The sequence below is a fragment of the Lepus europaeus genome, chromosome 2 (genome assembly GCF_033115175.1).
Source record: "Lepus europaeus isolate LE1 chromosome 2, mLepTim1.pri, whole genome shotgun sequence".
Lineage (NCBI taxonomy): Eukaryota > Metazoa > Chordata > Mammalia > Lagomorpha > Leporidae > Lepus > Lepus europaeus.
The window spans coordinates 174,500,833-174,610,515 of NC_084828.1; the positions used below are offsets into that span (position 1 = coordinate 174,500,833).

At 57.9% G+C, this 109,683-nt stretch overlaps 2 protein-coding genes across 7 annotated transcripts; both read left to right on the forward strand.

The window, feature by feature from the left end:
- The first annotated feature begins 2,485 nt into the window (after positions 1–2,485).
- ACVR2B (activin A receptor type 2B) lies at positions 2,486–46,434 on the forward strand. Its single transcript, XM_062179777.1, has 11 exons — positions 2,486–2,537; positions 34,433–34,640; positions 34,836–34,945; positions 35,085–35,236; positions 35,314–35,457; positions 36,195–36,338; positions 36,585–36,733; positions 42,350–42,464; positions 43,910–44,048; positions 44,128–44,258; positions 44,656–46,434. Exons 1-11 carry the CDS (start codon positions 2,486–2,488, stop codon positions 44,848–44,850), a joined length of 1,539 nt encoding a protein of 512 aa, XP_062035761.1. The 3' UTR covers positions 44,851–46,434.
- Positions 46,435–54,856: 8,422 nt separating this feature from the next.
- Positions 54,857–103,295, forward strand: EXOG (exo/endonuclease G). 6 transcript variants are annotated; one of them, XR_009868467.1, is made up of 9 exons: positions 54,857–55,019; positions 56,041–56,190; positions 62,207–62,346; positions 63,680–63,756; positions 65,835–65,949; positions 74,435–74,560; positions 90,628–90,721; positions 91,151–91,298; positions 94,403–94,487. XR_009868467.1 is itself a non-coding variant. In XM_062216308.1 (7 exons), exons 1-7 carry the CDS (start codon positions 54,857–54,859, stop codon positions 94,862–94,864), a joined length of 1,233 nt encoding a protein of 410 aa, XP_062072292.1. In that variant the 3' UTR covers positions 94,865–103,295. The 6 variants fall into 6 exon arrangements, 3 of the variants coding, with proteins under 3 accessions (XP_062072292.1, XP_062072301.1, XP_062072309.1); XR_009868464.1 differs by having other exon boundaries at positions 91,151–91,271; positions 94,403–94,484; XR_009868468.1 differs by lacking the exons at positions 90,628–90,721; positions 91,151–91,298; positions 94,403–94,487 and adding an exon at positions 71,457–71,776 and having other exon boundaries at positions 74,435–74,515.
- The last annotated feature ends 6,388 nt before the right edge of the window (positions 103,296–109,683 follow it).

Here is a 109,683-nt window from a genome sequence, read left to right on the forward strand (position 1 = left end):
GCCGGCACGGATGGAGCTGACCTAAGAAGAAGCCCCCCACCCGCTGGGGGGCGATCTAGGCAAGGAAGAATGGCTGAGGGGAATACTGCCCAGGACCCCTGCGGATGGCAGCTTCCACGTTATCCACTGATCACACAGCAGCTGTGGGTGATGTCCGCAGTGTTGCAGAGGGAGCGTGGCTTGCTTTTTCCTCCTCAAATTCACAGATGAAGGATTCGTTCTCCTGTGGATTTTAGTACTCTCCATGTATGACTTTCTTCTTCTTCTCCTTCTTCTTTTTTTTGACAGGCAGAGTTAGACAATGAGAGAGAGACAGAGAGAAAGGTCTTCCTTCTGTTGGTTCACCCCCCAATGGCCGCTACAGCCAGCGCTGCGCCGATCCGAAGCCAGGAGCCAGGTGCTTCTTCCTGGTCTCCCATGCGGGTGCAGGGCCCAAGCACTTGGGCCATCCTCCACTGCACTCCCGGGCCATAGCAGAGAGCTGGACTGGAAGAGAAGCAACCGGGACAGAATCCGGCTCCCCGACCGGGACTAGAACCCCGGGGTGCCAGTGCCACAGGCGGAGGATTAGCCAAGTGAGCCGCGGCGCCAGCCATGACTTTCTTCTTAAGTCTAGAATGCTCACCTCCCTTAAAGGAAGCAGCTCATGGCTTCTCTCTGGCTTCTCTGAATCACTGACACCCCTGTGCCTGTGCTTTGGGGCTGTTGTGAACTCCGCAAGGGCGACCCGAACACAAGCACTGATCGTGCTAAGGCACAGTGTGACTGCCGGGTCGGGACCCGCACCGTGTGCGTGTGCCTCACATGGATGACTCGGGTCCAGGATGGATGGCGCGGCACTGCCTGAGAGTTCATCACACAACTCGGGATGACACCCAAGGTGACACCTGTGAGTTATTTCTGGTTAATGTTTTTGGACCGTTGTTCCACAATGACCGAAACCACAGCAGGTGCAACCCCACCTAAGGTGGTGTGAGTTCTGCCTTGGCAAGACTCCTCTCAGTTGCTGGGTAGAGGTGACAGCTAGGGTCCTCTCTAGGTCACTGCCATTGTCGTGGGCCAGATGGGAGAGGCTGGGTGGTGGGCGTGGGCAGCACATGGGGAAAAGTGGCCAGATGGTGGTGCGGGAATCCAGCTTGCTGTGTCTGGGTGAGGACCACCATCTTGCCCCTTGGGAGATAAGCTATGTTGTTCCCAACCTGCCACCGTGTCTCTTAGCACCTCCACATTTCCCCATGTTTCTGAGGAAGCCCAGGCACGTTTCGGTTTTCCACCTTCCTCTAGAGAGCCCTTTCCTCCTGCCTCTCGGTGCAGAGCTCGTCTTGTAGCTGCCCTGACACATCACACTGTTTACTTCTGGATTTGTCTTCCTCTTTGCTTTTGTTTTTGAACGTGGTCTCTCAGCTCCTCTGCCTTTGGTGGCCGGTTCTCGAGAGCTGGGCTTTCTTGGGACAGCTGGATATACTCTGGAGCTCGCTTTGCTGAGGGACTGGACGGGGATAATCAAGAATGACTCATAGGAAGTGTTGATTGGAGCAATGGGAGACGCGGCTTACAGCACACATCAGACAGGGGCGAGAGAGGGAGGAGATCCACGGGGAGTTGTGTTGGGAAGATCAGCGTCCAGGGGCTGCCAAACCTGGGGCTCCCAGAAAGCCCAGGGTGGACGACACAGGTGTGCAGGCACCTGGCACGGCCTGGCCCTCACTGTGATGGCCGACCTGGCGGGGACGAGCAGAGGAAGCGGCCGGTGCAGCTTCTGCCGCGTGGGTTCTCGCTGATTCCTCCCAGCGCGAGGAGCCCTCCGAGGGGTCTAGCCTTTCTACTTCCCACGCGGGGAGACTGAAGCTCAGGTGAACTCAGACCCCAGGGTGCCACTCCCTGTCGCACCTGCTTGGACGCGTCCAAGTGACCGCTCCTCAGGACCTCCCGCTGTGCCCGTGAGCGTGTGCGTGGGGGTGAGACACCGGGCGCGCTCCACCCCACGGACTTGCCTGTCGCTAACCACACGGCCGTCCTGGGGCGCACCGGGAGCAGGTGCGGCAGGCGACAGGTGTCCGGCGAGCGCGCGGGAAGCCCAGGCGCAGGGACCCCGCCCGGGCGGGGGCGTGGCCTCCGCGCGGCGGCGCCCGGGCCCCGCCCCTCCCCGCGCCCGCCCCGCCGTGGCCAACATCCGGGTTTCCCCGCTGGCCCGGCTCCGCGGCCGCCGCTCAGGAGCCATTTTGGCCGCGGTTCAGCTCCCCTCCCCCCGCCCATGGCCCCTCCGCGCTCGGCCCCTGCGCCGGGGGCCCGGGCCCAGCCCCGCCGCGCCATGCCCGAGTCGGGCGCGCCCCGGCCCGCGGCCGCCGCGTCGCCCCGGAGCCCGGGCCGCCGCCTCCGCCGCCCGCAGCGGCCCTGAGCCCGGCCCTCGGCGCCCGCGCGCCGCCCGGGGACGAAGGGGAGGCGAGCGCAGCTGCGGCCGGCCCGGCGCGCCCGCCCGCGGACCATGACGGCGCCCTGGGCGGCCCTCGCCCTGCTCTGGGGATCGCTGTGCGCGGGTAAGCGGGGCCGGGCCGGGCGGGCGGGCCCCGGGGTCTGGGGAGGTGGGCCGGCGCGTACCGGGCCGCGGGTGTGCAGCAGTGGGTGTGCACGCGCGGGGCCGCCGGGACGCGCCGGGCGGGCCTTGCGGGAGGCGCCCCCGCGGGCGGCCCGGGGCGCCGGGGGCCGCGCGTCTTTGTTCCCGGCCCCCATTACACATGCAGCGCGGGTGCCCGCCGCCCGCAGCCCGGAGACCCGCGAGGGGCGGGGCCGCGGGGCGGGGCCGGGCGAGGCCCCGCCCACCCGGCGCCCGGGCTCCCGGCGGAGCGGTGGCGGTGCGGTGGCGGCCGACGTTGGGGCCGGGAGCGGGGCTGGAGCGGGGGCGCCGGCTGCCGCGTGGCCTGGGCGCGGGACCGCAGGCGCGATGGGTCGCCGGTGCGCGCAGGGCTGGGCTCCCTGCGGGCCCTCGGCCCCCTTCCCGCTGCAGCGCGGTTACTGCGATGTCGCGCCCCTAGAACGTGGGCTTTGAAGTGGACGGGAAGGCGACCCCTGCGTTCTCCCAGGGCCCGGCTGGCGGGCCCCGGGGTGCCTGGCCGGCAGGATGGGGTGGGACTGCGCCCTGGAGGAGCCGGTCCGCTCCAGGCTTGGGCAGTGCTGAGCGGGGCGCCTGCACGCGGGCGGTCCGGCTCCCGGACTACAAGAACCTGCACCGCGCCGGGGCCCTCTGCCCCCCACCCGCGGCCGTGCCGTTCCTTCAAGCCCCGCTCCCGCGCCGCTGGGGCCCAGATCTGGAACAGCGCTGGGCGCCCAGCGGGACAGCGCGAGCCTGTGTGCGGACTTCGGGAGACTTGGAGAGTGCAGTTAAAGGCCGAGTTTATTTCGGTACTGAACACAGTTGAAAGTGCCTATAGATACATGCATGTTATGGGGAAGATGCTTGGATCTCAGATTTTTTTTTGCACTATAATAAAATTACCTTTTTAAAAAAGATATTTATTTATTTATTTATTTTTGACAGGCAGAGTGGACAGTGAGAGAGAGACAGAGAGAAAGGTCTTCCTTTGCCGTTGGTTCACCCTCCAATGGCTGCCACAGCCGGCGCGCTGCGGCCGGGGCACCGCGCTGATCCGAAGGCAGGAGCCAGGTGCTTCTCCTGGTCTCCCATGGGGTGCAGGGCCCAAGCACTTGGGCCATCCTCCACTGCACTCCCGGGCCACAGTAGAGAGCTGGCCTGGAAGAGGGGCAACCGGGACAGGATCGGTGCCCTGACCGGGACTAGAACCTGGTGTGCTGGCGCCGCAAGGTGGAGGATTAGCCTGTTGAGCCACGGCGCCGGCCAAGATTTTTATTTATTTATTTGCGAGGCAGAGAGAAAGGTCTTCCATCACTGGTTCACTCTCCAAATGGCCACAAACTCTGGAGCTCCGCTGCGGGGGCCCAAGCACTTGGACCATCTTCTGCTGCTTTCCCAGGCCATAGCAGGGAGCTGGATCGGACGTGGAGCAGCCGGGACTGGAGCTGCCACCGTGTGGGACGCTGCTGCGGCGGGCGGTGGTTTACCCACCGCGCCACAGCCCAGTTCTCTGAGGGAGATGACCCTCCCGGTGAAGGCCATCTCCAGAGGCAGGCACACCGTAAGGCTGCCCGTTCCGTAATGAGGCGAAACGAACTTAGCAGTAGATTCTGCCCAACCTGACACGTACGAGGTAATCCTCAACAGGGGTCTGTGTCCGAACAACGAGGTGTTGCGCCGTTGGCGTTGGTGCTCTCTGAACTCCATCAGCGCTCGTGGAGCGCCTTAGTTCGGAGCGCTCCGTTGTCACATCTGGCAGCACAGCCCTGGAGGAAAAGGCAGCACTTAGGCTGTTAGAATGGCACATGGTACTTGTCACAGGGTCAGCGGTCAGCTCTGTGCCCGGCCCAGTGTCCTTGGAAGGGGCCAGTCTGGCCCCTGCACTGCAGTGGACGTCCCAGACACTCGGTGTGTCCTGTAGGAGCTCCTGCCGTGGGGCTCTGTGTGGGGCTCAATTTGAAGGCCGTAGGGAGAGGTGGAGCCGAGCTCTGGGTGGGCTTGCCTGGGGAGGGGAGGGGTCTCCTGTCCCATCAGAAGTGCAGGTCCTTGTGGTTGGCTGCTCTCAGACCCAGAGGTGTTTCTTGCCCGTGGCCTCCGTGGGTTTGTAGGAGGGAGTGAGTGAAGTGACTCTGACCAAGGCCACGGCAGGGCGTCTTCCGCCTGTCCCTACACTTGCTGCACACGGATGCTGCACCATGGCCGGCTGGGCGGCCCTCGGGGCGGTGGGCACCCTCCTCAGCTCTTAGAGGCTCTTCCAAGGCGGATGACGTCAAAAACTTGCCCATTCCTCCAGCTCCTGCCCTTGGTGAGAGCCCTCCCACTGCTTCAGTAGGTCTCTGTGGACACGGAGAGCCCCCCAAGGCCCTGGGCACTTCACTGTAGGCTCTCCCTTTGCAGGAGCCCAGTGCAGAGCCCCCATTCTACACCATGGCCCCTGTGCCCCAGGCTTTCACTCCAGGGAAGTAGAAATACCTACATGTGCGCATGTGCAGTGTGTGTGAGTGTGCACTGTGTGTGCATGTGAGTGCGCCGTGTAAATGCACTGTGTGTGTATGCACTGTGTGAGTGTGCCCCATGTGTGTACATGCACTGAGTGTGCACTGTGTGTGTACTGTGTGTGAATGCACTGCGTGCATGTGCACTGTGTATACTAAGTGTACTGTGTGTGCGCTGTGTCCTGTACAGTGAGTTCATGTGCGCTATGAGTGTGAGGGCACTGTGTGTAGTGTGTGAGTGTGTACCGTGTGTATATGTACTGTGCATGTGAATACACTGTGTAAATATATGGTGTGAGTATGCCCTGAGTGTGTACTGTGAGAATGTACCGTGTGTGTGTGTGCACTGTGTAAATGTACTGTGTGAGCATGCACTGTGGGTGAGTGTGTACTGTGTGTGTACCGTGTGAGTGTGTACCATGTGTGTATGTGCACTGAGTGCACTGTGCAAATACACTGAGTGTACAGTGTGTACCGTGTGTGTATTGTGTGTGTGTATGCACTGTGAGTGCAAGTGCACTGTGCACTGTAAATGCACTGACTGTGCAGAGTGTGCACTGTGTGAGTGTGCACTGTGAACCTGCACTATGTATTACTGTGTGTGTACCGTGTGTGTACATGCTGAGTGCGAGTGCACTGTGTGAATGCACTGTGTGAGTGTGCACTGTGAGCCTGCACTGTGTATTACTGTGTGTGTACCGTGTGTGTACATGCTGAGTGCGAGTGCACTGTGTGAATGCACTGTGTGAGTGTGCACTGTGAACCTGCACTGTGTATTACTGTGTGTGTACCGTGTGTGTACATGCTGAGTGCGAGTGCACTGTGTGAATGCACTGTGTGAGTGTGCACTGTGAACCTGCACTGTGTATTACTGTGTGTGTACCGTGTGTGTACATGCTGAGTGCGAGTGCACTGTGCAGAGTGTGCGCTGTGTGAGTGTGCACTGTGAACCTGCACTGTGTATTACTGTGTGTGTACCGTGTGTGTACATGCTGAGTGCGAGTGCACTGTGTGAGTGTGCGCTGTGTGTGTGCATCGTCTGTGTGTGCACTGTGTGTACCTGTGTACACTGCTTTGTGCTGATACTGGCATCCTGCTGCCCTCGTGTCAGCTCCTGGAAGTCCTGGCCGCCCTTCTGAGGGCGGCTTGTCGCCCAGTGCGGGGCATCGGTGCTCTGCCTAGCCTGTCTGAGGGCGTCGCTGCTCTGCCTAGCCTGTCTGAGGACAGCTTGTCGCCCAGTGCGGGGTGTCGCTGCTCTGCCTAGCCTGTCTGAGGGCGGCTTGTCGCCCAGTGCGGTGTGTGGTGCTCTGCCTAGCCTGTCTGAGGGCGGCTTGTCGCCCAAGGCGGGGTGTCGGTGCTCTGCCTAGCCTGTCTGAGGGCGGCTTGTCGCCCAGTGCGGGGCATCGGTGCTCTGCCTAGCCTGTCTGAGGGCGTCGCTGCTCTGCCTAGCCTGTCTGAGGGCGGCTTGTCACCCAGTGCGGTGTGTGGTGCTCTGCCTAGCCTGTCTGAGGGCGGCTTGTCGCCCAGTGCGGGGTGTGGTGCTCTGCCTAGCATGTCTGAGGGCGGCTTGTCGCCCAGTGCGGGGTGTGGTGCTCTGCCTAGCCTGTCTGAGGGCGGCTTGTCGCCCAAGGCGGGGTGTCGCTGCTCTGCCTAGCCTGTCTGAGGGCGGCTTGTCGCCCAAGGCGGGGTGTCGCTGCTCTGCCTAGCCTGTCTGAGGGCGGCTTGTCGCCCAGTGCGGGGCATCGGTGCTCTGCCTAGCCTGTCTGAGGGCGGCTTGTCGGCCAGTGCGGTGTGTGGTGCTCTGCCTAGCCTGTCTGAGGGCGGCTTTTCGCCCAGGGCGGTGTGTGGTGCTCTGCCTAGCCTGTCTGAGGGCGGCTTGTCGTCCAGGGCGGTGTGTGGTGCTCTGCCTAGCCTGTCTGAGGGCGGCTTGTCGCCCAGTGCGGTGTGTCGGTGCTCTGCCTAGCCTGTCTGAGGGCGGCTTGTCGCCCAAGGCGGGGTGTCGCTGCTCTGCCTAGCCTGTCTGAGGGCGGCTTGTCGCCCAGTGCGGGGCGTCGCCGCTCTGCTTAGCCTGTCTGAGGGCGGCTTGTCGCCGAGTCTGGGGTGTGGTGCTCTGCCTAGCCTGTCTGAGGGCGGCTTTTCGCCCAGGGCGGTGTGTGGTGCTCTGCCTAGCCTGTCTGAGGGCGGCTTGTCGCCCAGTGGGGGGCGTCGCTGCTCTGCCTAGCCTGTCTGAGGGCGGCTTGTCGCCCAGTGCGGTGTGTGGTGCTCTGCCTAGCCTGTCTGAGGGCGGCTTGTCGCCCAGTGCGGTGTGTGGTGCTCTGCCTAGCCTGTCTGAGGGCGGCTTGTCGCCGAGTGCGGTGTGTCGCTGCTCTGCCTAGCCTGTCTGAGGGCGGCTTGTCGCCGAGGGCGGTGTGTCGGCGTTCTGCCTAGCCTGTCTGAGGGCGGCTTGTCGCCCAGGGCGGTGTGTGGTGCTCTGCCTAGCCTGTCTGAGGGCGGCTTGTCGCCGAGGGCGGTGTGTCGGTGTTCTGCCTAGCCTGTCTGAGGGCGGCTTGTCGCCCAGGGCGGTGTGTGGTGCTCTGCCTAGCCTGTCTGAGGGCGGCTTGTCGCCCAGTGCGGGGTGGCGCTGCTCTGCCTAGCCTGTCTGAGGGCGGCTTGTCGCCGAATGCGGTGTGTGGTGCTCTGCATAGCCTGTCTGAGGGCGGCTTGTCGCCCAAGGCGGGGTGTCGCTGCTCTGCCTAGCCTGTCTGAGGGCGGCTTGTCGCCCAAGGCGGGGTGTCGCTGCTCTGCCTAGCCTGTCTGAGGGCGGCTTGTCGCCCAAGGCGGGGTGTCGCTGCTCTGCCTAGCCTGTCTGAGGGCGGCTTGTCGCCCAGTGCGGGGCGTCGCCGCTCTGCCTAGCCTGTCTGAGGGCGGCTTGTCGGCCAGTGCGGTGTGTCGGTGTTCTGCCTAGCCTGTCTGAGGGCGGCTTGTCGCCCAGTGCGGTGTGTGGTGCTCTGCCTAGCCTGTCTGAGGGCGGCTTTTCGCCCAGGGCGGTGTGTGGTGCTCTGCCTAGCCTGTCTGAGGGCGGCTTGTCGTCCAGTGCGGTGTGTGGTGCTCTGCCTAGCCTGTCTGAGGGCGGCTTGTCGCCCAGTGCGGGGTGTGGTGCTCTGCCTAGCCTGTCTGAGGGCGGCTTGTCGCCGAGTGCGGTGTGTCGCTGCTCTGCCTAGCCTGTCTGAGGGCGGCTTGTCGCCGAGTGCGGTGTGTCGCTGCTCTGCCTAGCCTGTCTGAGGGCGGCTTGTCGCCGAGGGCGGTGTGTCGGTGTTCTGCCTAGCCTGTCTGAGGGCGGCTTGTCGCCGAGTGCGGAGTGTGGTGCTCTGCCTAGCCTGTCTGAGGGCGGCTTGTCGCCCAGGGCGGTGTGTGGTGCTCTGCCTAGCCTGTCTGAGGGCGTCCCTGCTCTGCCTAGCCTGTCTGAGGGCGGCTTGTCGCCGAGTGCGGTGTGTGGTGCTCTGCCTAGCCTGTCTGAGGGCGGTTGTCGCCGAGGGCGGTGTGTCGGTGCTCTGCCTAGCCTGTCTGAGGGCGGCTTGTCGCCCAGTGCGGGGTGTCGCTGCTCTGCCTAGCCTGTCTGAGGGCGGCTTGTCGCCCAGTGCGGTGTGTGGTGCTCTGCCTAGCATGTCTGAGGGCGGCTTGTCGCCGAGTCTGGGGTGTGGTGCTCTGCCTAGCCTGTCTGAGGGCGGCTTGTCGCCGAGTGCGGTGTGTGGTGCTCTGCCTAGCCTGTCTGAGGGCGGCTTGTCGCCGAGTCTGGGGTGTGGTGCTCTGCCTAGCCTGTCTGAGGGCGGCTTGTCGCCGAGGGCGGTGTGTCGCTGCTCTGCCTAGCCTGTCTGAGGGCGGCTTGTCGCCGAGGGCGGTGTGTCGCTGCTCTGCCTAGCCTGTCTGAGGGCGGCTTGTCGCCCAGTGCGGGGTGTGGTGCTCTGCCTAGCCTGTCTGAGGGCGGCTTGTCGCCCAGTGCGGTGTGTGGTGCTCTGCCTAGCCTGTCTGAGGGCGGCTTGTCGCCCAGTGCGGGGTGTGGTGCTCTGCCTAGCCTGTCTGAGGGCGGCTTGTCGCCCAGTGCGGGGCATCGGTGCTCTGCCTAGCCTGTCTGAGGGCGGCTTGTCGCCCAGTGCGGGGTGTCACTGCTCTGCCTAGCCTGTCTGAGGGCGGCTTGTCGCCCAGTGCGGGGTGTGGTGCTCTGCCTAGCCTGTCTGAGGGCGGCTTGTCGCCCAGTGCGGGGTGTCGCTGCTCTGCCTAGCCTGTCTGAGGGCGGCTTGTCGCCCAGTGCGGGGTGTGGTGCTCTGCCTAGCCTGTCTGAGGGCGGCTTGTCGCCCAGTGCGGTGTGTGGTGCTCTGCCTAGCCTGTCTGAGGGCGGCTTGTCGCCCAGTGCGGTGTGTGGTGCTCTGCCTGGCCTGTCTGAGGGCGGCTTGTCGCCCAGTGCGGTGTGTCGCTGCTCTGCCTGGCCTGTCTGAGGGCGGCTTGTCGCCGAGGGCGGTGTGTGGTGCTCTGCCTGGCCTGTCTGAGGGCGGCTTGTCGCCCAGGGCGGGGTGTGGTGCTCTGCCTAGCCTGTCTGAGGGCGGCTTGTCGCCCAGTGGGGGGCGTCGCTGCTCTGCCTAGCCTGTCTGAGGGCGGCTTGTCGCCCAGGGCGGGGTGTGGTGCTCTGCCTGGCCTGTCTGAGGGCGGCTTGTCGCCCAGGGCGGGGTGTGGTGCTCTGCCTAGCCTGTCTGAGGACGGCTTGTCGCCGAGTGCGGGGTGTCTCTGCTCTGCCTGGCCTGTCCTGGCCACTGCTGATGTTCCCCTCCTGCGTTTGTGGTTGTTCCCAGTGTTCCGCTCCCTCCTCTCCCAGGAAGTTGCCCCTGAGCACCTGTGCGTTCACCCCCTGCTTGGGAGCAAGCAGACACCGAGGGGAATCCGCTCCGGAGCTCCGATCCATGGGCGGATCCTGCCCTGTCACCGCGGCCTGGACCTGGGGCAGGCTGATTAACGCTCTGTGGGTGGCTGGATGGACAGTCCTGCGGCACTGGCTTCATTTGAGAGCAGGGTTTCTTGCTCTTGTCACTTGGGACCTGCTGCTTGGCTGTGTGCACTGCTGTTCGGGTCTGCAGCCTCCCGGCCTCCACCCTCATTCCAGGAGCTCTCTAACCAGGACCTCCCTGGTGGGGGTAGGGGCGGAGTCTTCCCCGCGGAGCACTGTTGGCCCAGAATGTAGAATGCTCTGGGTTTTGGTGAGGCAGACCAGGTGGGAGATGGAGAAGGTGACTGGCTGGTGCGCCCCCCCCCCCCCCCCAATTGGGATCAGAGGCTCACAGGTCGCATGTCCATGCCAAGGCGGCTCCTCTCGCCCTGTCCTGCTCGGTGTGAGTTTGGTTCAGAATGCGTGGCTCACTGCTTGCTGCCGCGGAGAATCCTGGCGTCCTTGAGTTTTCCCAGAAGTGGTTCGGGTTTCAGGGAGGTGGCAGTTGTGGGTGGCCGGGCAGCCTGCCTGCCCGCACCCGCCCACCCCCTGCCCGTCGCCTTGAGGCTGGCGCTCCGGCCTCTCCCTCCCGCACGCACAGCATGTCAGGAAGTGCCTGTCGCAGGGGCCTCTCTGCCTGCCCGGTACCCCCTTTCTGCTCACCTGGGAGCCGCGCAAGCTGAGGCTGCCCCTGCCTGCCAGGAGGAGTGCGGGGGTCGCCACGGGACCAGGCATGCCCTTCCCCCGCGGCGGGCCCAGCCCCTGGCGCTCCCGGCAGCCCAGGTGGCTGTGGCCCTGGAGCTCCGAGGCCGGGGACTCCAGGGCAGAGGGGCAGCCTCACTCCACAGGTACAGGCACAAGTCTTTCCCCTCCCCTGGGGGTGCGCCGACAGTCCAGGCCAGGCCCAGGCCACCGCCTCTGGGCCTGGGGAGGGAGGTGTGGGGGCAGCACTGCCCGAGGCAGGCAGCCGGCCGTGGAGGCCGAGAGGAGCAGCTGCTGACGCCTGTGGAGCTGGGCCGCTGCTGGCCTAATCCAAGCTCTGCCGGGGAGCCCTTCTGGGGGACTCCGCCCCTGTGCCGGGAGGAAATGCCCACCTCGCTGGTGGGCGGTGGGCTCGCTGGGGCTGACATCTTCCCGTCTCCTCTGGGGGTTGTCTTCCTCTCCGTCCCTCCCATTCCATCCCCAGGTCTCTGTTGCAGCCACTCACCGCCTTGTTTTGGGCTTCCTCTTTGGTCTCGCTGTGCACCGGACTCGCAGGCCCGTGCCAGCCCTAGCGCTCCCCGTCCGTCGTGTCCTGGCTGTGCCGTTCCCGCAAGCGCAGGCTGCTTGGTGGAGGCAACGCTGCTGCTGGCCCGCGAGTCTTGGTGCTGGGATTGTCACTGATACCCACGTCAGGGCCAGCGGTCGGTGCCGGAGGTGTGTGGTCAGGCAGCTGGCTTGCAGCCTTCGGTCAGCCCCATGCCTTGCCCTGCCTGGTCCCATCAGGCTGTGCACATACGTGTGTCTCTTTCAGAGCCTCTCGGGCCTGGCAGCTCCCGCTGCGTGTTCTTGTTCCCTGGCACGTGATCGCTGGAAGCCGGTGTTGGGAGGGAAGCCTGCTCCACTGGGCACGTGCGTGACCCTCCTCCCCGGGGACCGTTCTCTGCAGGGGCCTGGCCTGCGGGCCGCGGGGCTGGGGCTGGGGTGTTTTGGGAGGCAGGCTCAGCTCTTGTTTGCGAATGTTCCTCTGCCGACTATTTCAGTTCCACTCTGACAACCAAGGAGGCTAAAATTAGTTCTGGGGAAGGAAGAGGGAGGCTGGTTGGAAACCCAAGCCCTTGGCTGGAGGATGGAGGAGGCTGCTCGCCTCCCCGGGTCTATGGCTGAGGCTCGGAGGATGTGACCAGAGCAGCTGTTGTCTGTCCATCTGAGTGAGGAGAGGGAGGGGCCCTGCCGGCCTCCCAGAACGGAGCCGCTGGAAACTGGAGGCCAACTTGGAAGCTGAGTGTGGGTGTCGGCGCCAGGGTGCTTTTCCTCCTGGCTTCCGCTGGGGTGTGCAGGGTTGTCAGGTACAGGGACGATGCCTCATGCCCAGTGACACTGGCCCACCTCCTCCTCCAACACAGTGTGTCTCTGGATTCGGAAGGCAGGCGTGGCTTCTCGGAGCCCCCGACTGGCAGCCGTGGACCTCACGTGTCTTCTCACCTAAATTCGGCACGCTTTAGAGGGGCGAGGCCCCTGAGAGGTCTACCTTGTCTGCCTGGGGAGCAGTTACTCCAGGGGCAAAGGGCTTGGAGAGCTGAATTCTGGTTCCCCTCCCCCCGGGTGCGCTGTGTGACCCCTCGGTCTGAGGCTGGGTCCTGCAGGGCCTTGTGGAGGGAGGGCCAGGGCGTGCAGTCCTGTCTCCCCTGTCCTCAGAAACCGCACCAAAGCTTCCCTCACTGGAGGGTCTCCTGGGTCTCCTCCCTGGGGGGAGTAGAGGTTACCTGGGCCCTAACTTCTCTTCCATTTTTAATTTAGAAGTTTTAGTTCTACAAGTTCATCATTCATTGCAGACACTTAGATGCCACAGGTAGAGCCAGGGCCTCCCTTGCTGCCTGTGCCCTGAAAGATCAATCCTCTCAGAGTTGGTCTGTGTCCTTATCTCCTCTCCTCTCCTCTTCTCTTCTCTTCTCTTCTCTTCTCTTCTCTTCTCTTCTCTTCTCTTCTCTTCTCTTCTCTTCTCTTCTCTTCTCTCCTCTCCTCTCCTCTCCTCTCCTCTCCTCTCCTCTCCTCTCCTCTCCTCTTCTTCCTCCCTCTCTCCCTCCCTCCCTCCCTTCTTCTTTTCCTTCTTTCAAGATTTATTTTATTTGAAAGGCAGACAGACAGATAAGATCTTCCATCTTCTAGGTCACTACCCAAATGGCTGCAACAGCCAGGACTGGGCCAGGTCAAAGCCTGGAGCCTGGATCTCCATCTGGGTCTACCACAAGAATTGCAGGGGCCCAAGCCCTTGGGCCATCTTCTGCTGCCTTTCCAAGTGCATTAGCAGGAGCTGGACTGGAAGTAGAGTAGCAGGAGCTCAAATTTTGATACGAAATGTAGGCACCCCAAGTGATGGCTTAACCCACTGTGCCACAATGCTGGCCCTAACAGGCCTTCTAAAAATAAATTTGAGAGGCAGAATGAGAGAGAGAGAGACATTGAGAGAGCGATTCCCCCGCTAGTTATTTCTCCATGTGTCTGTTGGTGGCTGGACTGTGCTGAACTAGGATTTCAGAACTCAGTCCAGGTCTCCCATGTGGGTGGCAGGATCCCAAATACTGGCGCTGCCTCCCAGGGTGTACATTAGCCTAGGAAGCTGGGATCAGGACCCGAGGTGGGGATTGGACATATGCATGCTAATAGAATGCTGGCATCTCACTATTCTTTAAAAAGGTGTTATTTATATGAAAGGCAGAGTTGCAGAGAGAGAAGGAGACACACACACACACAGAGATCGATCGATCGATCTTCCATCCGCTGGTTTATTCCCCAAATGGCTGCAATGGTCAGGGCTGAGCCAGGCTGAAGCCAGGATCTGGGAGCTTCTTGTGGGTCTCCCACGGAGGAGGAGAGGCCCATTCCCAGGCGCATTTATAGGGAGCCGGATGGGAACTTGAACAGCCGGGACTCAAACCGGCACCCATATGGGATGCCAGGGTTGCAGGCAACGGCTGTACCCACTGCACCACAGCACTGGCCCCTCCCTGGGCTCTTAGCAGCTGGAATCATCTACCCCTGGAGACATTTTTACCTCTGCAAGTATAGAAGTACTTAAGGAAGTAGTTTTTCATCAGCTAAAATGGAGTTTCTGTCTTTCCCACTTTTAACTAGCGGAGAGCGTGGTGCAGTTACCGTGAGTGACAGCTAGGTGAGTTTTCACAAACTGGATACACCGTGCAATGAGCATCCAAATCAAGAGCCAGAGACTCGCGGTCACTCGCGCAGTAGCGAAGACGCCGGTCGGTCGCGATGCCTGCATCCCAGAGTGGAGTGCCTGGGGCCAGTGCTGGCTCCACTCCGGATTCCAGCTCTCTGCTCACACCCTGGGACGCAGCAGGTGATGGCTCGCTGGCTGGATTTCTGCCACACCCTTGGGAGGCTGGAAATTGAGCTCCTTGCTCCTGGCTTTGGCCTGACCCAGCCTTGGCTGTTGCAGGCGTGTGGGAGTGAACCAGCAGGTGGAAGGTCTCTGTCTTGTCTGTTTTTGCCTTAAAAGCATAGGATTTTTGGGGCCGGCGCCGTGGTGTAGCAGTTAATGCTGCTGCCATTAGAGTCCCGACTGCTCCACTTGCCGTCCAGCTCTCTGCTGTGACCTGGGAAAGCAGTAGAAGATGGCCCAAGTGCTTGGGCCCCTGCACCCATGTGGGAGACCCGGAAGAAGCTCCTGGCTCCTGGCTTTGGATTGGCGCAGCTCTGGCCGCCAGAGTGGAGGGGGGAGTGAACCAGCAGAGGGAAAACCCTGCACACACCTCTCCTTCTCTTTCTGCAGAACTCTGTCTTTCAAATAAATAAATAAAACTTTAAAAAAAAGAACAGAGTGGTATTCCCTTCCTCCCTCTTGCCTCCCTGCTTTGATCTTTTTAATAACTGTAAAATTTCAAAGTTTAGGCTTAGGCTACGTTTTACCACCTTGCTGTTGGCGGATTTTGTGATTTTGTACCAAGTGTGCAGATTGTTTCCCAGGAGTAGGTGACAAAGACAATCTCTCGTAACGCATGTAGATTGTGCATTTTAGCCGAGGCTGGAAAAGGCTGTGCTGTGTGGGAGCAGGTGTGGTCCTGAGCGAGAGGACCGCTGGGCCTCGGGCCGTCTGAGGGCCCACGGGCAGGGAGCGGGCTCAGGTGTGGGGTGCAGCCTGTCGCCCACATGCCCTGGTGCCTGCTGTACTCGTCACAGTAGTTAGGGCTTCCACTTCTGCATTTCCGGGACACTGCTCAGTCCACTGTGAAGTTGGCTGGGAGGAAGTTCTCGTGGCGTTCTGGAGTGGAAGTTTTTCAGGGCTTTGCCCTGGGTCTTTGTCCTCGCCCAGTGCTCTCGTGGGCTCCGTGTCTCAGTGCGTGGAGGTGTGCCGGTGCCTGGAGCTCCGTCTGAAAGCTGGGTGCGTGGTAGATGTGGAGACTTCCTCTTCCGATCGTCAGGCCCAACTCTCCGAGGGCACCTGGGAAAAGTGGGCCAAGTAAACAGGCCTGTGTGGCTGAAGGCTTTCTGTGCCAGCCCAGGGCCCATGTGGGAACAGAGGCCCGGGCACTGCTAAGAGGCGGGCATTGCGTTTGATGGCCTGCGGGTGGGGAGGCAGGACTTTGAGTGGCAGGCAGAAGGTGAGTGTAGTCTCCCCTCCTTTTGGGTCGGGTCCCCAAAAACCTAGTTGTGACGTAGACACATGCTGAAGTTGGATTAAGCTACTCTGTGATTGAATGTCCCCCAAGCCGCTGCCAGAAGCAGGTGTAAATTCTCTCTGGAGGACTTAACATCATCTCGGACCTCAGATCATTTCTGCAAACAGCTTTGCAAACAGAGAGCCGGACTGACTCAGATGAAAGCCCACAGAAGCATCGCAGCTGGGGCAGACCTGGGTGTACTTCAGGTCGGAGGGCTCCGTGCTGTGTGTGCGTGTGCTGACCTGGGCAGCTCATGCCAGCAGAGCTGTAAGTGACCGAAGGGGAGAACGTTTCACACTTGACCTGTGTCACAGCAGAAAGCAAGAGCTCAGTGAGTGATCTTCCCGGGAGCTTTGGTGCAGGGCAGGGGAAATAGTGGACTGGGTGACAGAGAAGACACAGACTGGGCGTGGAGAGACAAGAGACGGTACTGCAGAAGAAAGGGAGCGGCGTGGAGGATGGAGGAGGCCCGAATCACAGGCACAGCAGGGGGAGAGAGGACGAGGTCAAGGAGCTAACACCTGGGAGCTCTGTCAAGCCACAGGTTCCAGAAGTGCTGTGGTCCCAGGCAAGACAGCTATTCCATCAAAGTTAAAATTCTCAAAATCGAAAACAAAGAGATTCTTTCTTTATTTATTTTTTTAATTTATTTTATTTGAGAGAGTTACAGACAGTGAGAGGGAGAGACAGAGAAAGAGGTCTTCCTTCCGCTGGTTCACTCCCCAAATGGCCACAATGGCTGAAGCAGCACTGATCTGAAGCCAGGAGCCAGGAGCTTCTTCCGGGTCTCCCACGTGGGCACAGGGCCCCAAGGACTAGGGCCATCTTCTATTGCTTTCCCAGGCCACAACAGAGAGCTGGACTGGAAGAGGAACAGCTGGGACCAGAACCAGTGCCCATATGGGATGCTGGTGCCACAGGTGGAGGATTAACCTTCTGTGCCACAGCGGCAGCCCCCAAACAGATTCTTAAAAGAACATGGAAGGCCGGTGCTGTGGCTTAGTAGGTAAAAGACGCCACCTGCAGCTCCGGCATCCCGAATGGGCGCTTGTTTGAGTCTTGGCTGCTCCAATTCTGATCCAGCTCCCTGCTAATGTGCCTAGGAAAGCAGTGGAAGATGGCGGAAGTCCTTGGGCCCCTGCCACCTTCGTGGGGGCCTCTGAAGAAGCTCCTGGCTTCGGCCAGGCCCAACGCCGGCTGTTGTGGCCATTTGGAGAGGGAAGCGGTGGGTGGAAGGGCAGTCTCTCTCCTTGTTTCTGTATTTCTGCACCTGGGAAGCAGCAGAGACGGTTCAGGTGCTTGGTCCCTGCCGTCCATGTGTGAGATCCAGGTAGTTCCTCTGTGGCCCCTGACTCCAGCCTGGTGCAGCCCTGGCTGTAATGGGCGTCTGGGCCCTGAACCCATGGATAGAAGGTCTCTCTTCCTTTTAAGAAAGCAAGAAATAAAACTTAAAAAGAAAAAAAAGAAGAAGTTAATGAAAGAGGGGAGCAGAGGACAGAGAGCAGGTATGGTAAATACAGAATCTCAAGTGAATTTCTCCGGTGCAGAAATCTTTAATAAAATCTTCAGAAGTAGGATCCAGCGGGTGGGCACCTGGGGTAGCACTGAGGACACAGCTGGGGATGTCCACAGGCGCCCCGCGTTTGGGTCTTGGCTTCGCCTCTGACCCCAGCTTCCTGCTGACGTGCGCTGGGGAGGCGGCAGGAGGCAGGGGAGCAGCTGGTGCCGTCACCCACGTGGGAACCCTGGACGGAGGTCTCAGCTCCTGGCTCTGACCTGGCCAAATGCCTGGCTGCTGTGGGCATTCGGGAAGCGAACCAGCAGATGGAAAGGCTGTCTCCTTATATCCTGTCTCTCTTCAGCAAAATGTAAAAAATAATGTATCATGGCTATATCATGACTAAGTAATTATGCTAATTCCAGGCACTATTTTTATCCCAGGGATTCATGGTTGATGTAACAATTTAAAAATCAACCTAAGCCACCTTGTTAATAGTGAAGGAAGACAAACAGTGTTATCTTGGTAGAAGCAGAAAAAGCTGTTAATATTTAATCTCTAGCTAATCCTCAGAGTAAAATAATTTTAAAAATGCAGATGGCCAATAAGAGCCAAGGCTTTTTTCAAGAAAAAGTGTTAATTTGCTCCTACTGGATTTCAGGACTCATTGGAACGTTACAGCAACTAAAATAATGTGTTTTGGGAGCCTAGGTAAAATAGACAACAGAATAGGAAGTCCAGAAAGAGATCTGTGTGTGTGCAGGTCCTTAATTTAGGACAAAGAGAAACAACTCTTGGGGCCAGCGCTGTGGCATAGTGGGTATAGCCGCCACCTGCAGTGTCGGCATCCCATATGGGCACCAATTTATATTCCGGCTGCTCCACTTCTGATCCAGCTCCCTGCTATTCCTGGGAAAGCAGTAAAAGATGGCCCGAGTCCTTGGGCCCCTGCACCTGCCCGGGAGACCCAGAAGACGCTTTGGATTGGCTCAGCTCTGGCAGTTACAGTCATTTGGGGATGAACCAAAGGATGGAAAACTGGAAGACCTCCCCCCCCCCCCGCCCCCTGCAATTCTGCCTTTCAAATAAATAAATAAATCTTAGAGAGAGAGAGAGAGAGAGAGAGAGAGAGAGAGAGAGAGAGAAACAGCTCCATTTGGGAAATAGTCTTTCCTGTTAAAGTAGAAGCGTCCCAGCGCTCTCTGAAGTGTCCCGGTGTTGGGAAGCCGTCCTGACTGGGGGGGGGGGGGTTCCTCGGGGCTGGTTTCCTGGTATTGGGAAGCCGTCCTGACTGGGGGGGGGGGTTCCTCGGGGCGGGTTTCCCGGTGTTGGGAAGCCGTCCTGACTGGGGGGGGGGTCCTCGGGGTTGGTTTCCCGGTGTTGGGAAGCCGTCCTGACTGGGGGGGGGGTCCTCGGGGCTGGTTTCCCGGTGTTGGGAAGCCGTCCTGACTGGGGGGGGGGTTCCTCGGGGCTGGTTTCCTGGTGTTGGGAAGCCGTCCTGTCTGGGGGGGGGGTCCTCGGGGCTGGTTTCCCGGTGTTGGGAAGCCGTCCTGACTGGGGGGGGGGGTCCTCGGGGCTGGTTTCCCGGTGTTGGGAAGCCGTCCTGACTGGGGGGGGGGATTCCTCGGGGCTGGTTTCCTGGTGTTGGGAAGCCGTCCTGACTGGGGGGGGGGGGTTCCTCGGGGCTGGTTTCCTGGTGTTGGGAAGCCGTCCTGACTGGGGGGGGGGGTCCTCAGGGTTGGTTTCCTGGTATTGGGAAGCTGTCCTGACTGGGGGGGGGGGGTTCCTCGGGGCGGGTTTCCCGGTGTTGGGAAGCCGTCCTGACTGGGGGGGGGGTTCCTCAGGGCTGGTTTCCTGGTGTTGGGAAGCCGTCCTGTCTGGGGGGGGGGGTCCTCGGGGCTGGTTTCCCGGTGTTGGGAAGCCGTCCTGACTGGGGGGGGGGGTCCTCGGGGCTGGTTTCCCGGTGTTGGGAAGCCGTCCTGACTGGGGGGGGGGGGATTCCTCGGGGCTGGTTTCCTGGTGTTGGGAAGCCGTCCTGACTGGGGGGGGGGGTCCTCGGGGCTGGTTTCCTGGTGTTGGGAAGCCGTCCTGACTGGGGGGGGGGTTCCTCAGGGCTGGTTTCCCGGTGTTGGGAAGCCGTCCTGACTGGGGGGGGGTCCTCGGGGCTGGTTTCCCGGTGTTGGGAAGCCGTCCTGACTGGGGGGGGGGGGATTCCTCGGGGCTGGTTTCCCGGTGTTGGGAAGCCGTCCTGACTGGGGGGGGGGGTCCTCGGGGCTGGTTTCCTGGTGTTGGGAAGCCGTCCTGACTGGGGGGGGGTTTCCTCAGGGTTGGTTTCCTGGTATTGGGAAGCTGTCCTGACTGGGGGGGGGGTTCCTCGGGGCGGGTTTCCCGGTGTTGGGAAGCCGTCCTGACTGGGGGGGGTGTTCCTCAGGGCTGGTTTCCCGGTGTTGGGAAGCCGTCCTGACTGGGGGGGGGTCCTCGGGGCTGGTTTCCCGGTGTTGGGAAGCCGTCCTGACTGGGGGGGGGGGTCCTCGGGGCTGGTTTCCCGGTGTTGGGAAGCCGTCCTGACTGGGGGGGGGGGATTCCTCGGGGCTGGTTTCCTGGTGTTGGGAAGCCGTCCTGACTGGGGGGGGGGTCCTCGGGGCTGGTTTCCTGGTGTTGGGAAGCCGTCCTGACTGGGGGGGGGGGTTCCTCGGGGCGGGTTTCCCGGTGTTGGGAAGCCGTCCTGACTGGGGGGGGGTTCCTCGGGGCTGGTTTCCCGGTGTTGGGAAGCCGTCCTGACTGGGGGGGGGGTTCCTCAGGGTTGGTTTCCTGGTATTGGGAAGCCGTCCTGACTGGGGGGGGGGGTTCCTCGGGGCGGGTTTCCCGGTGTTGGGAAGCCGTCCTGACTGGGGGGGGGGTTCCTCGGGGCTGGTTTCCCGGTGTTGGGAAGCCGTCCTGACTGGGGGGGGTGTTCCTCGGGGCTGGTTTCCTGGTGTTGGGAAGCCGTCCTGACTGGGGGGGGGGGTTCCTCGGGGCTGGTTTCCTGGTGTTGGGAAGCCGTCCTGACTGGGGGGGGGGGTTTCCTCAGGGTTGGTTTCCTGGTATTGGGAAGCTGTCCTGACTGGGGGGGGGGGGGTTCCTCGGGGCGGGTTTCCCGGTGTTGGGAAGCCGTCCTGACTGGGGGGGGGGATTCCTCGGGGCTGGTTTCCTGGTGTTGGGAAGCCGTCCTGACTGGGGGGGGGGTCCTCGGGGCTGGTTTCCTGGTGTTGGGAAGCCGTCCTGACTGGGGGGGGGGGTTCCTCAGGGTTGGTTTCCTGGTATTGGGAAGCCGTCCTGACTGGGGGGGGGGTTCCTCGGGGCGGGTTTCCCGGTGTTGGGAAGCCGTCCTGACTGGGGGGGGGGGGTTCCTCGGGGCTGGTTTCCCGGTGTTGGGAAGCCGTCCTGACTGGGGGAGGACTTCCTCGGGGCTGGTTTCCCGGTGTTGGGAAGCCGTCCTGACTGGGGGGGGGTGTTCCTCAGGGCTGGTTTCCTGGTGTTGGGAAGCCGTCCTGACTGGGGGGGGGGTTCCTCGGGGCTGGTTTCCCGGTGTTGGGAAGCCGTCCTGACTGGGGGGGGTGTTCCTCAGGGCTGGTTTCCTGGTGTTGGGAAGCCATCCTGACTGGGGGAGGACTTCCTCGGGGCGGGTTTCCCGGTGTTGGGAAGCCGTTCCCTCGGGGGCTGGTTTCCCGTAGGCGTCCCAGTGCTCTGAAGAGGCCCTGCTAACCACTGCACCTGTGTCGGCCCTGCGCAGTTCACCCTCCGCTTACCTTCAGGCTGTCTCTGAATGTTTTGCTTCAGATGCACATTGTTGATAGGTTCTGTTCTCCCCAGACATGGCTGATGGGTGTGGTGCATTGATTGTTAGAATGAATTTTCCTGGACGTGCGTGTGTGTACCTCTGAGAGTTACTTCAACATCTTTGCCAGTTCCAGCATCCATGTGTCTTAGGGTGGCTATCTGGTAATTTTATTGTCTCTTGGATGCAGGACACATTTTGCTGTTTCCCACGTAACCATGGCTTATATATGAATATTGTAAATGATAGTCATAGCGCCTGGATTCTGTTATAAACGTAAAAGCGTTGCGTTTTTTTCCTGTTGTGGTGGTAAACATATTTTTGTTTCAGCAGGTAACTATGCTGGCTGGATTCGTAAACCCGTCCTCCATGGAGGCAGCTGCTGAAGTGGCTGTCAGGTCCTGGGAGCCTTATCTGGTTGCTGGGAGGTTGTGTGTGCCTGTGTAGTCCAGGGGTCAGCCAGGGGCTTGAACAAGCGTCCGTGCAGAATGTGGCTCCCACCCTTCCTGTAGCACCCTTGCTCGTCACCGAAGGTACTTGCCACTTCTCTCCTGTGTTGGATCTTGGAGTGTTTGTGCAGTTTCTTTTTTCTTTTTTTTTTTTTTATTTTTTTGACAGGCAGAGTGGACAGTAGAGAGAGACAGAGAGAAAGGTCTTCCTTTTTGCCGTTGGTTCACCCTCCAATGGCCGCCACGGTAGACGCGCTGCGGCCGGCGCACCGCGCTGTTCTGATGGCAGGAGCCAGGTGCTTCTCCTGGTCTCCCATGGGGTGCAGGGCCCAAGCACTTGGGCCATCCTCCACTGCACTCCCTGGCCACAGCAGAGAGCTGGCCTGGAAGAGGGGCAACCAGGACAGGATCGGTGCCCCGACCGGGACTAGAACCCGGTGTGCCGGCGCCGCAAGGCGGAGGATTAGCCTAGTGAGCCGCGGCGCCGGCCGCAGTTTCTTTTTTAACCCTTTCTTTATTTGAAAAGCAGGAGGAGAGTCTGAGATCCCCACCTACTGGTTCACTCCCCAGATGTGTGCAACAGCTGGGACCGCATCAGGCTGCAGCCGGGAGCTTAGAGTCAGCTTGGGTTTTCCACGTGGGGGCAGGGACTCAAGCAGCTGAGCCCTCCGCTGCCGCCTCCCTGCTGAGGGCTAGCAAAGGAGCTGAGCTGAGTCTCGCACCCAGCCTGCAGGGCGGGGTGCCGGCATCCCACGTGTTCCCGTCACGGCTTGGCCCAGGTGCCTGTCTCATCCTATTCCTTTCTCGGGGTGCATTGCCTTTATCTCTCAGGGTAATAATACAACTTTGGAAAAAAATATGTACTTCCTGATTTTTGCAAAAGCAGAGTGAGAAAGAGATCTTCCATCTGCTGGTTCATTGCTGATATGGCGGCCGCAGCCAGGACTGGACCAGGGAAGCGAGGGGCCAGGGGCTCCTTCCTAACCCCCCAACGTGGGCCGAGGGTCGCCTGTTCTTGGGCCTGCCCAGTGCATTAGTAGGAAGCTGGAAAGAAGCGGAGTCCCCGGGACCTGAACTGGGAGGCTGGCGTTGCAAGTGGTGGCTTACCTTACTGCGCCACGCCGCTGGCACCGTAAGAAATCTCTGAAGTTTTAGTCTCCCTGAATAGTCTTGTTTCTTTAGTTTTTGCTTCCTGTTTTTAATCTTTCAGTAAGTAGTTTTTCTTGAGCTGTTGATGTTTAAGGGTGGACTTGAATAATGATTGACAGCTCTGAGCCCGTGGGTGGAGCTGGCTAGCTGTAAGGTTTGTATTGGTCTATGTTTGGAACTAGTCAGGTTCCCCTGGGAAGTATCTGTGGGTTTTTTTGTCTGAAGGTGTAAGAGGGGACTTCATGGAAATGTGTTTTATGCAAGAGCTGAGCTGTGCACGGACTTTGATGTTTTGTGCATCAGTGTAAACGTATCCTCTCGTTTCATTTCCCATGAGCTTTTTGACGGCCTCTAGTGTGCCTGGCTGCTGTCACCCAGCAGGCCTCAGGCACGGAGAGTCGGGGTGGGGGGTTTCTGTGCTGGGCATCTGGGGTTGATGCCGAGCCCTCCCTGTGCAGGGCTGTGTGGCCCCCAGCTGTCGCCGGTGTGGGTCTGAGGGTCTGTGTGCCCCTTAATTTTGTGCACAGCTCACAGAGGACCCGTGCACTGTCTCTGGGCTCCTCCCCCACTCCTGCAGAGCCTCCGTGAGCCCCTCAGTGCTGTGCACAGCTCACAGAGGACCCGTGCACTGTCTCTGGGCTCCTCCCACACTCCTGCAGAGCCTCCGTGTGCCCCTCAGTGCTGTGCACAGCTCACAGAGGACCCGTGCGCTGATGGGGGCTCCTCCCCCCACTCCTGCAGAGCCTCCGTGTGCCCCTCAGTGCTGTGCACAGCTCACAGAGGACCCGTGTGCTGATGGGAGCTCCTCCCCCCCACTCCTGCAGAGCCTCCGTGAGCCCCTCAGTGCTGTGCACAGCTCACAGAGGACCCGTGCGCTGATGGGGGCTCCTCCCCCCACTCCTGCAGAGCCTCCGTGTGCCCCTCAGTGCTGTGCACAGCTCACAGAGGACCCGTGCGCTGATGGGGGCTCCTCCCTCCACTCCTGCAGAGCCTCCGTGTGCCCCTCAGTGCTGTGCACAGCTCACAGAGGACCCGTGTGCTGATGGGGGCTCCTCCCCCCACTCCTGCAGAGCCTCCGTGAGCCCCTCAGTGCTGTGCACAGCTCACAGAGGACCCGTGCACTGTCTCTGGGCTCCTCCCCCCACTCCTGCAGAGCCTCCGTGTGCCCCTCAGTGCTGTGCACAGCTCACAGAGGACCCGTGTGCTGATGGGGGCTCCTCCCCCCACTCCTGCAGAGCCTCCGTGTACCCCTCAGTGCTGTGCACAGCTCACAGAGGACCCGTGTGCTGATGGGGGCTCCTCCCCCACTCCTGCAGAGCCTCCGTGAGCCCCTCAGTGCTGTGCACAGCTCACAGAGGACCCGTGTGCTGATGGGGGCTCCTCCCCCCCACTCCTGCAGAGCCTCCGTGTGCCCCTCAGTGCTGTGCACAGCTCACAGAGGACCCGTGTGCTGATGGGGGCTCCTCCCCCCCACTCCTGCAGAGCCTCCGTGAGCCCCTCAGTGCTGTGCACAGCTCACAGAGGACCCGTGCATTGATGGGGGCTCCTCCCCCCCACTCCTGCAGAGCCTCCATGTGCCCCTCAGTGCTGTGCACAGCTCACAGAGGACCCGTGCATTGATGGGGGCTCCTCCCCCCCCCTCCTGCAGAGCCTCCGTGAGCCCCTCAGTGCTGTGCACAGCTCACAGAGGACCCGTGTGCTGATGGGGGCTCCTCCCCCCACTCCTGCAGAGCCTCCATGTGCCCCTCAGTGCTGTGCACAGCTCACAGTGGGTTCGGTGTGGCCAGTTGCTACTTTCTTGCTGGGAAAGTTTGTGTCTGTCGTTTTGTCCTTATGTGTTTATGCCTCAGAAAGCCTGGCCTTTTTTTTTTTTTTTTTAATTATTTATTTGAGAGGCAGAGAGAAAGAGAGAGAGAGAGAGAGATCGGTCGGTCGGTCGGTCTTCCATTTGCTGGTTCACTCCCCAATTGGCTGCAATGGCTGGAGCTGTGCCGATCCAAAGCCAGGAGCCAGGAACCAGGAACCAGGAGCCAGGAGCTTCTTCCGGGTCTCCCACATGGTGCAAGGGCCCAAGGACTTGGGCCATCTCCTACTGCTTTCCCAGGGCACAGCAGAGAGCTGGATTGGAAGTAGAGCAGCCAGGACTAGAACTGGTGCTTATATGGGATGCTGGCACTGCAGGTGGCGGCTTTACCCGCCTCGCCACAGTGCCAGCCCCCTGGCTGTGGTTTTCCTGGGCTCCCAGAAGGCAGTGGAAGAAAACGTTTGTGTGTAGTCCTGGACCTTCATTGGAGGCCCTGTCCCTGGCCTTGGGCAGGATGGGGCCAGGAGAAGTGGGGACGTCCCGGACAATGGCCAGGGACGTGTGTACAGAGTCCAAGTTGACAGTGACCGCAGGTGACCCGGCTTGGCTCCGGTGTCTGCGCTTGGCCTCTGAAGGTGGACGGAGCTCTTCCTGTGGCCCTGGAAAGTGCCTCCGGACGTGGTTTCTGGCATCTGTAGTGAGCACAGTAGCTGAGGGGCTGCCTGGGTACAGAAGTAAGGGACACCAAAGGGGCCGGGAGCGGGAGCTCTGTGCCTCCCCTGCCGACACGCTGCGGGGCCGGGGGCTGGGAGGGGCAGTAGTCGTGCGCGGGCAGGAGAGAAGGCCGCGGGGCTGCTGGGACTTGCAGGGTGTTCCCGTCCCCGAGGAGGTGGACTGGAAGCTCGCTGCTTTTGCTGCCAGAGGGCCTAGATCCTGACGTTGTCCGGGCCCCGCTGGACGAGGTGGTTTCCCTGAGCTCAGAGGAGCTGTGAGGTGGAGTTCGTGCCTTCCTGTTCTCTGGGAATCTCTGGCTGGGAACTGGAGTGGTCCTGGACTGTGACGTCCTGGGCAGTGTGGCGGAGCAGAGGTGTAAACCATCCCCGGAAGGCGGCCCCAGACGTGGCCTGCCGTGCTGGGGCTGAGTATCCAACAGACACAGGAGGACCAGGTTCCATGGGAACGTCTTCAGAAATAACAGATGTCAGGAATGGGTTTCCAGGAAGTTCAGTTACAGAATTACAGCAGGATCAGAACGGACCAGGAAGGCTTTCTAAAGTAGACTTCTAGAATTGAAAAAATAGAATGATCATATTTATAAACTGACTAGAGATGCCGAGTGGGGCAGACACAGTTAAGGGGGGAGTCAGTGAGTTGGAGTTGGACTCTAAGGAATTACCCACATAGATGCAGACTTGAAGACTACAAAAGGGGGCTGTTTTCTCTCTTTGCCTGTGTGATAGAAGACTGGGCAGTTACCTGGCTCCTGGTGCTGCAGGCCGGGACCTCCACGCAGACGGCATCGGCGTGTGCTTCACCATGAGGTGGCGGGAGGGACAAGCTGGGGGCAGCGCCTCCCTCGCCTGAGCACCTCTCAGGGGCCGTGCGTCTCAACACTGTTGTGTTGGGAACTGAGTTTGCACCACATTCAACCCTAGCAAGAGGCTGAAAGACTGCAGAAGGAGCAAGGCCAGCCGGCTTGTAACAGGGGTTCCAGAGTCCTAGAGCAGGGGCACAGTTCTCAGGCTGATAACAGACCAGGACTTCGGAATTGGTCAGAAACACTGATCTTTAGGCTCTCAATGCATAGTGAACTAAGCTGTGTAAATAAGCTTGGTAAATATCTACTCAGGGGCCGGCCCTGTGGCTTAGCAGGTAAGGCCACCGCCTGCAGTGCCGACATCCCATGTGGGTGCCGGTTCGAGTCCTGGATGGTCCACTTCTGATCCAGCTCTCTGCTATGGCCTGCGAAAGCAGTAGAAGATGGCCCAAGTCCTTGGGCCCCTGCACCCGGGTGGGAGACCCCGAACGAGCTCCTGGCTCCTGGCTTCAGAACAGCCCGGTTCTCTTTCTTTCTTTCTCTCTCTCTCTCTCTCTCTCTGCCTCTGCCTCTGCTTCTCTGTAATTCTGCCTGAACTTATTTATTTGAAAGTCAGTTTCACAGAAAAGGAGAGGCAGAGAGAGAGAGGTCTTCTATCCGCTGGTTCACTCCCTAGTTGGCCGCAACAACTGCAGCTATGCCAGTCCGAAGCCAGGAGCTTCCTTGAGGTCTCTCACATGGGTGCGGGGGCCCAAGGACTTGGGCCATCTTCCGCTGCTTTCCCAGGCCATAGCAGAGAGCTGGATCGGAAATGGAGCAGCCAGGACTCGAACTGGTGCCCATATGGGATGCCGGCACTGCAGGTGGTGGCTTTACCAGCTAAGCCACAATGCCAGCCCCACAAATAAATATTGTTTAAAAATAAATAATTAAATGTCTACTCAGCCACTTCCCTTGTGAAACTGCAAAAGAAGACCCAAGATGGCAGCCAGGGGAAGTCGCACTCACTCACAGCTCGGGGGTGGGGCCAGAGAGCTATGACTGGCACTCTCCAAATGCTGAGAAGGTCATCCAAGCTGTCATTCACTGAGAAGGGCAAAGTGGCATTTCCAGAAAATCAGAAAGGCCGCTCACCAGCAGGTCTGTCCTGGGGACCACGGTCCCACGGGACAGCATAGCGGGCCAAGCGCTGAGCGCACGTGCAGGTCTACGACACCGGCTGCCAGGACAGGTCCGTGTGTGTGGGAGGTGGGTGAGAAAGCAGCGGAAGATGCTGCACACTGAGCGCGAGCGACAGATTAGTTAAAGGGGAAGCTGCATGGGCGATGGTGGAGGTATTGGTCAACATGAGGATTTATACCTTTTCCTTAAAGTTTTATTTATTTATTTGAAAGGCAGCCTCAGAGAGGGAGAGAGAGAGAAATCTTCCATCTGCTGGGTTTACTCCTCAAATGGCCACTACAGCCGGGGCTGAACCAGGTCGAAGCCAGGAGCCTGGAGCTCCATTCTGGTCTCTGTTGAGGGTAGCAGGGGCCCACGCATTGGGTCATCTTCCAACTGCCCTCCCAGGTACATTAGCAGGGAGCTGGTGGGAACTAGAGCAGCCAGGACACAAACTGATGCCCGTAGGGGATGCCGGCATTGTAGGTGATAGTGTATCTTGCTGTGTCACAATGCCAGTCCCTTTAAACAGTTTTTAAAAAATATTTATTAGCTTGAAAGGCAGAGTTACACAGAGGCAGAGAGAGAAAGAGTGATCGATCTTCCATCTGCTGGTTCACTCCCTAAATGGCCACAATGGCTGGAGCTGGGTTGATCTGAAGCCAGGAGGCAGGAGCTTCTTCCGGGTCTCCCACATGGGTACAGGGCATCCGAGGTGCCATCTTCCGCTGTTTTCCTAGGCCATTAGCAGGGGGTGGGATCAGAGGTGGAGCAGCCAGGTCTTGAACTGGTGCCCACATGGCATGCCGGCACCGCAGGCCATGGCTTTAACCTGCAGTGGTGTGCGCCAGTCCTGTATGTGTATGGTGTTTAATTGAGATGGAGCAAGAGTGTGCCGCCCATCTGCTGGTTCACTCTCCAAACCGTGCAACGGCCAGAGCTGGACTGGGCTGACATTGAGAGCTGGGAGTGCAGTTCAGATTTCCCATGTGAGTGGCAGGAGCCCAGTAGCTGAAGCCGACCGCACTGCCTCCCAGGAAGCCAGAGCCTGGTCTCCAGCCCAGCTGCCCGGCTGCTCTGACGTGGGGTGTGGGCATCTCTGACCAGCAACTTAACCACGAGGCCAAGAGGCTGCCCCAATTTTAGGCTTTCAGAATAAATGTATGTGTTAGTATTTGAAGACTGGTTTACGCTAGAGTAATAGAATAGAAATGAAATGTATAACCTATAGACTTGAAGTGCGTGAAGTGGGAAGTTTCAGCAGTAATCCAGACGGAGGTAGCGATAGAGAAGAACCGTTCAAACATGCACAGTAATCATAAATGCTGTGGGACCCAGCTCCAGGTCAGACATAGCACTAGATTCGACGGATGAAAATGCAGACAGAGAGATTCAAAATGAAAGTTGGAAGGAATAAGCTGGGAAGACAGCAGCAGAACTGCCTAGAGCTGTGTCAGCGTCAGACAGAATGGCGTTCCTGTCGGCGCTACAGAGGAGAAGGGTCACCATGAATGGAGAAGCAGTTCCTTTTTTTTTTTTAGTTTCTTTTTTTTATTTTTATTTTTTTCTAAGAATTATTGTTTTATGGCCGGCGCCGCAGCTCACTAGGCTAATCCTCCGCCTTGCGGCGCCGGCACACCGGGTTCTAGTCCCGGTCGGGACACCGATCCTGTCCCGGTTGCCCCTCTTCCAGGCCAGCTCTCTGCTGTGGCCAGGGAGTGCAGTGGAGGATGGCCCAAGTGCTTGGGCCCTGCACCCCATGGGAGACCAGGATAAGCACCTGGCTCCTGCCATTGGATCGGCGCGGTGCGCCGGCCGCAGCGCACCTATCGCGATGGCCATTGGAGGGTGAACCAACGGCAAAGGAAGACCTTTCTCCTGTCTCTCTCTCACTGTCCACTCTGCCTGTCAAAAAAAAAAAAAATATGAGAGAATTATTGTTTTTATTTGAAAAACAGAGTTGCAGAGAGAGAGAGAGATCTTCATCCGCTGGTTCACTCTCCAAATGGCTGCACCAGCTGGGGTTGAGCCAGGCCAAAGCCAGGAGCTTCTTCCGGGTCTCCCACGTGAGTGCAGGGGCCCAAGCACTTGGGCCATCTTCTACTGCTTTCCCAGGCCACAGCAGAGAGCTGGATCAGAAGAGGGGCAGCTGAGACTTGAACCAGTGCCCAGATGGGGTGCCGTGGCTTGACCTGCTGTGCCATGACTCCAGTCCTTGGAGAAGCAAGTTCTGCAGCTCCAGGAGGAGCGACGCGGTGGAGCAGTGGGAAGGATGTGAGCAGGCTATGTTCCGAGGAAGGGGACGGAGTGACTCAGCGTAGAGCACTGTGCCACTGTGCACGCGGCAAGGAGGCGGCTTGGCGGCAGCTGCCATCTTGGGAACATAAATGAGGACATCTTTTTTTTTTTAAGATTTATTTTATTTATTTGAAAGGCAAAGTTAGATATAGATCTTCCATCTCTGGTTCAGTCCCCAAATGGCTGCGATGGCTGGAATTGAGCCGTTTGGAAACCAGGGGCCAGGAGCTTCTTTTGAGTCTTCTATGCAGGTGCGGGGGCCCAAGCACTTGGGCCATCTTCCACTGCTTTCTCAGGCCATAGCAGAGAGCTGGATTGGAAGAGGAGCAGGCAGGACTCGAACCGGCGTCTCATGGGTTGTCAGCACTGCAGGCCGGGGCTTTAACCACTGTGCTGCAGCGCTGGCCTAAGACATCTTTGGGAGTGGTTAGTGAGTTGAAGGTTCTCAGATCTTTGGCGCAGCCTTTCCAGCCTTGGGTGTGCACCCTGGAGAAGTTCCCATACGTGGGCCCAGGGAACAGTCAGAGTGGCATTGCTTAGACAAATGTAAGTAGCTTAGGGGTCCAGCGACGGTGGACAATACAGCAGGGTCACATGCTGGCCTGTGACACAGCACTGGACATGCGTGCGTTTCAGAGCTGTGGGAGTGATGGTAGCACAGTGAGGACGTGCCTGCCGGGTTGAAACCACTTTTTAACTGCTGCTAAGTGGGGTAAATTACTTAGCCCTGTGTTACGTGACGTGAGGACCGCACAGAGTTGTCAGGAACGCTGGACGTGTAGTTGCTTGTGAAGGTTCAGTGTGGTGCCTGCAGTGCAGTGGGAGCTGTGTTCCCCAGGTGCGGAACAAACGTGTGCCATCTGTATCAGAGGTTCTGTTGGACTGCAGGGACACTCAGGAGTGATCCTCTTGGGTGAGTGCGATTCAGAGAGAAAATGTCAGTCTGTTTTGGAGTCTTTTTTTTTTTTTTTTTAAGATTTTATTTATTTATTTGAAAGTCAGAGTTATACAGAGAGAGAGAGAGGAGAGGCAGAGAGAGAGAGAGAGGTCTTCCATCCACTGGTTCACTCCCCAGTTGGCTGTAATGGCTGGAGCTGTGCCGATCCGAAGCCAGGATCCAGGAGCCTCCTCTGGGTCTCCCATGAGGGTGCAGGGGCCCAAGGACTTGGGCCATCTTCTGCTGTTTTCCCAGGCCACAGAAGAGAGCTGCATTGGAAATGGAACAGCCGGGTCTCGAACCAGCGCCCACATGGGATGCCAGCACTGCAGGCGGTGGCTTCACCCGCCATGCCACAGTGCGCCCGTCTTGGATTCTTGCAGTGGGAGTACTAGGTGCCCACATGGGTGGGGCTGGGCACCTGCTCCCTGTGGAGCTTCCTCTCCAGCTCTGAACTCTCCCTTCTCCTGCCATCACTCTTCATGTCCCATGGTGCCCTGCGCCCCTCACAGGCGGGTGGGATTTCCACACTGTGCTGAGCTGCTTCAGCCCTTTCACCTGCTAGTGCTTGCTCCCAAACCTTTAGGTTGTGCTCCCTGGAATTTTGGTCTCCCATGCAGGTACAGGGGCCCAAGCAGGGCATCTTCCACTGCTTTCCCAGGCCATAGCAGAGAGCTGGGTCAGAAGAAGAGCAGGTGGGACTTGACCCAGCGTCTGTGTGGGATGCTAGCAGGCCGTGGCTGCAGTGTGGGATCTCTGCTCTGTGTGTGTGTGGGGGCGTGGGGTTTGCTGTGTTCTGCGCGGACAGAGGCTGTGGGGTACACGGGAGGGCTTCTTTCCACTGAGGTGCAGGGACCGCCTCTTAGGGACGCTCTCACTTGTGTCCCTGGAGGTGCGCCGTGGAGGCCGACGCCTGGGCTGGCTGTGGCTAGGGTGAGTGAGTGGGCGGGGGCCAGGGGAAGCCTGCGTGCGTGGGTACCTGGCTCCACCTCTGGCTCCATGGGTGTAGGTGGGAGTCCTTCTGTTAGAAGGCTGAGGTGGCCTTGCAGTTGGAGCAGTGCCAGAGGCTATAAATAGCTGTGTGTGTCAAGAAGCAGAGCGCCAGGGCGGAGGAAGCAGGGAGGCCCCTGGGTCTCCAGCTGGCCGCTGAGCCAGCGTGCGCTGTGGCAGGGGCACTGAGTGTCACGTGGGCTCTGAATACAAGGCTCCTGCAGGGCTGGGGGCCACACAGGGGTGTGCTTTGTGAGCCATTGCCACAGGCAGCAGGGAGCGGCCGGCGTGCCAGGCCTGTTCAGGTAACTCGCTCATTTCTTGCCACAGCCCTGGGAGGCTTGTGCCATGTAATCCCGATCACAGAGTGACTAGGGGCATGCCAAGGGTCACACGCTGGGCAGTGTCCGCAGGACTGGGAATCTGGCCTGCTCAAGGCACCGTTTGCTGGGTTGCCTGTGGGGAGATCTGTTCAGACGAGGTTCTGAGGAAATCCTGGGCCTTTGCGTGTGACCTGGAGCCCTCAGCCCTCTCCACAGGGTCCTGTCCACGGTCGTGACTGGCGCGTCCCTGGTCACTCTGTTGGCCTCCTTTGCTTGGGCTCCTGATCCCGCGTGTTGCCCGGTGTCCGAGTGGGGGTGGAGACCAGCGAGGGTGCTGGGGCTGGGGCTCCTGCGCCGTTCATCCGTCTCTCCGGCCGGCCGGCGTTACACGTTTGTGACTCTGGCGAAGATGCTCAGGAGTCCCGCCTTCACCTGTCCGGTGGGGGTGGGCGTGGGCGTTCAGAAAGCAGTCGTCAGGCCCATTCCCAGTGTGTTGTGTCAGCCGTGTTCAGAGGCAGTGTAGCCTAGTAGTTACCATACCCGTGGCTACGTTGGAGGGCCTGGGGTGATTCCCAGCTCTGGCTCCTGACTCAGGCTCCCTGCAAACGCAGACCCTGCAGGCAGCAGTGGGGGCTCAAGTGATGGGGCTCTTGCCACCCACGTGGGAGACCTGGCTTGTGTCCTGGTGTTGGCCTGGCCCCGACCTGGCTGTCACGGGTGTTTGGGCAGTGAACCAACAGTTGGGGGTTCTCCATAAAAGGAGAAAGAAAGGATCAAGCGGTCTGCACATTTTTGTTTTCAACTCCACAAATGTTCATTTTTTTAAAAAAAAAGATTTATTTTGTTTTGTTTGAAAGGCAGAGTTACAGAGAGGGAGACACACACACACACATCCTTCATCTGCTGTTTCACACTTCCCAGATGGCCGCAGTGGCCGGGGCTGGGCTGGGTCAAAGCCAGGAGCTCCATCTGGGTCTCCTACATGGGTGGCAGGCTCCCAGGCATTTGGGCCATCCTCTGTTGCTTTCCCAGGCACGTTAGCAGGGAACTGGATCTAAGTGGAGCAGCCAGGACTCGAACCCGTGTTCATATGTAATGCTTCCATCCATATGTTCACATCATTTTCTCTTGGGGTTATTTTTGGTCCTATTATTTGTACCCTTTGTGGATGTCTGAAATACTCCTTTAGTCAAGCACGGGCAGTTAGCCAAAGACGATGGTAAGTCAGGTGGCAAGGGCAGCCCAAGGGCCGATGGAAGCAGAGAGGCCCTGCACCCCTGACTTTGGTGCTGCTGCTGGTGGGCGGGGCCTGTGGGCCTCCTGGGTGCTGGCCCCTGGTGTCTGCCCAGCCGTTGGTCTCTCGCCCCCACCTGCTCCCCTCTGGGATCCCCCTAAACCTTAGGCTTGAGGAAGGGCCGCCCTGGGGCCTCCCTGGGGGAGCCAGGCTGCTCTCCAGCGTGAGCCTCTCTGTGGCCCTGAAGTCTTCCCGGGCCGAGGCTGACATCCAGCTACCTGGCCGCTCAGGAGGCCCTGCTTCTGCTTTTCCAGGTCGGGATCTAGGCCCCATGGCGCCGAGGGCGCGGTTGTGGCTGGGAGCCGCCATTCTGGCTGGGTAGCATCTTGAGCCCTGGGATCCAGCCTGGAGCCTTGAGGTTTGCTGCTTGCCCCTGGCCGGGTGCCCCTGGAAGGAGCTGCTGTCGTTGCAGGAGACAGCAGAGAACAGTCACTGTGGGGGTCAGGTCCGCCCTGGGACGAGCCCTGGGGCTCAAGCCCTCTGCTCGCAGAGGCCACGTGGGCATGGAGAGGAGGGTGGCGAAGGCCCTGGGTGGGACGAGGTCAGGGTACTCGGGGACCCTGTCCTTGCTGCACTCTGGCTCCCCTGGGGGCCTGACTCCCACCCATCCCTCCTCCTTCCTGGGGTGGGGTGGTTGCAGGGGGAGACCCACCCCAGTTGGTGCCAGGTCACTGGCCACAGTAGCCTGAGACGTGGGGGAGGTTGGCTGGGTGATTGGTGCAGGCTTCCTCTCAGTGTCCACAGGGGAGCCAGCAGGAGGCCACACATGCCCCTGCCTCCCAGGTCGCGGGCACCCGGTGCGGGGCTGTGGCAGGCTTCTCCACGTGCTTTCCCGTTGCAGGTGGTGGCCCCCTTGGGGCTGGGGCCTGGAGTTGTGTTGTAGGGTGGGTCTGGTGAGTGAGGCCACGCTGGGAGGGAAGCGTCGGAAGGGCCACATGGCAGTTTAGTGCTTGGCCACTTGGGTGGACGGTGCCCAGGATGACCTGTGACTGTGGCTCAGCCAGCCCCCCTCCTGTCCAGGCGCACGAGGCCCACGAGGCGCACAGCCCCTGGGAGCCTGGCCGCTGACTTGGCTCTGTGTGATGTTCTCTAGCCTGGGTGCGACGGCTGCACGTAGCAGGGAGGGGGGGGAGGGGCTGGGAGTGTTGCACGTAGAAGGGATGGGGGCGGGGGTGCTGCAGGTAGAAGGGACGGGGGCGGGGGGAGGCTGCACGCGGAAGGGACGGGGGCAGGGGGGCTGCATGTAGAAGGGGGGGGTGGGAGGGCAGTCCAGGTGTGGTCCCCAGGTGTGTTCGGAGACAGAGAGGGTGGTTACTAGTGCAGATTCTGCCCCCATGCCCCTGGGACAGGGCTGGCCTGGGAAAAGGCGTCTTCAATAAACGCCTCCGCTGCCCAAGCCCAGCCCACCCACGGAGGACCCAGGGTGTGTCTGTCTTGCCCTGGGGTCTCTTCATTTCTGTGGCTGTAGGGCCACAGCTGCCACTGCCTCCCTGGAGCCTCCGGTGCCGCCGTGCCCATCAGGCTGTCTCAGGCTGGCTCAGTCTGGCCGGCTGCTTAGGCACCCTTCTGTGGCGTCGGCTTTCCTGCCTCCTCCCCCTTGCTTGGGCCTGGGGCAGCTCAGTGGTTGGTGGGCTCTCAGGAAGCTAGGAGGTGGAGTGCGGAGGGTCCGTGAGCCCACTCTCGCGCCTCCCTCTGGGAGCAGGCTGTGGGGCCACAGTCCTGGGTGTGCTCAGGTCTCTCCTCCCTGGGCTGCAGGCTCTGGGCGCGGCGAGGCCGAGACGCGGGAGTGCATCTACTACAACGCCAACTGGGAGCTGGAGCGCACCAACCAGAGCGGCCTGGAGCGCTGCGAGGGCGAGCAGGACAAGCGGCTGCACTGCTACGCCTCCTGGCGCAACAGCTCCGGCACCATCGAGCTCGTCAAGAAGGGCTGCTGGCTGGACGACTTCAACTGCTACGACAGGTGCGCCACGCTGCCCCATGCTGCCCGCCGGCTCTCGGCACGGCCCCGGCCCCGAGGAGCGGTGTCGGGGTCCATCCTTGGCTGCCATCGTCCCCATGAGGTGCTGGGAAGTGCCCTGTCTGAGGAGGGGCTTGGCCAGGTGGGCTGGGGGTCCTGCGTGCCTGGCTGAGGAGGTCTGGCAACCTCTGCCCCCAGGCAGGAGTGCGTGGCCACCGAGGAGAACCCCCAGGTGTACTTCTGCTGCTGCGAAGGCAACTTCTGCAACGAGCGCTTCACCCACCTGCCAGAGGCCGGCGGCCCGGAAGGTGAGGGGCTGACCCAGCCGCGCTGGGCTGGCCTCGGCCTAGGGCGATTGGCTGCTGAGCTGGGTGGGCGTGGCAGCAGGCCCCCCGGAGGTGTCAGGGCGGGCGGGCTGTGTGACACAGGGCTCCATGTGTCCCCCAGTCACGTACGAGCCACCCCCGACAGCCCCCACCCTGCTCACGGTGCTGGCCTACTCGCTGCTGCCCATCGGGGGCCTGTCCCTCCTTGTCCTGCTGGCCTTCTGGATATACCGGCATCGCAAGCCTCCCTATGGCCACGTAGACGTCCATGAGGTGAGACGGCGGGGCCGGGCCAGGGCAGGGGGAGGCGCGCAGGCCGCACAGGCCCAGCAAGCTGTGCTTGTCCCCAGGACCCCGCGCCTCCCCCGCCGTCCCCTCTGGTGGGCCTGAAGCCGCTGCAGCTGCTGGAGGTCAAGGCCCGGGGGCGCTTTGGCTGTGTCTGGAAGGCCCAGCTCATGAACGACTTCGTGGCGGTCAAGATCTTCCCGCTCCAGGTGAGTGTTTCAGGGGCTCTAGGGCATCCACGCCCACAGAGACATCTGCTGGAGCCCCAGGCCCGGGGGACCTCGCTGGGAGGCTGTGCTCAGCCCAGCCTGCAGTGACAGGCCCGGCTCTGCTTCCCAGGCTTTTCAAAATTATTATTTATCTATTTTTTGAAATATTTATTTACTTGAAAGGCACAGTTAGAGAAGGAAAGTTCTTCCATCTGTTGGCTCACTCCTCAAATAGCTGCAATGACCAGAGCTGGGCCAGGCTGAAGCCAGGAGCCAGGAGCTTCATCGGGGTCTCCCATGTGGGTGCAGAGGCCCAAGGACTTGGGCCACTTTCTACTGCTTTCTCAGGCCACAGCAGAGAGCTGGATCAGAAGAGGAGCAGCCAGGACTAGAACCGGCACCCATGTGGGATGCCAGCACCGCAGGCAGCAGCTTTACTCGTTATGCCACAGCACTGGCCCTCGGCATCTGTTCAGAGGCCCTGGGCACCAGGCAGCCCAAGCCATTGCCCGGGAAGCTTAGCAAAGCCGGGCCTAGCTCTGCCTCTCGCCTGTCAGGTCTCTGGACCTTGGTGGCCTCATGTGAGTCAAGGTGCTGGCCTCACGTCATCTCTGGCATCACTGTTGGCCTGGTGCTCCAGAGCTCGGCCCAGTCCTGGGCTTCTCCTGGACCCTTAGCGGATGCTGAGGCTGGGAGGCCGGGGGTAGGGACAGGGGCTGAGCAGCCTCTCCACCCAGGACAAGCAGTCGTGGCAGAGTGAACGGGAGATCTTCAGCACGCCCGGCATGAAGCACGAGAACCTGCTGCAGTTCATCGCTGCCGAGAAGCGAGGCTCCAACCTGGAGGTGGAGCTGTGGCTCATCACGGCCTTCCATGACAAGGTGAGCCATGCCCATCAGGGCCCTGGGACGAGCTGGAGCAGGCCCGTGGCCCGCACAGGTGTGCACCGTCTTAGGATCAGAGTGGTGACTTCCTGCTTGGCACCTGCTGACTCCTGCCTCCCATGTGCAAGGGAGCTCTGGGAGAGGAGCCCAACCACCAGCCCCCTGGGCCATCCTCCCCAGGGCTGGGCTGGGGCCTGTCCTGTCCCGGGGCCTGTGCTCAAGTTCTGTGCTCCCTTCTCTTAGGGCTCCCTCACGGATTACCTCAAGGGGAACATCATCACGTGGAATGAACTGTGTCATGTGGCAGAGACGATGTCAAGAGGCCTCTCGTACCTGCACGAGGATGTGCCCTGGTGCCGTGGTGAGGGCCACAAGCCGTCTATTGCCCACAGGTACCTGGGTTGGCAGGTGCCTTCCCTGCAGGGGAGGTTGGTGGGTGGGAGCAGGCTGTGGGAGGGAGGGCAGCTGCAGCCTGCTGGGCACGCTTGGTCTGCTTGTGTTGTGGCAGAGGCAACTGGGCACGCGACCTGGCCTTTCTCCGGCGTCCTGGGGCGGCGTGGCCTCCTGTGCTGGTTTTCTGGTGCCCTCTGATGGCCACAGGAGAAAGTGCTGTCGCCCTCACTTGTTGGAGAGCGAGCTCAGCAGCGTCCCTCGGTGTGGCGTCCCTCTGTGTGGCGTCCCTCGGTGTGACGTCCCTCGGTGTCGTGTCCCTTGGTGTGGCGTCCCTCGGTGCGGCGTCCCTTGGTGCGGCGTCCCTCGGCGTCGTGTCCCTCGGTGAGGCGTCCCTCGGTGTGGCGTCCCTCGGTGTGGCGTCCCTCGGTGTCGTGTCCCTCGGTGCGGCGTCCTTCTGTGTGGCGTCCCTCGGTGCGGCGTCCCTCAGTGTCGTGTCCCTCGGTGCGGTGTCCCTCGGTGTGGCGTCCCTTGGTGCGGCGTCCCTCGGTGTCGTGTCCCTCGGTGTCGTGTCCCTCGGTGTGGCGTCCCTTGGTGTGGCGTCCTTCTGTGTGGTGTCCCTCTCTGTGGCGTCCCTCGGTGTCGTGTCCCTTGGTGCGGTGTCCCTCGGTGCGGCGGCCTTCTGTGTGGCGTCCCTCTCTGTGGCGTCCCTCTCTGTGGCGTCCCTCGGTGTGGCGTCCCTCGGTGCGGCGTCCCTCGGTGTGGCGTCCCTCGGTGCGGCGTCCCTCCATATCGTGTCCCTCGGTGTGGCGTCCCTCGGTGCGGCGTCCCTCCGTATCGTGTCCCTCGGTGTGGCGTCCCTCGGTGCGGCGTCCCTCGGTGTCGTGTCCCTCGGTGTGGCGTCCCTCGGTGTGGCGTCCCTCCGTGTCGTGTCCCTCGGTGTGGCGTCCCTCGGTGTGGCGTCCCTCGGTGCGGCGTCCCTCGGTGCCGTGTCCCTCGGTGTGGCGTCCCTCGGTGCGGCGTCCCTCCGTGTCGTGTCCCTCGGTGTGGCGTCCCTTGGTGCGGCGTCCCTCGGTGCGGCGTCCCTCGGTGCAGCGTCCCTCTCTGTGGCGTCCCTCTCTGTGGCGTCCCTTGGTGTGGCGTCCCTCGGTGTGGCGTCCCTCGGTGCGGCGTCCCTCGGTGCGGCGTCCCTCGGTGTGGCGTCCCTCGGTGTCGTGTCCCTCGGTGTGGCGTCCCTCGGTGCGGCGTCCTTCTGTGTGGCGTCCCTCGGTGTGGCGTCCCTCGGTGTGGTGTCCCTCTCTGTGGCGTCCCTCTCTGTGGCGTCCCTCGGTGCAGCGTCCTTCTGTGTGGCGTCCCTCGGTGCGGCGTCCCTCGGTGTGGCGTCCCTCGGTGTCGTGTCCCTCGGTGTGGCGTCCCTCGGTGCGGCGTCCTTCTGTGTGGCGTCCCTCGGTGTGGCGTCCCTCGGTGTGGTGTCCCTCGGTGTGGTGTCCCTCTCTGTGGCGTCCCTCTCTGTGGCGTCCCTCGGTGTCGCGTCCCTCTGTGTACTAGAAAGAACTCCTGTGGGTGGGGGTTCCTTCGCTAGAGCACCTGACACGTGAGGCATCACACACCCTGTCGCCTCCGGGCAGCTCCTCCCTGCTCCTGAGAGAATGACTGAGCTTAAAGAGGCAGATGATGGATTGATGGGGAGTGGTGGTACTGGGTTGTCTTTGACCTTGACTTTGACCTTGCAGAGCCTCTGGAAGAGCCTCAGGGACCTTTCAGAGTCCTTGATGTACACTTCAAAACCTTTTTTTTTATTTTAAAGATTGACTTATTAATTTGAAAGGGAGAATTACAAAGAGAAGAGAGATCTTCCATCCGCTGGTTCACTCCCCAAATGGCTGAACTGCTGGGGCTGGTCCAGGCTGAAGCCAGGAGCCAGGAACTTCATCCAGGTTTCCCATGTAGGTGCAGGGGCTCAAGCACTTGGGCCATCCCCTGCTGCTTTCATAGGCCATCAGCAGGGAGCTGAATTGGAAGTGGAGCAATCGGGTCTTGAACCGGTGCCTATTTGGGATGCCAACATTGCAGGCTGTGGCTTTACCCGCTGCACCACAATGCTGGCCCCAAACTGCCCCCCCCCCAAACTTATTTATTTATTTGAAAGGCAGACTGACAGAGAGACCAGAGATCAGTCTTCCGTCTGCTGGTTCACTCCCCAAATAACCACATCTGCCAGGGCTGGTCCAAGCCAAAGCCAGGAGCCAAGAACTTCATCCTGGTCTCCCCCAAGGGCGGTGGCCCAGTGCTTGGGCCGCCAGGTGCCTTAGCAGGGAGCTGGATCGGAAGCAGGCAGCTGACCTGGCCGGCGCGCCGACGTTGGATGCGTGTGTCACGTGCGGTGGCTCCGCCTGCTGCACCACACTGCCAGTCCCAGGCCCCGTGTGGAGTTCGCTCGGCACCACCCAGGGCAGGGCTGTCCTGAGCACTGTGGAGCACGAGCACGGCCTTGTTCCCGCGCCACCGCTGTTTGTCTCAGCCCCTCCCTCAGATGCAGGACCAGTTGTGCAGTAAACGGGGCCGCTCAGAGAGGGCCAGCGGGTCATGGTGTGGGGTCAGGCAGTGCGCCTGGAATCGAGGGCCAGCGGGTCATGGTGTGGGGTCAGGCAGTGCGCCTGCAGTCCGGGGCTCACAGCTGCAGCGGCCCTGCCACAACCACAGCAACGCCCCGAAGTTGGCCCTGTGAAGTTGTTGGGTTAGTGGGTCAGAGGCGGCACGCTGGCTCTTCACACGTCGTGCACGGGTGGGTGTGTCAGGCGTGACCCCGGCACGCTGACTCTTCACACGTCGTGCATGGGCAGGTGTGCTAGGCTGACCCCGGCACGCTGACTCTTCACACGTCGTGCATGGGCAGGTGTGCCAGGCTGACCCTGGCACGCTGACTCTTCACACAGTGGTGCGAGGGTGGCGGGTGTGCCAGCCGTGACCCCAGCACGCTGGCTCTTCACACGTCATGCACGGGTGGGTGTGTCAGGCGTGACCCCGGCACGCTGACTCTTCACACGGTTGTGCATGGGCAGGTGTGCCAGCCGTGACCCCAGCACGCTGACTCTTCACACGTTGTGCACGGGCGGGTGTGCCAGGCTGACCCCTGCACGCTGACTCTTCACACAGTGGTGCGAGGGTGGGCGGGTGTGCCAGGCTGACCCCAGCACGCTGACTCTTCACACGTCGTGCACGGGCAGGTGTGCCAGGCGTGACCCCTGCACGCTGACTCTTCACACGTCGTGCATGGGCGGGTGTGCCAGGCGTGACCCCGGCACGCTGACTCTTCACACGTCGTGCACGGGCGGGTGTGTCAGGCTGACCCCGGCACGCTGGCTCTTCACACGTCGTGCACGGGCAGGTGTGCCAGGCTGACCCCAGCACGCTGACTCTTCACACGTTGTGCACGGGCAGGTGTGCCAGGCTGACCCTGGCACGCTGACTCTTCACATAGTGGTGCGAGGGTGGGCGGGTGTGCCAGCCGTGACCCCTGCACGCTGACTCTTCACACGTCGTGCACGGGCGGGTGTGCCAGGCTGACCCCTGCACGCTGACTCTTCACACAGTGGTGCGAGGGTGGGCGGGTGTGCCAGGCTGACCCCGGCACGCTGACTCTTCACACGTCGTGCACGGGCGGGTGTGTCAGGCTGACCCCGGTACGCTGGCTCTTCACACGTCGTGCACGGGCAGGTGTGCCAGGCGTGACCCCAGCACGCTGACTCTTCACACGTCGTGCACGGGCAGGTGTGCCAGGCTGACCCTGGCACGCTGACTCTTCACACGGTTGTGCACGGGTGGGCATGCCAGGCGTGACCCCGCCACACTGACTCTTCACATAGTGGTGCGAGGGTGGGCGGGTGTGCCAGGCGTGACCCCGGCATGCTGACTCTTCACACGTCGTGCACGGGCAGGTGTGCCAGGCTGACCCCTGAACGCTGACTCTTCACACGGTTGTGTGTGGGTGGGTGTGCCAGGCGTGACCCCGGCATGCTGACTCTTCACACGTCGTGCACGGGCGGGTGTGCCAGCCGTGACCCCAGCACGCTGACTCTTTACACGTCGTGCACGGGTGGGTGTGCCAGGCTGACCCTGGCACACTGACTCTTCATATAGTCATGTGTGTAGGTGTGCCAGGTGTTGCCCCTGCATGCTGACTCTTCATACCATCGTGCATGGGTGGGCGTGCCAGGCGTGACCCCTGCACGCTGACTCTTCACACGGTCGTGCGCGGGTGGGTGTGCCAGGTGTGACCCCTGCACTTTGTGTGTCACTTACTCTAGTGCAGCCAGGCTGGCACAGGACGGATCAGCTCTGTGAGGTCAGAGCTGTCACCGAGCCCCTGGTGCTGGTGCGCTGTTCGGACCGGTCAGGCCAGTGCAGGATCGTCTTACTGCTGTTCACCTTCAAGCGTTGTGAATTTTTCCCAGAAAACTTGTGTCCCAGGCCATCTTGCCTGTGTGCAGCCCGCCCGGAGGTGCAGGGACCAGGGCAGGGTCTGCCAGCCCTGGCGGCGGCCGTCCATCTGCAGTTGAGCAGGGGTGACCGTGTGCACTGTGGGCCCCGGGAGCTGCCCGCCTGTGCCGTGTCCACACTGCACTCTGGCGCACACCCTGGACGGACGGGGACGTTCAGGCGCAGGGAGGTTGGGTGGGCTGGGTGCTGGGCCGCGTCTCGGTCCGCTGGGACGTTCAGGCGCGGGGAGGGTGGGTGGGCCGGGTGCTGGGCCGCGTCTCGGTCCGCTGGGACGTTCAGGCGCGGGGAGGTTGGGTGGGCCGGGTGCTGGGCCGCGTCTCGGTCCACAGGGACGTTCAGGCGCAGGGAGGTTGGGTGGGCCGGGTGCTGGGCCGCGTCTCGGTCCACGGGGACGTTCAGGCGCGGGGAGGTTGGGTGGGCCGGGTGCTGGGCCGCGTCTCGGTCCACAGGGACGTTCAGGCGCGGGGAGGTTGGGTGGGCCGGGTGCTGGGCCGCGTCTCGGTCCACGGGGACGTTCAGGCGCGGGGAGGTTGGGTGGGCCGGGTGCTGAGCCGCGTCTCGGTCCACGGGGACGTTCAGGCGCGGGGAGGTTGGGTGGGCCGGGTGCTGGGCCGCGTCTCGGTCCACGGGGACGTTCAGGCGCGGGGAGGTTGGGTGGGCCGGGTGCTGGGCCGCGTCTCGGTCCACGGGGACGTTCAGGCGCGGGGAGGTTGGGTGGGCCGGGTGCTGGGCCGCGTCTCCGTCCACTGGGACGTTCAGGCGCGGGGAGGTTGGGTGGGCCGGGTGCTGGGCCGCGTCTCCGTCCACTGGGACGTTCAGGCGCGGGGAGGTTGGGTGGGCCGGGTGCTGGGCCGCGTCTCGGTCCGCTGGGACGTTCAGGCGCGGGGAGGTTGGGTGGGCCGGGTGCTGGGCCGCGTCTCGGTCCGCTGGGACGTTCAGGCGCGGGGAGGTTGGGTGGGCCGGGTGCTGGGCCGCGTCTCCGTCCACTGGGACGTTCAGGCGCGGGGAGGTTGGGTGGGCCGGGTGCTGGGCCGCGTCTCGGTCCGCTGGGACGTTCAGGCGCGGGGAGGTTGGGTGGGCCGGGTGCTGAGCTGCGTCTCGGTCCATTGTCTCCACAGGGACTTCAAGAGCAAGAACGTATTGCTGAAGAGCGACCTCACGGCCGTGCTGGCCGACTTCGGCCTGGCCGTTCGGTTTGAGCCGGGAAAACCTCCCGGGGACACACATGGGCAGGTAAGAGGCCGCGGGCTGGGGGAGGGAACAGGCAGGGGTCCACCTGATGGGGTGGGGGAGCGAGGGCCACCGTGTGCGTCAGCTGTGTGGAAACTCAGCAACAGTGCTTCTACCAGCGGGGAACCAAGGCCTGGCTGCTGGTGCGGCTCCTGCAGGCCGAGGAAGGTGGAGATTGGCCGCTTGGCCACGTCATCCCCCCCTTGGCCTCTCAGTTGCCGTTACTAGACAAGATGAAGCAGAAAAGCTAACAAATGCCCTGAACGGTTGTTGTTCCCCCTTACCGGTGGTCTCATCTCCATGAGATACACAGCTCTGGGCAGCTCCTGTGGTGCTGTAGCGGGTTGGCGGCGGTTCCAGCGTATTCGTGTCTGATTCGGTCTGACTACAGTGCCGTCTCCTGCATGGGAGGCAGGCACCCAGGCACTCGAGCCGTCTCTCGTGCCTTCCGGAGTGCGCAGCTGGAAGCTGGCTCAGGAGTGGAGCGGAGACCTGAACCCAGGCCCTCCCGTGTGGGATGCGGGCTTCCTAGGCAGTGGTTTCATTACTACGCTGAATCCCTGCTCCTTAGTATTTCTTTAAAAAAGCAGGTGGATTTCTTTTTCTTTAGTTTGTCGATTTGAAGAACACAGAGACCGGGGCTGGCGCTGTGGCATAGCAGGTAAAGCCACTGCCTGCAGTGCTGGCATCCCATATGGGTGCCGGATCAAGACCCGGCTGCTCCACTTCCGATCTAGCTCTCTGCTATGGCCTGGGAAAGCAGTGGAAGATGGCCCAAGTGCTTGGGCCCCTGTACCCGCGTACAAGACCTGGAAGAAGCTCCTGGCTCCTGGCTTTGGATGGGCGCAGCTCTGGCTGTTGCAGCCAGCTGGGGAGTGAACCAGCGGGTGGAAGACTGTCTCTCTCTCTCTCTCTCTCTCTCTCTCTGCCTTGCCTTCTCTCTCTGTGTAACTCTGACTTTCGAGTGAGTAAATAAATTAAAAAAAAAAAGAAAAAAAGAAAAACACAGAGACAGATAGAGAGATCTCCCACCCATGCCTGGATGTGCACCACAGCTAGGGCTGGAGCAGGCCTGAGCCAGGAGCTGGGAGCTTGCTGCAGGCCTCCCGTCTCCCATCTGGGTGGCAAGGACCCAAGTTCTTGAAGCATTACTTGCTGTCCCAGGGTGTGCATAGGAAGCTGGACTTGGGAGAGAGCTGAGACCGGTACCCAGGCACCGGAAATGGGACACGGCTTCGCGAGCTGCCTCGTAACCATGACGAATGCCTGTCGTCTGGAGTGTGAGGCACTCTTAAGTGCGGTTCCTGCTGGGGCGTTGGGCCGCCGTGCTGTGGGTGTGTGTGGTGTGTTGAGGCAGCCATTGGTGTCTGCTCTGAGTGCCACGGTCTTGCCCCTGCCTGAAGCGCATGTCACTCACTGTGGACCCTGCCCTCTGTCCTCATGTGAAGGTGGGCACGAGACGGTACATGGCCCCTGAGGTGCTGGAGGGAGCCATCAACTTCCAGAGAGACGCCTTCCTGCGCATCGACATGTACGCCATGGGGCTGGTGCTGTGGGAGCTGGTGTCTCGCTGCAGGGCTGCAGATGGTGAGTGGGCGGGGGAGCCCCGGGGATGCCGGCCGGGGCCGGGGCCGCGGGTGATCCCCCCAGTGTCCTCTCCCGCCAGGGCCCGTGGACGAGTACATGCTGCCCTTCGAGGAGGAGATCGGCCAGCACCCCTCCCTGGAGGAGCTGCAGGAGGTGGTTGTGCACAAGAAGATGAGGCCTGCCATTAAGGATCACTGGCTGAAGCACCCGGTGAGGGCTGGGGAGGGGGCCCTCGGCGTGGGGCCCAGGGAGAGGCTGCCATATCCCCTAGCCCCAGGCGCGTGTCTGGGGCCGTGGGGAGTAAGGCAGGAAGGTGCCTGCCTTCTGTTTCCTGCGGTGGACCCTGGTGGGATTTGGGCTGCCACTGTCAGGGCAGGCAGCTGTGTCTGCCCAGGAGAGGCCTGGTTTCCCCTTCTGCTCCCTGTGTTGAGGTTCAGCCTGCCCTGGGCTGTGCGGGGAGGCCAGGGGGCTCAGGGTGGGGCCTGCCGTTTCTGCAGCTGCTGACCAGTGACCTGCGCCGGTGGTCGTGGGCTCTGCCTGGTGCTCGGGATCGTCCCCCCGCACAGGGCCTGACGGGGCCTTTCCCCTCCCCCACCGCTGCGTGCAGGGCCTGGCCCAGCTCTGTGTGACCATCGAGGAGTGCTGGGACCACGACGCGGAGGCGCGCCTGTCTGCGGGCTGCGTGGAGGAGCGGGTGTCCCTGATGCGGAGGTCCGTCAACGGCACTACCTCGGACTGCCTCGTCTCCCTGGTGACCGCCGTCACCAACGTGGACCTGCCTCCGAAAGAGTCGAGCATCTGAGCCCGGGCGCGGGTGGCGCTGAACAGGAAAGAAGAGGCGTTGTGTTTTGTTCGGAAATCCCATAACACCAACACACACACGAGATGCAGCTGCTATTTCCCTGGACTTTTATCGTTGTTATATTATTATAATTATTATTATTAATGTTATTTTTGGATTGGATCAGTTTTTACCAGCATCTTGCTCTGCTGTACGCATGCAGCGGACAGTCACACGTCAGCAGGCGCGTGGAGGTGCTGAGCTGTGGATGCAGAGCCAGCGCCCTGCTGAGGAGCCTCGGCCGCCTCCTGTCCCGCTCTCCGTCTGGCGTCTCAGAATCGGGGACACAGACACCCAGCTCCTGTCTTAGGAAATCTAATGCTGCAAACTCTACCTAGAGGACCTTGAAGACTGTTACATAAGAGCACCCCTCCTCCGGGGCGGAGGGCCCCCGCCCGGCCTGCCCTGCCCGGCTCGGTTTTCTCCCTCCCGAGACGGTGAGCTTCAGAAAGCAGCTGTGTCTGCCTGGATCTCACGGTGGGGGGTCCTGACCGTGGGAACTCCGGCACGGGGACGGGGCTGGCGGGAGGCCCGTGTGGGGGTGGGGTTGGAACAGAGCTACACTGGACTCGGGCACACGGAGCAGCGACCCTGCTGCGGAGGCTCCTTCTCAGGTACCCAGGGACCGAGGGCGAGGATGGCCAGGCAGGCTTGGGGCGGGTCTGAGGCAGGGCCGGCTCCTCGCTGCTGGCGGGCCCGCCCAGTGTCCTCCCACTCGCTGGGGCTGGCCAGAGCGCCGGACAGTGTTCCTGCCTGACTGTCAGTGGGCGAGGGTAGGAATGATCCGATAGGTGATGCGTTCTTCACAAGACGATGCTGTAACCGTCCCCCGGGGCGGACCGGTCAGGGAGACGCCCCCGGGCGCCCTGGGAGCTGGGGCAGGCGGTGTCCGCCGCTCTGCCTGTGCCCCGTGCTGGCTCGTGGACACAGCTTTCTCCAGACCCCTGCAGGTGGTGCATATACTGAAAACTGTTTCCTATTACGCCATAACCTTGCTGTAGTCAGTGAGCGTTCCTAATGCTGCTGTTCCAACGTTTGACTTTTTTAATTTATGAAACACGCTGAATTTTTTTCAAACAAGGCACACACATCCACTATACACACATGCTTTGCTATGTGGCTTCCGAGGTTTAAATTTTGAAAAGTAAAAGAATTAAAACTTCACGACCACAGACCACCTCAAACCAGAAATACCTCAGAATTTTCTACTTGTGTAAGTTTTATTATATATTTTGTTAGTTGTGTTGTTCTGTAGTGAGTATATTTTAATGTAAGTTGGGTTGTACGATAAGGAAGTTTAAAAAGAAATAGAGAAAAAGAAAAAAAAAAAGAAGTTTGTGTCTTGTAGGGAGTGCCGCGGTCCTGTCCACGCCCCGCGTCGGGGCGTCACCACTGTCCTCCGCGAAGGTTTCCTTCCACTTTCTTTAGACGGTTTTCTTGACAACAGCGCATCTCCTCATGGCGGCAGGCGAGCTGCTGGGAGAAGCTGACATGGGCTACAGCCGCACAGGCCGCCAGAGAGCCAGGTCGCCCCCTTGGGCCTGCCATCCGGCTTCTGAGGGAAGGCTGCGTGGCGCCTCTGTCACCTGGCTCCGGGCCTCGGGGCAGGGAGCCTGCGCGCACCAGGCGCCGGGGCCTGCTGGCTGCGGGTGTCCTCTCCTCTGGGGGGCTTGGGGGGCCTGGGCACAGGGCGCCGGGCGAGGCTCCGCCCCTCCCTCTCCAGTGCCGGGCTTTGCTTCGCGGGGCAGAATAGGGCGCCGCGCGGCTGCGGGGCAGGTGTTTTGTTTGGTCTTGGTAAGCTCTCGTCTTTCCTGTGTAGCCTGAGTTCGTGCTGAGGAGTCGTTTGCCCCGAACTTTCTGATGGCAGAACAGGCCTTACAGCAGTTGCTTTTCCTCCCCGCCCATTTCTTTAAGAAGCTTTAAGATATTTATTGAGAAGTGCCATATCTGATTTCTTTAGCTTTCTCCTCCGGCAGTGTGGTTCTCTCTCCTCACTCTGGAAGCAGCCAACAAAGCCCCGACGCGTGTAGCTCATTGCTGCCAGAGTCGGCAGATGGCGGACCCTTCCCCGTTGGCGCCGGGTCTTCTCTGGGTGGCTTCCCTTGCGTGTTCCCTCGGTCCGCTGTGGGCATGGAGGGCCTGGGGAGGAGGGAGAGTCTGGGACCTGCCCCTTCCTTGGCTGCCTTGCCCCGTGCTCCCCTCAGGTGGAGCCCCTGGGGGCTCTCCTTCCAGGGCGGGGCCCTGGGCACTGCCCCCGGGAAGGGGTTTGTCTGTTTGCTGCCTTGTGCTCTTTGAAGAGGGGACATCTAGACCTGGGCTTGCGGCCTCTGCCAGTGCCCTTGGCCTTCCTGCCACCCCCTCCCAGCAGCCTGGAGAACTGCTGCCCGCAGCTGTGTGCACTGGGCCGGGACGGAGGCACCAGGAGCCCTTGCCGCTTCCTTTTCAGTGTGCGGTGGTCTGAGGTTTTGCTTGAAAACACCCTTGATGCCCAGCGGGAGAAGTCCAGGAGTGAGTGGAGGTGGATGTGAGTGAGGACTGCGGGGGGCTCTCGGAGACCGCGCGGCCCACGGCCATCATTAGAGCACCCTGGGCTGCCAGGAGCTGGCTTCCTCCTGGCTCCGGGGGACAAGGGGCACCTGGCTGTGAGGGCGGGCGCTGGGCGTCACCGCTCCGCGTGGTCATCCTGTGGCTGTGCTGGGAGAGGCCTGGCCCCTGAGCGCCCGCCGCCGCTGCTTCTGCCGCCCCTGTGGCCTTGGCGTCTGTGCAGAGCAAAGGCACCGTCAGCCGTGACCATCTGAGGCTTGCTCGCGTCTCTCCCCCCTGCGCTCAGCAAAGAGAAAGGTTGCCTGTGTGTAGGCTGTGAGGGTGCCCTTCTGTCGCTGGGGGTGAGCCAGTCCGCTTCACCTGGCTTTGGCAGAAAACGCCAAGCCGGGGCCCGGAGCGCTGCCCTTTGCCTTTCTCCCTGGTCGGCCGGTTCCTGTCTGCGTGCTGCTGTGCTGCTGTGTCCTGGGTGCTGGGCTGGGAGGTTGTCCTGGGGGCAAGGCAGTTTCGTACGGAATGTCCTCTGTGTACTGTGTGGTCCGGAAAGCCTCGAAGGGAGGGAGGTGGCCGTCCCACGGGGTGTGGGGGGCAGAATTTTGTCCTCTTCAGTGTGTGCTGTGGAGTTCCCAGTACCTACAGGTGACACGAGGATTTGCCGCCTGTGTGGTTTTTCATAATGTGAGTGTGGAAGTTTCAGAGTTGGTACTAGAAGTGGAAGAGCCCATCATCACGCTGGGGCATTCGGCTCACTGGAAAAATACCTAAACTGAAAAGGAGTTTCCGGAGTGAATGGAGGGTGCTCTTCGGGCTCCGGTATTCTAGCCTGCTGGGTACCCCACGGCCAGGCCTGGGCTCAGACGTCAGAGGCGTCAGGCCAGCGCCTCTGAGTGTGCTGCACCAGCTCGCCCGTGGCTCTCGTCCTTGGCCTGGTGAGAGCTAAGCAGTGCCACTCCGCAGCCAGCGGACTCAGCCTTGGGGTGGTGGGCTTTCCATCTCAGTCCACGCTGCGGGTGAGATGAGCAGGCCCCGTGATTGGGAGGGGAACTGTGCACCTGCCAGCGCTTGATTCCTTCAGGGTTAACCGTAGCTCTTTCCAGCTCCCGGTGATGGGTTTGTAACCAGCAGTCTACCTGTGAATGTCCCCCAAACCTTAGCAGGCTTGGAAATGGCTTTTTAGATTCTGTAGTTTTTAGGAAAAAGAAATTGAGGTTCAAATACCACCTTTGGAAGTCAGTTCAGTTGTAGTAATTCCGGGGTCCAGAAGGCCCACAGACTTGACAAATAGAAGTCCAGATTAGCTGGTGGATATTCTGAATGGTCCAGTTTGACACCGTTTGGGCTCCATTGTAAGCTTTGGTCCAGGGAAGAATTGCCATTGGAAATTGCCACTGTAGGCTTGCTAGATTTCCAGTCGTGACTGTATCTCCAGTGTGAATGCAGTGAGACCTAGATGAGCTCCTGCGAGTGTTACCCCTGTGTGCCAAACTGTACGCTTGGTTTGCGCCCGTGGAAGCCGTAGAGGCGTGAGAGCCGAAAGCCACATTTTCCGTGTGCTCCGAGTCAGGGTAGAGCCTGCTCCGCTCTGGGCCCACGGGCATTCGGAGAGGACGCTAGCTGAAGCAGCCGCCCGTGGCCACGTGTGTATGCAGTGGTCATGCGGGCGTGGGCTGATCTGGACCCCGCAGGAGAGTGTGAACATTGATTGGCAAAGTGTACGTTGTGGAGCTCACAGGGAAGATGGCCCATTGGTTCGTTCCTCAGGCGGGTGGGGCTGGGGTGCTCTGTGAGTGGGTGCGCTCCGTCTTGGGTCCTGGGAACGTCTGCTGGCCGGGGACAGGCCCTTCTCCGACTCCTAACCCCGCTGCGTTGGAATGTCGTTAAGTAGCATTGTAAATAAAAGCGTAGGTTATATGATAGAGACGACGCTGGAAGTTTTACTTTAAGAGAATCTATAGTTCTACGTCTATATTTAGTTACTTCACCTGACAGAGTGCTTCTACACGGTGTGCAGATGGTTTTATACCACAGATTATTTTTATAAAGTCTCGTGAGTGTGAATGACGTTGTGAGCAGAGCTAGTGGGCTTGACCTTTGGAGATCAGTGTACACTGGAGCATGAGTGGTGTGGATGCGCGTGGTGCCCTGCAGACCCGAGTCGCAGGGCAGCAGTCCTCTGTGGCCGGAACCTCACTCCGGCGGTCAGGACTGGGGAGGGGCCCCAGGGGCTCTCCAGAGAGGTCTGTGGAAGAGGATTCTGAGGCAAAGAACTGAGCTCCTGCCGCTGACGTGGCCACGGCCACATGGAGATGCCTGGGGAGCAGACGGGTGGGGGGAGGCCCCCAGAGCTGGCAGGTGGGGGTGGGCGGCTTAGTGATCTGCCAGGTTGACTCGCCCAGGGCCAGCTGGTGCAGCTGAGCAGCTGCTTGGAAAGGAGTGGGGGTCGTGTGGAGTAGCGACCAACTTTAGTGGGGAGCTGCCGGAGCTTTCTTCTTCCCTGGCCAGGGCTCTCCGCCCTGCAGCTGGCCGGGAGCTGGCGGGCTGGAAGGGAAGGGTCACGCAAGCTAAGCAGCAGCAGCAGCGCCAAGGCCCGGCAGGCCTGTCCCCAGACCCCCCTGCTGCTTCCGGAGGCGAGCCGGCCGGGGCCCTTTGCCGAGAGAATCCTGGTGTGCCGTTTGAACCAGTTCTTGCACCTTTCCCCTTCGGTACTGAGAGTCAGTGTCGTTCCAGCAGACCTAGTAGCACTCGAGGACAAGCCTCCGTCAGCCGTCTCGGTGCCCCAGGCGGCCGTGTCGCCCCAGCCACCCGTCTTGGAGTAGAGTTCTGTTGTGCCTTGGTTCGCATCCCCTTCTTGGCCCGCAAGCAACTGCTGTAAGCTGTCCACTGTCTTCTCAGCCTCCCTCCCCTGCTGGCCGCGCGGCTGTGGCCCAGCTACTCTAGAACCAGTTACCTCAGCCCTCGCGATGCACAGTGCCGCCTCCAGGGCCTTGCGGCCCTGCAGACGGACCGTGTGTGCCGAGCCCTGCCGGGCGCGGGGCGTGGGCGCGTAGCTGCTCTGAAGCCAGGCTCTTCCCAGGGAGGCGCCGTGCCGGTGGGCTCTGCTCAGTGTTCGTGCCGCAGCAGGCAGCGCGGCCGAGTGGCTGCTCGGAGACCCGTCCCGTGCTGAGCTCCGCGGCAGAACATTCCCTTCAATGGCAGGACGCCAACCCGCCGCCCACCGCGGTGCGCTTTGGGAGGACGTCTGTAGCATACGTTGCTGTGAAATTAGGCCTTGCGGGAAATGGCTGTTTGTCATTTTGATGTATTTTAAATAAATAAATCTATATTTTTAAAGAGCCTTTTTTTTTTTTTACCAGTTTGAAAAGCTTCATTAACCAGCAGTCACCACATCTGAATTTTCTGTCTCTGGGCGTAGGTGGCCAGCCAGGCGTTAGCCACGGTAGCTCGGCCGCAGGCGAGGCTCCCTGCCTGGGCTGTCCTGCCGTCGGCACAGCCCCGGTCTGCGGGCTGCAAGTGCTTTAGCCCGAGTGGGGGTTTCTCTGAGCACTGCCACGAGTTACATGTCCGTCTCCATAAGGGAAGGACGCAGTCACCCATGCTGTGCCAACAGTGCCGGCTGGGAGTGGAGCGATGGGGCGGCGCCTGGGGCGTGTCCCGCCGGCGGCCCTTCCTCGGGTTTCTGCAGTTCTGTGCACAGGCAGAGAAAACCGAGTGGCACTCGAGAGTGGAGGGAGGGAGAGGGTTACCGCAGACCAGAACCATGTTTGTAGATCCCAGGTCCGCACCACACGTGCACACGCCATCCTGCAACTGTGCAGAAGAGTCTGCTTACGCATTTGATGTGGTCTTAGTAACGGTAGCGGGAAAGGCCACGTTTTTCACCTGGGAGTATTTTTTCCACACTCGTCCTTGACTCTGGGTCCCGCTGTACAATGCTGTAAATGTCACTTCACCCCGAGTTTGCTGCAGTCCCGCGCAGAGCTCTGCGCGTGCCACACACGTCCGGGGAAAGAGCAGCAGGGGGCAGAGGGTGCGCGAGCATCGGCAGCCACCAGAAGGCCACCTTTTGTTTGCCATCTTCTGCGTCAGTTTCTACCAGCTACTTCTGAGTTTGTACATTACTCGTAGGGAAGGAAAGAAGAAAACCCTGAGACTGGTCTCACTTAGTGGCGCACGTGTGTGCATCGGGCTTAGGACGGGTAGCTAGGTCTTCTTGAACTGTTCTCTAACTTGTATATAAAAATTGTTCTGTTGAAAACAGTGGGTAACTGCAAACTCTGGAAACGTGACTGGTGCTGAGGTCAGGCTGCGGAAGCAAGGAAACTCTTGCAAGTGCTAAAACTGAAGACTTGTAGTGTTTGGCTCAAATTCAGCTAAGTACTGTTTGTATACCAGGAGATGTGAGATGTAAATGTAGCGGGTCACTTTTCACCCTTGTAGCTATAAAATAAAAATTTTGTAGAGCAGAAATAGCTTGTACTACTGAATTAACAAAAGTTACACTAAAGTATCATTTTTAAAAATATATATATACAGACTTAAGCTTGTTGCTGTTATCAGTCTGGATTTGAAAAGTGTACTGATTTGTGTGTGTGTGTGTCGTACACACATATATACAACACACATCCACAGACATCCACATGGCCTAAAGCAGACATCTGGGTACGACAGCTGCAGGATGAGAACCTTCTGGAAAGAACATTGTATCATAGTTCATTCTTGCCGTGGCTCTTTGTTCTTACTGTGGTAATTGTAGAAACGAGTGTCACGTTTGAAATTAGATGGGCTAAGTTGGGGTTTTGCTGCTTGAACTCTGCACTGGGTCCTCCAATAAACCGATGTGAATGTAGTCCCCCCCCTCCCCTGTGTGAAGAAGCAGCCACACCCCTATGGAATAGGAGGGAAAATCTAGAACTATTTCAAGTTTTATCTTTTTTGTATATGAAAATAAAATGACGATGATAATGAAAGAACCCGTTGTCTTCCTTCATCACAAGGCAGGGAGGGGGTGGGTCTCTCTTCATGGACACTGAAGTCGTGTTCTCCGGGCCTGGGCACGTGCAGTTGTAGGTGGCCGGGTGCCGGCTGTCACCTTCCTGTGGGGCTGGAGCTAAGCAAACGGCTCCGTCCCTGCCCTGGCGCTGGCCAGCTTTGGAGACACCGTGGGCTTCTCGGCAGGGGCCGTCCTGGGACCGGGGACTCCTGCGGCCAGGGCTGCTTCCTGCCTCTCCTTCCCGTGGCCCGCGCTGCTGGGCTTTGCACACAGCCCTGCCCAGCGTTACTGTGGAGCCGGGAAGGTAGGTTGTGCCCAGGACCATTTGCGAAAGGGGCTCCAGGCCCGGCTTCCCTGGTGGACCCACCCCAGCCCTGGGTCAGCGAGCCGGTGTCTGAGCGCCCAGTCTGCTCTCACTGAATGGAAGCGTGGTTCTGGATAAATGGAACAGCGGCGTTCTGACACAGGGCCGCCCCGGACTCGCTGCTGTCTGCCGGGAAGGATGTCTGGCCCGTGACCAGCGTCGCTTCCTCCCTCGGGGAGTTGAATGCCTTCCACTCAGCCATTTTACGAGGGTCTTTAATCCACCCTCGGTAATGAGGTGGAAGCGACCTCCAAACAGGAGAGTGCTTTGTGTGACGGGGCCACTGTGCGATCTGAGGCCTCTCCAGCTCTTCCGGGTTTAGGAAGTTCTTACTGGTGAGTGCCCCTGATGAGCCCAGGGAAGAGGAGGCAAAAGGCTTATTTTCTTTTTTCTTTCTTTCTGGGAGACCTGCGGGGTTGGGCCTTAGGGGTCATTGGTCACACTTCCCCTTCAGCAAATGAATTCTCGGGCTACAAGGAGAGTGACAGAGAGGTAGTTTATTTATTTATTTGAGAGAGTTACAGACAGTGAGAGGGAGAAACAGAGAGAGATCTTCCATTTGCTGGTTCACTCCCCAATTGGCTGCAACAGCCAGAGCTGCGCTGATCCGAAGCCAGGAGCCAGGAGCTTCTTCCGGGTCTCCCACGTGGGTGCAGAGGCCCAAGGACTTGGGCCATCTTCCACTGCTTTCCCAGGCCACTGCAGAGAGCTGGATGGGAAGAGGAGCAGCTGGGACTAGAGCTGGTGTCCATATGGGATGCCGGCGACGCAGATGGAGGATTAACCCACTGCGCCACAGCGCTGGCCCCAGAGAGGTTTATAAAGTTTCAAGTTGCCCCCACCCCGCAAGTGTCAAGCGCCCTGTGGGACAGGTTCCCCGGTGACAGCGTTGAAGCTGTTTCCGTCTTACGGGCAGGCGAGAGGCCCCGAGGGAGTCGGGCAGCCCTCCTGATTCTTGGGTCTGGAGGAGGAGCTGCCACCTACCTTTTTCTCTAACACCTAGCAGAGTGGCCAGCACGCGGGGCTTTGGGAACTACGTCTTAAGTGACCCTGGATACTGCCAGGGAAGCTAGGAGTTCCACAGCTACTGATGCCTGCTGGTTCTTCCCCAGACTCCCCCACCAGGGAAAGGGGCGGCTCCCTGGGCGGCTCCTGGGCCAGGCAGGTGGGCCTGGAGGGTGTCGGCCCAGGGTCCCAGCGTCTCGGGCCCTTGCAACCTGTTTATCGGCATTTCCCCCATTGTTGCTCCGCGGGGACGCCCTGCTCACTCGCCCTCGTGGGGAGCAAGGCTGTAGAGCATGCTAGAGCCCTACTACAGCTTTGCAACCTGGAGAGGGTACGCGGACCCAAAATCCTGAGCGAGGACCCCCGGCTGCCCTGGCTCAACCAGAGCCCCAGGGGACGCTGGTGTCCCGCAATGCCCTCCGGCTTGAGGCTGGCTAAGCAATGCCAGCAGTCAGGTGGTTGTTGGGAATGGCCTGCTGAGTCGCCCTCAGGCCAGCTGCAACACACCCCAAGAGCCGGGAGACTCCAGGCTCTGCAAAGGGGCGGCGCGTGGACAGTGCGGCAGCGTGCAGACCCACTCGCGGGTGGGCGTGCATCAGCAGCCAGGCTACCCGGCGTCCCTGCGGCGGCAGCCAGGATGCTGCCCCCGGTGGCAATGGCTGACCCGCCCCCAGGAACCCTCAGAACGGCCCGAGTGTCGCCGCCCACGCCCAGGAAGGCGAGGCAACCCGCTGGAGGCAGCACCCAGCGCTCTGGCTGCGGGTTCCAGCCCTGCAGGCTGCGGCGCAGGCTCTGGAGTCCGGCTTGAGCTGGGCACTCGGCCCGTCAGGTGGCACTCCGTGCTGTGCACGGACCTCAGGGCTGTGCACGCACGCCAGGCCGCCCCGCTCCCCGCCCGTCCCGCAGCCCGGCGCCCCGCGCGTGGAGCCGGTGCGTCCGCGCCGCCAGGCTCGACACCAGGGGGCGCGCGAGGCCCGCCGCGTCCCCGCTGCGCAGGCGCGACGGGCTTCCGGGCGTCAGGCCCGCAGTGCGCCTGCGCCCCGCCGACGGCCCGGCTCCCCGCCAAGATGGCCGCGAAGGGCTTCGCTTCCCGCCTCGGAGGCTCCCGCGCTTTCCTGCGGGGCTTCGTGGCCGGGGCTGCCGTGGGCGCCGCGGGGGCCGGGCTCACGGCCCTGCAGCTGCTCCGGGGTCGGGGCGCCAAGGCAGCGCTGGCGGCGGGGGAGCCGGGCGGTGAGTCGGTGCCCGCCAGTGCCGCGTGGACGCGGTCCCCGCCCCGGACACGGACGCGGCCGGGCGCCCACGGGCGTCAGCGGGCGGTGCCGCCGCCTGGGCTCCCGCGGCCGGGGCCGGGCTGCTCGTTCCGCGGGCCGCGGCGAGGGGAGCCCAGCGGGGCAGTGTCCGCGCCCGTGTCGGGCCCGGGCCTCGCCCCCTGCGTGGTCGCCGCACGGAGGTCGCCGTTGCGCGCGGGGCGACGGGGGCGGGCGTGGGGCCGACACGGGCGGGCGTGGGGCGACGGGGGCGGGCGTGGGGCGACGAGGCGGGCATGGGCCGACACGGGCGGGCGTGGGGCCATCAGCTCCGTGGGGCCGACAGGGGCGGCCGTGGTCCCATCAGGCCCGTGGGGCCGACGGGGGCGGGCGTGGGGCGGACAGGGGGCGGGCGTGGGCCGACGAGGCGGGCGTGGGGCCGACACGGGCGGGCGTGGGCCCATCAGGTCCTGGGGCCGACGGGGGCGGGTGTGGGCCCATCAGGTCCGTGGGGGCGACGGGGGCGGGCGTGGGCCCATCAGGTCCGTGGGGCCGACACGGGCGGGCGTGGGACGGACGGGGGCGGGCGTGGGGCCGACACGGGCGGGCGTGGGGCGACGGGGGCGGGCGTGGGGCGACGAGGCGGGCGTGGGGCGACGGGGGCGGGCATGGGGCGACGGGGGCGGGCGTGGGGCCGACGGGGGCGGGCGTGGGCCCATCAGGTCCGTGGGGCCGACGGGGGCGGGAGTGGGCCCATCAGGTCCGTGGGGCCGATGAGGGTGGGCGTGGGGCGACGGGGGCGGGCGTGGGGCCATCAGCACCGTGGGGCCGACGGGGGCAGGCGTGGGCCCATCAGGTCCTCGCTGGACAGGAGTGGGCCGGCCTCGTCCTGTTCTGAAAGTGGCTCTCCAGGCCGTGCACGCGCCCTCGCCGTCTGTCGTTTAAATACTCTGTTCTCAGAGCCGCTGATGTTGTCCTGCCTCCTTTCTCCCTTGCGTGGTCAGCCTCTGCAGAGACGGCCGTCCTGGAGCAGTTCGGATTCCCCGCGGCTGGAACGGAGACGAGGCGGTACTCCAACCACGCCTTGTCCTACGACCAGGCGAAGCGGGTGCCTCGATGGGTCCTTGAGCATATATCCAAGAGCAAGATCGTGGGTAGGTGGCTGGCAAAGTGGCCTAAAGGCGGGGATGCAAGGTGTTTCCGTGTTTAGAACGCGGAGGGTCACGGACCGTATTCTCCACGATTTCTGTGTCATAGCACACGTAGGAAATATTTGTGTGCCTCACTTAAAAAAAAAATTATTTATTATTTATTTATTTGGAAGGCAGAGTTAGAGAGGGAGAGACAGAAGAATCTTCGTCTGCTCTTTTACTCCCCAAATGGCCGGATCAGTCAGGGCTGAGCTGGCAGAAACCAGGAGCCAGGACTTCTTCCGGGTCTCCCACGCGGGTGCAGGGGCCCAAGGACGTGGCCGTCTTCTACTGCTTTTCCGGAGCATTCGCAGGGAGTTGGATCAGAAGTGGAGCAGCCAGGACTCGAACTGGTGCCCACAGGGGATGCTGGCGCTGCAGGCAGTGGCTGCGCCACACCACCAGCCGCAGGCTCACTGTGAAAGGGACCCTGCCTGGCAGCTGGGGAGGCCCAGACCCTCCCAGTGGTCGCAGGGGCCGCCGCACCCATGTCTTCTGTGGAGCTGGGAGGCTGTGTAAGACGAGCTGCTGCAGCTGAGTGCCGTCCATTCTCTAACCCTAGCCATGGTGTAAAACCTGTTCAGGTTTTTTATTTGAGTCCGAGAAGCTAGGGAGCTTCCGTCTGCCGGTTCACTCCCCAGACGCCCACAGTGTTCAGGACTGGGCCTGGCTGCGGTTGGGGGTTGGGAACTCAATCCAGGCTCTCCACACGGGTGGCAGAGATCCACCGCTTGTTGCTGCCTCCCAGGAGGCTGGACCAGGGAGCCAGAGCTGGGAACTGAACTCGGGCACTGGGATACGCGATGCCTGCATCTCAGCTGGGTCTCAGCCTTTTTGTTTCCATCTGCTTGGAAGGCAGAGTCACAGAGAGAGAGCGAGCGAGCTCTTCCATCCTCTGGTTCCCTCCCCAAATGACTGCAGCAGCCAGTGCTGGGCCAGGCCCGAGCCGGCAGCGCAGAGCTCCGTCCAGGCCTCTCGGGTGGGTGCCAGGGACCCAGGCACGCGAGCTGTCACCTGCTGCCTGCCAGGGGGGTTCGCAGGAAGCAGAGGGCTGCGAGGTGAGCTGGCGCTGCAGCACGGGCTGAGCACAGCCAGCCTGTCGGCGTGTGGGCGCTAGGCCGGATGCCTGCCCCTCGACTGCGTGTCTTCCGTGTGCTGACTAAGCCTTGGGGATGGATCAGTGTCCGGCACAGATGGTCGTACCGGGAGGCACTTTCAGTTTGGGGAGTGGTTTGAGTATCGAATAATTATGAGTGTACAATTATAATTGCTAATCACTTTATGAAGGAAGTAGTTGCAGTTCGGATAGTGTAACTGAGGAACAGTAAAAAGTGGTGACATTGCAGGAGTGCCTGGGTTTTCTTTTCTGGTAAAGGTTTATTTGGGGGCCAGCACTGTGGCATAGTGGGTTAAGCCACCGTCTGCAGTGCTGGCATCCCATATGGGTGTCGGTTCAAGTCCTGGCTGCTCCACTTCTGATCCAGCTCCCTGCTAGCATGCTTGGGAAAGCAGCAGAAGATGGCCCAAGCCAAGTGCTTGGGCCCCTGCACCCATGTGGGAGACCCAGATGAAGCTCCTGACTCCTGGCTTTGGCCTGGCCCAGCCCTGGCCATTGCAGCCATTTGGGGAGTGAACCAGTGGATGGAAGACCTCTCTCTCTGTCTCTGTGTCTCTTTCTGTCTCTGCAATTTCTGACGTTCAAATAAATAAATCTTATATGCTTTCAAACATTTTTATTTATTTGAAAGGCAGATTGACCTCCGGTGCCGGGGCTTAACAGGCTAATCCTCCACCTTGCGGCGCCGGCACATTGAGTTCTAGTCCTGGTTGGGGCACTGGATTCTATCCCGGTTGCCCCTCTTCCAGGCCAGCTCTCTGCTATGGCCCGGGAAGGCAGTGGAGGATGGCCCAAGTGCTTGGGCCCTGCACCCCATGGGAGACCAGGAGGAAGCACCTGGCTCCTGGCTTCGGATCAGCGAGATGCGCCGGCCGCAGCTGCCATTGGAGGGTGAACCAACGGCAAAGGAAGACCTTTCTCTCTGTCTCTCTCTCTCTCACTATCCACTCTGCCTGTAAAATAAAAAAAAAAAAAAAAAAAAGGCAGATTGACAGAAAGAGGGAGAGACAAAGGAAGATCTTCTATCTGCTGGTTCACTCCCCAGATGGCTGCAACAGCTGGGGCTGAGCCAGGCTGAAGCCAGGAGCCAGGGACTCCATCGGGGTCTTCAGCGAGGGCGGCAGGGGCCCAAGCGTTTGGATCATGTGCTGCCTTCCCGGGAGCATTAGCAGGACTGGACTGGAACCAGCCCTCCAGTGTGATACGCTGGTGTCGCAGGCGGTGGCTTAACCTCTTTGGGCTGCAACACTGACGAACGCTTGGTTTTGACTGGTGAGACTTTCCTGGGAAAGTGGGGTGGGGCGTGCAGGCTCCCAGGCAGAGGAGCTGAATGGGCCGTGGGACATGGGGAAGAGAATTCTAGGTAGGAAGAAGCGCAGCTTCCTCTTGCAGAGCTGCGCTCTGGAGACTTGCTCTTGAGGAGCCAGAGGAAGGCCGGTGTCGGGCAGGAAAGGTGATGTGTGCTGAGGCTGGGGAGCGGGCCGGTGCACAGATCTGCCCACGCGGCCTCCTGTCTCTGTGGTCAGATGACTGGTCTTGGTGGGGGAGGGCAGAGTGGTTTCCAGGGAGGGTCCTCTGGTCCACACGCCACCGTCATCATTTGTCCTGTCTCCAACCCGCACCACGGGGAGAGTCCTCCAGTCCACACTCCACTGTCACCGTTTGTCCTGTCTCCAACCCGCACCACGGGGAGAGTCCTCCAGTCCACACTCCCACCGTCACCGTTTGTCCTGTCTCCAACCTCACCATGGTGAGAGTCCTCCAGTCCACACTCCACCGTCACCGTTTGTCCTGTCTCCCAGCCTTCACCGTGGTGAGAGTCCTACAGTCCACACTCCACCGTCACCATTTGTCCTGTCTCCAACCCTCACTGTGGTGAGAGTCCTCCAGTCCACACTCCCACCGTCACCATTTGTCCTGTCTCCTAACCTTACCGTGGGGAGAGTCCTCCAGTCCACACTCCCACCGTCACCGTTTGTCCTGTCTCCAACCCTCACCGCGGTGAGAGTCCTCCAGTCCACACTCCCACCGTCACCGTTTGTCCTGTCTCCCAGCCTTCACCGCGGTGAGAGTCCTCCAGTCCACACTCCCACCGTCACCGTTTGTCCTGTCTCCCAGCCTTCACCGCGGTGAGAGTCCTCTGGTCCACACTCCCACCGTTACCGTTTGTCTGTCTCCCAGCCTTACGGTGGTGTGTGGTGTGAACTTCCCGGTTTAAGAGCTGTTGTTACTTGTGTTTATTCCTTGTCCGTGGCTTATGTGGGTCATTCTGTATCCATTTTCGGTGGGGGTATGCTTTCCTTGCTGATTGTCGGAGCTCTTTGATGTAGCAAGGAGATAGCTTTTGTCGGAGCTACTTTATTCCCCTTTCGTTGTTTGTGTTTAGTTTGATGTGCGGTCTGCATAGTAGTTGTCCTTTGGTTTACAATGTGTGTTCCATCTGTGGGTATTGAGGTGCTAGTATCCAAGTGGGCGTGCTTCTTTCTAAAGTGAGTGAGGACCAGCAGTGGCAAGAGGATTGGAATGCATTTGCTGTCAGAGGGAAACTGGTTTATTTTTATTTATTTGAAAGAGTTACAGAGAGAGGTAGAGACAGAGAGAGAGAGAGAGGTCTTCCACCCACTGGTTCACTCCCCAGATGGCCACAACGGCTGGAGCTGTGCCGATCTGGAGCCAGGAGCTTCCTCCTGGCCCCTGTAGGGGCCCAAGGACCTGGGCCATCCTCTACTGCTATCCCAGGCCATAGCAGAGAGCTGGATCAGAAGAGGAGCAGCCGGGACTTGAACCAGCGCACATATGGGAAGCCGGCGCTTCAGGCCAGGGCATTGGCTCACCGCGCCACAGCGCCGGCCCTGAGTGATGGTTTTATCATAGCCGTTAAAGCTTGATTTTAAACTTACATCAAGAGAAATAATTTGACTTAATCTTAAGCCTTACGCGTTTATTTTAACACAAAAGCGTTCCCAAGATAAAGGAAATTTCAACTTGTGCTGGTTTCATCCTGCGGTTAAAGCATCGTTGTCAGAAGCGTGGCAGCCTGGCAGCAGCTCTCATGTAAATCCTGTGAGCTGTGTGTAGCCCTGCGGCGTGACGTGGAGCCAGGCAGCGTCCTCGACAGAAGCAGGACACCGGTTTTACTTGATTCTAGTGCAGAGTTTCTGTTTTTCCTGATGCCAGACTTCCTGCTGGGACCAACACCAGCTGTACCAAAGTACATACAAAGTGTGTTTTTAAAAATCACTTTGGAAACACGGAGTCCGACAGGATAGCGGAGAATTGCCCGGCCAGTGCTTGGGGGAAGCCAGAATCCAGAGAGGTAGGGCGGTCCGTGCAAAGCAGCACCGCATTTGCCATTGAGTGCACAGCCTTACGGGGTGAGGAGGGTTGAAGGAGAGACCCAGGGCTTGTCGTGGTAGTCTGTGCTGTAGGAGCCCCTTCCTGGGTTAGCCTGTACCCAAAGGGCTACTGTGTTCTTTTTTTTTTTTGACAGGCAGAGTTAGACAGTGAGAGAGAGACAGAGAGAAAGGTCTTCCTTCCGTTGGTTCACCCCTTAATGGCCGCTGCAGCCAGCACACTGCGCTGATCTGAAGCCAGGAGCCAGGCGCTTCCTCCTGGTCTCCCATGCGGGTGCAGGGCCCAAGCACTTGGGCCATCCTCCACTGCACTCCCGGGCCACAGCAGAGAGCTGGACTGGAAGAGGAGCAACTGGGACAGAACCCGGCGCCCCGACCAGGACTAGAACCTGGGTGCCGGCGCCGCAGGCAGAGGATTGGCCTAGTGAGCCGCAGCGCTGACCCGGGCTACTGTGTTCTGAGAGCGAGCCAGAACTAGCCTGCCTGCCTGCCTGCCTGCCGTGGGGGTGCACGGAAGCTGGCTTTGGGTGAGCTGAGGGTCGAAAGGGCAGGTCAAAGGCTGGTTTCAGAGATGCCATGAACGACTGTCACACAGGCAGACAGGTAGCCCAGATCCTTGAGGTCTGTGTAGGGGCCAGGGGACTCTAGTCCGGAGCGTGGTTCATAGGGGCCTCCACTGGGAGGCGTGTTCTCAGGCTCTGGAAGTTGAGGGCTGCAGCGCCAGGCGGCGGCGGTAGCACCTGCAGGTTTACTGCGGCGTCTAGTGCTGCCAGGAGGCGATTGTGACCAGCTGGGTGACCTTGTGACCCTTGGGAGCTGAAGACTTAAATCTCTCTTGGCTGGGTGAGATGACACTGGGACCAGTCACTTGCAGATCTCCATCTTACACTTCCCGAACAGCAGTCTGAGTGTGTTCCGTCCTCCTGGTTTTTGTAGTTTAGCCAGGTTGGACCTAATGATAGAGTGTGGTGCTAGACTGCCGATGTTTTCTGTGGCAGGCCATTCTGGAGGAATCAGAAAATAAGTAAAAATTGCGATTTCTTCTCCCCATGTGGTACTCAGATGTTCTGTTTTAGAATCTCTGGGTGCAGCTGTGACAAATGTTTCCTTAGGGCCAGAGAGGTAGTAAGCAAGGTAACAGAGGCACCCCCTCCTGTCAGCCTGTGTCTGTGTGTGTATATGGCCATGGTTCTAGTACACGAGAACTTGTCTAAACACAGTTGTACAGAATGCAGTACATGGGGGTCTTCTTTGAAAAACAAGAGTTTATGGCCAGGCTCTGACTGGGAGGCCCAGAACCAGAATTCCCTGGGAGAGCTTCACTGTGGAGAGCCTTCTCCAGACTGGTCCTTTCTGGGTTCAGGTGCAGCGTCTGAGCTGCTCCCGGCCCTCGCGCTGGCTGTGGGGAGGGTGCCCGCCGGCAGCCACCAGCTTGGCGAGGCCTCGCCGGGAGAAGCGTGAGGGCTGTGTGTCCACTGACAACTCTGTCACTTTTGTGTGTTTTTTCCAGGTGATGCGGACAGGAAGCACTGTAAATTCAAGCCCGATCCCGACATCCCTCCAGCCTTCAGTGCCTTCAACGAGGACTATGTTGGAAGTGGGTGGTCACGAGGACACATGGCTCCAGCAGGAAACAACAAGTTCTCCAGTGTAGGGACATGCTAGGGAGGGCGGGGACTGGGGCTGATCTGTGCTCCCCGGGGCTGAGACTAGAACCCTGACACTGGAGGATGTCCATGCTCCATTTCTGACTTCTCTTCCTGCCTTTCTTTTTGAAGATGATTCTTAAATAGGTTGAATGAGGAAAGCTAAGTGCCGTGCAGAGGGGAATTGGATTAGGAGCCCACGGGCCGCAGCGGCCGAGCTGCTCACTCATTTTTATTTTGAAAAGTCTCAGTGGTCGCGCAGCTGAAAGACAGCCCCGTCCACATATCTGATCCGTTGGGCGTGCACACGCGTTCGCAGGAGTCTGCCGGCTCATGGAAGGTGTGAGCGTGACAGAGGCTGTGTCTGGGTTTCAGTCTGTCCTGTGCCCAGATAAACCTAGCTTCTGATTCCACCTCACACACTTTGAAGTGGTCTCTTGAATATGCCGCAGGCCGTCAGTGAAAGTTGCGGACATAAGATACTTGATCCCCAAACAGATGGCGCAGGAGCATGAGTCATCTAAAAACGAGGATATTTGCATATATGATGAGGACATCATTGTACCAAGAAGTGTGTGCGCGCGTATTTCATGTATGTGTGTGATGCTATCTGAGATAGAGTTGACATTCAGGTTGCCAGATCCCCTCAGGTGCGTCCTTCACCACTTTGTTGGAGTCAGCATCCGGCTGTGAATCTCTAGTGGTTCACGGTGGCAGCAGAGGGACTGCTGTTGGCGATCGCTGTCATTACTGCGTGGTCTCAGCCTGGGCACTCCTGGTCAGAACCGGGGGTGGTGTCTTGATGTCCAGTCTGTGCCTCGACTGAGTCAGACCCTGGGAGTGAGACCTCGGCGTCGGCATGTTTAAAGCTCCTCAGTGGTTCCAAGTGGCTTGAGGAGACTTTGGCCACAGAAGCGCAATGAGGTAGAGCCTTGTGTGTACGGGTCAGTGTGGAGTGAGTGAACAGGTGGCCGGAATACAGCACTACGGGCATTGTTCTTTGCCGCTTTGAGCTAACAGTGTGTCATACCAGTTATGTAAAATTCCCGAAAGTGGATTTTTGGTTAGCAGCCGTGTATCACAGACATAAAGCCAGAGCGGAAAACTTAGTTCTCAGAGTTTGTATTACAGTTTGGGATCCTGTGAGGGGGGAGGCTGGGCCAGCCAGCTGCGGACTGAGTGGCCAGGGAGCTCTGGGGCCTGGAGTGGCTGGGCTCATCAGCCGCATGAGTGCCCAGAGCTCATGAGAGCAGGGGCGGGCCTGGGCCTGGGCTGTGAGGCTCTGGCACGGGAGTAGGCATGGCAGCGTTGGTAACGGCTTTGCTTTCTTTCCACAGAAAGCCATGGCTGAAACCTTTTACCTCTCTAATATTGTGCCCCAGGATTTTGATAATAATTCTGGATTTTGGAACAGGTGAGGCTGTGAGTTCTGAAGGTGGGCTGGAGGAATGGCTGTCGGTGGGTCCGCGCCCCGGGTCTGCCGCTGCGTTCAGAAGCGTGCCCGCTGAGGGTCGGTTCTCCCGTTGTTTCCTTCCTGTGTTTTGGAGCGTGTGCTTCTGTGGGAAGAGAGACTGCAGCACAGCCTGTCTGTTTGGTCTTGTTTGCTGCTGTTCACAAGTCAAGTTTTGAAAGGAACCACTAAAAACAATACTCACGTTAACACTGAGTCTGTCCACAGAACTTTTTTTTTTCTTATATTCCAGTGTACCTGCAGCTTTAAAAAAAAAGTTTTGAATTTGAGGAGTTCCTGAGCTTTGTTTTGGTGTCGTTTAACGTAACCATTAACCAATCTTTGATAGAAAGTTAGCCAAGGCCGGCGCTGCGGCTCACTTGGCTAATCCTCCGCCTGCGGCGTCAGCACCCCAGGTTCTAGTCCCGGTCGGGGTTCCAGATTCTGTCCCGGTTGCTCCTCTTCCAGTCCAGCTCTCTGCTGTGGCCCGGGAGGGCAGTGGAGGATGGCCCAAGTGCTTGGGCCCTGCACCCACGTGGGAGACCTGGAATAAGGGAGTGAACCAACGGATGGAAGGCCTCTCTGTGTCTCTGCCTCTCCTTCTATCTGTGTGTAACTCTGACTTATTCACAGATAAATAAATCGTTTTAAAAAAAAAAGGAAGAGAGAGATTGCATCTGGTGGTTCACTCCCCAGATGCCCACAATGCCTGGGCAGGGCTGGCTGACGTCATTGGCCAGCAGCTCCATCGGGTCTGATGTGAGTGGCCGGGACTCGAATACTTGAGCCATCACTTGCTGCCTCCGGTGCGTCAGCAGGAAGCTGGATTAGAGGTGGAGGCAGGACTGGTCCCAGGCACTGATACAGGATGCAGCCGTCCCACAGGGTGACTCCACCTGGCCACAGTGCCCGCCAGAAGTTTCTCTGTGAAGTATTTGTTGACGATATGGGGTGCTTAGCCCATGAAGTTCCCTTTCCAGTTACTGGGCTTGGTGATTGCATGCCTGTGGAAGCATTTAGTTCCCTAAGGGGTAAATTGGGAGGAAACTTCTGTGTAATTGGGTTGGATGCTACATTTTTTTATTTTACATGTTAGATGAGCTGGAATGGTGACGTGCAGTTACTCATTTAGAGATGTCTCCCAGCTTCAGTATAAGAAAGTGCGTGTCAGAACTACTGGCCATTTTTATTTGGTAAATTTGCAAAAGCAGTTTTTCAGTGACAAATCTCAGTGCTGTAAAGATTGTTGTGAAAGTGCTATATTGTATTCTGGAACTTAGAGTAAATTGGTACAACCTTATTTTTTCATTTTTATTTTTTTGACAGGCAGTGGACAGTGAGAGACAGAGAAACAGAGAGAAAGGTCTTCCTTTGCCGTTGGTTCACCCTCCAATGGCCGCTGTGGCTGGCGCGCTGCGGCCAGTGTACTGCGCTGATCCGAAGCCAGGAGCCGGTGCTTCTCCTGGTCTCCCATGGGGTGCAGGGCCCAAGCACTTGGGCCATCCTCCACTGCCCTCCTAGGCCACAGCAGAGAGCTGGACTGGAAGAGGGGCAACCGGGACAGAATCCAGAGCTCCGACCAGGACTAGAACCCAGTGTGCTGGTGCCGCAAGGCAGAGGATTAGCCTATTGAGCCATGGCGCTGGCTGGTACAACCTTACTAAAACATTAGTTTTGCATATAATTAAGAATCATTAAAATATTCAGTAATTCTGGCCCTTGAAATTTATCCTAAGATATTAATACAGTGTTACATCATACAAGAAATATTAAGGTCAATCTGCTTGTTGGAATGATGTATAATTCTTGAAAAACATTTATTGAGAACTACATTATAAAAAATGAGTTGCCAATATTTAACTTCTAAAATATGCAGAGTGCAAATAGAGGATAGTTGTGCTAGTGAGTGAATATGCTTTTAAAATTTTTTTGCAATAAATTTTCTCAAATGTAATGTTCTTGGGGTCTTTCCTAGGAACTGTTAGGATTTTCTTCTTTCTGCATGTGTGTGTGGAAATAGTCTTTCTTGGTTTGTTTTTCAGAGTAGAAATGTACTGTCGGGAACTTACAGAGAGGTTTGAAGATGTTTGGATAGTGTCTGGACCTCTGACCTTACCTCAGACCGGAAGTGATGGCAAGAAGACAGTTAGCTACCAGGTACGACGTGTCTTAGCAGCCTGGCTGCTTTGCATGGAGTTATAACCTCATTCTGTCTTTGATTCCTTCTTCTGCAGTATTTATCGAGCACCTCGTGGGGTGTTAGATGTAGAGGATGTGGGATGGATACTTGAAGGAGCTCACGTTCTAGAGAGGGAGGCAGACATGTTCACAGCACGGTAGTGTGCTATGCTGTAGTAGAGGTAAGTCCCCAGGGAACCGCCACCCTGTGCTGGTGTGCAACTAGGGCAAAACAGCAGGAGGTGTGAACTAGAGAGGACAGGGAGGACAACAGCAGGAGGTGTGAACTAGGGAGGACAACAGCAGGAGGTGTGAGCTAGGGAGGACAACAGCAGGAGGTGTGAGTAGGGAGGACAACAGCAGGAGGTGTGAGCTAGGGAGGACAGGGAGGACAACAGCAGGAGGTGTGAACTAGGGAGGACAGGGAGGACAACAGCAGGAGGTGTGAGCTAGGGGAGGACAGGGAGGACAACAGCAGGAGGTGTGAGCTAGGGAGGACAACAGCAGGAGGTGTGAACTAGGGAGGACAGGATGGACAACAGCAGGAGGTGTGAACTAGGGAGGACAACAGCAGGAGGTGTGAACTAGGGAGGACAGGACGGACAACAGCAGGAGGTGTGAACTAGGGAGGACAGGGAGGGCAACAGCAGGAGGTGTGAACTAGGGAGGACAGGTGAGGACAACAGCAGGAGGTGTGAGCTAGGGAGGACAACAGCAGGAGGTGTGAGTAGGGAGGACAGGACGGACAACAGCAGGAGGTGTGAACTAGGGAGGACAGGACGGACAACAGCAGGAGGTGTGAACTAGGGAGGACAGGACGGACAACAGCAGGAGGTGTGAGCTAGGGAGGACAGGGAGGACAACAGCAGGAGGTGTGAGTAGGGAGGACAGGACGGACAACAGCAGGAGGTGTGAACTAGGGAGGACAGGATGGACAACAGCAGGAGGTGTGAACTAGGGAGGACAGGGAGGGCAACAGCAGGAGGTGTGAGCTAGAGAGGACAACAGCAGGAGGTGTGAACTAGGGAGGACAGGACGGACAACAGCAGGAGGTGTGAACTAGGGAGGACAACAGCAGGAGGTGTGAACTAGGGAGGACAGGGAGGACAGCAGCAGGAGGTGTGAACTAGGGAGGACAACAGCAGGAGGTGTGAACTAGGGAGGACAACAGCAGGAGGTGTGAACTAGGGAGGACAACAGCAGGAGGTGTGAACTAGGGAGGACAGGGAGGACAGCAGCAGGAGGTGTGAACTAGGGAGGACAGGGAGGACAGCAGCAGGAGGTGTGAACTAGGGAGGACAGGTGAGGACAACAGCAGGAGGTGTGAGCTAGGGAAGACAACAGCAGGAGGTGTGAACTAGGGAGGACAGGGAGGACAACAGCAGGAGGTGTGAACTAGGGAGGACAGGGAGGACAACAGCAGGAGGTGTGAACTAGGGAGGACAGGGAGGACAACAGCAGGAGGTGTGAGTAGGGAGGACAGGATGGACAACAGCAGGAGGTGTGAGCTAGGGAGGACAGGGAGGACAACAGCAGGAGGTGTGAGCTAGGGAGGACAGGGAGGACAACAGCAGGAGGTGTGAGTAGGGAGGACAACAGCAGGAGGTGTGAGCTAGGGAGGACAGGGAGGACAACAGCAGGAGGTGTGAGCTAGGGAGGACAGGGAGGACAACAGCAGGAGGTGTGAACTAGGGAGGACAGGGAGGACAACAGCAGGAGGTGTGAGCTAGGGAGGACAGGGAGGACAGCAGCAGGAGGTGTGAACTAGGGAGGACAACAGCAGGAGGTGTGAGCTAGGGAGGACAGGGAGGACAACAGCAGGAGGTGTGAGCTAGGGAGGACAGGGAGGACAGCAGCAGGAGGTGTGAACTAGGGAGGACAGGGAAGACAACAGCAGGAGGTGTGAGTAGGGAGGACAACAGCAGGAGGTGTGAGTAGGGAGGACAACAGCAGGAGGTGTGAACTAGGGAGGACAACAGCAGGAGGTGTGAACTAGGGAGGACAACAGGAGGAGGTGTGAACTAGGGAGGACAGGTGAGGATAACAGCAGGAGGTGTGAGTAGGGAGGACAGGTGAGGATAACAGGAGGAGGTGTGAGCTGGACCAGACAGGTAAGGCAGCTGTTAGGGGAGCAAGGGAGCATTCAGAGATGCAACAGTGTTAGCAGAGGACCTTGTGGTTGGCAGCGTGGCTCTGGGATTGATGTCTCATTCACAGAGATTGGAGCTCATGATACAAAGACATGAGTGGCTCATGGGGGGGGGTAGGATCTTTTGTTTTTTACTACACTTTTTATAAAAAGATTTATTTATTTGAAAGAGCAACAAAGAGAGGGAGAGATGGATTTTTCCATCTGCTGGTTCACTTCTTAAAATGGTTGCAACAGCTGGGGCAGGGCTAGGCTGAAGCCAGGAGCCAGGAAGTTCGTCCAGTTGTCTCTTGGTGCAGGGACCCAAGCACTTGGGCCATCTGCTGCTGCTTCCCCAGGCCCTTAGCAGGGAGCTGGATGGGAAGCGGAGCAGCCGGGACTTGAACCAGTGTTCTGATACGCAGCACAGCGCTGGCCCCAGGGATGAAGATTCTGCAGCAGCAGGTGGGGCAGGAGCCAGATAAGAGACACATTTATTTTCTCTGGTGACAACTTGGGTTTTAATCTTTAGGCGTTGAGAAGTCATAGACTCTCTAAGATTACTCTTTGAAATGCAGAGTTGAAGAGACAGGGAGAGGCAGAGGGAGAGATCTTCATCCGCTGGTTCACTCCCCAAACAGGTGCATTAGAAGGAGGCTGGTTCAGCTTGAACTGGCTCCCATGTGGAATGCCAGTGTCTCGGTGGCAGCTTACCCACTGCACCACAGTGCCAGCTTGACTTGGCGCTTTCTTAGCATTTATTTATTATTTGAAAGAGTGACGCAGGGGAGGGAGAGAGAGGCAGATAGACCATCTGCTCGTTCACTCCCACATGTACGCAGCAGCTGGGGCTGGGCCAGGCAGAAGCCCAGAGCCCAGCGTTGCAGCTGGGCTCCCCAGCACTTGAGCCGTGGTGTACTGCCTCCTGGGGCGTTAGGAGGAGGCTGGGTGGAAAGCAGAGGACTGGGAATGGAGGTGGCACTCGGGCGTGGGGTGCAGGCATCCCAGCAGGGACGTGGTCTTGATGAAGAGTGGTCACAGCGCTGCAGGGCGATGTCGTTGAGGAGAAGCTGGTTCGAAGGAGAGGTTGAGGCCAGGAGTCCGTCTGCGGCCCGAGGAGGGGCTGACCCAGAGCAGCAGGGGTGAGGAGCAGAGGAATACAAGAAAACGGAATACTTCTGACGAGGAAGAGGGAGGAGCCCAGGGTGCCAGCCCGATGGCAGTGAGTTCAGTGATTGGGAGGGAAAGCTTTTCTTCTGGAAGCTTGGATAAAAGACAATTCAAGAAAAAATCATTTTAAGTTTCTCTGGGAGACAGATAGACTTCCTGTTTGCTGCTTCACTCCTCAAACACCCCTGGCAGGCAGGGAGGGCTGGGGGGGGGGGGGGTTCCGGCCAGGCCTCGCATGCTGGTGGCCCGAATGTGGTGAGGTGGCTTCCCGGCTGCCTCCCTGGAGCTGCGCCAGCAGGAAGCTGGAGGAGGAGACGGCAGTGCAGGCTGAGCTCAGCTCCTCTGCACACAGGCGTCCGTGCTTCCTTTTTTTTGTTATTTTTATTTATTTATTTTTTATTTTTATTTATTTATTTTTTATTTTATTTTTTTTTTAATTTTTGACAGGCAGAGTGGACAGTGAGAGAGAGACAGAGAGAAAGGTCTTCCTTTTGCCGTTGGTTCACCCTCCAATGGCCGCCGCGGCTGGCGCGCTGCGGCCGGCGCACTGCGCTGTTCTGATGGCAGGAGCCAGGGGCTTCTCCTGGTCTCCCATGGGGTGCAGAGCCCAAGCACTTGGGCCATCCTCCACTGCACTCCCGGGCCACAGCAGAGAGCTGGCCTGGAAGAGGGTCAACCGGGACAGGATCGGTGCCCCGACTGGGACTAGAACCTGGTGTGCCGGCGCCGCAAGGCGGAGGATTAGCCTGTTGAACCACGGCGCCAGCCTATTTATTTTTTAATTTATTTGACAGATAGGGTTAGACAGTGAGCCAGAGAGAAAGGTCTTCCTTCCGTTGGGTCACCCCCAAATGGCTGCTACGCCGATCCGAAGCCAAGAGGCAGGAGCTTCCTCCTGGTCTCCCATGCGGGTGCAGGGCCCAAGCTTTTGGACCATCCTCCACTGCACTCCTGGGCCACAGCAGAGAGCTGGCCTGGAAGAGGAGCAACCGGGACTAGAACCCGGTGCCCATACGGGATGCCATCGCCGCAGGCGGAGGATTAGCCAGGTGAGCCATGGTGCCGGCCCCGCATCTGAACTTTCGTAGTAACTGCTTGGCTGAACTCTACGCGGGAAGCTTGGAGCTCTAAAGAGATGAAGTTGTTTTTTGCATATGAGGTACTTCAGCTCCTTTGTGGACTGAAGGAGAGAGGATTAACGATAGGGGAGTGTAATTCCTGGAGTGAGAGCTTCTAACGGCTCGTGTTGCTGGAATTCTAGGCGGCTGCTAGCAGTCGACTGGTTTATCTGAAGGACAAGTGCTGTGTGTCAGAAGTGTGGTGGAGGGTCTCACCACGGAGAGGGGGCCCAGGGTGCTGACTGGGAGGTCTCTGTCCAGTAGGCCATCTCAGAAGCGTGGGGGAGGGTCTCACCAGGCAGAGGGGGCCCGGGGTGCTGACCGGGAGGTCTCCGTCCAGTAGGCCATCTCAGAAGCGTGGGGGAGGGTCTCACCAGGCAGAGGGGGCCCGGGGTGCTGACCGGGAGGTCTCCGTCCAGTAGGCGGACGGAGAACAAGTAAGGGAGTGGGGTGAAGGTCTTGCTGGCAGTCAGGGGGGATGTCCTTGGAGGGATCACTTAGCTCCCTCTGGGAGTGAACTTGATGTTTCATACTCTGGCTTAGGTTAGATGGTTACTTACGGGAGCCTGTGGTGGGATTGAGTGACCTGTGGACAGACGCAGGAAACAAACAGGAACTTCAGGGTCTGCCTGGCCCTCACTGCGGCTCGTCAGTGTGTCTGGGCTCGGAGTGCAGTGGTGCAGGGCCCTGTGCAGGCGCACCCGCCTTTGCCTCACATGAGATCACTGACCGACGTCGAGTTTCCAGTCTCACACCTTTGGAGGATATGGGGGTGAAGGAGGCAAAGTAATTAGCAGTTTATAGTTAATTTGTTTTAATTTCTGTCCTCAGGTAAATTTCTTTGCAATAGTTAACCTGCTCATTTAATTTTGGTGTTTATAATATTTCTAATATTATAGAAAACAATGGCTTAATGCTGTCTGTGTTCTCGTTTTTCAAATATTAATTATTCTTGGGCTTTGTTAAATCCTCCCTATTCTTATTACTGGAAAAGGGGTACTTGTACCTTTTTTGCCTTATGAACCTGAAGTGATCAATCTTGTTTTTTTTTTTTTCTTTTTTCTTGACAGGCAGAGTGGATAGTGAGAGAGAGAGACAGAGAGAAAGGTCTTCCTTTTTGCCGTAGGTTCACCCTCCAATGGCCGCCGCGGCCGGCACACCGCGCTGATCCGATGGCAGGAGCCAGGTGCTTCTCCTGGTCTCACATGGGGTGCAGGGCCCAAGCACTTGGGCCATCCTCCACTGCACTCTCTGGCCACAGCAGAGAGCTGGCCTGGAAGAGGGGCAACCGGGACAGAATCCGGCGCCCCAACCGGGACTAGAACCCCGTGTGCCGGCACCGCAAGGGGGAGGATTAGCCTGTTAAGCCACGGCGCCGGCATCAAACATGGTTTGATATATTTCTTTCTTTCCCTAAAATTTAAGTATTTGTACGACTAGCTGTGTAGAAGAAAAATTTATACAAAGTTGAAAAGGAAAACTTAACCAATAATTAAGAGCATCTCACTAAGCATTTAAAAAAATTATTTTATTATTTATTTGAAAGGCAGAGAGATCTTCCCACCCACTGGTTCACTCCCCAAATGGTCTCAATGGTGAAGCCTGGGCCAGGCTGAAGCCAAGAGCCAGGAGCTTCATCTGGTTTCCCACGTGAGTGGCAGGCTCCTAAGCACTTGGGCCATCTGCTGCTGCTTTTCCTAGGCCATTAGCAGAGAGCTGGATTGGAAGTGGAGCAGCTGGGACACAAACCAGCACCCATATGGGATGCCAGCACTGCTGGCAATGACTTTACCCACTACACCACATTGCTGGCCCCCCAGGGACCCAACCACGTGAGCCATCACCTGCTGCCTCCCAGAGTGTGAGTTAGCAGGAGTCTGGGGTCAGGAGTGGAGCCAGGGCTTGAAGCCGGGCACTGGGATGGCAGGGTCATCTCAAGCAGTGTCTCACCTGCTGTGCCGGATGCCCGCCCCTCACTGTACGTTGTGTGTGTGGGTGTTTCTGTTAGGTATATGTTGCCCACATGCTATGGTGAGATATGTATTGTTTTACATTGGATGTGAGAGGCAAAGTGAGTAAGTGAGTGAAAAAGAGAGAGAGATCTTCCATCCACTGGTCCATCCCCTAAGTGCCCACACAGCCAGGGCCAGGCCAGACTGAAGCCAGGAACTCCATCCAGGTCTCCTGTGTGGGTGGCAGGGACCAAAGCATTTGGACCGTTACCTTTGCCTTGCCAGGTGCATTAGCAAGAAGTTGAATTGGAAGTGAAATTGTCAGAACTTGAACTGGCATCCTGATGTGGGCATTCTGAGTGCTGGCCTAGCCTGCTCCAGCACAATGCCTGCTCTGATGTAATTTTTTAAATTGTAACTTACGAAAGTATTATATGTCTCCCAATTGTTAGTGCTAACAGGGCATAAAGCATCGATATGCCCTTAGTAATAGGTATGTCTTGAGCTAGGATCTTTTTTTAATTTTCATTTTATTTGAAATATTCAGATAGAGATCTTCCATCTATCTGCTGGCTCACTCCCCAAATACTTGGAATAACCAGAGCGAGGCCAGGCCAGAGCCGGGAACCGGGGACTCACTGCAGGTCTCCCATGAGTGTGGCACAGAGATGCCTGCGGCCTCCATTGCTAGCAGGAAGCTGGTTGGGAATGCAGGGGCCGGAACTCTGTCCAGGCACTCCACAGTGCGGTATGGGCATTCCAGACGGCGTCTTTACTGTTGAGCCAGCACCCCTACCGCACCCCTAGTAGCTCTTGATTTTTAAAAAAAGTGTGTTGAAAAGCCCAGCGCTTGGAGAATTGGCGGATTCCAAGGCTGGTACGGGAGAGTACAACGAGAACATCTTGTGCCGGAAAGCGAGGAAGTGCTTAGACAACGTGGCGATGCCCTTCAGACACGGGAGCGCCTGGTTACCAGGGACTGAGTGTCAAAATGAAGTGGGTCATAAACCAGTTGACTTAAATAAGAATCCACGTTCTTAGTAGATAAATACATATGGTGTATAGAAACTCCGTACCATAGAATGTCAACTACTACCTTTGCAACAGTGGAAGAGCTCTAAAAATGGTTTTGCAGCCATCTCAGTCGTAAGTGATTCAGGCAAGACTGTCAGTGCGTGCTGGGAAGAGTGAATGACAGGGGTCGGCGCTGTGGCATACTGGGTAAAGGTGCCACCTGCAGTGCCAGCATCCCATATGGGTGCCGGTTGGAGTCCTGGCTGCTCCTCTTCTGATCCAGCTCTCTGCTATGGCCTGGGACAGCAGAAGATGGCCCAAGTGCTTGAGCCGCTGCTCCCACATGGGAGACCCGGAAGAAGCTCCTGGCTCCTGGCTTCAGATTGGCACAGCTCCAGCTGTTGCAGCCATCTGGGGAATGAACCAGTGAGTGGAAGACCCCCCCCCCCCCTCTCTCTCTCTTGCCTCTGCCTCTTTCTAACTCTGCCTTTCAAATAATAAAATAAATAAATCTTAAAAAAAAGGGAATGACAGTGTTGCAAGGAGTATATCATTGTGTAATTCAAAGGTATGTCCTTATATATTATTTATCCATTGCAGAGTGAGGAGTGATACCTTTCAGGTAGAGAACGTCCCTCAGCCGCGTGCTGCAAGCTAAGACTGCCAGTACTGAGGCTCAGGCTCTGCTGTACGTCGTTCTTAGGCACTGAGGAGGCTAAGCATCACTCTGTGATACTGCTCCCGGACAGAGTGTGACGGCTTGTCCTCATGCGGAAGAAACACCAGGCAAACTCCAGATGGGGGTCAGTGTAGGAGACAGCTGGCTGCTCCACACCCGTGTGCACTGAGACGGAGTCGTGGAGACACAGGCGGAGCGTGACCTGGGCTGGGCTCTAGACCAGGAGAGCAGGAGTCGTCAGGACGTCACGGGGAGAGCTGGAGGGCTTGGACACTCGTGTGTGTTGTGTGTGGTTTCCTGGTTCTGCCCATTGCTCTGTGACTATGATGTGAACGATTGTTTCCGCTCTCAGGAGACACATCTAGGGATTTTTTAGAGGTGATAGGGTGTGTCTGAATTTCAGAAAGTTCAGGAAGATTCCAGAGAAATGAAGAAGAGTGAGAAAGCACTTGCAGCACGATGCGAGCAGCTGGTGAATCTGGTGGAGTGTCCAGGGAGGCGTTCTTGGTGCTGCTGCTGCAGAATCCAGGTTTGTGATCAGTTGAATAGAAACACATACACACATACAAAGTGGCAGTGGAAGAATGGAATTAAGAACTAGGGTTATTTTGTGCAAAAACATTTGAATCCATACATCGTTTTCTTTTTTAGATTTATTTATGTATTTGAGAGGCAGAGTTATAGAGAGGCAGAGAGAGGGAGGTCTTCCATTTGCTGGTTCACTCTGCAGATGGCTGCAGCAGCTGGAGCTGGGCTGATCCGAAGCCAGGAGCTTCTGCCGGGTCTCCCACGTGGATGCAGGGGTCCAAGGACTCTGGCCATCTTCTGCTGTCCCAGGCCACAGCAGAGAGCTGGATCAGAAGTGGAGCAGCTGGGACTCAAACTGGTGCTCATATGGGATGCTGGCACTGCACACGGCAGTTTTACCTGCTACGCCAGAGCACTGGCCCCCATATGATGGTTTTCTTTCTCTCTCTTTTTTTTTTAATTAATTAATTAATTTGAAAGAGTTACACAGAGAGAGGAAAGGCAGAGAGGGAGAGAGAGAGAGAGGTCTTCCATCTGATGGTTCACTCCCCAGATAGCCGCAAGGGCCGGAACTGCGCCGATCCGAAGCCAGGAGCCAGGAGCTGCTTCCTGGTCTCCCACATGGGTGCAGAGGCCCAAGGACTTGGGCCATCTTCTTCTGCTTTCCCAGGCCATAGCAGAGAACTGGACAGGAAGTGGAGCAGCCGGGTCTCGAACCAGTGCCCATATGGGATGCCAGTGCTTCAGGCCAGGGCGTTAACCCACTGGCTGGCCCCGATGGTTTTCTTAATATGCATTTTCCATGGAAGTTTTTGAGGCCCTCTCCTATACATTTTTTGTAACAGAATTCCTACTACATTGCAGTATATAATTGACCATTAAAAACACTTAGTTTGTTTCTCTTACATACTGTATCCATGAATGATGTTTAAGCATGTTCTTGTAGCCTTTAAGAGAATATCTTTTTATAATTTAGTCCAAACTGCGCAGTATCTTACAGCCACGGCTCTCCCCACGTGATTTGGTGTTGCCAGAATCAAGCATGGACGGCTTTCTGAGGAGCCTGTTTTTGTTTAAGGCTGTGCTGATCTTCGAGCTTTCAGATTCTGGGGCTTTGAGCCATACCCTTGTTTGTCCACACCTTGAGGGAGCCCAGGACCAGAAGCAGGCCAGACTGGCTCCAGCCTGCAGCTCCTTCCCAGCACTTACGTACTAAAAATATCAGGATGGAAGCCCATGATCTTGACGACAAGATGTAGGTCTCAGTAAAAAGAAGCCAGGAGGGGCTCCGTAAGTCTGCCCCTGGATTCACAGGAACAGTGGTGTGTATATACTACAATAGTGTATATATACTACAGTGGTGTGTGTATACTACAGTGGTGTGTATGTACTACAGCGGTGTGTGTATACTACAGCGGTGTGTGTATACTACAGTAGTGTATATACTACAGCTGTGTGTGTATACTACAGCGGAGTGTGTATACTACAGCGGTGTGTATGTACTACAGCGGTGTGTGTATACTACAGCGGTGTGTGTATACTACAGCGGTGTGTATGTACTACAGTGGTGTGTGTATACTACAGCGGTGTGTGTATACTACAGCGGTGTGTATACTACAGCGGCGTGTGTATACTACAGCGGTGTGTATACTACAGCGGCGTGTGTATACTACAGCGGTGTGTATGTACTACAGCGGTGTGTGTATACTACAGCGGTGTGTGTATACTACAGCGGTGTGTATGTACTACAGCGGTGTGTATGTACTACAGCGGAGTGTATACTACAGCGGTGTGTGTATACTACAGCGGTGTGTATACTACAGCGGCGTGTGTATACTACAGCGGTGTGTATGTACTACAGCGGTGTGTGTATACTACAGCGGTGTGTGTATACTACAGCGGTGTGTATGTACTACAGCGGTGTGTATGTACTACAGCGGAGTGTATACTACAGCGGTGTGTGTATACTACAGCGGTGTGTATACTACAGCGGTGTGTGTATACTACAATAGTGTGTATACTACAGCGGTGTGTGTATACTACAGCTGTGTGTGTATACTACAGCGGTGTGTGTATACTACAATAGTGTGTATACTACAGCGGTGTGTGTATACTACAGCAGTGTTTGTATACTACAGCGGTGTGTATATACTGCAATAGTGTGTCTACTACAGCGGTGTGTATATACTACAGCGGTGTGTGTATACTACAATAGTGTGTATACTACAGCGGTATGTATACTACAGCGGTGTGTGTCTACTACAGCTGTGTGTATACTACAGCGGTGTGTATGTACTACAGCGGTGTGTATGTACTACAGCGGAGTGTATACTACAGCGGTGTGTGCATACTACAGCGGTGTGTATACTACAGCGGTGTGTGTATACTACAATAGTGTGTATACTACAGCGGTGTGTGTATACTACAGCTGTGTGTGTATACTACAGCGGTGTGTGTATACTACAATAGTGTGTATACTACAGCGGTGTGTGTATACTACAGCAGTGTTTGTATACTACAGCGGTGTGTATATACTGCAATAGTGTGTCTACTACAGCGGTGTGTATATACTACAGCGGTGTGTGTATACTACAATAGTGTGTATACTACAGCGGTATGTATACTACAGCGGTGTGTGTCTACTACAGCTGTGTGTATACTACAGCGGTGTGTATATACTGCAATAGTGTGTCTACTACAGCGGTGTGTATATACTACAGCAGTGTGTGTATACTACAATAGTGTGTATACTACAGCGGTATGTATACTACAGCGGTGTGTGTCTACTACAGCTGTGTGTATACTACAGCGGTGTGTGTATACTGCAATAGTGTGTCTACTACAGCTGTGTGTATACTACAGCGGTGTGTATATACTACAGCAGTGTGTGTATACTACAGCGGTGTGTATATACTACAGCGGGGTGTGTACACGACAGCGGTGTGTATATACTACAGTGGTGTGTGTATACTACAATAGTGTGTATACTACAGCGATGTGTGTATACTGCAATAGTGTGTCTACTACAGCTGTGTGTATACTACAGCGGTGTGTGTATACTACAGCGGGGTGTATATACTACAGCGGGTGTGTACACGACAGCAGGGTGTGTACACAACAGCGGGGTGTATACTACAGCGGTGTATATATAATACAGTAGTGTATATACTACAGCAGTGTTTGTATACTACAGCGGTGTGTATACTACAGCGGTGTGTGTATACTGCAATAGTGTGTCTACTACAGCTGTGTGTATACTACAGCGGTGTGTATATACTACAGCAGTGTGTGTATACTACAGTGGTGTGTGTATACTACAGTAGTGTATATACTACAGTGGTGTGTGTATACTACAGCGGTGTGTATATACTACAGCGGTGTGTATATACTACAGCGGTGTGTGTATACTACAGCGGGGTGTATATACTACAGCGGGGTGTGTACACGACAGCGGGGTGTATACTACAGCGGTGTATATATAATACAGTAGTGTATATACTACAGCAGTGTATAACCACTACTTTGCTCCTTGGGGATAACGTGATAAAGACACACAGACACCCCAAGACTTGGCACCTCAGCAGCCTGGTCTCTTTCTACCAGCCCCTCCGATGGTGCTGTCTAGAGCTTCTCTTCTTGTTACTTAAATAAAACTTCACTTCTTCCGCTCTCACCGTTGTGTTTGGTCTTGTGAATGGCGTTGACACCAGGACGTGTGCTGGGACTCATCTCACCAGGGTTCCCGTAACAGTTTCCGTTAGTTTATAGGAGTTGTCATGCTCATACTGGCAAGTCTTTTTTTTTTTTTTTTTTTTTTTTAATTTTTATCTACTTTATTTGAAAGTCAGAATTAGATAAGGAGAGGCAGAGAGAGAGAGGTCTTCCATCCGCTGGTTCCCTCCCCAACTGGCCGCAATGGCTGGAGCTATGCTGATCCAAAGCCAGGAGCCAGGAGCTTCCAGGTCTCCCATGTGGGTGCGGGGGCCCGAGGACTTGGGCTGTCTTCTGCTGCTTTCCCAGGCTCATTAGCAGGGAACTGTATTGGAAGTGGAGCAGCCGGAAATTGAACCGACACCCATATGGAAAGCCGGCATTGAAGGCAGGAGCTTAACCTGCTGTACCACAGCGCCGGCCCCAGTATGAGCTTTTCTTGTAGTAGAGGTTGAAAAGTGAAGCCTCATGCTGTGTCCAGCCTGTAAAGGTATTTTGTTCGGCTTACACACAATGTTACTTTGAATTAGTTGTAATGTGTACAATTGGCAGATTTGCCTAGGTTGTAGCTTCTTTTTTTTTTTTTTTTAAATTTTTGACAGGCATCTGGGACAGGATCGGTGCCCCAACCGGGACTAGAACCCAGTGTGCCGGTGCCGCAAGGCGGAGGATTAGCCTAGTGAGCCGCGGCGCCGGCCAGATTGTAGCTTCTTTTTAAAAAGTCAGGTCGATTGATAACACTTGGTGTGCACGAAGATACTTCAAGAAGTTAATGAAAATGAAATTAAACAATGAGTTTTGGTATAAGGATTTTGAAAACTGCACATGGAGGGGTCTTCAGAACGTTCATGGAACGTGTGCATTGTGGGAGAGCTGTGGGATTGAGAAGGCCCCCGAGTGCATGGGATTGAGAAGGCCTCCGTGTGCGTGGGCTGAGAAGGCCCCCGTGTGCCTGGGCTAAGGCCCCCGAGTGCGTGGGGTGAGAAAGCCCCGTGTGTGTGGGCTGAGAAGACACCCGTGTGTGTGGGCTGAGAAGGCCCCCGCGTGCGTGGGCTGAGAAGGCCCCCGCGTGCGTGGGCTAAGGCCCCCGTGTGCCTGGGCTAAGGCCCCCGTGTGCGTGGGGTGAGAAGGCCCCCGTGTGCGTGGGGTGAGAAGGCCCCCGTGTGCGTGGGGTGAGAAGGCCCCCGTGTGCCTGGGCTAAGGCCCCCGAGTGCGTGGGCTGAGAAGGCCCCCGTGTGCGTGGGCTGAGAAGGCTCCCGTGTGCCTGGGCTAAGGCCCCCGTGTGCCTGGGCTAAGGCCCCCGAGTGCGTGGGCTGAGAAGGCCCCCGTGTGGGTGGGGTGAGAAGGCCCCCGTGTGCCTGGGCTAAGGCCCCCGAGTGCGTGGGCTGAGAAGGCCCCCGAGTGCGTGGGCTGAGAAAGCCCCCGTGTGCGTGGGCTAAGAAAACCCCCGTCCCGTGTGCCTGGGCTGTGAAGGCCCCGGTGTGCGTGGGCTGGGAAGGCCCCCGTGTGCGTGGGCTGAGAAAACACCCGTGTGCCTCGGCTGAGAAGGCCCCCGCGTGCGTGGGCTGAGAAGGCCCCCGTGTGCCTGTAGGCACCGGCTCCGCCGCAGGGACAGCTCCTCCTGACACTGCGCACGGGTCCTCCGTTCGCTGCGGTCCTCGGTGGCTGCTGCCCTCCTTCCCGTTTCCTGTCTGGCCTGAGTCTCCCGAAGTACAAAGCCAGCGTTTGTCGTATTATGAGCGCGTGAGCAGTATGTTTGGACTTGTAAGGAAGTAGATAGAACTTTACCTGTGAAGTCTGTGCCCTTGAGAGGTGTCAGCGCCAACAACAGAGACACTGCGGAGCAGAGGTAAAGGTGGCAGTGCATTGTAATTGATGCTTAGTAAGTCAGGTCACTCAACATTATAGTCCCCCCACCCCCTCATTTTCTGTTTTAGGATTTATTGACTTGGAAGTCAGAGTTAGTGTTAGAGACAGATCTTCCATCCTCGGGTTCGCTCCCCAGTGACAGCAAAGCTGGGGCTGGGTCAGGCTGGGACCAGGAGCTTCTTCTGGGACTGCTCTGTGAGCTCATGTCTGCGAGCCCTTGGGCCATCCTCTGCTGCTTTCCCAGGGAGCTGGATTGGAAGTGGAGCAGCTGAGACTTGACTTGGCGGCAGTATGGGCGCCAACATTGCAGGCAGCAGCTTAACGTGCTAAGCCAAAGCACCAGCCCCATCTTCTTACTTTTTTTTTTTTTTTAAGCTTTATTTATTTGAAAGAGTTACACAGAGAGAGAAGGAGAGGTAGAGACAGAGAGAGGTCTTTCGTCTGCTGGTTTACTCCTCAATCGGTCGCAGTGGCTGGAGCTGTGCTGATCCAAAGCCAGGAGACAGAGCTTCTTCCGGGTCTCCCACGTGGGTGCAGGGGCCCAAGGACGTGGGCCATCTTCTGCTGTCCCAGGCCACAGTGGAGAGCTGGATATGAAGTGTCCAATTAGGGAGGGAACCAGCAGATGGAAGACTTCTCTCAGCAACTCTGCCTTTCAAATAAATAAGTAAATATTAAAAAAAAAAAAAAAAAAAGGTGACTCAGTTTCTTCTTGAAGACACTCTTAGAGCTAGCTGTCTTTCTCTTTTGGGTTGCTTGTTTCCTCATTCCTTCCCTCCCTTTTACTGAACAAATGTCTGTTAAGCTTCACGGTGTACCTGGTACTGTTCTGGGTGCTTCTGATACAAATACAGCAGTGAACAAGGCAGACAGTGCCTGCCTGCCTGGAACTTGCATTACAGGGGAAAAGATCCACAGTACACATGCCAAGTAGGAAGGTGAAGTGTGGCAGAGGGTTGTCCTGGGAGTGGGAAAGACAGACAGAATGGGTCACTCTTGGACGGGAGGGGGCGGAAGCCAGAGCCGAGTGTAGTGGGCACGGGACAGAGACAGGAGGGGCCGCTCTGGACGGGAGGGGGCGGAAGCCAGAGCCGAGTGTAGTGGGCATGGGACAGAGACAGGAGAGGCCGCTCTGGAGGGGAGGGGGCGGAAGCCAGAGCCGAGTGTAGTGGGCACGGGACAGAGACAGGAGGGGCTGCTCTGGACGGGAGGGGGCGGAAGCCAGAGCCAGGTGAAGAGACAAGTCGCTCGGAGAGTTTCCCAGCTGGAGGGAGCCTGGCAGAGTCAGGGAAAGCGCTCTGTCTGGTGTGGCCAGAGCAGGAGAGGAGCAACCACCTAGGAGGAAAACAGGGATTTTTTTTTTTTTTTTTGTAAAATTGATTTAGTTTTTTAAAAGAGTTACAGAGAGAGGGAGAGTGGGGGAGAGAGAGAGATCTTTATCCACTGGTTCACTCCCCAGATGGCTGCATTGGCCAGGGCTAGACCTGGCTGAAGCCAGGAGCCAGGAGATCCTGGCTGAAGCCAGGAGCCAGGAGATCCTGGCTCTCCCAGGTGGGTGGCAGGAGCCCCATCCTCTGCGCCTTCCCCGGGCACATTAGCAGGGAGCTGGTTTGGAAGTGGAGCATCCAGGACACGAACCAGGGCCCAGGTGGGATGCTGGCGTTGCAGGCAGAGGCTTAAACTGCTGGCCGTGAGAACTGGATTTTAATAGGTGGGATAGGATGATGGCCTATAATTTTGATTAGGTTAGTGGCATCATCACCTGAGTTACGTTTTTATTTTTCAATTTTTAAAGATCTATTTATTTGAAAGGGAGAGAGAAAGAAAATCTTCTTAGTGGTTCAGTCTGATGGCTATAACGGCTAGGGTGGGACTGGGCCAGGCTGAAGCCAGGAACCAAGAGTCCATCCTGGTCTCCCATGTGTGGGTCAAGGGCCCACGTCCTTGGGCTGTCTTCTACTGCTTTCCTAGGCATATTAGCAGGGTGCTGGATCAGAAGTGGGCCAGCTGGGATTCGAACTGGTGCTCATAGCTGGTGCCTGTGTGGGATGCTGGCGTCACAGGCGATGGTTTAACCTGTGTGCCACAGCACCAGCCCCCACGTTGTGTTTTTAAAACCCACTCAGGCTGCTTGTGAAGAATAGCACAGGTCGAAATAGGGGACCAGTTGAAAGGCTAATGGAGTTGTCTTTGTGTTTCAATCTAGGAGATCACTAGGTGAGTACCGATAGGTCTGAACCCTGGAGCGCTCCGACATGTAGAAGTCAGGAGAGAGATCCAGCGAGAGAGTCAGGAGCAGCTTTGAGGTAGAGATGGACCAGGGGGCGTGGTATCCCAGCAGTCAAGAGAAGAAAGCATTTCAAGGGAGAGATGCTGAGCCGGGCACTGGCCCCCGGCAAACTCCGGGCGTGCTGGCCCTCAGCTGGCTGGACATCTGGTCTGTTTCTCGCCCTTCTCCCCGCCTGTTCTTGGATCTCTTGTGTTGTTGGAGGACATTGTCAGGTTCTCTCTGGAAGAGTCACTGGGTGGCAAGCTGAGTCCCTGCGACTCTGGGGACGGGCTCAGCAGTCTGCATTGGGACATGCTCTCTGGGCACGCTGTACGTTGGGAACCAGCCCTGCAGAGGGGGCTTTTCCAGCTTCATCCTGGGAGCTGTGCAAGGGCCTGTTGCTTTGGTTGGTTGCATGGTATTCCTGCAGGTGGATTGAGCCACACACCTTGGGTTTGACAGCCTTGCTCGCTTCTGGGCTGGTAAAAATCTCAGCTTTAAGTTCCTCCATTTTACAATTTTTTTATTTTTTTTAAAGATTTATTTATTTGAAAGAGAGAGAGAAGAATCTTCATTCACTGGGTCACTTTCCAAATGGCTACAATAGCCAGGACTGGTCCAGGCCAAAGCCAGGAGTCAGGAGCTTCGTCTGGGTCTCCCACAGGGTTGTAGGGGCCCAAGGACCTGGGCCATCTTCCGCTGCCTTCCCAATCGCATTAGCAGGGAGCTGGATTGGCAGTGGAGCAGCCAGGGCATGAACTGGTGCCCATGTGGGAGGCTGGCGTTGCAGGCGGCGGCCTCACCTGCTGTTTCCAGTGCCAACCCCCTTCCCTTTTGTTTTATCTAGCAGCGCCATCGCATCTTTCATCCTCTGGGAGTTCCTGACAGTCGCAGTCCACTAATGCTGAACTTCCACAGGGAGCTGTCTTATTCTCTTTCCTGCCATTGTGTGTGTGTGTGTGTGCTGTGTGCAGGGACATGCATCTTCGTGTGTGTGCAGGGGCCCGTGTGTTAATTTGGAAAGGAGAACTGAAACCCTGTGCTTAGTTGCCTTTTTGAACTGGAAACTCACTTTCCGCTCAATTCATTCTTTGTTTGCAAAACAAGAATGTTTTTTAATGTCTGATATGGAAATAACTTTAAATTTATAGAAATTTTGCTGTTTAAACGATTTATTTATTTGAAAGGCAGACTTACAGAGAGGGAGAGTCAGAGAGAGATCTTCCATCTGCTGGTTCAGTCCCCAGATCCCCCAGTGGCTGGAGCATAGCTGATCTGGAGCCAGGAGCTTCTTCCAGTCTCCCACCTGGGTGCAGGGCCCAAGCGCTGGGGCCGTCTACCATTCCTTTCTCAGGTGCATTTGCAGGGAGCTGGAGCAGAAGTGGAGTGGCCAGGACTCGACCCAGCCCCCTACATGGGGTGCTGGTGTTGTGCTCGCCTCGGCCGCATAGACACTCAAACCCATTACACCGCAATATTGCTCTCTTACTGGGATGCCGGTGCTGCAGGCGGCGACTTAACCCTCTATGCACAGTGCTGAGCCCTTCTGAACCGTTTGGAGAGTTGGTTGCAAAGATTTCCCCCTTCCTCCTAAATATTCCACACTCTCACATAGTCAAAGAATAATTGTCAAATTTGTGAAATTCAGCATAAGAATGTTATATGCAGTGCACATTAAAATTCTGTCATTTGCCCCGTAATATCCTTTGTACAGGCACTAGCTAACCAGTGGATTGCATTCAGGCGTCGTGTCTTGTAGTCTCCTTTAGTCTGGAGTAGTTTCCTAGCCCTTTGTCTTTATTGACATTGACTTTTTTTTTTTAAAGACTTTTTGTTTGTTTGTTTTTTAATTTGAAAGGCAGAGTTACAGAGATAGAGAGACAGAAAGAGAGAGCTCAGTCTTCCGTCTACCAGTTCACTCCCCAAATGGTTGCAACAGCCAAGGCTGGGCCAGGCCGAGGCCAGGAGCCTGGTACCCGCTCTGGGTCTCCCACACGGGTGCAGGGGCCCAAATACTTGCACCATCTTCTGCTTTCCCAGACAGCGTTAGCAGGGAGCTGGATGGGAAGTGGGGCAGGACTCAGACTGGTGCTCGTATGGAATGCTGGCATAACAGTGGCATCTTAGCCCACTGTGCCTCAGCGCTGCCCCTGCCATTGATGTCTTTGCACAGGGTGATCCAGTTGTCCTGCAGGATGCCCTTCACTTCGGGGTTGGTTGTTTCCTTATGCTCAGCTGTGTTTTGGGAGAAGTGTGTTGTCAGGAGAAACACAGCAGTTCTCTTATGGATACTAATTTTGATTACTTGGGAAGCTGTATCTGCCGGTTTCTTCACCATTTCCTCCTTGAAATTAATAGATGATCTGTAGAAATCCGTTAAGACCATGTACGCACTCTTTCCTCTTCGTACTTTCACCCAGCAGTTTTAGCATCCATTGATGATTCTTGCCTGAATTAGGTATTACTATGATAGTTACTGAAGAATGCTTTCTTTTTTTTTTAAATTTTTTAAAAAATTTTTGACAGAGTGGACAGTGAGAGAGAGAGAGACAGAGAGAAAGGTCTTCCTTTAGCATTGGTTCACCCTCCAATGGCCGCTGTGGCAGGCGTGCTGCCGCCGGCGCACCGCGCTGATCCGATGGCAGGAGCCAGGTGCTTCTCCTGGTCTCCCATGGGGTGCAGGGCCCAAGCACTTGGGCCATCCTCCCCTGCCTTCCCGGGTCACAGCAGAGAGCTGGCCTGGAAGAGGGGCAACCAGGACAGAATCCAGAGCCCCGACCGGGACTAGAACCCGGTGTGCCGGCGCCACAAGGTGGAGGATTAGCCTGTTGAGCCACGGCGCCGGCCTAGGAATGCTTTCTATTCTTTTCTTTTTTAAGATTTTATTTAAAAGGTAGATTGATGGGGAGAGAGAGAGATCTTCCATCTGCTCGTTCGCTCCCCAAATGGCCAAAAGAGCTCCATTAGGTCTCCCACATGGGTACAGGGACCCACATACTTGAGCTGTCTTCCACTGCCATCCCATTAGCCAGGAGCCAGATTGGAGGTGGAGCAGCTGGGACTTGAACAAGTGCTCCTGTATGGGATGCTGTCGTCATAGGTGGCGACTTAACCCGCGGCACCGCAGTGCCAGCCCAGTTTCCCCATTCTCAGCCCTTCTGAATTCGTTAGTTGAGGTTCCACTGTTAGACCTCCCCTCTGCTTTGTCCTCACTGTGAGCTCACGGAGTCTTAAGTTACTCTGGTGGTTCATTCTGACGCTCGATTGCCTCGGATTTGGCCAGTGGGAACCGCTCCCGGTTGTCTCCTGTGTCCTTCTGGTGCGTCTCGGCTTTCTTTTCTTTAAGTATTTACAGTTTTCTGTGGAAGGCTGTGTTCCAGGCTCCCCTTGGCCAGACTTGCACCAGCCTTCTCCCTCCTTCTTGGGGTTTGGTATTTAGAAACCAAGACCTGGGTGACGGTTTTTTCTCGAGCCTGTTCTGTTTAGCCGGTGTGAGTTCACCACATTTACTGTTAGCCTTTCCTAGCGGGTGGGGAGAGCCCTAGTGCTGAATCCTGTGGCCTTCAGGGCCACTGTCAGGAGTGCGTGCTGCATGGTCAGTGTTCCTGTGTTTTGTGAGAAGGGACGTGTAGCCTGGGGTGCTTGGGAGAACAGACAGCTGAGTTCAGCTTCTACGTGGAGTCGTACGCATGGAGAGGCCACGGAGTTTTTTTTCTTTCTTAGGAGCATTTCAAAGTGACATCTACTTTTATATGTTTATTTTGAAAGATTTAATTTATTTGAAAGGCAGAGTTACAGGGAGATAGACGGAGGGAGAGATCTTCCATCTGCTGGTTTCCTCTCCAGATGGCCTCAACTGTTGGGGCTGGGGTAGGAGCTAGGAGCTTCGTCTTCGTCTGGGTCTTGCACATGGGTACGTACCTGGGCCACCTCTGCTGCTTTTCCCAGGCCATTAGCAGGGAGCTGGACTGGACGTGGAGCTGCTGGGACTGGAATCAGTGCTCTGATGTGCGATGCTGGCATCACAGAGTGGCTTGACCCGTTACACCGCCACGCCAGTCCCTATGTTTTTCATTAAAATTTCTCTATGGTAATAGAGCTTTTGTTAAATTTTTCATTTTTCTAAAATTAAACTTGATTTCAAGTTGAGTATTAAACCTAAAACTTTTTTTTGTTTGTTTTTTAAGATTTATTTATTTGAAAGGCAGAGATACAGAGAGAAGGGGAGACAGGGGTCCTCCATCTGCTGGTCGACTCCCTAAATGACAGCAGTGATCTAGGCTGGGCCAGCCCAAACCAGGAGTCCAGAACTCCCACGTGGGGGCAGGGCCCTAGCACTTGGACCAGCTCCCACTGCTTTCCCAGGTGCATGAGCAGGGAGCTGGATTGGACGTGGAGCAGCTGGGACTTGAACCAGCGCCCATATGGGATGCCTGGGTCATAGCTGGCAACTTAACCTCCAACACTGATTCCAGCCCAAAAATCTTAAGTGCATGAAAGCCAAATGTGATTTGTTAACAGTTGGATTGGGAAAATTGAAATTCTCATCATTTTAGGAACTGGGCCCCCCATTTTTTATGTATGCACACACATTTCTGACTGTAAATTGTAGGAATTTGGTACAGGAGGCAGCTGTGGGAGGCTGAGCTGGGCTGGGTGGGAAGTGCGGAGCTCAGGCTGGGGGTTCATCCAGGGAAGAAGCAGAAGGGGGGTGGGTCCTGCTGGCAAACCTGCACGTCCAGCCGCAGGCGCGGGGCTGTACCCGGCACGGCGGCTGTGGATGGGGCTGGAGAGGGGCCGCGGCGTTGCCCAGCCCTGGAGATCAGCCTGTTCTCAGGGAACAAACAGTCTGCGTGGTGCATTCCTGTTCCCAAGGGAAAGCCTTGCCATTCCGTGTGGCAGGTCGGAATGCTCGGCATGCTGTTTCCCTGGATCTAGCCATTTAGTATGTACTGCTTGTAGCCTTATTTTAGGGGAATATACCCAATGAAAATGGGGTATTTATTTGTTTTTTTCAGACAGTAAAGCATATATAAGGGTACTTAAAGGGTTCATGGAGAAATGGAATTAAAAGATAGGTTTATTTTGGTTAAAGAAGACTTGAAGTCCACACATAGATTTTTCATCGTAGACATTTTCCAGGACTATTTTAAAGATCCTTTTTGTACATAGATTGTAGAGTTTTCCTTTGCACTGAAATCAGCATCTCACAATTCCACTGTTGTGCATTCTGACGGTGACAAATGAGCTTGCTTTGTTGGTGGCTGTGGATCCCGTCCCTCTGTCCCTCTGTGAGTAACCGCGCCGTCTCAGTCCTCACTGCCGTGCTGGCCCTTTCCAGAGGAGACAGTGGAGGCGCAGAGGGGCCAGTGCAAGTCAGAACAGCCATTGATCTCTCCAGGAGAGCCAGGTCGGCGTTTGACTGCCTTTTGGGACAAGTGCCCGTCATTCACGGCTTGTGCTTTGAGGCCCTCAAAAGTCTACAGTAAAGGGATTGGTGGGCTCTTGGTATACAGGGCTGCAGGCCCTGGGTAAGTATGCAGACGCTGTGGCTAGAGAGCAGTCAGGTGGTATCTGCCAGCATGCAAAAATAAGAACAGAAAGTGGGCCAAGAGGAGGATTCCTGCAGCCAGGCAGAAATGTCTGTTGGAATATGCGGGAGGGAATCACAGCGCCGTGGGGCTGAGTGGACGTGAGCCTGGGGGAGGAGGGGTGGCAGTGACTTTATCAGAAGCGAGTTATCTGACAGCTGCAATCAGAATCAGCCCTCTGTCACAGCTGAGGTCTCCCATGCGCTTTCCTGCGTGCACGGTTTCAAGAAGAGACTGATTCTGGACCGGGGAGACACCTGAAGCTCTGGGGTGGGGCCTCGCGTTCACAGCTGCTGCTGGTGGAGATGCTGGAACGCTTAGCACCCGTGTTCCCTGTGTGCTGCAGCGCCTCCCGCTTTCTACCTCGCAGCCCTAAATGGAAAATATGGGCCCGGCGACCTGGAGGCATGGCGTGATAATGGATCAATTTTTAATTCGTTTTTATTTATTTTTAAAGGCTTATTTATTTATTTGAAAGGCAGAGCTACAGAGAGATCTTCCATCCACTGGTTCACTCCCCAGATGGCCATAGTGGCACCAGCCAGGCCAGGCCAAAGCCAGGAGCCTGGAAGTTTATCTGGATCTCCCCCGTGAGTGGCAGGGGCCTAGTACTTGGGCCATCTTCCATTGCTTTCCCAGGCGCATTCACAGGGAGCTGGGTTGGAGGCCGAGCAGCGAGACTTGAACCAGTGCCACACGGAATGTCTGTGTTGCAGGCAGCAGCTTAACCTGTTCCGTGTGCCAACCCTAGGGATCCATTATTTTTTAAAAAGCATCCTGTTTTATATTGGGAGAAAGCTTTTGTTCATTTCCATATCTTTGTTTTCATTGAAAAAGAAATTATTTTACTTTTTTAAAAAAAAATATTTATTCATTTATTTGAAAGAGTTACACAGAGAGAGAGAGAAAGAGAGAGGTCCTTTATCCGCTGCTTCACTCCCCAATTGGCTGCAATGGCCGGAGCTGCGGCGATCAGGAGCCAGGAGCCAGGAGCTTCTTCCAGGTCTCCCATGCGGGTGCAGGGCCCAAGCACTTGGGCCATCCTCCACTGCCTTCCCGCGCCACAGCAGAGAGCTGGCCTGGAAGAGGAGCAGCCAGGACTAGAACCGGCGCCCATATGGGATGCTGGTGCCGCAGGCGGAGGATTAACCTAGTGCGCCTCAGCGCCAGCCCCGGAAGTCCTCTGTGTTTTAAGAGCCTGTGGGAACGGTACATTTCCATGAGGTAAGGCTGTAGAGCCTCAAATGTCAAATTTAATGTTGCCTGGAATTTAGCAAACCTTTTTAGAAGCTTTCATTGTTAGCAAGTGGGCATGCCCAGTCAATCTTTTTAAAAATTGCCTTTTGTTTGTAGACAGGGAGTCCACCAAGAGGGAGAAGCAGCAAGTGAACAGTGCCCAAGGCGCCTTAAAGTTGGTGTCCGAGTCTGTGCCGCAGTGGTGGGAAAGGTCCACCAGGTGGCGCCGAGAATTTTCCTAACTGATGGCTCCCCAGCCAGTGCCTGGCTCAAATTCTGCGGTGTGCAGCTGTCTCGCTAGTGGGATCCCCAGCCCCTACCCGCCCAGTGCTGTTGTTTATGCCTGCAGTGAGATCCCCCCCACCCCCACCCCCACCCCCAATGGTGAGCCCCCGGCAGACGCACCTGCACATGGACTGCTGCAGTGAGGGCCCCCACCCCCATCCCGATGGTGAGCCCCCAGCAGAGGCACCTGCATGTGGACTGCTGCAGTGAGAGCCCCCACCCCCCACCCCTGATGGCCCCCCACCCCCATCCCGATGGTGAGCCCCCAGCAGAGGCACTTGCACATGGACTGCTGCAGTGAGGGCCCCCACCCCCACCCCCTGTGGTGAGCCCCCAGCAGACGCACCTGCACGCTGATCGCAGCTGGTGCTGCTCTGTATGCCTGGTAGCTCCAGGCGTGAGCCCGGAGTCGCGTTGGTGAATTAGCGTCTGTGGGTGATCTGTGGGTGAATTGTGGGCTTCCAAGGGTTCACCTTAAAGAGCATGCTTGTTTTCCTAGCTGTATAAATGACTTCTGGGGGTGGCAAAGGGGATTTTGCATCTGTAGATTATGTGTCCTAGACATGACTGTACACTGCACCCGGACCACCACTTTCAGCAACTTCATTGATTTTAAAGATCTATTCATTTGAAAGGCAGAGTGACTGAGAAGGAGAGACAGCAAAAAGAGAGATCTGTGATCTGCAGGTTCACTCCCCAGATGTCTTCAGTGCCAGCACTGGGCCCGGCCAGAGCCAGGGGTGCAGGCTCCATCCACTCTCTTGTGGGTAATGTGCTTGGGCCACGTTAGTAGCAAACTGGGTTGAAGTCGACTCGCACTCCTCCTGCATGGGATGGAGGTATCCCGCGGAGCAGCTTAGCCGCTGTGCCAGAGCAGCCAGCCCGTCTCTGAGTAGCTGTGGAGACAGCGGCTGTAGAAACCAGGCCTGTGAGAGGCCTCTCCACAGCCTCGTCCTTGGTCTTGGCAGTGGGACCTCGTTGTACGACAGACGGCAGATGGCTGTGGAGTTCCCAGGCTGTGTGCCATCCAGGTGGGCGTTTGGGAAAAGCAGAGCAGAGTCTTCCTTTGCCGCGCTCATGCGTCTGCCTTGTTGGGTCTCCCGGCAGGAGTCCTGCACTGGCAGAGCTGTGCGCTCAGAAGATCAGCCTGCTCTTACCAGGGAGGACCTGGAAGCAGCAGTAACAGCACGGGAATGCTTCAGTTAGGTGACGTCATTCTGCTGGGGGACCACTGGGCAAGTGGGTGTTTGGTTTTTCTTTATTTTGAAGACAGATAAGGCTTTTATGCCAGCTGGAGGGAGACTTTAAGTCGGGTAGTATGGGTTCATTAATGCAGGCAGCCTTCACAGGTTGCTACATTGTGTCTTTAGGCTGACGCTGGCTCCGCCCACTTCTGTGTGGCTACTCTTCCAGTGTTTGATTTGACAGCATTCACAAAGTGTGTGTGTGGGAGCAGGCCCAAGCGTGTGTGAACTCTGAGCAAACAGCACTTATATTTACCTGATTTAAGAAATGGGCCACAGTTGGCACAGTACTGGAGTTCATAATGTTGGTGTGTCGACTGGCTTATCTAAAGGCTGTTGAGTTCCATAGTTAATTTGGTGCACTAAGGCCATATTTTTATTTCTAGAGCTGGGAGAGCCCAAGCTAGCAGCTTTGGCCTTTGTGTGGAGTTCCAGCCGTTCTATGAGCTGACCAGGAAAGGACACCCAGGGCTTTCTCCTGGCATTCTGGCCTGCAGCAGATCACAGGTGCTCTTCAACACCTTGAAGAGCAAGGTGCCATTGTTACTTCTTAAAGTTTTTATTTATTTACTTGAAACGCAGAGACAGAGATCGTCCATCCACTGGTTCAGTCCTCAAATGCCCACAACAGTAGGGGGCAGGGACTCCATCCAGATTTCCCATAGGGGGCAGGGACTCCATCCAGATTTCCCATAGGGGACAGAGACTCCATCCAGATTTCCCATAGGAGACAGGGTCTCCATCCAGATTTCCCATAGGGAGAGGGACTCCATCCAGATTTCCCGTAGGGGGCAGGGACTCCATCCAGATTTCCCATAGGGGGCAGGGTCTCCATCCAGATTTCCCATAGGGGGCAGGGTCTCCATCCAGATTTCCCATAGGGGGGCAGGGACTCCATCCAGATTTCCCATAGGGGGACAGGGACTCCATCCAGATTTCCCACAGGGGGCAGGAACTCCATCCAGATTTCCCATAGGGAGACAGGGACTCCATCCAGATTTCCCATAGGGGGCAGGGACTCCATCCAGATTTCCCACAGGGGGCAGGGTCTCCATCCAGATTTCCCATAGGGGGCAGGGACTCCATCCAGATTTCCCATAGGGGGCAGAGACTCCATCCAGATTTCCCATAGGGGGCAGGGACTCCATCCAGATTTCCCATAGGGGGCAGAGACTCCATCCAGATTTCCCACAGGGGGCAGGGTCTCCATCCAGATTTCCCATAGGGGGCAGGGACTCCATCCAGATTTCCCACAGGGGGCAGGGACTCCATCCAGATTTACCATAGGGGGCAGGGTCTCCATCCAGATTTCCCACAGAGGTCAGGGACTCCATCCAGATTTCCCACAGAGGTCAGGGACTCCATCCAGATTTCCCATAGGGAGAGGGACTCCATCCAGATTTCCCATAGGGGGCAGGGTCTCCATCCAGATTTCCCACAGGGGGCAGGGACTCCATCCAGATTTACCATAGGGGGCAGGGTCTCCATCCAGATTTCCCACAGAGGTCAGGGACTCCATCCAGATTTCCCACAGAGGTCAGGGACTCCATCCAGATTTCCCATAGGGAGAGGGACTCCATCCAGATTTCCCATAGGGGGCAGGGTCTCCATCCAGATTTCCCACAGGGGGCAGGGACTCCATCCAGATTTTCCCATAGGGGGCAGGGACTCCATCCAGATTTCCCATAGGAGACAGGGACTCCATCCAGATTTCCCACAGGGGGCAGGGACTCCATCCAGATTTCCCATAGGAGACAGGGACTCCATCCAGATTTTCCCATAGGGGGCAGGGACTCCATCCAGATTTCCCATAGGAGACAGGGACTCCATCCAGATTTCCCATAGGGGGCAGGGTCTCCATCCAGATTTCCCATAGGAGACAGGGACTCCATCCAGATTTCCCACAGGGAGACAGGGACTCCATCCAGATTTCCCATAGGGGGCAGGACTCCATCCAGATTTCCCACAGGGGACAGGGACTCCATCCAGATTTCCCATAGGGGGCAGGGTCTCCATCCAGATTTCCCATAGGGGGCAGAAACTCCATCCAGATTTCCCACAGGGGGCAGGGACTCCATCCAGATTTCCCATAGGGGGCAGAGACTCCATCCAGATTTCCCACAGGGGGCAGAGACTCCATCCAGATTTCCCATAGGGGGCAGGGACTCCATCCAGATTTACCATAGGGGGCAGGGACTCCATCCAGATTTCCCATAGGGAGAGGGACTCCATCCAGATTTCCCATAGGGGGCAGGGTCTCCATCCAGATTTCCCATAGGGGGCAGGAACTCCATCCAGATTTCCCATAGGGGGCAGGGACTCCATCCAGATTTCTCATAGGGGGCAGGAACTCCATCCAGATTTCCCATAGGGGGCAGGGACTCCATCCAGATTTCCCATAGGGGGCAGGGTCTCCATCCAGATTTCCCATAGGGGGCAGGGACTCCATCCAGATTTCCCATAGGAGACAGGGACTCCATCCAGATTTCCCACAGGGGGCAGGGACTCCATCCAGATTTCCCATAGGGGGCAGGGACTCCATCCAGATTTCCCATAGGGGGCAGGGACTCCATCCAGATTTCCCATAGGGGGCAGGGTCTCCATCCAGATTTCCCATAGGGGGCAGAGACTCCATTCAGATTTCCCATAGGGAGACAGGGTCTCCATCCAGATTTCCCATAGGGGGCAGGGACTCCATCCAGATTTCCCACAGGGGGCAGGGTCTCCATCCAGATTTCCCATAGGGGGCAGGGACTCCATCCAGATTTCCCATAGGGGGCAGGGTCTCCATCCAGATTTCCCATAGGGGGCAGGGACTCCATCCAGATTTCCCATAGGGGGACAGGGACTCCATCCAGATTTCCCATAGGGGGCAGGGACTCCATCCAGATTTCCCATAGGGAGAGGGACTCCATCCAGATTTCCCATAGGGGGCAGGGTCTCCATCCAGATTTCCGATAGGGGTCAAGGACTCCATCCAGATTTCCCATAGGGGGCAGGGACTCCATCCAGATTTCCTGCAGGGGCAGGAACTCCATCCAGATTTCCCATAGGGGGCAGGGACTCCATCCAGATTTCCCATAGGGGGCAGGGTCTCCATCCAGATTTCCCATAGGGGGCAGGGACTCCATCCAGATTTCCCATAGGGGGCAGGACTCCATCCAGATTTCCCATAGGGAGACAGGGACTCCATCCAGATTTCCCGCAGGGGCAGGAACTCCATCCAGATTTCCCACAGGGGCAGGGACTCCATCCAGATTTCCCGCAGGGGCAGGGACTCCAGCTCTTGAGCCAGATCCTGCTGCCTTCCAGGATGCACGCTAGCGGGAAGCAGAGGAGCTGGGACTTGAACCCAGCACTCTGATGAGGGATGCCGGCGTCTCAGGGGAAGCTTAACTGCTACGGCAATACCTCCCCCTAGGATGGCACCGTTGCAGGGTGATCAGAGCTGACCTGTGGACACTCCCCTTCTCTGTGGCTCTCCATCGCAGTTTCTTATCTTTAGAACTGTACCTAAGTTCATTGGGCTGGGTGGGGTAGCTTTGGAATGCATTTTAAGAAATGCATCTAGTAAGTGTTTCTGGGAAGATTTGGAAACTGCTGAGAACGTTCCTGACGCGTGGCTGCTTTGTTTGCAGGTGATTGGTGATGACAACGTGGCAGTGCCTTCGCACCTGTACAAGGTGATCCTGGCTCGCAGAAGTCCAGGATCCACGGAGCCTCTGGCCCTGGGGGCCTTCGTGGTGCCCAATGAAGCTATTGGCTTCCAGCCGCAGTTAGCTGACTTCCAGGTGAGCCTCCAGGAGCTGGAGAGGCTGTCGGGACTGGTGTTTTTCCCTCGTTTGGATAGGACTGGTGGTATCAGGAACATCTGCTCGGTGGATACTTGTAAGCTCCTGGATTTCCAGGAGTTCACTCTGTACCTGAGTACGCGGAAGATTGAGGGAGCCCGCTCGGTGCTCGGGCTGGAGAAGGTCATGGAGAAGTTGAAGCGCGCCGGGATTGAACCCGATGATTACTTCCTGAGTCGCTATGAGAAGAAGCTAGAAGAACTCAAAGCTGAGGAGCAGGCGGGAACCCAGACAAGGAAGCCTTCCTAGTTCTGATCTCGGGACGTGTGGGGTCAGCTGGAAGGGAGCAGGCTGACGCACCCCGGCGGCTTTGATGGGAGACGTGACGGACTCACGGATTTCAGACTTCAGCCCTCCCACGAGATGGGAGATCGACAACTCTCTCTCTTTTATTTGACCTGGGAGCTAAGTATCAAGGAAGCCCTTAGGCCTGCAGGATGGAGGCTGATTTCACGCCACGGTAGCCCGAGAGCTGTGTCCCCCGACGCCTGCGGCTGTGTCTCCCAGGCACCTCGGATGTGAAGACGCTGTCTGCAGTGTTTCTGCTCCGAATCAGACGTCTTGGGTGTGTCAGCTCAGCCTTGGAAGCCAGCGTGTGCTGCTGTTCTTGCCCTGGGGCCTGAGCTGGCCTCAGGGACGGCTTGCGCGAGTCCCCTGTGCGGTATCCTGCCCACACGTACTGTGTCGTGTCTCTCCTCTCATGAGCCTGCTGTCCTCCTCTCTCTGCGGAAGCAGTCGGCGGCAGCAGTCTGTGCTAAGTGCGTTCTCGGCACCCTGTCGGGGCTCCCATGTGCTATCTCACAGTGACACCGAGATAAACACCCTGTCCTCACGGGAGCTGAGTAACCCAGGCTGAGTTTGTATGGCTTCCGAGGTTCCCTTCCAGGGAAGTCACCCACGAAGCGTGAGGCGCACGGGGCTAGGAGAGGGCCGCTGGGGTAGACCCAGCAGCACAGCCTCTCACCGATGCCTGTGCCTCCGGGTCCCCCTGACGACAAGGGGCTGCGTCTCCTCTCGGGCTTCCGACGTGAGCTCTCCGTAGCTCTTTGGAAGCAGAGCAGGCCCTTGAAACTGGGAGGGCAGAGCTTTAGGGCCTCGAGGGCCCTGCTTGCTCGGGGATGCGGCTCTTCTGGTCACCACGTGGTGCCGCATCGGTGTTCCTTGCTTTCCAGGTGAGCTTGTTCTCAAGACCAAGAAACCTGCAACGGCTCTGTGCCCAGGCTCCCAGCTCGTGCCTTGCTCCCTGCTGTGCCTGCTGTCCACCTGTAGCATAGGACAGGTGGGCTCTGGGCAGAGGGCCAAGGACAGTTAACGTGCCTGAGGGGAGGGGTGGCCGTTTCTCTGAGCCCGACCTCTGACTTTGGGTTTACACAGAGCTCTGTCCTGCTCTGGAGCAGTCTGGGCAGTAAGACAGCTCTGGGGCACGAGAGCCTGTCTGAATCAGTTGTGCCACGGATGTCTTCACAGCGTTGCAGGAACAGTGTTTGTAAGGTTTGCACGTTCCTTTCTAACAAGTCCAAGCCTTTGAGATAAAGAGGATAATGATGGCCCTGTTCTCCTGTTCTTGGGTAAAGAACAGTTGGGGGTGGGGCACACACAGTGGCCGTTGTAGCACGGTTCCCCATTTGCTGGTGCCAGTCCTTCTCTTCCCAGGGTGTGGAGCCAAAATGTCACTGTGACCAAAAAAATCCGATACTCTGCTCAGCGGAGAGGTGCTTCTGTAGGAGCGTAGAGGGCTGGCGGGTCGTGGGCACCAGCTGTCAGGTGAGCCCAGGTCTCTTCCCTGTCCCCGGCAGCTGGGGGGTTCCCGTGCTTCTTCCCCGGGGGCTGGGCAGTCTTGGTTTCGAGTCAGTTAAGTGCCTTGGGTTTTTATCTCCAGTGAAAGCTGCTTGGTCGTGGGGAAGTGGAGTTAAGAGCTGGTGATAGAGGGGGGCAGCTCAGCGGTGATGCCGCAGCCCTTTGGGGGCCCCCAGGTCAGTGCAGTTCAGTGGAGCTCGGATTTTCCTCTGCGTTGGAGCCGCCCCCAGAGTGTGGCTGCTGACTGTTCTGACCACCCCAACTGCTGTTTGTTCAGAGAGGCAGAACAGGGCCATCGTTTTACTGTTGCTGTGACTTTGCTTGCCATTGGGAGTCTTATTTTCTGCGTGGTGCAAGGCAAACACGGGCATCAGGAATGGTCACATGCGGCCTGGACCATATTTCTTCATTTGAAAGGCAGAGCCCCGGGATGGGGGGTTGGAGGGAGGGATCTTCCATCAGCTGGTTCACTCCCCAGATGGCTGCGACAGCCAGGGCTGGGCCAGGCCAAAGCCAGGAGCCAGGAGCTTCTTCCAGGTCCCCCACATGGGGGCAGGGGCCCGAGCACTTGGGCCGTCCTCTGCTGCTTTCCCAGATACGTTAGCAGGGAGCTGGGTGGGAAGCAGAGCCCCTGGAACTTGGCCCTGCACTCTGATATGAGATGTCGGTGGCAGTTTCACCTGCTGCCCTACTCGGCTCGGAAAGAGCGAGGTGCTGTGTGCTTCATTTCTGGTGTCTGCTGCTTGGTCTAGAAGAGCCCAGCTTCCGTGCTGCACAGTGCAGCCTAGGGAGCTGGCGGGAGGGTAGGGCTCTGCTGGCCTGGCACCTCCGGAAGCCTGGCTGGCACTGTGTGCTCCGGTCGGGTTGGGGCCCAGCCGCAGCCCTGCCAGGCGGCTTCCTGTGCTTTCTGGAGCATGCTATAGGGCGGCCTTGAGGGCTCTGGGGATGGCCGACCAGTGACCCCAGTTGGCTTGGGGGACACCCCAGGGGTGAGGGTGGCTTCCCCCCAGGACTCAGCACCTCCCCCTGTGGCACCGGCAGTGGCTGTGGGAAGCCAAGGGTAAGCTCTGGTGGTGGTGACGGTACAGGGGTGGCTGCTGTGTGGGGCGGGAGGACCGCAGTGATGGCCTCTGTGTGCAGTTCCCGGGCATTAGGCTGTGGGCCCCTTTGCAGCAGAGCCGGGGTTCGGAGAAGCGCCTCATCACCACCCAGACCCGACCAGCCCACGCCCTGCCATCAGGCACCTCCCTGGGCCCAGGCAGCTTCTCTCAGAGTCCTGGTCCAGGGGACGGGCAGCACTGGGGGAGCTGCCGGTGTGGGTGGGCTCGGCCATGGGGAAGGACATCACCCCAGGGACATCTTTGTTGTGAGACTAGCTCTTCAGTTCCTGCATTGAGGATGTTGGCCAGTGCCATGTGTTCGAAGGTCAGAGGGTGGGGTGTGACCTCCATTTGACCTTCAGATGACTGCAAAGCTGCGTCCCCCCAGGAATTTGATTAGCGCCCTGCGTGAGTCTGTCCTGTGGCCCTGCACTTGTCACGTCACTCATCCTTGGCACACTGGTGTCATGGATCACAAACTCTGGTTACGGGCCCAGCCTTGAACCTGTGCCCGGGGTCTGCTCCCTGCACATCCTCACACCTTCATCCTGGTGCCTCCTACAAGGTCCTGCGGAGGGCTGACTCTCCTTGGACACGGGGTCTGCCCCTGTCTGCCTCCTTGCCCAGCCTCTGATGTCATCCATCTTGGAGACTGGCCGTCAGAAATCCGGTGTTCCATTTCCTAGTCCACTCTGCCTTCAGAGACCAGTCCTCAGAGTGGGCCGGGCAGGATCTGACGGGGCCCCAGAGAATTTGGGGCAGTGGAGTTGTGGGGCACTGGTTCCTTTCTAGGCGGCATGCCAGGATGTGTGTGCACGTAGTGCCTCTAGGGGGTGCTGTGTCCTCACGTCCCCCGCCCAGTGTGGGACTTCAGCCAGCCTGCTAAGCTCCCAGGCTAGAGGGAGCACAGAAGTTAGCTCCTGAGGGGACCTCGCGTTGGGCTCACCTCACAATAGCCTAGTAGCCAAATGTTCCCTCCAGCTTTATTGTGGAAAATTTCCAGCCTACAAAAGTTGAGAAGGAGAATGATCATCTCATTTGTTGTTTTATTTTTATTCTTAAAAGTAATTTTTGTTAAGAATAAAGTTACAGGAATGGCACCTCACTTTTTAATACTTGGGCTTGTGCTACCTAAAAAAAGGACATCCCCTATATTTCTAAAATCTCAAATCTAAGAATATTGCCAAGAATTCACTATCATCTGTTAAAATTCGCCACGGTATGCTGAAATCTCTTTTAATGTAGCTTTCAGTCGAGATCACGTCGTATCTAGTCGTGAACCACTAAACGCAGGTTCCCCAGGCACACCCTTGGAACCTATTTTTTAGGCAGGTGACACTGGTGATGGTGTTAGCCGAGATTTGGAGCGGGATGTCCCTCGGTGCCGCTGCCGTCTGCTGCTGCACTGTATCCCTAGACAGCGTCAGGTAGATGGTCTGAGCTGAGCGCCCTTGAAGGAGAGCTTTGCCCCATCCCTTTGGGGCCCTGGGGCCCTAGCTCCCTGTGGAGCGGAGCCTCAGACGGATAAGCGGAAACCTGCGCGTCAGTGGCAGGCCCCAAGAGCCGACCCAGGCTGTGCAGAGCTCCCCTGCTTGGAGAGAAGCTCGTAACGGTGTCGGGGCTGTCCCGTCACACGTGGAGCTCTTGGGTCCTAGGCCCTTCACCGTCCTGGTTCCGTGTGCTCTCGTGGTGCAGCATCCCCTTAGGGCGGAGCATGCAGGATGTGGTGCTGAACTGAGGTGGGGGCTGGGCCACATTTCTTAGGGACCCTCCACTCTTCTCACCACACCATTGATCCATGTGCAACTCAACTCCAGCTAACGCCTCCAGGTTTTTTCACAGACCAATTCCCTGTGGTGTACTTACATAGTCAACTTTGGGCACACGAATTTGGGCTTTTATGTGTGCCCAACTGTTCAGATACCATCAGTGTAGTGTCCCCGCCTTCAGGTGCGTTCACATTCTTGGTGATCCTGATTTGGCCAGTCTACACGATCGCCATGCCTCCCAGCTGTGAGATTACAGACTGGATAAGCAAGCTTTTCAGTGTGTGTGTGAAAACTGCTTATGGAGACAGAGCCCGTGAAGATCCCTCTGGGGACACAGCCGAGTTACGTGGCAGCCTGCTTCACCTGTAAGTTCCATGGCTGCTGTGTTCTGGTATTTCCTAGTAAGTTCATCTGGTTCTTGGGAGAGAAGACACTTAATTGGTTGCACGGTGCAGAAATGGATCTCCATCACAGTGCCTGTGAGTGGCTCTGCCACCTGGGGTCCCCTTGGCGTGGCTGGGTGATACTGCAGACACTGGCAGGGGTGGGAGGCGTGTGTGGTCCCCGTCTTGTCTGCCACCTGAGGTCCCCTTGGCGTGGCTGGGTGATACTGCAGACACTGGCAGGGGTGGGAGGCGTGTGTGGTCCCCGTCTTGTCTGCCACCTGGGGTCCCCTTGGCGTGGCTGGGTGATACTGCAGACACTGGCAGGGGTGGGAGGCGTGTGTGGTCCCCGTCTTGTCTGCCACCTGGGGTCCCCTTGGCGTGGCTGGGTGATACTGCAGACACTGGCAGGGTGGGAGGCGTGTGTGGTCCCCGTCTTGTCTGCCACCTGGAGTCCCCTTAGCGTGGCTGGGTGATGCTGCAGACGCTGGCAGGGTGGGAGGCGTGCGTGGTCCCCGTCTTGTCTGCTACCTACCAGCAGGGCAGCCTTGGCCAGCTGACTGTAGCCTTTGGTTTTTAAAGATTTCTTTACTTATTTGAAAGTCAGATTTAGGGAGAGGCAGAGAGGGATCAAAATCTTAGATCCTCTGGTTCACTCCCCAGATGGCCATGATGGCTGGGGCTGGGCCAGGCTGAAGCAAGGAGCCAGGAGCTTCTCCCCTGTCTCCCGTGTGGGTGCAGGGGCCCAAGGACCTGGACCATCTTTAGCTGCCTTCCTAGGAGTGTTAGCAGGGAGCCAGATCAGAAGTGGAGCAGCCTGGACTCGAACCAGCACCCACATGGGATGCTGGCACTGCAGGCGGTAGCTTCATCTGCTGTGCCACAGCGCCAGCTCCCAGTGCAGCCTTCTGAGTCAGGTTCCTCCTTTGGAACTGGTTGAGGAGGACGAAGGACTTGGCTGAGGGCTGATTAAGAGTGTGTGCAGGGCTGGCCCAGCGCTGTGGCGTAGTAGGTTAAGCTTCCTCCTGCGAAGCTTATGGACGCCGGCTCAAGTCCCGGCTGCTCCACTTCCTATCCAGCTCTCTGCTATGGCCTGGGAAAGCAGCGAGGGTTGCCCACGTGGGAGACCCGAAAGGAGCTCCTGCCTCCTGGCTTTGAGTCAGCCCAGCTCTGGTACTGGCCATCTGGGGAGTGAACCAGCAGTTGGAAGACCGCTCTCTGTCTCTCTCTCCCTCTCTGTAACTGCTTCTCAAATAAAACAAAATTTTTTTTTTTAAAGGTCATTTGTCCATTAAAAATGTGTCGTTTGGTAAGCTCCTGGGACACGGAGGCCAGTTCTGTGAACTCTTGAGAATGCTTGTTGGTGATAATGAAGTCAAGGCCCGGGCCTGGGCTCAGTGTGGTGTGGAGCCGTGGAGCCGATGAGAAGCAGTTCGGCCTCTTCCCCAGCCCTCAGGCTCTGCCAGCCGTGGGTGCCAGCCCTTTGACCTCGTCAGTGTTCGTGGAGTGCGGGGCACTTTCCCAGCCCAGCTTCTGGAGCCCATCACTCCAGTAGGTTCCGCTCGCAAGGAGACCTGACTCCGGCAGCCTACCGCGTCTCGGGTGGCTGTCGACAGGTTCACTTGCCTTATGACTCATCTTATGATGAATATTATTGCCTACGCATCGCTGCAGTGGCCTGCTGGCACGCAGAGAGCCGTCTCCTCTTGAGGGGCCCACGGGGTGCTGGAGTTAGCCAGCGAGTCAGCGGCACCTGTGGGACAAGGCCTGGCTCGGACTGGGCAGCCAACGTCTCCTAGGACACCCAGTGGCGAGCGCTGGTGTCCGTGTGCCTGGCCTGTGCTGGGAGGGGAGGCAGCCCGCCCTGGTGGGCAAGGAGGTGGCCGTCAGAGTGTGGGGCAGGGGCCTTTGCGTGTTTGGTCCTGAGGCGCCAGAGCTAAGGTGAGGTCCCCCTGTGGGTGCAGGGGTGAAGGCCTGGCCTCGCCCCCCGCCCCCCGCCAGGTCATCGGGATCATCTCTCTTCCCCCTGCAGCTCCAGCTACCCTGTAGGCAGAACATGACATGTCCTGCCTGTGAGGACTGCCCAGATGTCCCCTGTGGGTGGGGACACTATCGTCAGTGACCTGGATCTCGCTCCGGCTCCCCAGCACTTTGGAGACAAAGCTGAGGCCTACCTGCTTTACAGACAGGGAGGCCCTGACCCCCCATTGTGTCCCCTCCCTGTCCACACCCTACTGCCACTGCCATTCAGACACAAGTGGGAAGACCCCTGTGGGGGCAGAAATGGAGAATCTTGGCCTGGGGGCTTGTCCAGGGGGTGTGGAGCCCATCACAGTGAGGCGACTGCACCCTCCTGCACAAGGCTCAAACTCGAGTTGACTGGCAGTGCCCCCCACCCCTGCCCCTGCGTGCTCTGGCCTTCGGGACCCTGCTCTTTGGCCCAGACTGCTACTCGGACCCCGAGTGTTCTGGCCCTGGCTCCCTTGTGTCCTTATGCAACTCTGGGTAAGTGGCATCTCCTTACTCCTGGGCAGTCTCTGGCCCTCCCTGGCTGGTGTCTTCTGACTGTCCAGGCCAGGTGATCCTTGGGGAGAGGCACGGTGGGATGGGTGGGAGGCTGCAGGGGCAGGGTGGCCGAGGGCCTCTAAGGAGGTGTGAATGAGGGAGGCAGAGCAGGGCCGTGTGGACAGCCCTGTCTCGGCCCTATCTCCCATCCGAGACACCCTCTCCACACCCTGCTGCTGATAAGCAGGTGTGAGCCACAGCTGCCTTGTGACAGGCCTTGGCAGGGACTGATGGCAGGGTCCACTCTGTTCAGAATCCTGACGTCAGCATCTCCTCTCCTCACGCCCCTTTCCTTGCCAGACTAGACAGGCCCAGCCCCCGGGCTCCTCCCCGGCGCTCAGCCCCCGGCTCTGAGACTCGGATCCTGCTGCGTGAGGTGGGGAACGGGCCCCTCGGCCCCTCCCCCAGGCCTGCTCCTCCAGGGACTGCTGTGGCTGGGCCTGGCTCCCACGCTCCTGATCACCAGGTGCACCTGGTGGCCCTCCTCCCCTCTCTGGTCCTGGGGCCACCGGCTTCCAGCCAGCCTCCCAGCTCTGTCTTTGCGCCCACACTCTCCACTAAAACACCTGCCCCTCTCATCAGGTCAGGAACACAAACCCCGTATTGTGGGTTTGTGGGCAGAGAAGAGAGTTTTGTAGAAAGAAACAGCATGGAGCTCAGAGGGGAGGGGGGTCCTTGCGAGGTCCTTAACCCTAAGGCGCTGAACCCTGAACGTCTCCCTCTCTGAAAGGCAGCCTTCTGTGTTCAGATCTGAAGATCATACTGGGTGGAGGCCCTGAGAGTTGTGCACAGAGAGGCCCCACTGTGTGTGTGAGGAGTGTGTGTCCTCTGTGTCACTGTGTGTAAGGAGTGTGTGTCCTCTGTCACACTGTGTGTGTGAGGAGTGTGTGTCCTCTGTGTCACTGTGTGTAAAGAGTGTGTGTCCTCTGTCACACTGTGTGTAAGGAGGGCGTGTCCTATATCACTGTGTGTGTAAGGAGGGCGTGTCCTCTGTGTGTCACTGTGTGTGTGAGGTGTGTCTGTGTCACTGTGTGTGTAAGGAGTGTGTGTCCTGTCACACTGTGTGTGAGGAGGGCGTGTCCTCTGTGTGTCACTGTGTGTGTGAGGAGTGCGTGTCCTCTGTCACACTGTGTAAGGAGGGCGTGTCCTCTATCACACTGTGTGTGAGGAGGGCATGTCCTCTATCACACTGTGTGTGAGGAGGGCGTGTCTTCTATCACTGTGTGTGTGAGGAGGGCGTGTCCTCTATCACACTGTGTGTAAGGAGGGCGTGTCCTCTATCACTGTGTGTAAAGAGGGCGTGTCCTCTATCACTGTGTGTGTAAGGAGGGCGTGTCCTCTATCACACTGTGTGTAAGGAGGGCGTGTCCTCTATCACACTGTGTGTAAGGAGGGCGTGTCCTCTATCACACTGTGTGTGTAAGGAGGGCGTGTCCTCTATCACACTGTGTGTAAGGAGGGCGTGTCCTCTATCACAGTGTGTGTGAGGAGGCTTTGTCCTCTATCACACTGTGTGTGTAAGGAGGGCGTGTCCTCTATCACACTGTGTGTGTAAGGAGGGCGTGTCCTCTATCACACTGTGTGTGTAAGGAGGGCGTGTCCTCTATCACACTGTGTGTGTAAGGAGGGCGTGTCCTCTATCACACTGTGTGTGAGGAGGGCGTGTCCTCTATCACAGTGTGTGTGTAAGGAGGGCGTGTCCTCTATCACAGTGTGTGTGAGGAGGCTGTGTCCTCTATCACACTGTGTGTGTAAGGAGGGCGTGTCCTCTATCACACTGTGTGTGTAAGGAGGGCGTGTCCTCTATCACAGTGTGTGTGTAAGGAGGGCGTGTCCTCTATCACTGTGTGTGTAAGGAGGGCGTGTCCTCTATCACACTGTGTGTGTGAGGAGGCCGTGTCCTCTATCACACTGTGTGTGTGTGAGGAGGGCGTGTCCTCTATCACACTGTGTGTAAGGAGGGCGTGTCCTCTATCACACTGTGTGTGTGAGGAGGGCGTGTCCTCTATCACTGTGTGTGTAAGGAGGGCGTGTCCTCTATCACTGTGTGTGTGAGGAGGGCGTGTCCTCTATCACACTGTGTGTGTGAGGAGGGCGTGTCCTCTATCACAGTGTGTGTGTAAGGAGGGCGTGTCCTCTATCACACTGTGTGTGTAAGGAGGGCGTGTCCTCTATCACACTGTGTGTGTAAGGAGGGCGTGTCCTCTATCACTGTGTGTAAGGAGGGCGTGTCCTCTATCACACTGTGTGTAAGGAGGGCGTGTCCTCTATCACTGTGTGTGTGAGGAGGGCGTGTCCTCTATCACAGTGTGTGTGTGAGGAGGGCGTGTCCTCTATCACACTGTGTGTAAGGAGGGCGTGTCCTCTATCACTGTGTGTGTAAGGATGGCATGTCCTCTATCACAGTGTGTGTGTAAGGAGGGTGTGTCCTCTATCACTGTGTGTGTAAGGAGGGCGTGTCCTCTATCACACTGTGTGTAAGGAGGGCGTGTCCTCTATCACACTGTGTGTGTGAGGAGGGCGTGTCCTCTATCACACTGTGTGTGTGAGGAGGGCGTGTCCTCTATCACAGTGTGTGAGGAGGGCGTGTCCTCTATCACACTGTGTGTGAGGAGGGCGTGTCCTCTATCACAGTGTGTGTGAGGAGGGCGTGTCCTCTATCACTGTGTGTGTGAGGAGGGCGTGTCCTCTATCACACTGTGTGTAAGGAGGGCGTGTCCTCTATCACACTGTGTGTGTGAGGAGGGCGTGTCTTGTGGGCTCTATCTGAGCCTGCTCCCTGGCCGTGGCTCAGCCTGTGTCCAGCACAGATGGAGGAGCCGGCAGGTTCACCTGCGCTGTGCGTCTCCTGCCGTGGGATCTGGGCCAGCAGTGTCAGCGCCCCTGCCTCAGTCCCCCGTCACGGAGCCGGTGGCCACCTTCCCAGTAGCACTGTGTCTTGTGGTGTTGTGCAGGGACTCTGAGCCCAGATGTGCAGGGTGTAAATGGTGCCTGGCACTGGCGCTGCTCCCAGTAACTGCTGCAATTATGCCTGTGTTTGTTAAACTCTTAATGTTATTTCAGATTTGCATACATCCTTTGTGCGGATCCCCCCACTGTGTATTTGGTCATGTTATGTGTATGTTTGCTCTGCGATGCAGGTGTGAAATGTGCTTCGTATCATGTGCACGTATGTAGTAGACACACAGCCATGGCCACACTTATTTTATGAGTCATTTGAGAGTAAGTTGAAGCCATTGTGCTTTTTTTTTAAGATGTAAATTTATTTGAAAGTCAGAGTTACACAGAGAGAGGAGAGGCAGAGAGAGAGAGAGAGAGCGAGAGAGAGAGAGAAAGAAAGAAATCTTCCATTCGCTGGTTCACTCCCCAACTGGCTGCAACGGCCAGAGCTGCGCCAATCCGAAGCCACGAGCCAGGAGCTTCTTCCGGGTCTCCCATGTGGGTGCAGGGGTCCAAGGCCTTGGGCCATCTTCTACTGCTTTCCCAGGCCATAGCAGAGAGCTGGATGGGAAGTGGAGCAGCCGGGACTCAAACTGGCGCCCATATGGGATGCTGGCACTGCAGGCGGTGGCTTTGCCCACTACGCCACAGTGCCGGCCCTAAACCACTGTGCCTTCTTGCCTCTCAGTGCTTCAGCGTGTGGTCTGCAGAGGCACCTTCCATTCCTGAGCCACAGCACAGTTGTCCACGTCGGCAGCTGCGGTCACCGGGTGCCCTGTCTGCACCGCGACCTGCCGGGTGTCTCTCCCATCTGTCCCACGGACACGCCTGTGGTTCTGTTCTCGCTCCGGAGTCACCGCTGCACTGGGTTGCTGGGTCCCGTCCGCCTTCCTTGACCTGGAAGCGCTTCTCGGCCTCCTTGTGTTTGTGCGGCCTGACCTGGAAGCGGCCAGGCGGGTCACTCTGTAGATGATGCTGGTTGACTCCCACCGTGGTTCAGGTTGTGCGTTCGTGTGAGGCCACGTCGGCAGGCACACGGTGTCGCTGTTTCCATTTGTTCCCTCGGCTTACGTGGTGTCCGCTTTCCCTTTGCCACCAGTCAGTGGTTGTGGGGCTGTTTGGAGGCTGCTGCTCATCGAACTTGGACTCACTGGTTCCCCCTAGTGCTGATGTCCGCTCTCGTTCCTGTGCCCTGGGACGCGCCTCCAGCAGTCTTGACACGTCCCCGTTTCCTGACACAACAGGGCGATCCCGGTTCACGGGCCACTTCGCCTGCGAGCCCTGGTCGTTTTTGTTGGACACCAGGAAAGCAGCGCCCGGGTCCTGGGTGTGCTCATCGGTACTGCTGGGGTGTGGCTTCTGGGGGGGCCAGGGGAGGGGCCGGGGCGTGGGCCCACGCTTGCTCTCCCGCATGGCCTCCCTGTGCGCCCCTCCTCTCTCCGCCTGCCCTCCCCTCTGCTCTCTTGGCCAGAATTCCTCTGGAGACCCCAGCCAGGGGTGCTCTGAAGCTGTTCTCCCAGCTCTGTGTGAGCTCTCGGGCAGACAGCTATGTGACCTTTGTGTGTGAACAGCCAGTGCACAGATAAGGTGGCGCAGGCTGGTGACAGGCTGAGCGGGAAGACACATTTGGAAGCCTTCCACCTGGAGGGGCCAAGCGTGTGTGGAGGCTGCCCTCCCGGGAGGACCCGCCGCGAGGCCTGAGTGCCAGGACCGGCCCCTCTCCCGCTGCACCGGGCACGGGGCCCCCTGCCTTGGAGCTGGCGGAATGCAGAGCCAGTGGCAGCCATTCCCGTGAGGAGCCCAGAACCCCCGGGAGGGAAGTTGGGATGAGGTGGGGTGGCCACAGTGAGGGTCTCGGGCCCTGCTGGAATAAAGTGGTCTCGGGTGCTGACCGTCTACCTCAGGCCTGTTTCCTGGGCGCAGGTGAGGCCGACCTGGAGTCGGGAGCTGTGGAGCCCCTGCCATGCCGAGCTTGTGGCTAGGGACCCTGGCTGCCCAGGGGGCCCGGGCGCCCTCGGCCTGGACGAATGAGACTGCCCGGGTAGCCGGGGCCTGACTCTGAGCGTCAGCAGTGTCCCCAGCCCCTGGTTCCTTGTTGCACAGTTAGCAGCAGTCAGCTCGCTGTCAGTTATCTACAGTTCTCGGGGGATCGTTTACTGCTAGTGTGAGCGCGGTTTACACTAGAGAAGTCCGGACACGGTTGCCGTCCCACGTGTTAGCTGGGAGCGCAGCGTCTGGAGGGTGGCCTGGCGGCGCTCCGGTCCTGCCCTGGTGAAGGTGGCCCTGGTGCCGTCAGGGTTTGCTGAAGTCGCCGCTGGCTCTCTCCAGTGGGCAGGTCTCCTTCTCCCAGGTCCCCGGCAAAGGAGCAGTTCTGAAGAGCAGGCAGCTGGTACCACACGTGGGGCGGGGGCGGGGCCCGTGGCCTCCAGCTCCGTGGCCTGGCCTAGCCCTCCCGTGTCACCCGTGCCAGAGCTCCTTGACGCCAGAGGCGCTCACCTCCTCCTGGCTGTGGGGAGCACGCGCCGCGGGGTGCTGCAGCCAAGCTTGCTTGTTTTCTTCAGCGATTCAAGCAGAAGGAGCAAGTCCCCGAGGAGGGGCCCTGGGCATGTCGTGTGCGTCCCTGGTGGACAGAGAAGGTTGAAGCGTGGACCGAGGCTATCTCTGGGCCCTGTGCCGGGGACAGGTCACGTGGGCCCCGAGTGACAGGCATGTGCCGCCCTGAGCGAGTGCTGGTTGGAGCCGAGCTGCCCGTGGTCAGCTGTGGGAGGCAGGGTCGGGGGGACGGGTCTTGAGCGAAGCCTCCGGTGGAGAGGCCTCCCGTGGCATCTGTTCTGCCGGCCAGGAGCTCAGTGTGACGTCGGAGGCCTGAGAGCCTGCGCAGGGTGATCAGTGACCAGAGCAGCCGCCTCCGCGTGCGTCCTGCGCAGCTCCCGAGCCGACCCAGGTGATGGAAAGGAGCCTCTTCAGTAGCTCCTTCCCAGACTCCTTCCCGGGCCTCACTGGGCCGGCCACGTGGCCGTGGGCCACAGCCCTTCCACGTTGGGATCTCCACCTGTCTCCCCGCTGCCTGGGCATGGCCACCCAGGTCAGCTCCATGTGAGCCTTCAGCTGAGCTCTGCCCCGGAAGTCCTTACTCACTGCACTTTGCACCCTGTGCCCCCTGCCCCCCATGGTTTGTCACTGTCAGTGCCCCCTTTTGGGTGGATTTTACATCCATGTCTATCTTGACATGAGGACGGGGACTTCGTCTGGCTTTTCCCATTGTTACAGCTCCAGGATCTGCAAGGGGCTCAATGTGTGTTTGCTAAGTGGAGTGGACAGATGCCTCCATCTCCTAGCTGGCCCCGTGTGGGTGCTGCTCTTGGAGTCAGTGAAGGAGGAGGGGGACCCCTTGCCTGTGGGGCGCCCTGTGCCTCACTCCCGGGTGGGCCCTGGGGTCAGCCTACTGGTGCTCAATTTGCTTCACATGTCCTTGTCCCCACAGGGGAGACAGGGTGCTGGGTGAGGTGGCAGCGCTGGCCTGGGGCAGACACACGGCTTCGTGGTGGTCTCTGGCCAGGAGTGCAGGAGTTGCTCTGTGGCCATCACCTGGTGGCACGTGGGTGGTGACTGGGCAGGGCTGCCCGCAGTCGGGAGGTGACAGTGTGAAGAGCGTGCTTACTGGGAGGGTGGGGAGGCCCGCGGTCCCCCGCCCCTTGCCTGGGTCTTCCTCCCCCTGCAGCACTCCAGCCCCTGGTGCTGCTCCTGCGGCACTCCCTGGCCTGCAGCCCCTGTCACTTCTCAGTTCCTCCTGTTCTCCGAGTGGCCTGGGCCCTGCTGAGCCGCTGTGCCTTCTCTCACCACCCCCTCCTCACCTCCTGTGGCACCAGCCCCAGACCCCTGGGCACTGATTTCTTCCTAACACTGCTGGCCTCCTGCCCACCCCACTGCCCCTAGGGAGGGGCTCAGGGACCAGCGGTACCGCCCTTAAGGCAGGGTGAGGTCGCAGGGCTGGAGAGGGGAGAGCTGGGCGGGGGGCAGGAGGTGGGCTCCCGGCCTCTCCGGGTCTTGCCTGGGGTCACTGCCCTCCCCAGCTCTTCCTTTGTCTTTGCATCTTTCCAGGTGCTGAGGAGCATCTGGTGGGTCAGGAGAAGCAGGTGAGCTGCCTGCTGCCTCGTGGGTTCCGTGGCCTGGGGGCAGGCAGTGGGGAGGAGGCCGTGAAGGTGTCAGCCAGGAGCTCAGAGCGTGGTGGCTGCAGGTGTGGACGGGGCGCAGTGGTTGGCCATTGCAGGTGAAACACAGGGCTGCAAGGTGGGAGGGGGAGATGCGGCCTGGTCACATGGGGCGGCCGCGGCGACTTCCTGCTGGGCGCTTACTGAGCGCCGTGCCGGAGATACCGTGAGTGCTTGATGTGACTCGCTTAGGTCACCTGTGTTACACAGTGGAGGAAGCGTGAGGTCAGCTTCCCGGGACCCGCGGCAGGCCAGGCAGAGCAGGGGGTGTGGCCACGGCAGGGAGCATTTGTCTGGCTCAGA

Coding starts and splice junctions, on each gene's coding strand:
- ACVR2B (XM_062179777.1), top strand. CDS start 2,486: ATGACGGCGCCCTGGGCGGCCCTCGCCCTGCTCTGGGGATCGCTGTGC. Junction 34,641..34,835: donor GACTTCAACTGCTACGACAG/GTGCGCCACGCT, acceptor CTCTGCCCCCAG/GCAGGAGTGCGTGGCCACCG. Junction 34,946..35,084: donor AGAGGCCGGCGGCCCGGAAG/GTGAGGGGCTGA, acceptor TGTGTCCCCCAG/TCACGTACGAGCCACCCCCG.
- EXOG (XM_062216308.1), top strand. CDS start 54,857: ATGGCCGCGAAGGGCTTCGCTTCCCGCCTCGGAGGCTCCCGCGCTTTC. Junction 56,191..62,206: donor ATCCAAGAGCAAGATCGTGG/GTAGGTGGCTGG, acceptor TGTTTTTTCCAG/GTGATGCGGACAGGAAGCAC. Junction 62,347..63,679: donor GAAACAACAAGTTCTCCAGT/GTAGGGACATGC, acceptor TTCTTTCCACAG/AAAGCCATGGCTGAAACCTT.